The 143,609-nt window shown below is 41.1% G+C and overlaps 6 protein-coding genes and 1 long non-coding RNA gene across 15 annotated transcripts; 6 read left to right on the forward strand and 1 right to left on the reverse strand.

Annotated features, from left to right (window-relative positions):
• Positions 1 to 2,342: 2,342 nt before the first annotated feature.
• On the forward strand, positions 2,343 to 4,960 carry LOC308404349 (E3 ubiquitin-protein ligase NEURL3-like). Its single transcript, XM_080894378.1, has 4 exons — positions 2,343 to 2,430; positions 3,246 to 3,755; positions 3,907 to 4,068; positions 4,212 to 4,960. The coding sequence occupies exons 1-4, from the start codon at positions 2,397 to 2,399 to the stop codon at positions 4,388 to 4,390; spliced, it is 885 nt and encodes a 294-aa protein (XP_080750504.1). The 5' UTR covers positions 2,343 to 2,396; the 3' UTR covers positions 4,391 to 4,960.
• A 9,008-nt stretch (positions 4,961 to 13,968) lies between these two features.
• LOC308404494 lies at positions 13,969 to 15,363 on the forward strand. Its single transcript, XR_013973136.1, has 3 exons — positions 13,969 to 13,994; positions 14,404 to 14,608; positions 15,258 to 15,363. It is a non-coding gene; the product is annotated as an uncharacterized lncRNA (long non-coding RNA).
• Positions 15,364 to 20,622: 5,259 nt separating this feature from the next.
• On the forward strand, positions 20,623 to 40,541 carry sorbs3 (sorbin and SH3 domain containing 3). 6 transcript variants are annotated; one of them, XM_080893285.1, is made up of 21 exons: positions 20,623 to 20,709; positions 28,462 to 28,534; positions 29,239 to 29,427; positions 29,614 to 29,686; positions 30,016 to 30,149; positions 30,262 to 30,325; positions 31,105 to 31,143; positions 31,231 to 31,318; positions 32,364 to 32,472; positions 34,081 to 34,134; positions 34,282 to 34,389; positions 34,987 to 35,042; positions 36,240 to 36,310; positions 36,886 to 36,944; positions 37,081 to 37,127; positions 37,240 to 37,354; positions 37,437 to 37,562; positions 37,710 to 38,261; positions 38,395 to 38,489; positions 38,592 to 38,698; positions 39,216 to 40,541. In XM_080893285.1, exons 2-21 carry the CDS (start codon positions 28,523 to 28,525, stop codon positions 39,275 to 39,277), a joined length of 2,160 nt encoding a protein of 719 aa, XP_080749411.1. In that variant the 5' UTR covers positions 20,623 to 20,709; positions 28,462 to 28,522; the 3' UTR covers positions 39,278 to 40,541. The 6 variants fall into 6 exon arrangements, with proteins under 6 accessions (XP_080749411.1, XP_080749412.1, XP_080749409.1 ...); XM_080893286.1 differs by having other exon boundaries at positions 20,624 to 20,709; positions 36,883 to 36,944; positions 39,750 to 40,541; XM_080893283.1 differs by having other exon boundaries at positions 20,626 to 20,709; positions 36,883 to 36,944.
• A 1,958-nt stretch (positions 40,542 to 42,499) lies between these two features.
• Positions 42,500 to 74,566, forward strand: pdlim2 (PDZ and LIM domain 2 (mystique)). 3 transcript variants are annotated; one of them, XM_080893305.1, is made up of 12 exons: positions 42,500 to 42,677; positions 47,766 to 47,829; positions 48,250 to 48,323; positions 49,303 to 49,434; positions 51,279 to 51,430; positions 53,985 to 54,048; positions 54,481 to 54,632; positions 55,707 to 55,770; positions 66,299 to 66,411; positions 71,430 to 71,578; positions 72,232 to 72,343; positions 73,338 to 74,566. In XM_080893305.1, exons 4-12 carry the CDS (start codon positions 49,342 to 49,344, stop codon positions 73,528 to 73,530), a joined length of 1,092 nt encoding a protein of 363 aa, XP_080749431.1. In that variant the 5' UTR covers positions 42,500 to 42,677; positions 47,766 to 47,829; positions 48,250 to 48,323; positions 49,303 to 49,341; the 3' UTR covers positions 73,531 to 74,566. The 3 variants fall into 3 exon arrangements, with proteins under 3 accessions (XP_080749431.1, XP_080749430.1, XP_080749429.1); XM_080893304.1 differs by lacking the exon at positions 48,250 to 48,323; XM_080893303.1 differs by lacking the exons at positions 47,766 to 47,829; positions 48,250 to 48,323.
• A 3,156-nt stretch (positions 74,567 to 77,722) lies between these two features.
• adgra2 (adhesion G protein-coupled receptor A2) lies at positions 77,723 to 117,481 on the forward strand. Its single transcript, XM_080895251.1, has 19 exons — positions 77,723 to 78,798; positions 96,720 to 96,791; positions 107,583 to 107,654; positions 108,598 to 108,669; positions 108,769 to 108,840; positions 109,488 to 109,651; positions 110,055 to 110,268; positions 110,440 to 110,604; positions 110,707 to 110,905; positions 111,010 to 111,159; positions 111,242 to 111,403; positions 111,659 to 111,859; positions 112,021 to 112,210; positions 112,850 to 113,058; positions 113,136 to 113,260; positions 113,344 to 113,467; positions 113,547 to 113,695; positions 114,274 to 114,363; positions 114,500 to 117,481. Exons 1-19 carry the CDS (start codon positions 78,509 to 78,511, stop codon positions 115,911 to 115,913), a joined length of 4,134 nt encoding a protein of 1,377 aa, XP_080751377.1. The 5' UTR covers positions 77,723 to 78,508; the 3' UTR covers positions 115,914 to 117,481.
• A 1,881-nt stretch (positions 117,482 to 119,362) lies between these two features.
• rab11fip1a (RAB11 family interacting protein 1 (class I) a) lies at positions 119,363 to 133,393 on the forward strand. 2 transcript variants are annotated; one of them, XM_080894505.1, is made up of 6 exons: positions 119,363 to 120,107; positions 127,228 to 127,664; positions 127,775 to 128,675; positions 129,606 to 131,258; positions 131,641 to 131,737; positions 132,174 to 133,393. In XM_080894505.1, exons 1-6 carry the CDS (start codon positions 119,758 to 119,760, stop codon positions 132,375 to 132,377), a joined length of 3,642 nt encoding a protein of 1,213 aa, XP_080750631.1. In that variant the 5' UTR covers positions 119,363 to 119,757; the 3' UTR covers positions 132,378 to 133,393. The 2 variants fall into 2 exon arrangements, with proteins under 2 accessions (XP_080750631.1, XP_080750632.1); XM_080894506.1 differs by lacking the exon at positions 129,606 to 131,258 and having other exon boundaries at positions 119,364 to 120,107.
• Positions 133,394 to 135,437: 2,044 nt separating this feature from the next.
• prlhr2a (prolactin releasing hormone receptor 2a) lies at positions 135,438 to 139,945 on the reverse strand (the record flags this gene model as incomplete). The annotated part of the gene is made up of 3 exons (XM_080895176.1): positions 139,807 to 139,945; positions 137,783 to 138,263; positions 135,438 to 136,074 (listed from the first exon to the last, which is right to left on the reverse strand). The coding sequence occupies exons 2-3, from the start codon at positions 138,241 to 138,243 to the stop codon at positions 135,438 to 135,440; spliced, it is 1,098 nt and encodes a 365-aa protein (XP_080751302.1). The 5' UTR covers positions 138,244 to 138,263; positions 139,807 to 139,945.
• Between the last annotated feature and the right edge of the window lie 3,664 nt (positions 139,946 to 143,609).

Consider the following 143,609-nt stretch of genomic DNA (forward strand, 5'->3'; position numbering starts at 1 on the left):
TCACAATAGCAGAAGCAAAGCAAAACATGGCGCACACAGATAGGAAACTACCAAAATAAAACAGGAAGCAATGGGAACACACGCACAGAGGTGCAGACAGACACAGAGACGTGACTGACTGGGGAAACATGGATAAACATGGCAGGCAGGTGAAAACAGAATGAAACACGAGGAGGAAACAAGACACAAGACAACGCAGACACAGAGAGAGACATCACAGACACAAGGGGAAAATACTAAACAGGGAATATAACTCACAATGGAAAACTAAAGACCACTAATGAACCAGAACATAATCTAATAATACAAACTACCACAGGAATACAAGAAAACACAAAATGCTGGCCTAAAAGGACCCAGAACCATGACAGTAAAATCTCAGTGAAATTAAAAACCTTATTCTCTATTGTCAGACTGTGACAAATTAATAACACTGGTGGTCAAAATAAAACAAAAATAGTTTGTAGTTTGATTTTGAAGGCCCAAATTTCCATCCTCAGCCCCACGGAGCTTTCCTATTGTTTGTTTGTTCGTTATTTCAAATAGTTTATTAAAGAGCTGGAAGACTGATTGGCTGTGACATGAAAATTAATGAAGATCAAGGCTAACTTTTGTATTCGGCTCTCGTGGTTTGATCTTCCTGATAGGTGTAGCACCTTTTCTTTAGTATGCAATGTTACCCCATATTTGTATAAAAAAACGTATTCTTTAACTTAGAGTTCAGTGAACAAACAACATGCAACAACAAATCAGCAGGTTTTAAACTTAGTCTTGTTCTGTGAGTAACTATTTGTATTTATAAAGAGGTGTGATTCATTTATTGGACATTTTTCAGATCCTAAAGGTTTTTTGTTTCTTGTGTTGTTCTTCTCATTTTGGATTATATATGACAAAAGCCTTACAGCCAGAGTGTCCAACCTTCCAGGCCTCGGGGGCCGTTGTCCTGCAGGTTTTAGATATCACCTTATGTCCACACACCTAAATCAAATGATGAGTTCATTAACTGTTGAGGAGGTCATTTAGCCATTTAAATCAGCTGTGTTGTGGATCAAGGACACGTCTAAGACCTGCAGGACACCGGCCCTCGAGGCCTGGAGTTGGACAATCCTGCCTTACGGTCATAAACTCTTTCCAAATTCACTTCTTCTCCTTAAGTTTATGATTATGTTTATGCTTTTTGCCATGGTTGTCCTGTTTTCACTCAGCTGATGTTTACTGCAGCACATTGAACTTACATCAACAGAAATCTAAACATAAAAATTTTTTTCATCCCACCCACTGCAGCAATGACAAAAGAAAGAAAACTAACCCTGAATTTTAAATCAAAGCTCATCTAGTGAACTGTTTCTGTCGGTAACTCATCTGACTAAGGCCAAACTTTAACCTGGTCTGCAAAAGTAAAAGCAAAAGAGTTTGGTACTTTCATTATGACTTGTGTACAGGTTAACTTAAAAGCTTTATCTGAGTCACTTTATAGTATAAAAAAAAGCTGCGCTGTTTTTCCTTTGTTAATGTGTAAAGGATTTCCTAATGCATGAACGAGTGTAACAAAGTTCTCAAAAATGCAGATAGATGCAGAGATTTACAACCGATAAAAGTCACTCCCAGAAAAGGTCAGGTTAACAAAGATTAAACTGACGGCAAAACAACAAAGAAGCCATCTCCTAAACCTTCAGCGTCATTAACTATTACACTACTGTTAATGTTCTAATATCTATCTAGATTGTGCATGAAAAGTGCATCACTCTTCTACAGTTCAATGTGTTTCGGTTTTATAGCCGTAAAATATCCATCAAAATAAAAACTAAAACCAAAGTAGAAGACTGACAAAGATACTCCAAAGCAAACCAAAAAACAGCAATATTTTTAATTAGCACCATCATCATCCAGTTCTTTTGTTTTTTCTTTGTTTTGTTATTCAAACAGAAAGTCTTTATTATGTCCCTGGAAGACTGTCTGGCTATTTTGAAGCATGCAGGTTGGTTTGGATTTAATTCCTGACAAGTGTAAAAAAAAAAAAAAAAAAAAAAAAAGCATTTTGGGCTGATATTTCACATGTATAAACAAAGCCTAACAATAGTACATATATGTACTATTGTTAGGCTTCTGTGCACAGATTCTATACTATAGTATAGAATCTGTGCACAGAAGATTAAAGCTCAATAAGACTGTTACTGTGAGTGTCCTGATGTCCTCACTCAGCTCAGACATTGAACTGTGAATGGAGGTTAATGACATCATCGGAAAGTACAGTAACTTCCCCAGCCCCTCCTCTTTTCCTTTCCTGGTTATGCTGGGAGTGTTTGTGTTTTCAACCCACATGTGGAAACTATAAAGGAGCACACACACTATCATCCATCAGGACTCAGCTGACAAGTATTATTTACAACTTCAAAATGCCATGGTCACGCTCTATGAGGATTTTTAAATGTAAGTTACAGAGCTGCTTTATATATCAGTTTGGTAAATCAATAACTATTATACCCAAATCAACAAATGTCAGCTGTTTCTATATTGTTACTAGACTAAACAGTTATTTATATTATATGAAAACAAGCAACATAATTGACTTTGGAAATTATAGTGCATAAATATGAGAAACAGATGTTTTTCACTTGCAATTTTGAAGAATGTAAAATCTGCTGTTATCTATTGAAATAAATCCATGAAAACTGAATGAAAACAATAAAGAATATATGAAAAATGGCAAAGTACTGTAAGGATTAGCAAACGACTGCAAAAAAAAATCTTAATTATAAGCTGTGAATTAAATGCAAAAATCTTTAAAGATAAAGTTTATATTTTAGAGGAAATGCTTATTGCCAAAGATAAAGTGCAAACACAATAACTGTGTGAGACATAAACAATGAATAATCACAGGCCACCTAGTGGACATTGAATGCAACTTAGTTCACTTTATTTAATGATCAGGATGAAGTCCAAAGTGTCACATCATTCTCAAAAGTGAAAGCACAGGAGTTTGCAAATTTTATTACGACTTGTTTACAAGTTTATTAGCTTTTATTATTGCACTAAAATCTTTTTCAGAAACATCTTAAAGGTGTAAAATAAGCTCATGACAGAAAACCTTGTCACATTATTTTCAGTTATCTTTTATTAATAGTAAGTCAGACTACTAATTTTCCATTAAACCATTAAATGTATGCATGATATTTAAGCATCTGATCACATGCAAAGAAATATTTTTATATCAGCACTAATACGTTTTATTTAATTCTGTGTAGTTGGCAAGTCAGAGGTGTCACACAGATGCAGCTCACGCTGTGTCAGTCCTCTGTCCTTCGACAGTCAGGCTGTGGGAGAAAAGGTCCGCTTGAGTCATGGAGGTCGACTCGCAGAGAAGACTGATAACACCTTCAAGAATGGGCTGGTGTTCAGCAACCGTCCAGTGAAGATCCAGGAGAAGATTTGTCTGAGAATAGAGAAGGATTCATCCATCTGGGACGGGGCTCTGCGTGTGGGCTTTACCACTGTGCCACCCTCAACCAGATCTCTGCCTCTGCCCAGCATGTCCATCCCCAACCTCACTGACAAGTCCGGACACTGGGCTGTTCCATTGGATGAATCTGTCTGCCAAGCAGGTTCAGAGCTGGAGTTTTGGGTTTCTTCTCATGGCAGCATATACACAGGTGTCAACAACGAGGAGTACGAGCGACTACCAGGAGTGGACACTAAACAGCCGCTGTGGGCCATGATAGACATCTACGGGCAGACGCGCTCCATTTTGCTGCTGGGTAAGTTCACTAGAACCACGGTTATATTTGACCTACAGAATGTTTTTCCTGTTCTGTGAATGCAGAGCAATTCACATGCTCTGAGAGTTATAAATGTTGTCTGATTCATAGACTGAATGACTATTCAAATACTCCTTTCTCTTTGCTGAAGACTCCAAGAAAAACAAAAAGCTGCTTTACCGTAGAAGATCCTGTCCTGCACCTGAACCGCTCGCCTCACCTGATCCTGACAGTCACTTTCGTTCAGTTCCTGATGTTTCAGACTTCAGACGTGAGGACTGCATCTCCTGTCTTGACACAAAAATGCCAGAAGGTAAAGAGTCATTTCAAACATTTTTGGCTGTTTTCAGTTGCACATTTCTGACCAGAGAAGATAAAAGTGAAATCAGCTGTGATAGTGTGGTCTCATTTCCTGATGTCACATATGTAATTGGGATCTCTCTCTTTTTACAACAGATAACGTCTGTGTGGTGTGCATGGCGAAAGAGGCCAGAATCACACTGCCTTGTGGCCACCGATGTTTATGTAAAGACTGCAACTTCAGAGTCTGTGAGCAGTTTGGCACCTGTCCGCTGTGTCGACACACGATCAGCGCTCCATCAGTGGGGGAGCGGTGGTTTATAGAGGTCAGCTGATCTCTGAGACAACAGCCTGGAATTGTGACAGAAGAATAGCAGCAAGAGTGAAAAGGAACGTTTACAAGATGCTAGTGAAGGTCTGCTGATGTGGAGATGGTGGCACAGACAAACAGACAGGAGGCCAAGTGTTGGCAGTATTGAAGATGCTAAGAATGTCTCCGTTAGTGACCATACGGGATAGGACTAGAAATGAGTACATTTAGAGGACAGCTCAGATTGAGTGGTTTGGAGACAAAGTTAAAAAAGCAAGGCTAAGATGGTTTGTACTTATGCAGAAGAGTGATGGTGAATAAACTGGCCAAAGGATGTTGAAGATGGAGCTGTTAGACAGGAGGAAGAAAGCAAGACAGAAAAGGATGATAGGATGATCCACTGTGCCGACCCTGGAAGGGAACAACCAGAAGAAGAAGAAGAGGAAGAAAGAAACTTTACTAAAAGGTTGATGACACTGAACTGAAATATTTCTAAATTGAAATAATTGAAATAGTACATCTCTTTTTGTTTTATAAACAAAATGTATTTTTGTAATTTTTAAGTCATTGTGTGACTTAAACACTTAAACACAAAATGTGCTGTATGGTTTATTTTTCATTGTTATTGTAAATTGTAAAGCAATGTTGAATTTTTAAAAAAATACAAAATTCAACTGTGCCAGTATAAATAATCTGTAATATGTCATAATAAGCGCTTTTCTGTTATTTAACTGTATGTGTTTTTATGGAACTTACTGTAAACAAGAGTGATATTAAATGGACTGTGATGAAAGGGAACCTGTCGAGACCATGTTTGATTAAAGATGTCTCTACAATCAGGTATTTACTGATTATGGAGATATTAAGTGAAAAATCAAAGCAGGAGTTCAGGTAAGAACAGACTGTATTGCCAACCCAGGCCAGCCCACATACGTGTTGATGAAGCGGCCCCGATGGTCACAAACTGCCTGGAAGATGACTGATGGGATCAGTTTCCTGTTTCTGTAGCACTGACCATCAGGGCTGCTTGGAGACTTGATGCAGATGTGGCAGCTGTCGATTGCACCAACGGCTCTCAGAAAGTCTCTATGGCGTGCCAGCCATGCAAACCCACAGGACAATACCTCCAGCTCCTTGAGGGTCTTTGGGAGCAACATGATCTAGTGGCGAATGGCCACCACCCCCTCTGTGAGTCTATCAACAATGTAGTGAACAGTAGAATGAGGCATCCCGAACACTCTTGAGACCACCTGTAGGATGCTCCTCTTGCCAACCAGAAAAGAAACATCAGGGTCTCAATTGTGGCATCCAGGAGATTTAGCAACACTGCCATAGACTCCCTGCTTAGCCGAAAATCAAGCCTGGGATCCTCCTGGTTAAAAAAACGGTCCAGGACTGGTACACTCAGATTAATCCTGCAGTACAAGACTCTGGTCTGGTTAAGCAAAAGGTGGAGAACAACATAATCAGTTTTAGTAATAAGTTATGATTTAATTTATTTTAAGAGATCAAAGTATTATTTTCAATATTATCTCATCACTTTTGACGCAGAGAATGTATTTTATTGACTAATATTAGTAGTGTTAAGGTTCACAATTGAGGAGGGAGAGTACAAACCACTCTTGGTCCAGAAGCTCTTTGGTCAAACAATGATTTTAATGAACACACGTGTGGGAAGACACTCTGTACGCAGACAGCCAGTAGTCCTCGACTTAATCAAAGCATGAACAGATATTTTATAGCATCAGGGTTTGATTTACTGACGCCCCTTCATGCGTCACAGATACATTTTATACATAGATCAGATCAACACCAGAATGACTTTTCACCTAGAAGATCATCTTCTATTTTCATGGCTGGTACTTTCCGTTATCTTAAAGTGAATTGTTCCTCTTTCTTGTCGAGACATAACTAATCTCTCCTCTAAATAAGTCTACCTAATATGTGTATGTGTTGACCTCACATGCTCTTTGTGTCACCTCTTAACTGTCTGTGTCTCGTCCTCAAATGCTCTTTCTCAATTCACCTGTTGCACTTCTGACCTTTCACTAGACCAGAAGCTCACTGAGACTATGTGTATGTCTTCTACTAAATAAATGTTTTAACCAAGAACCTCTACTTAAAAGCTTAATATAAAATGATCTGATATATAAGTGTTTTGTAAGCATGTATTGCAATTCCTTCTATGGCTCCAAGTCACTTGCACAATAGATTGTCCGAACATCGCGCCGAACAAAGCTTCCGACCCCCAATTAATTGACCGAGCTCCAACTCTTTAATAAGCACAGATATGCATTGTGTATAAAATAGTCATAACTGCTTAAGGCCTTCTTAAAGCTATCTGTTCCTCTGTTACAGCAATGATCATTTTGAATAACCTAGTAATTCAAATGGCCTCGTCTGGCCTGCTCCTCAAAATAACTATCTGCTTTCACTTCTGCATACAACTTCCTGTCAGCCTGCAACTCAGTCTTTCTGAAAGAGACACTGTTCAACCCCTGAATGCAATATAAACTCCAGATTATATTATTAATGCAATGGTAATAATGATGATTATTTAACAATAGCAGTAAAATAATTTCCCTGCTCCACACTCCCTCTCTCGACCTCTGGAACACCAGAGGTCGCAATACATTGTGTCCTCGCTCAGACCCTCTCTGGTGGTTCAGCATGCCTCGAGTTCTCCAGGATCCTCACCCCTCCTGTGGTCGCCGAGATCTTCTGCAAAGGAAACAAAACACCTTTTCCTGCATCTCCCTAACTTATCCTTTTTGGGACTCTGTAATCAAAAGCCTGATCCTAATTATGCTCTTAACTTATTGACTTGTATCTATGTATATTCTTCAACGTTACTCATCACTTTAAAACTCTTTAAGCCCTGCTTTTAGGTCCGGTTGCTCGCTCTATTTTTCCCTTATCTGATCATCAACATCCTGTGCACAAATTGTCGCTGCTGCAAGTTCCTCTACTCTAAAAGATCCAAAAGAAAACAACCACTTTAATCAATTAAGTTTAAGCATATAAGCAATTACTCCTGTATACATTTCATCATAGCTGAATGCTGCCTTGAAACAACTCCTATGTGTTAACACTAACTTCATTTTAAAACCTCCCATTTCCTATGTTATCACCTGTTTTTGGTATAGCCTTTTTATTTCATTTTGCTCCTTTTAATGTAACAATACCTCCTAATTCTATTTTCTCAGACTTAACCAAAATATATGCTTTCCTTCCTCTTTGGTCCTTCTTTAAGTTCAGTTAAAAGCTAAATGAATTTAAGGCCTTTTGCCTGGAATCAATACTGTCATGTGTGTTTCTTAACTCTGTGTTACCCCCTTGTGCCCCTCTGTCTATTTATGAGCTCTCGTCTCTCTTTGTGTTTATTCCATGTTTCCCCCAGCCTGTTATGTCTGTGTTCTCCCCGTGCTTTCTCTCCTCCTGTCTGAACCTCTGTGTACTTCCTGTTTTACTTTGACAGTCTCTCGTCAGTATGCGTAATGTTGTGTTCACTCCTGCCCTGTCTCGTTATGTTTATCAGTATCCCCTGTGTTCCCCACCTGTGTGTAATCTCCCTGTGTTCTCTGGGTGTATTTAAGTTGTGTCTTCTGTTATGGTAGTTACTGGTTCGTCTGTGTTGTTTCCCCTCGGTCTCCCTGCGTCTCTTGTGTATTTCCCCGGACCTCCCTGCATCCTCGTTTCTGGTTTGTGTTATTAGCTTACCCAGTTTAGGTTTCCGGTTTCTTGTTTTTCCACCAGTGCTGTTTTGTGCCCACCGTTGTAAATAAATATTCACCTGCACCAGAGCTGCCGCCTTTTGGGTCCTTTTCTACAACTCCACACGGCTTGGCCCGCAAACCGTGACAAGTTCACTTTAATCCTTTAACCTTAACTTAAAAATAACAGTTTCAGTTTTACCATATCCAAATGATCAAAAACCCAAAAGGTCCTGAAATGATCCTAAATTATTAAACAATTAAATTATTAAACCCTAAACCCCCCTTTATCTTGATACATTTCATGTGTCAAGATACTATACAAAACTTAAAAATGCTCAGTTTTCCCCACTCATGATCCAATCTATGTCATAAAAATAAACTTAAAACAGAACAGTTATCAGTCATGTGTTTCTTCAATTAATGGTAACTGAGTTACATCAAAAAAATATTTCCCCTTTAGCACTTGGCATTCTCCCAACAATATACTATAATCCCATAATCTAACCCCACTTAATAAAACAAAACAGAAATTTTCTCTGGTAAAAACAAATTATTTGTCCACATTTATTCATCCTCACATTCATTCACACATTCACTCCATATTTTTGCTAATAGTGGAGCTTCCCGCACGATCAGATACTCCACCCTCAGCAAAATGAGCTCAGTCATTTTTTATTTTCCATAGGAAAATATTTCTTTATGCTTTTGGACTGGATTGACTCGCATGAAATCCTTTTTACAGGGACTTACGACCTTGATCAGTCCCCACAGGTAGCTCTCCTCAGCCAATTGTAATCTGGAAAGCCCCCCCTTGTATTTGCTCTCCCCGAGAATTTTCAGCGCTGTTGCAGGCCTGCTTAAAACAGAAATGGAAAAAATAGAGCTGATTGTTAGCTCATAAAAACAAAACAAAATCACCCGACAGGTTTTCTTTAAGTGCACTGTTACAAAATAATGGGCCCAATTTTTAGACATGTCCATGTTTCCTAAAACTCCCTCTATTAAAAACAAAAACAACAACCCAAACCTAACTGACAAAATCAACCCATCACCACAACAACCTCAACAACCTTAAACGCACAAAAGTTTTGCCACCACATAATTTCGCCTCCTCAATACACCGAAAGTCTCATTAAAACCACACAATTTGCACACAAAAATCACCCCCTTATGCTCTTAAATTCAGCATAAGACCCCTTACGACATCATATAATCACTAAACTATAAATTCCCTACCCCAATCTGCACTTCTCGTCTGCCATGCTTCCTCTTCTGAAAGTCACTTCCTCAGTCACACACATACAGGAAGCTCCTACGTCACCACTCACTCCAGCTAATGTGCATACTGAGTCATCTCTCAAAAAGCTGTAACAACAGAAACATATGTTTAAACATTACCAACTCATTAAATTATTTTATTTCTTTCTACAGTGATCACTGGTTTTGATCACTTAGTACGAGAGAGCACTCCTAAGTCACTCTTTTTTAAAACTACTTTAATCACTTTTATTTTCATAACTCCCTTTGTCATATGGCTTCTTTTGAGTTATTCCTCAGCTTCAAACTCAAATGTATTTTATTAAACATTCACACCATTGTATCATTCATACAAAATAGCAAGCTGTTCTTCATTGCATATGTTTGTGTTCTTAGCCAGGTTTAATCAGTGTCTATGCATTAAACTCCATGAGCTTGTCTTGTCTTTATAAGGTTAATGCATTTTCTGTTTGTGTATGTGAATTTGCATATGTTGCTTTTGCAGTGTGTCAGACTCCTGCACAATTCTCCACTTAAGCCGTCAGTTTCTTTCCCAAATTTACTAACCCAAATTCTGATTTCCTACCTTAAATAGCAGCATTCCTTGTCCTCAGCCAGAAGGTAGGGCTCCACTTGCCACTTACCCCCTCTGCCTCAGCCCAGCGGCTTTACCCTTGAGGTCCCGTCTTCTTCACTTCATCTCACCCGTGAGTCTGAGCTCACCGGGACTGAGTGAGGCCGAGTAATCGTGGCTGTGCCTGCCTTAGGTTGTCCCAGGGTTTCGAGGTGGGATCTTACCCGTCATGGGCTATCCAGCCTTCCATACTCGCCTGATACGGGGCCCAAGTGGGCAGGGGAGGGAACACACTGGCTCTGGAAATTAAAGGAGTGTAAGCTGCTTCCTTCATTGCATCTTATATTAAACTATCTCACTTCTGACTCCTTCCTAGAATAATTTGGCACTTTGTGTATGTGTGTTTTCTATTCATTAATGTAATTGTCAGTTATTTTCTCTCTTCATTTTACTTTTTATCTGTTTGTTTGTAACGTTCTACTTTAGTTCTACTAAATCTTGACGTAAAAACAATACACCCTTATTTCACGCACACACTCTGCATTTTCACACTCACACACACACCGTCTAAAATAGCAGCAAGCAGTCAGTGCATTGCTGACTCGACACACAGAGATCTCTCACACCAAATTTTCTTATTCTATATTACAACGACGTCTTATATTTACAACCACTGTCAGATCTGTCAGCTTTAGCGCCTACACAATTTCGACAAATTTAAAATAACCGCCCAGCGGATAAACTCCCTGAGTTTTTTGCGACCAATTAACCAGTATCAAGACTTTAACTGTTTCTGGCCTCATCTCTAAAATCCCTAACTCAATTTAAAAGCGTCAACCAACCCAAACTTTGCCTGAAGCTCTATTTTTTGGCGTTTCCCAGCCAAGGCTTACCCTGAAGTTTTAAGTTAAAGTTACACGCCCGAAGTCCAACTTCTCCTGTCCAAAAAAGCCTTTTACTTCTACTTACTTCTGATTGGCTTTTACTATATATTAATATGCTTTTTTAAGGATCAAGACGTGGGTGTGTTTTTCCAGCTTCATTAACAGTTGTTTTTTCAGAGATCAGATGTCCTCACATCTTCAGCAGTAACGTTAATCTATATTGCACAGAGTGCATGTTTTGTATGATAAATTTTACCCATACCCTGCAGAATGAGAGACAGAGCAGCTGGGCTATGTAAAAAGTGTAAGGGGGCGTGTTCACGGTCACGTCCAGCGGGTGTGTGGGCAGAGACGCTCCACCACGAGTTACTACTGAGCAGACTCTGGCTCCAAAAGTGGAACATGGCAGCTCCCACAAGCGGGATATTTTGGCTTCATTTTTGCACAATGGGAGGAAGTGCTGTCGTGTCGTTCATCTTTTATACAGTAATTGGTTAGGACCAATCAGCAATCTTCTCCTTAAGAAATTTCAAAAATATACAAAACAATATATATAACTTCATAAGTCGACAAAAATAAAATCCAGAAAAATCATGTAGCTTTTCAGATTCATGATTCTTTCGGTTGCATCATAAAGATGTTTCAAGTTTATACACTTAACCTTAAGTTGAGGTCTTTCATGTCTCTTTAACAAAAAACAGAAACAAAATCCCTATTCAGAAATCTCTCTTCTATATGATGGTTTGTGTGTGTAAACGTGTATGCGTGTCTGTGTGTCCACACACAGCAAGCATTTGTTTGGCCAGCTGATATGGCGCCTCGAGCAAAAATCCTGGCCACGCCCCATCCCTTAAGATCCCGCTCCAAAGTCCTATTAATTTAGAAAGAAGACGCTGCATTGTTAAGTCAGAGGGAGATGGAGAATGAGCCTATTTCCAAAAAAAAGTGGAGTGTGTTCCTTTAAATACTATATATTGTTAAAAACTAAAACACACACACACAGACCTTTTGAAATGTATTTTGGTCTGAAACTAATAAAGATCACACTAAAGTGATGGTTCATCATAGAAAGGAAGGCCTTCTCTGAATGAGACAAACTCAGAATCTGTGTCTTTCTTTTCTTGTTTAGAGACTTCAGGAACTTCATTTTTTCCATATATGATGATGATGAATTGTGATCACAGCTGGCTCACAGCTCAGTGGACATTTAGATGAGAAAATATACACTCAACAAAAATATAAACGCAACACCTTTGTTACTGCTCCCATTCCCCATGGGATGGACGTAGAGACCTAAAATTCATTCCAGATACACAATATAACCATCCCTCCCAAACAGTGGTCACAAATCAGTCCAAATGTGTGGTAGTGGGCACATCTGCAATATTGAGATAATCCATCCCACCTCACAGGTGTGCCACATCAGGATGCTGATCTGACATCATGAGTAGTGCACAGGTGTACCTCAGACTGCCCACAACAAAAGGCCACCCTGGAATGTGCAGTTTTGTCTCACAGCAAAATGCCACAGATGCCACAAGCAATGAGGGAGCGTGCAATTGGTATGCTGACAGCAGGAATGTCAACCAGATCTGTCGCCCGTGCATTGAATGTTCATTTCTCAACCATAAGCCGTCTCCACAGGCGTTTCAGAGACACAGAAGTTCAACTTAAAGCGCAGCTTTATTGCTGGAAACCCTCTTACTAACTAAAGGCATCAAAGACAAACAAAAATGCTGGTGGACTAAAACACTGAAGCAGAAAACACTGAACTGGAAACAAAACACTGAACTGGAACTGGAAACAAAACACTGGCAACACGGAGGCAAAACACACACAGCTTGTTGAGGGTACGACGCAACACTGACTCAGAGAAACACAGGGTCTAAATACACTGGGAAGTAACGAGAAGAATGAGACACAGAAGGAGAGCACAGCTGGGGGAAATTAGAACTGACGAGACAAGCAAAGCAGGACACATTCACATAAGTCACGGACCTTCAAAGTAAAACAGGAAGGATCACACAGAGACGCGAACTTGACACCGTGGAGACAGCAACTAAGAAACACAGAGACATAAACCATAAGGCAGAGGACTCTAAGAACCGATAGACACGGAGGGGAACTCAAACATGCAGACACAGACTTACAGAACAGAGGGGACACAGAGAAACGAGAAGGGCAAGGGATCGAAACTAGAAACCATCGAATAACTCACACCAAGTACAATAATACAAAAATCACAAAGAACTAAAACGCTGGGTCAGGAGACCCAGGACCCTGACACATTCATCTTAGCCAAACCCGTTCTCATTCCCGACGCGTAAAATACTGACGATTTGTCACGTCCCTTAACTTCTCATGCTGACGCTAAAGGTACCCTTCCACGTTTTTATGCGACGCTGTGGGTTGTCAATTCATTCCAATATGAACCCGCTCGCGGCGATCAGAGACGCTTCGAGCAGAGGCTCCAGCCATCCATTTACTCCAATAATAACCCCGTCACAGCGAAACATGAGGCTGTGAAGCACAATCTAACTGGAGAACCGGGGACCCTCTCCGCGAACGGGTTCCCCCCCCCCTAATTTAATGCTTTCTTTTAATGACATCAACATTTCTCAACAAAAACACATGAAAGTATCACTGATAATTCAACAATAAAATCGCTTCATGTTGTGGCCATCACACAGTGTTTTCCAGTGATTCACGAGCTGAAAGTGCGCAGATTTAACGTACATAATCCTTTGTTAGGTTTATTACTTTCATTTCACACGTAAAACACATTTATAGATTCATCCACCACTCCTGTTAGTTTTGGATGCGCTCGGCTCCAACCAATCAGACCAATTTATGCAGACGGCGCACTAATCCCGTAACTGCACACTACCCATAATCCTCAACCGCCGTTGCTATGGAAATGAAGATAACAACAGCTTGGTGCTACCCGTTATTCCTTTATTTACTCTAAAATAATAACCAGCGATAATACGAAAATAAACTGGCCCAGTGTTTAATTATGTAATTACAAATTGCAATATTTATCTACAGCGCGCCTTTAGCGACATGTCAACAGATCTTAAGCAAGGCGATTGGATGGTTTTTTACTGCAATGCATCTTGGGAGTCATAGTAAATGTATCTTTCAACTCACGGTCCTGCAGCGAATTTTTCAACTCGACACGAGGCAGATCCTAGCTAAGTAAGTTGTGATAAACTGTGGGTAATTTGCATGTTAAACTGATATTAAACTTGAAATGTTTTCACAGAGCAGTCTGTGTACCAAGAGAACTACTTCTGCAAAAGTTTATTTAATTTTATTTTTGGTGATGTATTCTCATGTGTAAGACACTTGCTTGGCCACCCAGCTAATGTTAGTACTGCTCTATTTTAGCAATGTATCTTTTCTGTAATCAATTCAGTTTTTTTTAACCCTATTGACGTAATTAACTCAATATTAATGACTTTAATCTCGTAATTGATTTTTTTTCTAAATATGGTGTAATACTGCCTCGTAATATAAGTTATTTCTTTGGTCATGAATTATTTTTGTAGTCATTTAACCAAAACAGACCTGAAATGATCCCTACATGTTCCATTTTCATTTGCAGAAATGACAAAGCCAAAAACCAAACCATGCCCTTCCTGTCAGGCTCCAAACACCTGCAACAGGAAGACATGCAGTGGATGCCTGGGCAGCCTGAACGTAAAGGAGTGATTGAAAAAAAACAAGAACAGTTTAAAAACAGTAACTGGGCTGCCTCTGTTAAAAACAACAGAAATGCGAGCAGGATGGTTAATTCAGCCCAGTTGTCAGTAAGTTTAAAAGTTCTGATCTAATAAGTGGTTGGTCTGCTAGACAATTCTTTATTAATCACAGTTGTCAATGTTTTCTTGTATATCATGAAGTAAGAAACTAACAAGACATGTATATACACATAAAATATTAATTTATAAAAGAGCATAAATAAAAAAGTTATTCACATCAGAATAACACAATCGCACTAAAGACATCAAACTAGAAAAAACTTGTTAAAAACAATTTTTATTTAAGCTACTTCTGATTTTTAATTTAATCGGCTATTAACTTAGAGACAAAACATTTCAAGATGGATTTTATCATACATTTACAGGTTTGGTCACCATAAATACTTTTTAACTATCTACAACAATAAAACAACAAAGATGTGAAACTTAAAGGTTTGTTATACATCAATTTGCTTACATGAAAGACTGGCTGCATGTTTTTCTTTGTTGTTCTTGCAGGTTTCAAAACTACATGCCCTGGGCTACCAGCCAATTCTGTTTCTTGGACAGTTTGACCGTAAGTGCCGTATAGTAGGGGACGTGATCACTCAGATCTAACCAGCAGAAGGTGCTGCACGTGACATCCTCATGAAGATGAGGAAGCTTTATGAACACCTTCTGAGAAGTAAGATATGCTTTGTCCATTATCTGTAACCAGGTGTCCTTATCAGGTAGCCTATCCTAGCTGTCTTTGGGTGATACTCATGGTACACCCTAGATAAGAAGGCAGATCACCACGGGGTACACAGAGACAAACAAGATGGTGAGGATGAGGATAGTTAACAGTCACCAGCTATTCTATTCTATTCTACTCTACTCTGTTCTGTTCTATTCTATTATTCAGCCAAGGCTCAGACCAGTAACCTTCTTGCTGTGAGGTGACAGCTGCCCTACATGTCCTGTTGCTAATAGAGCAGGGCGATATGGCCAAAAATATTTATCACGATATATATTTGAAAATTTGCCATAACGATATAACTGACGATATAATTGATGCGAGACAAAATACAACTCCACAACATTACTAGCGCAAAAAGACAACCTTCCATTTATTTTCACTTAAACAAGAAGCTGGTTTTTATGTACATTAAAGCTTTATAAAAATGTAACAGTGCAAATGCAAATTCCTTGCTGAAAGTTTAACCAAAAGGCATTTCCAGTAGAAATGGGCTGACATATCCTGAGCATAACCATGTATAATATCCACTGAAGTTAAAAAGAGGTGCTTTGCAACATTAAACTGCAGTGTGCAGTGCGTATTTTTCGGACCATAAGGTGCACGGGATTATAAGGCACATTAAGCGAAACAAAGCAGTCAGATAAATCAAACTTTATTAAACTCATTCTTCTTGCTTCCTCCACTTCTGTACCATTGATTCATTAATGTTGAATTCTTTGGCAGCGGCTCTATTCCCATGTTGTTGCAGTATATTAATGACTAACCTTGTATTGTGGATGGATTATCTCAGTTGTTCTCCTAACTGAAGTTTGGTCCGTTTACAGCATCCTGCCATGCGATTGCATTTGTCTCTAACTATCAGGAACCTTCACGTTAACTTTTATAAGTGGAAAAGTGTTAGTGTTCGTCCTCCAGCTTCACTGTTTATGTTATGCTAACATAGCTGTGTCGCTAGCGATCACGTAGCACATCATTATATACCAGCTAGCTCAACTTCAGTAACCCTACAAACGTCACTGCTGTTTAGTTTCCTGTCTTCATTTATGTTGGAAGTGATAGCAGAGCTGTACGTTTGAATTTTTTCAGAAATCTCTCAGTCAGAACATGCTATATCATGCTTAGGTAACTAGCGAAACTAGCGAGCTAACTTCCGCTAGCTTCTGCTAACTTCTAACTCCGTTAAATATAATAACTTTTGTTTTCATGGAGTTAAACTTTATAGTTACACCTGGTAAAGCAGCAATGCTGATCGTTTTATTAAAGATGAAAGAATTTAGACAGTTTTTAACTCTCAGTGATGCTGCAGTGTTGTTTGACCTGAAGCATACAGAGTTTAGGACCCAGATTACTCCCAGATTTAAGAGCATCTTAGTCCAACAAATACGACAATGCATGTTCTGCAAAAAAATGTGCTTTGTTGTGTATCTGACGGACAAACACCAAACCAGTTCCACATCACGGAAGTTGCACCATTTTTACAAACCAATTCTGGTTCATCTGTTTCACTCAACAATCGGCCATGTGCGTATGAAAACAAAGGCACTGTGCGTTTTACTCCCATTCTATCGCGATATTTCATTTTCCTATCGTTGCCTAACATTATACCGGTATTACCGTGAACGGTATAATATGGCCCAGCCCTAATAGCTAAACTAATTAGCCGGTTTCCATTAATACACCCATCTCAAAACGCGCACTGCTGGTTTTACAAGGCTCTTTTCAGCCTAATGTAGCTAACGCTAATGCTAGAAACGAGCTAAAGCTAACATAAATTTATCATATGCGCCTTCACTGCCTGCAACACAATGCTGTCGATAAATAAACCAAGTTGGATTATTTTCTTACCGTAGTAACTGAAGACGAGCTGTGGCAGACGTTAAATTAAAAAAATGAGAAACAAGTCCACGAAAATGAAGATAGCGTGCTGCCGTAGTCCAAAGCAAAACTTGTGTGGAGCTGTACAGACGTTATCAGCGGTGGAGCCTGATGCAGTGCACTGATTGGCCCGTTTGAAATCAGGCGCCTTGATGTGAAACGGTGCTCTAAACTTCAGGGGAAAACGCCTGGTTTGGGGAGGAGGTTCTTTTAAAATCTTTTTTCTTCATATGATAATTAACTATGAATATGTCTGTGAAGGTTCTCAGTCATCCAGGTCATCGTAGTCAAAGGAGCTTGCAAAGAAAAGCGTCTGGACTTCTTTAAGTTGCTTGAAGAAGTGGATAAAAACATCAAGTTCACCAGGGAAGACACAAAGGACAACTGTCTGCCTTTCCTGGACTGCGCTGTGCACATTGAAGAGAACGGCAAACTCAACATCGAAGTTTACCGGAAGCCCACACACACGGACCAGTACCTCCTCTTTGACTCCCATCACCCTTTGGAACACAAACTTGGAGTAATTAGGACCCTACACCACCGGGCAGAACATGTTCCCTCTAAGCCTGAAGGGAAAAAGAAGGAACACACACATGTAAAGGAAGCACTCAAAACGTGCGGCTATCCTAAATGGGCGTTCTTAAAGTCAGCAAAGAGGCACAGAAAAGAAGACCAGACACCAGCGAGGGAGGATAAGAAGGACAGACGCAACAACATTGTCATCCCCTATGTAGCCGGTGTATCAGAGAAACTCAGGAGAGTTTTCTCCAAGCATGACATCCCGGTGCATTTCAGACCCAGCAACACGCTCAGACAGAAACTGGTTCACCCGAAAGACAAAACGCCAAAACACAAACTTAACAATGTGGTGTATGCTGTACAGTGCAGCGAGGAATGCTCAGACCTCTACATTGGAGAGACCAAACAGCCACTTCACAAGCGCATGGCACAACACAGAAGAGCCACCTCCACAGGACAAGACTCAGCAGTCCATCTGCATCTTAAGGATAAAGGACACTCTTTCGAGGATGCCAATGTTCACATTTTGGACAGAGAGGACAGATGGTTTGAAAGAGGAGTGAAAGAAGCCATCTATGTCCACTGTGAGCGACCATCTTTGAACAGAGGCGGGGGTTTACGACACCAACTCTCTGCCATCTATAATCCAGTTTTGAGATCTCTTCCCAGACGCCTTAACGCCCACTCACATCCTGGGCCATCTGACCTCAGGAATTCGCATGATAAGGTGGGGCCAGGTTTCACAATGAACTCACCCGAAACTCTGGCTGATTGGGACCCACGCCCAGTTTCCCACCTTGGCTCAGGCGATTAGAGGATCATCAGGGGGTCCTTTTGTCCCTCTGTGGGGGGTCACTCCCACTAGGTTTATATCTGGGACTCTCCACCATTTGACCTTAGAACTGAAGAAGCTTCTCGGATGAGAGGTGAAACGTCTTCAAGCAACTTAAAGAAGTCCAGACGCTTTTCTTTGCAAGCTCCTTTAAATAACTATGAATAAATAGAACAGACAACAGATTATTATTTTAACACTTTTGGGATTATATGAATTCACTAAATAATATAGTATGTCTATCATTAGCTGTAGGTCTCTCAAGTTGTTGTTAGCGTTTACATTTTAAACTCATGGTTTATTAGGTTCAACAGAATGTAGATTTAACAGCTACATCCCATATTCTTTACAAAAACTACATCCAAAAATTGCCCTAATACATTTCTAGTATAAAGATCTTGGGACATATGTACCTGTTATATTACAATTTGAGGAGGAATATGCTGTATTAAATATGCTATGAATCAAGAATGGATTTAATGTAAAGTGCTTTGGGCTTCTTGAAAACCGCTATCTAATCCATTATTATTATTATTATTATGTGAAATTAATGCAAAAATCACAAAGTCATATTACAGCATGTATCCATTACCAGCACAACCATGCTTACATTCAGCAATTAAAACCTGTATTTTTTTCAATAAATAAATGTAAAAAAAATTGTGTTTGCCTGTTCTAAACTTTATTGGAATCTTCTGTTAAAAAAACTATGCAAGAGTGATTTACAGTAGGTTTATGTATTTTTTTCAGAGAAAAAATGTACATTTACAGTTTTTCCACATTTCTTTATTTACGGCAATTTCACATCAAATCAACAGTTTTAAACTGTTTTATAGTTAACAGTTTTTTCCTGTCGTATTTTTACTGTCTTTCACTGTTAAATATACGGATCTTTTTTACAGTGTACGACGAATCCTGTAATAGACCCAACAGTTCCCCTCAGAGCCACAGAGGGACAGTGTGGTACTATCTTTCATGTTAAGGTGCTTTCCAATGCAAAGTCTGTCACAGTGACATTTTGGGGTGTTGCTTTTCAGACTGCAAAGAGGATCCAACAGAGAAGAGGGCATACATCATTTGACCACTGATGGAAAAAACAGCTTGCAAACTTGTACTAGTGTGTCTGGTGTTTCAGAGATGAACTTTATTAATCAAAAATGAGTTTTTCCTCTGTGAATAATAACCTGAAAACTTGGTTCTAGAAGAATAATTAATGGTCCCTGTGCAGCTGTTTGGTAACATGCTTGTCTTTTGTCTCTAACACAAGGGCAGACTCACAGAGGTGCGACCTTTGATTCCTGGTCTCACAGCCAGACTGTTAAATATTTATCTTGGATGGCAGGGCTGCGCTGCTTCTGGACTCAGGGTGAAAGAATCTAACAGATAAAACCCTCAAGAACTTAACAGAAGCTTAACATTTGTCCAGAAATGCAGCTGATCTTCATGATTACACTGTGGACTTTACAAGAATACAGCTTGAATACAAAGTCTTTCTCATATTGGGTGGCTGCATAGGGCCTGATACCGAGGATGGAAAAACTGACACTTATTTTGGGATTAGTCTTTGTGTCCTAGTCTGGGGCAAGTGTTTGCATATTTGGGGTTGTTAGCGGGTATGAGTTCATGTGAAAGAAAAAAAGAAATACACTTTCCTGGATCCTATCTGCTATCTGGATGTCATAGAAAGTGCTAAAGACTGTCCTTTTTCTCTTTTTTAGATTGATATGAATGTGACACACACTAAAGGCTTAAGACAGTGAATAGACCAACGCCATTATAACACTAAGGCCTATTATTGAGATTGCTATAGAAATCCTCTTTCTTGGCATGTGCTGTCAAACACCGGAAGGTGGTTCTGCTGCGCCTGTATGGGAATTTCTATTATTTCCAGCTGTGGATGGAAACTATTACCAAGCCCCTTTTCCCCTGATGAGCGTTAAAGAGCATGCTCACACAAACACAAGAAACATGCACACACACACATATTACATGCGCACGCCTATGGACACCCAGTCAAACATTCAGACTCAGGCTGAATCATTCACAGAAGATAAAAGACACCCTGTTGGCTTTACAAAGAGAAAGAGGGAGGGAGAGTTTGAGAGAAAGAGCAGCAGCAGTAGTGCCCTCCTTCTTTTTCATTCACTTCCTCTCTCTCCTTGTGTGCTGCAGAGACTTCACCGCTCAGCCTGCACTCTACAGCCTGTAAGTACTGTACAACTTGTGCCTTGGCGTCTCACAGTGACGAGCGCAAAGGTTAGAGCTACAAGGATTTAAACGCTCAGAAAGAAGACTTAAGTTTTTTTTAGCCTCTGTCAGTTTTGACTTCAATTTTCATTTGAGACTCTAGCACAGATGTGATATTTGCTTCTTCTCGTCACTACTCAGTTCATCACTGGCACTGACAAACAACACAAAGCATTATTTTTTTCACTGGTCTGTTACTGCTGTGGGTTTATTTTCAGAATGTGTTTAAGTGACCTTAAGCAGCTGTCTGTGGTTCAAAAGATGGTTATCATCTGACCTTTATCCACACACCGACTACTATGGTGACTTTACATGTGTGGATATTTCAGTGTTTTCATGCTTGAAGTGCACTCTATCACTCTTTTGGAAACAGGCATTAAGACCTGCAAGGATTTATTTCTATACAAGACATGTTTAAAGTGTGATCCAGAGTCCTGGGACATGTACAGCTCAGAAAAAAAATGTTGTTTACCGCTAAAATAAACTCTGATGCATTTTTGTTTGTTCTCAGTGACATTCCACATGGGCTACCTCAGCGCATAACCTGTTGTATGGCCGTCGTCCCTTATCAGTTGTCTATCATGGTGGCAATGTTTTTCTAAGCATCTTTCATTTGATTACAACAGTATCTGCTGTCTCCTGTCTCCTCAGAGGACAGAGAAGTTGATGCTTAAAAAAAAGGCTTGGGCCGTAGCCACCAAGTATTTTAAGGTTTTTAGATGATTAACTTCCTGAGATCTTTAGCTGTCATTGTTTTAATTAGCTTGTGCGGTAAAAGTCTGCTTGATTTCATCAGTAACAACGAAGGGCTGAAGTACAAGATCATCTGTGATCCTTCCTATGGTGATTATCTGGTTAAAAAATAAATAAAACAAAAACAAAAACATGGAGCTGACAATGAGTAAACCTTCATGTTTGCTTGGCAATAAGAGAGTAAGACAAACTGAGCAAGGATTTTAACTCAGAGACGTGCTGAGCACCACCGCGCCAAACCTGCTATTGCCTCTTGCGTGATTACCTCGTTTAGGGGCAGAGTGACAAAGTACCAGATTTGGTCACAGCAGGGTTAAAGTCTGTGCCAGCAGGACACAGATTATGAAGGAAGGCTCCTCTAGATCGCCCTGCACTGTCCGTTTAGGTTCAGCAGCTCAACTGGTTGGCGAAAACAACCCTGTGAAACGTACAAGCTCAGTAAGTGGATATCTGCACCGAGCTTTGGTGTACCAAGCCAGACCGCTGAATTATTGAAAGAGCTGAGTGCTTCGATTTCAAGTTGAAACTGGCGAGCACATGCACAAAAACATACACTTTTAAACAAATGGGCAGACCGTTGGGTAGGCTCTGATAAATTTCCTTCTTTGTCCTGCTGGCTTTCAGTTTATTGCTGGAATAAAACATGGATTTAAAAGGAGGGATTGCATCTGTCAGCAGGTGATCGGATCACTCACCTGCAACATGGACATTGTAAATCAGTCTTCCTGCTGCATAATATGTGCCAAAGCCAGCCTGTCAGCACATTGGATTTCAGGTTTTACACCGTTTGTCTTTTTTGGCGAGAACTGTGGGCAAACTGGAAATCCTGGTTTCATTTGGGCAAGAACTGTGTGTTTATGTGTGTGTGTGGGTGTGAAAGACAGCGGGATTTAAGAATGTGTTTGTTCCTGTTTGACTGATCCCCTTCTAATTTGCCTTTAAAAGGGCAAAACATATTTCAGTCTCTTGTTGTTTCATTTTTATCTTCACATCCAATAAAGTATCGCTATTGTGTGCGATCATGGGAGAAAAGTCAGCAGGACTTGTGCTGTCAGTGGTTGCCTATGTGGCGTAGAGTAATGACTCTGAAACACTTCCAGAGCTACAGGAACAGAAAGAGCTCTTATTCTCCCTTCATGCCTTTGGCTAGCCAAAGACCTGGACTGTGTACACACACACGTTCACATAACACACACACACACAGACACACAAAAGGAGAGGAAGCCATGGGATAGATAAAGTTAGGAGGGGACATGATGGAGTCACTGGGTAGTGTCTGGGAGGTGGAGGTGATGAACTATTTTGGTTCTCCTTTGGTTAACCCTGTGCTGTGAAATATCACCTTATGACAACAATAGAGCTGCTTCACTGAAGGAGGTGCCCCAAACTGACAAGTCAAGTACGAGGGGGGCACTTTTTGAATATGGGGGGGTCAAAATGGGTTGCTATGGCAATGCCTGTCAACCGGAGAAGTCTTCAGTGGAGGCAGGGAGAGAGAGGACTGGAAAAGAGAGAGAGAGAGAGAGAGAGAGAGAGAGAGAGAGAGAGAGAGAGAGATTGTGTGTCCTGGCTAGTTTCATGAGTCAGAGAAAGTGGAGGGAAGGTCTGCAAGTGTGGTTTTCATGCACAGCTCATGCAGACAGAAAGAGGTGTGAGTGGGTAAGTACACCAAATGGGAGCACAAATATATGAAAACCAAATGCAGGGATTGACCTTAAGCATTGTGGCTGTCTGGAAACATGTGTAAGTTTTAAAACTGTGTTTTGTTTAAGGTTGAGTAACCTGTCTGACTGCTCAGGGATTACGTGCTGCTCTACAGGATTAATGTTGAGGTTTACAGTGTCTTAAAGCATGTTAACTCATGTAGTTAGTGTTGATACGGACAACAGGAGTGGGCTCCACTTGCATCTGAGCAAGTGGAGAAGAGAGCAGCTGGAGTCACAGCTGGAGCACTGAGGGAGAGAGGGAGAGTAAGAGAGAGCTCTGGCTGTGCGTATAGCAGAGAGAGAGAGACCTGGCATTGGGGATAGTGTTTCCCAACATGTCATCCCTTGTTGCTTTGCCCAGTGGGTAAGTGTACACTGGCAACTGTCAGGTGAGCTGAGAGGAAATAATTAGTTCTGTCAGGATTACTTTCCCATCTTGCAGCAGATATCAGGCCTAATGGCCCCAGGACCGTCCAGGCATCACTGTCGGGGTAATTTCCACAGTTGGCTTTGACTCCCTTTGTAATATTACTGAGGGTCTAGCTGCCAGCACTCATAACCACTGGCTGCACTCAGCTTTGAAGATGCAAGATGACAGGCATGAGGATTTGTGACATTTTTCTGCAGTTACTCTGCTCTGAGCTTTGTATTTTCTCATGCTTTGTCTGGTGTATCGAACACAAGCTCAAATAAGGAATCACTTTAAATGATGTGAAGCATGCTTTTTTTTTGTAAGAGCAAATCTGATAAAACGGAACTTACTCTGGCTGTGATTTACTGCCTTTGGGCTTCTCCTGGGAACGCATCGCCTCTCCATTGACAAGAAGTACACAGACTCCTCCTGCTGCTCAGACTGGACGAGCACCATACAAGGAGGTGAAATACTTCCCTCCTGATAAATGTGTGTATCCCCTCAATAACTGCATATCATAAACTTGCGGCCGCAGGACCTTGTATGGGCTGCGTCGGCACATCTGCGATGCTGCACACGGGAAGCAATGTTGTGCCATCGACCTCGCAGAGCTGACCTCTCGCATAGCTGCAGAGTGACTCACTTTATGTGTTTGGAAATAAAAGCCTGTTTTATTTACTCGACAAATGTGCTTGTAATTACCATCTCACCACTTTTTAAGGCAGCATTCTGTTGGTTTTTACGGCGCTCTTATGTAATTTACTGGGCAGCAGTAACACTGTGTACGTGCAGATGAGGTGATAAGACTTTACCCTTCAGAGCAGGTTAAAACAATATCCACACTCCTATACATGATTAGAATCTTTTTGCACATTTTAAGGATTTTATGGCATTCTAAGAGTGTTTAAGTCGACACGTTGTAGCCGGTTTTCTTACACAGCTTTTAGAACTTTTAATCAGACTCTTTGCAGCAGTTCACTCTTAAGGAGTAAATGATTAACTCTTTTGCTTCTGCTTACCGTGCTGCACAAAAGACTTGGGGGCTCATAAATGGTGATCAATTCACATGGCACTGTTTTGCTTTCTTTTAAGACCATCTTTCCTAATTTGCAAAAAAACAAAACAACCATCAAATCACGACTTTCCCAGTCGCAATCGCACAAGTTCATGGGTCAGCACTGCCGCAGTTATTCATCAGAGTATGTGCGGCCACCTTGACAGACTTGCTCCCACTGAGAACAATATAGGACGTGCTCTCTCTTTGTGCAGTGCAGATGGAGGTCATCATAGGTCAGAGTGTTCGCAAAAAGACCTGGCTGCAGCTCTCTATGGAAGATAGAGAGATTTAGGAAAAGGTTGACTTCTTGCCATCAGCTGGTGTGATTAGTGAGAGCTATGTGATCTTTGAAATGGGTTTACATTTTTTTTGTAGTCTGCAAAACTGCTACTATATTAGAAATGTTATTAACAGCTGTGGAAACCTCCTTTTGTGACTCAGAGGAATCACAGGGGTGTGGTGAAGTTCACTGACCTCGTAGCTGCTGACTGGTTCTGCTCTGCCTCAACAACTTCTGATAATAGCTTGGTTTGTCATCAACTCCCTTTGGACTAAAAGGAGAAGTAATCTTACAGCTTCACTAAAGTCACTTTTTAAAGTTAATTGTGATACAAATGTTTAATTTGATATTGCTGATAAAACTAAGTTGACGTCAGTTTTTTCAATCGAATATGTGGCTCAATTCTTTGAGACACCGGATGAGTGTCCTTGGGATCGATTCAGAGAATTTCATATGAAAATCCCCCGATTCTAATTCAGCCTGTCCTCAGTTACCCTCTTCTTTACTGAATGGAAAGCAAGAGAAAATAAGAAGTATTTTCAGCAAGCTGGAAGTATAAAATTCTGGTGTTGTGAAATCATGTCTAGAGCGGGGCATCCTCCTTTCATCTCAAGTGCACATGGGCCTTTTATGGCTCTGTTTTTCTTCCACCCCCAACCTGATCTAGGGGTGATAAAGGACCTCTCACCTAGCAGGGGGCTTTACTTGTAAATACGTCTGCTATGGCACTGATGCAATTTCACCATGACAGCATCACAGGTCTGCCTTTGAAAGCTTGTAGCAGCCTCCTATGTTGTGTCTCAGTAATTACATAAGAATGAACTGGGCGTTCAGATTAAATGTAGCCAGACTTCTGAACAGCGGTTTTCTTGCTACATATCAACTCAGAGTTTTCCTTATTAGGTAGGATTGTGTTTGGTGCTGTCAAACAGGGAATGCATGCAGTGCTGGAGAATTACTGGGTTGGATTTTGCTCTCCAGAGGAATGAGAGTCACTATTATGACATGAGCTTACTCATCAGGAAGCTACTTCGCTGAAGTAGGATATTTTAGCTCTTAGGCTTCTGAACAGAGGGAGACCTTATTATGCCTCTCTACTAGTATAGCACTGCTTGATTCAGTTCAGAATATTCCATATTTGTGTTATACTGGCCATTTAAGTGTACCCACCCAACGGTTCAGAGCCACCCTCCCTTTGAGGCCACCCTTGAAAGTTAGTTTGCTGCTATACTGACAGCCAGAGCTGTATGCCTCAAGACCATGTTAAAGATAACCACTCTCATTCACATGAAAGTGTGAATGAGAAAATGCAGTCTGAAGCCTGAGCCTTTGGCTAACAGGGATAGGTACATACACTGAGCTGGTTTGATCCCTTAAGGAGACACAAACGCCTTTAGGGGCTGTGTCAGCAAGGGTATCCAGAGTAAAGCCCTACCAAATAAAACATGCAGAGTTGCCTGCTGTTATGACCCCTTGTGAATAAGGAAGCAGCCAAAAGTAGCTACACTGGCCTAATTATTAGAGAATTTGGCAACAACAAGTACTCTTTAAAATGAGTTACAACTGTAAGAGTGTAACGTCTTCAGGGAATTCTTTGATGTTTGCAGATATTTGGAGGCTAGAAGAGATAATGCTGAGCTATCTTAAGGAGACTACAAAGACATATGACAAAATGCAGCTGTCACTGACTACTTTATGTGGAAACTGAAATGGCAGCAGTGACAGGAAAACTGTTTCGTCTTCCCAAGTTCTGCTGAAAATTACTCATCTATTATTCATCAGTGGCACAGCCCCTTACAGTGAGAGGCTTTATAGAGCCAGGGAGACCAGATGTAAACACAGAGCAGCGTGTCAAACACGCTGTAAATGAGACTTCATGTACGGAGCTTGTTTGCAGTGTTTCCTGCCGTAGGATGGATAATAATTTTGTTGTGATTGCTTTGGGCAATGATAGGTCATCGGTCATGCTTGAGCATTAATGGTATTGTTGAAGGCACAAACCTCGGGTTCCCATCTATTTTGTGTTATGTAACTGGGGTAATTGAGGGATGATGACTCAAATGAGTGACATTGTTGTCTGGAAACGGGAACATTTGCTATATCAGAGCACGGACTCTGTGCTGTCTCTTTCCCTTGTGCACAGAGACGCAGAGTGCTTATATTTCTTGGTCTTTACCACAATGATTATAGACTAATGTTCAGCTGCAAACGACACATGGAAAACTCATTAGTGCAAATTGTGCTGGGCAGCTTTCAGCCTGTAGTAGCCTGGTTTGTGCTTGGTCACGACTTTCTTGGCATGCTTCAAAGACATAGCTTTGGACTGCAAACTATCCTTAAATTAGCCTTATTGTTTCCTTCAAAAGTTACTACTATTTTCTGTGTTTTCATGGGTGTAGGGGGCGGTTTTCAAACTGCCTTTGTAATAGTTTGGGTTTCAGGAATTAGTGCTGAAGAGAAGGTGTGGTATGCATACGTACATGATGCGGACCATTTAATCTCTATAGGAGTCTGTCTCATTCAGGAGCAGAAATAGCCTTCCTCTTATTCTCAGCCTGCCTCTGATGTTGAGACAGCAGGCACAATCTGTTAGTCTGAGGTGCAGCTGATTTGAAACTGGTGTCTGCTTTCAGTAGCTGGCCCTTTCCCATCATCTAGCTGCTTCAAGTCCAGCTTATTACGACACTGGGAAGAGTGAGGCAGACGTGTGAGTCACACTCATTGTGTTTGGGTGGGTTTTTCCTTAGTAGTGGGAAAAAGTGGGTGACGTTCATTTTCCCTTTTTGGAAAGCTAGTGGGATGGGATAATGGAACAGCTGGACAGTCTGCCTAGATGTAAAATATGAACTTATGACTGGGGAGCTTTGTGCTACACCACACAAGACATGACCAACAAGGAGATAATTGGGGGACATCACCTGAAATAAAAAAGTAAACAATAATATCCTTCGATCTATGGATTCTCACAGATACACTGATGGGACACTTCTAGCAAAAACAGAAATATGATCCATGAAGGATATGAAAACCAAATCTATTTAAAGTTAGTTTTTAAAAGAAAGAAATCACAATTTTTGGCATACAGCAGAACTGTTGTTATGAGCCATTTCTGTGAAGATGAATCAGAATTTAACGTTACTTCTTATTTAACACTTTACCTTACACAGAAACATTAAAAGTCACATTTGAATAAAAAGAAGGCAGCTGGATAGGTGCTGTCAGGGGCGTGTCAGGAGGGGGCATTTGTCATTGGACAAAAATACTGTTACTCTTACAACACAAGGATGAGTTGAGAGCATGGATAGGATAAGTAGGAACACAATTTAGGAAGTACTTTACTAAAGTACAGGTTTAATGTACTTGTACTTTAAGTATTCCTGTGTTATGCTATTTTCTCCTTTAATTCCATTTTAATCCGGATACAATTACTATACTTTGTACTCCAGAGAATTTTAAAGCTTTACTTTCTTATTGATTTTTTTATGAATTTGTGTCTCTGCAGATGCTTTTGATGCCGTGCACAAGAACTTGATATCTGTCACACAAGAACCACAACAGATCTAATGCAGTCGCAGGTAAAGTCAATTGCAGCTATGCTAAATATTGACATTTTCAACTGTTTAGCAAATGCAGCTGTCTTGAATAAGCAAATATGAACAGGCGGGAGAAACACTCATTAGTGTGACGCAGATCAGTCCAGTGTAGTGTCACAGTCACCATGCCATTGGTGCAGATAAGAGTTCAACCATGAGGCAAAGGGGATTTCCCATGACCCCTAGGATGAAGGACCAAAGCACCTGATAAACAGGGTTGGAACAGAGGATCCAGCATGGTCTGGGGTATCACTATGGAGACCGTAAGACAATTGCTGCCACTGCTGGAGTTTTGGTTGACATCCTCGACCCCTTCCCAACCTCTCTGCCCTGACTCCACCCCCGGCTCAAGAACAGGGAGACCTGGTGAATGGGGAGTTAATGGGCTCATAATGACCCTCTCCTGTTTCAGTGCTGCCTTTCTGCAGCTGGAGCAAGAGAGACGACAAAGTGGGTGCAATACGACTTTTCCGCTGCTGGTGCTTTAAATAAATTTGGGGTCTTTTCATCAGAAGCTCTTCTGCTCAGGCCAGTTATTCGCTAGAGAATAGCTTGACCGCCAACAAGTTCACATGACCTTATATAAGCGAGTGCTGTTTACTCAGCGTCAATAGGAGAACATGACAGGAGCAAAGTTCACACACTGTTTTCGTTCATCCATATTTTTCATTTCCTCTCTGTTTTAGCAAAGCGTGGAAGTGGTTGCTGATCCAGATGGCACCCGGATAATCTACTCCGGGAAACCTGGAGTTTCTTCAGATCAGCAACTAATAACTTCTCCGGATCTGACCCTCAAAGTGATCATCTCTCCTGGACTACCCACTCCTCCCCTGAGCCCCTTCCATTCTGCAAGGCTGCCGTCTGGAGAAATGAAGGTATCTAACAATGCTGAGGCTGAGGGAGCGGTATTCAGGATGCAAGTGCTCCTCCTTGTGGAAAAACAAAGCATCACACGCTATATATACATCAATGTTTCGAAATCATCACTCCTGCAGGTTTGAGCTACATAACGCTCTGACGTTTGGCACAGGGCTGATTTCTACATCTCTGTCCTTTTCAAGGTGTCAGAACTAAATGGGGGGAGCCCAGCAACTCTCAGCTTTGGATCATACTATGGACCCTCGCAGTCAAATAGTAAGATTACAAAATTAAAGTAAAGAAGTTGTAGTTTGAAAAGGGAAGAATTTGTAACCTGGAAGGATTTAAAATGTGAATAACAAGAAAAAGAGTTACCACATGTGCTGAAAACAAAGATGAATCAAGTCACTGTGATTTATATGGTAATAAATGAAAGCAGGTGAAGAATAAAATGTTAAATTTGGTTGAAAAATCAGCCGGTGTGTAATACCCTTAACTTGATCTATGGGTTTCATATGATGTAGGAGGATTTATAAGCAGACAAATTCCTGTGTAATTAAGTGAAACAGCACAATAAAGGAAATGTTGTTACTGTGACAACTTAGGCGGACTGTCCAACGGCCTTCGGGGTTCTGCCACGTTACCACGCAGCACGGGCCCCACCAGGGAGGAAAGGCTCATCAAGTTCTCAGGAATTGGCCCAGTGGATGAGACTGGGATGCCCATTGCTTCAAGATCAGTAAGCCAGAGCTAGCACTGCTTTAATTCTACAATGCTAGTTACATAAGAAGTGTTGTTGTTTTTAGCCAAATCCTTTGACTTTCTGCGCCTCCTCTTTCTTTCAATACCAGAGTGTGAACAAACCCAAAGACTGGTACAAGAGCATGTTCAGGCAGATTCACAAGAAGCCAGAAGGTAAGGACACTCCCCCCTCTCCCTCACATACCCAGCTCCAGTGTGAATTCCTCTCGGTGTCCGTGTCAGGTACTGCTGAGGTGATCCAGCAAACAGATTACTGCGGGGGCAGAAAAAGGCATGATGAAAGAGCCCTAAGGTCTTATGTCTGTTCTGTTTATTAGCTTTGACAATAATCCAGCTTCTTATCTCAGCCCCTCCTAGATCAGGCTGGTTATTTGCAGTCTATTAAAGGTTTCATAATAGAAAAACATTCCCTGTGCGCACAGTAAAAAGTTCCCTCACAGCACTCGAGTGGATCCTTGCAAGTATTTTGGTTTAGACAAGCAGGTGCTTTGCTTTATCTAACAGTATTACAAAATGAAACCACTGAGTCCCAGCTATCAGTATCTCATCCGTATCTCAACGCATGAGATATAGTTTAAGAATGAAAACACTGGAACATCTGCATCCTTTACTTTATGCTTATTGACTCTTTTCTATTAAAGCCTTCCACTTCTATAATTGGACAGCTGCTTGTGTAGATTAAAGCTTTATGTACAGAACATATACAGCACATAATGGACTCTTTAGTACACTAGTACAATGTTTAGTTGCTTTAATTTAAATGAGATCTACTTTTTATGTGTGAAACATTTACTTATAAGTCTTAAATTAGTAAAGAACAACAAAACACTGCAAGTGAGCTGCAAGTAATTCTTAAACAAGCACATAAAAGAAATATGTTGGTGTGACATTCCTAATCACTTAGTCTAAGAAATAATTTCCTTGTTCACCAGAACCTGAGCTGGAGCCTTCAGAGAAGTGGTCAGCTGAAAGTAAGGAAATTCCCCAAATTCCACATTGTTGACTTGTTCGGTTATGTAATCAGTTTTTACTTAAGGCTGATGTGCACTGATCTGCAGGGATGCAGTTGTCTGCCAACACAGAAGAAGGTAATGAAGCAGACAAGAACCTCTTCAGACTAACACCTCATGGAGCTCTACCAGACTGGTGAGATTTGAGATAACTCCTTTGTGGTCACGGGATGACTTTTCATATCCCAACATGAAAAAAGACAGGAGCACCGAGAATAACAAACGTTTGCAACTTTGAGAAATTTAATCAAGCTTTTATATTCAGTGTAAGATGGATGTTTTAGACCTAAGAGTATGAACTTAGACAGAAGAGGGTCGAAAGCAGGATATCCAACACAGGTGCTTGCTGATTAGTGTTAACAATTAAATACAATAATACTAGAAATGCACTCATTTCCAGAACTCAACATTGTTACAATCAACCACACAGAAAGTCACATTATGCCAGATGCGTTCACTTAAAATGTTCTAAAAAGGCACAAACACTGCAAACAGGTCAAGAGGTCAAGTAAACTGACTCAGACCGTCCGAGTAATGATGAGCAGTAGATGGCTTATTGCCATCCACCTTTTTCTGAAAGCAGGCAATCCACTAAAGTGCTCATTCCTACCTATGAAGTTGGAAAGAAATTAGCTATAGAGATGAAAAACTTTTCAAATTTTTGAGACTTATGGATAGCAAAAAAGAAATGTTTTTAAGTGGCGGAAAAGAGCTTTCATAGAGGGGCTTCACATTATGCTGACAGGAAATGGAAAAAATGTGTATAAAAAAAAGTCAAATTCTCATTTTGAACTTATGCTTGAGATTAATGTTACTGTGCTTCTGCACCACATCCAGATCTATAACAGGTTAAAGTTTTAGATCAGATCAGTTTTAACATATTTTTATTGCATGAAGCACATCTAAGTTCCATATACTTATTTATAAATTAGTATTTGTTTATATCTTAATTAATAAATACTCATTTACAGCAATTTTCACATGAGATACAGACTGCTGCTGATGTCTTATGTGAATAGCTGTACCATCAAAAACTACAAAGCCAAGAGCGTATGGGAAAAAATGTGTGGGACGGACAAGTTTGGATTTGTTGTTACAGGCGCTTACAATGAAGTCACCATTAAACTGCTGTCCATGGTGTGTGTCTGTGTGTGTGTGTGGGTGTGGGTGTTATATTTCAGGAGCGAGGATGTAGATAGACTGTCAGACCCAGGAAAGCAGCACGCTCAACCAAAGAGCATATTCGACTTTGAGCCTGGAAAGAGCACCACCTCAGAAAGCCACAGTCAGGTACAAACTCACATGCTCTCATAGTTTAAAAGCAGGCTCTGATTCCTGCATTAAAAATGTTCCTTCATGATTCTCTAAGCTCCAGGTTGTTGTTTGTTCTTACGAATCGCATTCTTTCTACAGTCTTGCACTGTTTTCCCAGTGCAGAGCTCAAGAAGAGGTTGCTTACCTTTTCTGTAAGGATTACAGTCTAAGTCTTTGTATTCCATCTTCTCACGTGAGGTGTTTAAATAACTTGAGAGTGTGGTCAGTGTACGGTACCTACCACTTACCACCAGATGTACTCACTCCTTTTATTCAGAGGATACAGTAGGCTCCCAGCATTCATTCATTTATCTTTTCAGTCAAAAAAAGACACTACCTATGTATTTATGTTGAGCCTTGAGGGGTTTTACACCTTAAGTCAGTGATTTACAGGCTGGTGAGGCTGACACTCTGAACTAAGAGCCATTGTAACTGAGTGTGCAGTGAGTACTAGACCGGTGTCTCTTTAGAGTTTCTATTTTGAATGCGTCTTGCAACAATGTCCCAGATCTGGTGCATATTGTGCCTTGTGTCTACACTTGTGAAGAAAAGAAATCTTTGTTTCCACTCCCCCACCGGAGCTGTGGGGTCTTGTGATGCGTATTATGGTCCTAACCTCTTGTGGTGTATAATGGCTCACAGCATGGAGACTTATTTCATTTCCTCTTTATGACACTGGCCAATGTTGAATCCCCTGGATAGTATTTACAAAACCAGCTCACAGACCATATCAGGTGTTGTGCTGCTTCACAGTGACATTACAGTTTGTGACTGTAGTGAGGATGACCGCCCCCCCAAAAGGAGGGGAGGACTTGGCATTCAGAAGGACATATTAAGCCAAGGTGCTACAAAAAAACAGAGCATTAGTCTGTGTTTCATACCAGCAGAGCCTTTTAAAGTAATGTTTCATAGAATCAGGGATGAAGGCAAAGAGGCATTAAAAGAGGGATTTCTGTGCTAGTTAAACCAAAAATGCAGATTTATGTCTCTTGGCAGCCAGCCTATTTCTGAAGAAGCTACAAGTGTTAGATTGTACACAACCTGGGCCTCAAAATCCAATAAAGAACAATATAAATTAGTGAAATATTTTACAACTAAGCAACCACAGAACTGAGACATCTCTGGGAATTACATGGGGCGTCTATATAGCTAGAGCCCAATCGATTTATCTGGGGCCGATATTATCAGCTGATATTAGTGGTTTGTCGGTTTATTGGTGTTGGCATTTATAACAGCCTGTAAATGAACATTTAAAAAGTAAAGAAATGCTGGGTGAAACGCCCGTCAGCCACGTTATAAGTGTTGATGTTGCATAGTTTGTCCACTGGAGGGCGCTCCTACTTGTTCTAACGGCACAAACACCGACAAGCTGATCCTGGCAGAGCAGAACGACTAAATAAATAATTACATATTATAGGGAAATCTGTTTATGCTTGGTGTGTGTGACAGAAAAAAATAACTGATATTGGAATATTGGATTTTTAAATCACCAAATATCAATATTGGTATTCCAGTATCAGTAAGGCTCTATTCATTAATATCATTTCATTTCAATTGTTTTCTTTTTTGTTTTTTTGTCCATAGTCACATCTATATGCACAGAAGCTACAAGAGAAACCCAAGTCTCCTTCAATAGAGGTGAGCTTCTTTTACAGTATTTATTTCTCTGTTCTAAGATGTCATCTGTTTAAAATGCGTAACAGGGGACATCATCAGCTCCAAACTTCAGACTCTGTATTAGTGTTTTAATCCTGCTATTCCACCTCCATAACTGTTCGGACTCAGGCCAGTCTGGTGTCTGAGCTGAGTCGATTTGAGGCTGAGCTGGACTCGGATATTCAAGGCCTGGAGCGGAGACTTTCCCAGAAGAAGCAGCATCGAGGCTGGGGTGAGGTACTGAGCCCCCTTCCTGACTCTCTCTGCTGAAGCATCCCACCCCCCGACACCACCAATTTAGTAGAATTGCCACTTCCCTACACTTCCAATGAAGGCTGTGCGCCAGTGAGATCCCTCTGCTTCCTTATCTGACATGTTTTCCTATGCGACCTGGATGATATAGTCTGCCTGTCTGCCTTTGCATTCGGATCAGTCTGCTTTGTAAATCGCCTGCTTGCAAGTTCCTCCACAGCGAATGTAGACCTGCCTGCTGAAAAAGAATTACAAAATCAAATTCTTCAGTACTCTTTGATTATTTTCTTCTGAACTCTCCTTGCAGTATCACAGCCAAGAATTGTCATGCTTTTTCCTGATTCCTGTGTGATTGAATCAGCCTCATAGTCTGCAATTTAACTGAAATCACAGGCGGCTCAGACAGATCATGAGAGGTGCTGCTTGTAGCCTAAGGAGGATAGGACCCAGGGGAATTCTTGCTCCTTTGGGAGTGGTCAGCACCTCGACTTTGTCTGAGTTGTTGTGAGATTTCCTCTGAGCTGTGAGATACAGAAGGCTTTAGGGGAAAATAACTGTGTTTACTGTTCACTCTGCTTGCAGGAGGCTAGAGGGAGGGATCCAGTAACTGCTCCAAAGAGTGGCGCTACTAGTTACAGGTCAGTCACTGGCATTGTTACACTTATAATATGTAGACAGAGTAAGGGATGTAATAATGATTACTCTGTATGATATGCAGCTGGATTTAAATTATATCTTTTTTGCTTTCTTACGAGCGATTCTCTATTTTTCCTTACTTTATATGTACCCATATTAACTGGCATAACCACGTATTATTATCCGTAGTTTTTAAGTAATTTAGATCATTTCTACCTCTGTCTGTATGCATTTCAGGTTGTTTGAGGAATTCTTATTTTGTGGCAATGTTTAAAAGTTTTCAAAGTGATTTTCATCTCCTGTGCACATTGTATCATAGTGGCATATGCAGGACAGGTTAATAGAAAATCCAGGGTCACTACATAACAGACCTCCTCTGAGAGCAACTCCCTGCCTCTTAATCCACTTTAATATTGCGTCATCTCTTAGTAGTAACAGCTCCTTTCTTCCTGCTGTATTAAGAAAACCAGCACTGTGATTTGACAGAAAAACCATTAACTTCGCATGGAACCTGCTGGTTTTTCAGGTGACTTTCTGTTAATTGAACAAGTCCAAGTACAGTATTTACCTTAAACAGCTGACGACATTCCACATTTCTTCCCGTGTGTGTAATGCATTCTTGGAGGATTCTCTCTGTTGTTTGCTAAGTTGAGTTCATTGGTTGTGAACTTTTTCAGTCTCAGGGGATTTGGCTTAGGACATAGGAAATTTAAAACACACAGCAGGGAAACTCTGTCAGCTCCTCACTGCTTCCTGTTATCTGGACACTTTGTTTAGCTGTGCGAGTCCAGCTGCAACCACTAAGATACAAGAACTGTGCTGTCTGCATATGCAAATCAGCTCATGAGGAATCCAAGCTGGAATCTTTCGGGTTTCGGATTCATTCCCAACCCAAATGCAAATTCAAATGCAAACACTCAGGATTGGGATTAATAAATGGTGTATAGGGGCTGTAAAGACAACTAAAGCCTCATACTTTACTGGAAGCAGATTTTCAAGTCAAGGAGTCTGCAAGCCCTTCCAGCCTTTCAGTTATATACAGGAAATGTGCAGGAAACTCACACACTCTCTCACACTCATACACACTCACACTCCCAGCTTTAACTTTGTGCCTTTTCTAAATGTTTGATATTAGAACTGAAAAGAGACATAAACTTTTCAGATTTAAATCAAGGTCACTATGTTCTCCACTTTTTCAGCAATTCATCAGCATCAAAGCAGCCTGTCCATCACTTTGTTGGCCCATCATCACCCTCTGTGCCCACATATGGTAAACACGGAGCAACACACATGCACACTGAGGCCTTCCCAGCATCTCTGCAATGTCGTCGATAGTGATTTATTACAAAACTCTCCTTAAGTTGATAACAATCAGCTTTTCCTCATTCGTTAATCCACTCTCACTCAAAGACACATGTGCTTTTAGAGAACAGGCCTCTCATTTAATCAATCCGCATGTAGTTGATGAAAGCCCTGAGTAATCTGATATTTGCTGTTAGTCTCATGGCTGTCTTTCATTGCTAACGTTGTCTCCTGCTATTTTACTTGTTAGCTGAAGCTAACAAGTTACCACAGAAAGTCTTTGTAGTTTTTTTTTCCTCATAAAGAAACAGCTGTGGATGGGTGGGGAGGAAGCCCTTAAAAGTAGGAAGTGAAACCCGGAAGACCTGATTAAAGATTAGCGCTATCCAATTGTTTTTCCTGGAAATTCAAAATCCCTTTTAACCCCATGTAGCTGTTATGATTATAATTGCTTTTACACAGCAACACATTCAAAAACAACAAGGGAACAAAGAAGTGCATGTATCAGACTTCACTTGCTTTCCCTACTTTGCTCCACAGTAGAACGTCTTTCGCCTGCAAATGAAACCATGGAGGTCCCACCTAAAAAAGAGGAGAAAAAGGTATGTTTCTACCACTTTATTGCTACGTAAAAAAGAAGACCGTAATAAATATATTTGCATTTTGATTTTATTTTGAAGGCTGGATTGTTTGCATGTGACAACTGCATTGTTCCCAAAACACTATTTGTTTCTCCAGATGAAAGCAGCACGAGCCAAGTTTGATTTCCAGGCTCAGTCACCCAAGTAAGTTACAGAAGCAACTGATATAATAAAGTTGTAATTTCTTCTCTGAATCTAAAGTTATAGGTGTATCAGAAACTGAGACGTTCCTTACTATCTTTTTTTCTTCCTTCAGGGAGCTCCCACTGCAGAAAGGCGACATTGTTTACATCCACAGGAAGGTAGATGCCAACTGGTTTGAAGGAGAGCATCATGGAAGAGCTGGTATTTTCCCCACAACATATGTGGAGGTAAACTTCTTCTTCTTCTGTGATGTGCTGATATTATGTATAATGGCATGAATTTGGCTAAAAACTCCAATGTCTTTCACAGGTTTTGCCTCCTACAGAAAAACCGACACCTATAAAGTCACCCACTCTGCAGGTGCTGGAGTATGGGGAAGCTGTGGCTCTATTTAACTTCAATGCGGACCTACCTGTTGAACTTTCTTTCCGTAAAGTAAGTGGCTCATAATGCATCGCTTGTTTGAACTAAAGGTTAGAGCAGAAACAGAGCAAAAACATATTTCCATTTAGGTTTTCCGAATCAGTTCTTACTGTTTATGTCACCATTTAAAGCTTTTTTAACCTCGATTCTCTATTTTAGGGTGAGGTGATCAGCATAACCAGGCGAGTTGATGATCAGTGGTTGGAGGGCAGGATTCCAGGAACAAGTCGCAGCGGCATCTTCCCAGCCAATTACGTTCAGGTCAACAAGATGCCCCGCACCAAATACTCCATGGATGACTACTCACCGGGACCCATGTCACCAGTCTCTCCTGGACCCCAGAGTCCAGGACGTCCACTGCACTCACCTTCCCCACGGTCACCGCTGTCCCCTTTCACCTACACTTCCCTGAGCCCCAAACCTGACCACTCCCCCGTGAAACCGTCTTCACCTTCACTGCTCGGCAGCCCAGCTTCACAGTCACGCTCTCCCACTCAGACACCCGTGCCCAAAGAAATGGCTAATCGCTTGCACCACATCATTTCCAAACCGGTTTCACCCACCAACCACAACAATCACTGGGCTGGGACACCCTCAGCTAACCAGAGTGCCGCCGTTAAAACCATTTCACCCTCCACTCATTCATCAACGTCAGCACACAGAGCGGGAGCTCCCACAGCGAACACTCCCCGATACTCTGACCACTCGCAGGTCTGCTCTCACTGCCTTTCTGATAAAGTGACACATTGTACACACCCACAGTGTTATTGTTTGTGCTGACAGGAATGTTGTTCATTATTTGCCATTTCATAATGATGACATGAGGTTTTTTGTTTTTTCCTAGGGTGCAATACCTAATCAGGCTGCTCCACATGCCAACTCCCTGCCGCAAACGCAAGCACCAAACAGCCCCGGTTCACTGATGGTGCAACACCAACCGTACGTCATCAGATGTTTTTGTTTGTTCACATTGTTACAGTACAGAACAAGTGTTGCAGCTTTGGTGACTTTGTGGTTAAGGCTGCTTGCTCTCAATTTTAGGTATAAAGCTGTTTACAACTACAAACCACAGAATTCAGATGAGTTGGAGCTCAGAGAAGGAGACATTGTACAAGTGGTGGAGAAATGTGATGATGGCTGGTTTGTAGGTATGTGGTTTATATCTTTATATATAAGTGCTATTTTGAGTGCATCATACTGTGTATTGTAGAAACAAGACACTGAAGCAAGGCTTTATATAAAAATGGATGGAATAAAAAAAAGAAAGAAAAGGAATGTTTTGGCTTTGGGCGACAACTTGAATGCATATCTTTATTCATGTATTCACAATGTAATACTTGTCAAACTAGTCAAGCGTCTACAATAGTTTTTGTCACCAGGAAACAAAAACACATTCTTTTAATTCAAGTTTGCCATTTGACATGTCACCCTTATTTAGATTGTCTGGGAATCACTACAGATATGTCTACAGTGTTAAAATGTACATAAGCAGACACGAGGATCCTTTTTTGTTAGCAATTTCAAAACATTCTGCAGTGTCAGTGCCCCATCTAGTGGACAAAATGATGTATTGCATATGTAACAGGCACAGTTAAACAGCAGAAGATCCCACAGATTCACAGTTTCTGTTTCATGAACACACCATATGTTCTGCCCCCTTTCTAGGTACGTCAGAACGGACTCGTGCTTTTGGGACTTTTCCTGGGAATTACGTGGCACCGGTTTGACTTCCTCACTTACTGCTTGCCCACATCCATCAGGGGTCATTAGAGGCCAACTAATAGTGCCAATATCCACCACACTCCCCAAGTGTTGATTAGTACAGCCTGCATGTTCATGATCTGAAAGGGAAATGATGTGATTTCTCACCTCACCTCCCTGCATGTTTCCATGTGTGTTGCACAGAGATTCAATGAGCATATTTTCAAGCACATCACTTCAGAAGATTGAATGAATGCAGATGACACTGTTTCAGATTGAAAGAATGGATTCTATTGTTCCGCGACTCTTTGCAGCTGCAGGACATTTGCATTTCTCCCCACTGAACAGCACTGTTTCTCCAGAGGTCCTCACAGTACGATACTGCATTCAGCTTTTCATCACCACAGTGCCATCACAAACCACTGAAGTTTCAGTGAAGACCAGAACCTTTTCTAGCTTTCATGGAATATTAATATTTCCTTCAAATATTTTCCCCAGATTTTCTTTCAGATCTCTGAACAGACCCGACGCAGTTTTGAGGAAACAACACGATAATCTGTAAATGGTGCTCAAAGTAAAGTGCAGTGAGGGCTCAGACATATCAACCTATTAATGCTGAAAAGTATAAAATGCATGTATTGGTCGCCTAAGCAAGTTATTGATTGTATAATGGATGGTATTTCTCATTTATAAGAAACAAAGTTAAACGGAAAATTTGAAAGTAAAGAGATGGAATGTGTTTGATGCTGTAAGAGAAGTATTTGCTTTGAAATTGAATGTACAAGATGAGCTGTGTCTGTAAGTCAAGACTAGACGATGGCTTCACAGCGATTGGCTGAATGATCTTTTAAGGTATCTGAATTTATTCTGAATGTGCCAAAGCTAACCTTTATTCACACGCCTGTGTTAACCTGCACATTCCCAGCTCACTTTATTCTTGCTACATTGTTCTACTACTGCTTCTACAGTGTTTTCCCAGCTTATGGGGGTAATTTTGGTAACAGTATTCAGAAAATCACATATATTTGTGCCCATCCAACCTCAGAGTTTGTAATCCTAACTAAAACATCTTTATTCTAAAGTTATTTTGCAATTTTATAAGATACATTCATGATTTCACTGTAAATACAATGTATATTTAGCACACACAAAATATGATTGTACAGACTGTAACCTGTTATCAAATGGAAAGCATAATATATATTTGTTTTTAAAAAAATATATTGCATATGTATGGTACGCAATTTTTAAAATAAATCTATTAAACATTACAGAGTGATAATGAAAGAAGCTTTTGTTCATGTGTTAATTTTGTGGAACAGTAATATTATTAGATATTATTAGAATAGCTAAACTAGATTACATATAAGGTGACCGGGACTGTGTTTTTAAATGTTTATGCAGGTTTTAATGAACCAATAACACAAACACATACATGGTTATCTTTCTCCATATGTGCAGCAGGAAGTGAACAAGCCCACGTGAAATGAACAGATATTAAACATATTAAATGTATTAAATAAGCTAAATAAATGGAATGATATCCTACTGACAAATTGATTGGTAGTTGTGTTGTTTCTCTTGTGTTGTTTCTCTTGTGTTTTACCTGCTATATTTCTGCAGGTATGTTTGAATTGTGTTTGTCAAAAAATATTATATCCTTTTTAACGATGTCTGAGTTGTAGACTGGGTACAGTAGTTCTTTGTTGGTACCATAAAGTGTTGTGCAAAAGTCTTTATCCAGCCCTCATTTCTTTATTTTGCTAGCAGAAAAGCAGAAATAGGTTCACTGCAATGAGCTGTGTTTGGCATCAATGTCATGCTAAAACATGAAGCTGCTGCCAATCAGATGCTTTCCATATGCTAGTGTATGGTGGATCAAAATCTGTCTGCATATTTCCAAATACATCATTGTATTAATTTTAACAAGATTTCCAACACAACTGGCTGGAATGCAGTCACGAACTATGACAGAGCCTCCACTATGTTTTACAGATGGCCGTAGAACCAGAAACTTCCAATTTGGATTCATAACTCCATAACACCTGTTGCAAATGATTTTCAGTCCAGTTCTTGTGTAATCAGTCCTCCACCCCCCCATTTCCATTAAGAATAGCTTCTTGACAGCCACTTATCCACTGAGACTATTTCTGATGAGTCTTCAGTGCACAGCAGATGGATCAACTGAAGTGCCAAATACATCTCACCGTGTCAGATCTTCACTTGGTTTTTTCCTTATTTCTAACATGACTTACAGATACTGTTCATCTGCTGTAGTGGTTTTTTTAGGCTGCCACCTGTCCAGTTTCCTCAGATTTTATTAAGGACATTGCACACCATGCTCAGATTTGCTAGGTTTTTGGCTATTAGCCCTTTCAGAATTGACCCATTAGTGCAAAAGTACAAATTTATGCCTGTCAAACTGTGTTATGTTTGGCAGTTTTCAAAGATTGGGCTAAAGAAATGGGAACGATGTGTTATTGCAACAAGTTGCCAGTAAAGTAAAACATACAGTTTAAAACTTTGCTAACTTGTCTGTTATGTGAAAAACGCAACACTCATCCCTTAAGGCAGGTGGGATTTTTTTAATCCTTGGGTAAATCATAGGTCCGTTTTAAGTGCCTTAGATAAGTAAATTAAAAACAACTTTTTTCTTTAAAGTGGTCAGATACAAGGTATGGACTTAAAAACGTTAAACAAAAAACAATGTCCAATGAAAAAAACTGAAAAACTCTCAGAAAGCCTGGAGAACTAGTCAAAGTCTGGCTGCTTAGAAACAATGTATTAGGGGGGGGGGGGAGGATGGCTCGCGACTTTTGCACAGCGTGTCCCTCAACATTAAAGCAGTCCAAAGAAGCTGCTTGTGATTCTAAGTTTAACCGAAGCGACAGCCTCACCGCTAACGTGAACCAGCGACCTGTTCAGTCTCAGGTGAAAGCCATGACACTCAACTAGCTGCTTCGAGTGGGGGCGCGTGCCGTTGTGCTCTGCTCCGTCAGCAGGTGGCGCGTGAACACACACAGCGCAACCACCGTGTTTTGTTTCGGGTTTTTTTTTTTAAACAAATGATTCAATTATCATTGCGGTACACTCCTCTCGCCTGCTCCTCCTTGATGTGACACGCCCTGGGCCGGTAACCATGTCATCGTTTTTATTTTGGGAACGGCACATGGCTTCTCGAGCTCATACCATCACTGTTACAACTACGCGCGTCGTCACAAGTGGTGTTCACGCGTGCCATCCTCTCATCTGACTCAACACTCCAGAGACACAGACTCGGCGGGAGTAGCAGTGGAGCTTTTCTGTTTCATGTTTGCGATTTGGTGACTGGAGTGAGCTGTGACCTGTCTTGTTTTTTTTTTTTCAATTTATTTATTTTTCCAAACAGGTGGGAAAAGAACCTTAAAGCCCACTACATTCAGTTTGGTAAGTTGCTACAGCGACCTGAACAATTTAAACGGCTCTCAAGCCTTGTAGCTAATTAATTTCATTCACGCAGCTTAATTGTGACTCTCAATACTCCTATTTTTCGGAGGGGTGGTGGTGCAGTTTTTTCCCCTTCTGTTGCAGTGTTTGATTTATAAAACGTGACTCATTATGAGTCTAAATTTGTCATTAGGTATCTGTTGTATGGAAATATTAGAAAATATGAGGTAGAGCAACACACAGGGTTTATATGCAAAAGTATATTAAAGTTAAAAGTGCACGGTACCAACGTGTGAGCTGTTGTAAGTAATGATGCATGATCCGAGTGGAAATCAGTCTAACACAATAGATGAGCCTAAAGCCACAATGTGCATGTTTCCAGCACCTACTGTAGATTTTCCATCCCTCCTGAGTTCAGAGAAGCAGATTTTTTTTTCTTTTCTTTTTTTCTTTTTCGCACATTAAGCAGTCATGCTGATTTGTGGAGAGGCTGAACCAGGTGCAACCTCAGGAAGCTCTAAGTCAGTATTTATGTCACATTAGCCGGCTGCTGGTGCTATTATCTTCCCTCTCACTTCACTTAAAGTGGTTTTAAAATGACCTGGCTGTGTGAGCGGATGAGAGGGTGAAACTGCTGAGGAGTGCAATCCAGAACAGTCACAGTGAAACAATCGTGTTTTCAAATCTCCATTGCCTGCTGTCTGTATACTTTAGCCTTTCTGATTGTGTCTGCTTGCCTTTCATGTGCCTGCTCTTTATACTTTTCCTCTCACTGTTTGTTTCCCGATGGTTTTGCTTTATTTGAGAGAACTCTCTGACAGGATAAAGCCATTCAGAAACCCAGAAACGGTCCACTGTAATTTTGTACCAAAGCAGCAGCTTTTTAAGAAAACACACAGAAAGGGCCAGGTCATTACTTCTAACTCGGAAAGATATGTTGTTTGTTTTTACGATCGCACTGAGGTTTTAACTGAGCCGAAGTAACGTTTTCTTCTTTTTTTCGCCTACTTTTAGTTTTAATCCTCCTGCCTTGCTGTAACTTTGATTTTTGTTCAACTCAGATGAACATGCATGCAGGAAGTCGTTTTTATCTTTGGTCTGAAAGATAAGTGTGGGTTGTTTTTTGTTGCAGAAGTTTGTTTTTCAGTTTTAACTGAGCCAGAGCCAGAGTGGTGGTTTAGACTGTTATTTATTTCACTTTACACCAAGATTTATGAGCCGCAGGATGTTCAGCTTTCTCAAAGGTTCTCAGTTGCCTCGGTACCTTTGGCATGCAAAGAGCACCACAGTTGTTGGTGTGAGGAGCCAGAAGGTGAAAGCAAAGGATGTGGTGAACCCGTTTGATTGCTGAAAATCTGCAAGTGAAAATGTAAAAATGCAAAGAGCAATAATGAAAAGGGACAAGTACAGCCAGTGTCACAGTATTCGTTTCAATTCTGTCAGCTGTATCAGTGCTGCCACAAAGTGATGAATGCACTTTGGTAAGTGGTGGATGTTATTAGATGCTACATTGCATTAAGCAACACTTTTAAGACCATAATAATGTGAGATCAAATCCACTAGCAGCATCCACCCTTGAAAGTTTTCTTATTGAAAAGGGAGTAAGGCATTTTTCAGGTGTGTTTCATTCCACAACTATTTTGGTGACACATCGTAGCCATATGCAACAATGCAGAAATTCACCAACCAACACCCCATTTGACATCACATGTTATTGTTTGATATTCTCTTCATCTCCTTAGTGATTGCTGGTATATATCTGACCATGATGTGCAGAATGTGCTGAATGCTACTGCTTTCGACTTATTGGAGGGAGAGGCTTGCCACTGCATTCTTTTCCTTTTTATTCAGTGGGTGTGTGTGTCCAGGTAGGTGCCAACCTGTCAGTGTACTTTGTGACACAGGTTGCAGACTGCATCGCTGACATGAGATTGTGGAAAGTTCACATTGGTGCACGGCGACCTGTGAGAGTTTTGACAAGTGTGTGATTCATACCAGGAATATTTCCCTGAAGCCACAGGAGTTCTTTTAAGAGAAAGCGTTCCTTCACATTAAAGAGCTTTCAGTTGAATGTGTGTGTCTGCTATGTTCATCAGCCATTGTTCATTTCACTCCAGTGGATTTTGGCACAGCTTTGACAGAAGAAAAACTGTCTCACTTAAGCACTCTAGTGATAAAAGAAAGTTATAGAGCCAAAGTAGGTGCTCAGTTTTGGCTGTCAGACATTTTACTGTACAGGGCTTTTAAGTTGGATCACCTAGTGGCATATAGTTTACACGAATATTCGATTTCCAGTGCTGTACATATGGTAACAACTTGTTTTTCCAAAATATTCATTCCTTGAAATAAATGAGGTGTTAGTTCTCAGCTTTGTTATGCAAAATGATGGTAACGGTTTCCTGTTTTGGTGTTCACAGTTTGCTCTGTCTGCTTTGATTTAATGAATATCAATGCATCTGTAAATATGACTACTGGTTCCCATGCCAGTGTCAAAATGGTGATCAAAGTTAATGACTCACCCTTGATGAGTCATTGTAATACCACACTAAGACACATGATTTCAGGCCTGTGTCAGCAGGTTTCATTCAGCCTAACTGCCCATAGCAACTTGTTGCTTACTAAATAGATTGCATATCAGTTGATGTTAATGTCTTTACACTGAAACCTGCATGTGCCTGATTTATCATCAGACACTGATAAAGAAAGCTACAGTCCTGCAAGACTTTGCTCTCAGAACATAAGCTCAGTGTGGCAAACATAAGCTACGTGTAACAGATTAGTTTCATGATGTATGTCATACAGTAACTAATATTTTATTTTTATAATGTAAAAAGCAGCTGTATCTATTGGTAATATCAGAAATGTTTTATACAAATGATACATTTTAAAACTACTTTACATTAAACCCTGAAGGCATTGCACAGGTACAGCCAATGAATCTTGACTCTGACATTATGAAAGGCCTATTCTGCCCCTTTGTACTGCTTGTAACCGTGTTTGCCTGTAGAGAGCACCACTCAGAGATTGCAAGTACCCAGAAGCCTTTAACATATAACTCCTAACATCAGTTTCCTAAAGTGCTACCTGATGATAGCCAGTTTTCTTGTTTTGTCTTAAACAACAATGTAAAACCTCAAGATGTCTGGTTTATTGCTGGATAGTGCAGCAATGTTTAGTAGCAGTTGTTAGACAAACTTTAAAGTACTTCTTGGGGGTAAGAACTGATCCTCTACACACTTTCAAATTCTTTTTCTTTTCATGTAATAATCTTAACCAAAACTTAAGTTAATGAACAAATCATTTAAGTGCTAAAAAAGTAGCAGAAATGATGACGGCTGCATTTAGGAATGTGAGGCAGAAAGAATTATGTGACCACACCATGTGGTTTGTTAATGTGAGGGGAAAAAGAAAAGGAATGTGAAGCATTCAGTAGGATATGGACAATACTTTGTGTTGCTACCTGTTTGCAGTGACAGAATGTGATTAATAAAACTTTGGGTTGTCGTTTATGTTGATGACTATGCTTGTTATCTACGAGTGGGACAGAATCCCACCAGTAACAGGCATCAATTTGTCAAACACCTGTTTAACAAAAAAGCTGTGATGAACATTTTAAACTGCTCTGAATACCCCTGGTCCACTCGATGATGCTGGTGTGCTCCATATGGAGCCTATAATGCTAAGTGGAAAATTGGTCTAAATGGCCAGTAATTTCATGAAACTAATCAGTTGTTAGCTGTATTGTTGCAGACTTTGAAGTGCCCTTCTTAAAACATAATTTTTACCAACATTGACTGTGACATTTGATAAAGTAGTGTTGTACTGGAATACAGTAATTCTTGCTGGGTGTATGCTATGCAGTTTGAGTTTGTTCAGAAAATTATGTAGCCTGTAGTAAAAAGTAATCTGACTTGACATCTCACTGCTTGTTGTAGCAACAGGCCGTACGCAGTTAAGTTGTAAACCTGTCTATTGTATTAATTGGAGGTGAGAGGGATCGCTTTCTATTCTCATGCACACTTCCAGCTCTTTGTGGCCGGTGCTGAACTACAAGCTATAGAAATAGCTTCATAACTAGAATTCTTTTCATTGTGTTGGGCGTATTGAATTGTGCTGCAAAAACTGGCCTGGCAGCAATAGCAGTGAGATGTCACCAGAAGAGAACTTACCTTTATGTGTGCTGGCACCTTCCCAGCAGTAATTTCATGGACTAGAGACATTTCATTAAACTGTGTTCAGCAACACAGCCTATTTAAAGCTCATCAGTCACCAATTAAACGCAGCACATGACGAGCGTGCCACTTATCTTCACCGCCACAATGTGTTGTCGTCCATCTCCACTGCCCCCAGACTTTCACCATACTTTCCCTTTCCACCACAAGCATTTTTATGATGCAAACAGTGAATGTTTACACAGAGAATTAGCAGGTTTCTCGGACGATAATGGCCTCTCTATAGGAGTAGTTGTAGAGACTTATGGAACTAATTGACACCCCCGGAGGCTGGGAAAGTTTTGGACAGCAGCTCTCTGTCATTATCACTACTGCACTTATTTCTGGCCACAGCAATTAAGAGATACTAATGATGGAGAGCCCGCTAATTGGCCCAGACTGTTAATGAGTAACTGGGTCTGCATTGCTTGTTCCAAACTCTTGTGGAATGTGCGTACCATGAAGTGGGCCAGTGTTTGGAGGGATTCAGGGGAGTAGCATGGCTGCTGTCCTAGATCCACTTTACTTGGTCTGTGATTTATGTTATTGTATTTTGCACAACTCTGTTGCTTGTGAAGCTCGCACGCAAGAATTTCACTCGCATGTGCTGTACCAATGTACCTGCACATGTGATGTGACAATAAAAGTGATTTGATTTGATTTGATTTCTCATTGTCCTGCCTGTTTGTCATATTTTCACGATCTGTGATAAGTGCATTATGCAATCACTAGCAGTATTTGTTTACTTTTTTTTTTATGGGGACCTTGAGTAACATCGCTTAAGATGAAAATTGACGTTGTTGGAAAATGTACGTCACAGGGTGTACAGTGTATAACGTACTATAGTTGGCTCATATCTGTTTTTTTTTTTTTTTAGACCTTATCAGAAGATTTGCTGATACAGTCACAGTGTGCAATCAGAGGTGCTACAGACTGTGCAGGTCAGCATATTTCACACTCTGTCACTGAAAAGAATTACTGTGGTTAAAGAGTAAAAACATCCATAGTGTTATTATAGAAAAATGACAGTCAACAATAAAGTGTAATTTCTGTGTTTATTTCCAGAAGCTTTCTCTTAGACTGAGCCTTGTGTTATGAGTTGAGTAGCAGAGAATAGAAAAGAGATGCTACTTGGTGTTTATTTTTTCTGTTTGATCGCAGCGGTCTATACTTAAAATAGCTTATGTCATGAGCTGCGTGTAGAACTATATATTACTTGTTGCGCTAATGTCTTCACCGCTTTTTCTCTGTGAGATGAGTTTCAATGAGAAGCTGCAGCTGTGTGTGTGTTTTAGCAGTACGGGTGTTGATGCGTATATGACTGTAAGGGCTTATCTTTTCATCACATTATCACACTGCAGAGCTCTTTGTCTCCAGGTGAAGTCGTACTACAGACAGGCTTCAGTCCATTAGCAGAGCCTGAGAAAACCTGCAGGTGAATCACGTCTTACCAGTAACATCAGCACAAGAATTTTAATGCTTTAAAAGATATTCTGGGTTTATGCTCATGAATATTTCAGAAGTTGTGTAACTGATGATTAGTTAGTGCCAGGTTTTAATTACATTAGTGGAATCTACCCCAGTGTTTACTGAGATACATATTCACATATAAAAACTGTTGGTTTTACCTGCAATAACCAATTAACCAATAGTTGCTATTAGTTACCCTTTAATACTTTGCTGTTATCGTCTTGTCTCTTTGTGTCAAAGTACACAGAGATACAATGAGAAGAATTTTTGATAATGTGTTTATTGGGAAAAGTAAAGCAGTAAAAGCATTTTTTAAGATGTTCTTAGTTTCAGCAGACACTATTTAATCATGCTAATGGCTTTCTTTTGTTTAATACATAATATCACAAAACCAAAATAACTTCTGCATTAGAGTCCGTTATACAAGATTTTATTTTTATATATATATATATATATATATATATATATATATATATATATATATATATATATATATATATATATATATATATATAAAAATTAATTATACACACACTCTACTGTACTCTAGAAAATAGTCAGTAACAGTTAACTATGTACTCTTAGCACATTCCACTGTACACTGTGTTTCCTTAGTCTTCAAAGAGCACTTGGATTTAATGAAACTATTTAACTTAACAAACGCTTTAGAAATGTTGGTCATGTGAATTTGGTCTCAGATTCTTTCCATTCTTATTTGATGTGGTTGGATAATCTATGTCAGAGAGGACTTAGGCCAGTGAAAGAAGCTGTGCTGGAGATAAAGGCCATCTTGTGCAAATGATCGCTGTCCTCTCCTGTTGATTGTATTTTGAACCTGTCTCAGGCATGTGACTTGAGATCATTAAGGCATGCACATGTTTAGGTCTGACATTTCTTATACCTGATGTTGTTTCTTTTATTTGTTTTTGATTTTTTTCTCCCAGAGTTTGGACAAGAGTGAAAAAGAAAGATCCGATCTCGCCATGGCACTAACAGTGAACCTGATTGGCCCTTCACCATGGGGCTTCAGAATATATGGAGGACGAGATTTCAAGAAGGCCATAACTGTATCAAAGGTATTTGTTGACAGCAGTCCTGACGCTGAACCCTGTCACACCTTATAATACCATACCCATTTTTTTTTTCAAAACACAGACTGGAATGCCATGTCATGCAGTCAACTTCCTACTTGCTACGCCTCTTTTCTTGTCTTTGTTTATGTCCACTGCAACAGCATACCTATTTCCTTGACAACTGAACCCATTAGAATAGAATGGAAGTAGATTGCATTAGAAGGAAATCGCTGATTACAGTAGAAATGGAAGCTGAGGTGGGAGGTGAGAGGTTCCTGAGTTACAGCGACGTGTAAATGTGTGAGAATATGGATTGCCCTGTGAATCTGTGCACTTTAGCATGTGTGTTTTATTTTTACTGACAATATTTTCCCAGTTGGATGAAGTAGAAGAAGTGGAAACATTACTACTGTAAGCAGACATTCTGCAGTAAACACATCCAGGAAACTTGCTCAGACTAACTACATGCCAGAGACACCCTGTTCACCCGCACATCCTGGTGCTATATCACCATCTCAGCGTGTTTTTTTTTTTTTTTTTTTTTGGTTTGTTTTTTGGCCCTGTTCACTGAGCCTCCCCGCAGTCCATAAAGGATAAGTTATGGCAGTGCCATGAAGAGGCATCCATGCTTCAAACAGCTGGAGTTTTAAGCTCCTTAAACTTCAAAAGCACTTTGTTTGGCCCCACTCAACAGCTTATGCTAGAAAAACTAGTCTTCTCATGAATAATGGGTCTGATTTTGTTAGTGCTATCCAGTAAACAATACCAGTGTTTACTTGTCTCAAATATCAAACGTATCCTGTGAAGTGACAAGAATTCCTTCTCAAACAACAACTTAATTACTGAAATTGGTTTGTAAAGTGTGTGTGAAACAGTTGGTCCCAAATCCCCAAGCAGAGATGTAGGTTTAACCCTCTGTAGTGGTTTGTGCTTGGCACAGAAATACCACGGATGCACTCTTTTTATTTCTGTTGGCCTGAAAGATAACGTGCCCTTGTTTTTCTTAAGCACAGATTTGGGAAAAGATCCCCCAGCTGATCTTAGTTTATGTGAAACCAGGCATGTCCTGATCAGAGAAGGCATGCAAAACTGTGGGTCACCACAGCAACCCTTAATTGCCTCTCAAGTTGGCCCACAGACATGGTACCTCTGCCTGGCTAAGTGGGCAAATGGCCTGTGACTGGCATTTACTCCACATACATTTGCCTCTAAAGAGGCAGCAGAGAGTGATAGGCTCTTTATTCATTTTGCTTTGCATTCTTTGTTTTATTGCCTCTCTCTGTTTTTAATTGTGAGGCAACACAGTTTGTGGCAAATGACATACTTTCTACTAAAGTTTAAGCTTCAGATTAAGTATGCCTGTGTGCTGGGTCACAGGGACCAAGCTGAGCGAGATCGTTTGGACCTTATATTTTGGCCCATTAGTGTGGAATTCCCTCTGATGTGGGGGCATGGTACTGACTCTGACACGTGGAGAGGCTGGTTGCAAAGGTCAGAGCAGTCAACCCATCGAGTACAGTCACACTAATGACTTCTCCCCAAGGGTGTCATGAATTCATCTGCTTGTGACCACTATTGGGAAATCCTGTGGTGTTTGTCGGCATTTACCGAGGGCTGACTTTTAGGAGAAGACATTTGGGTTAATTATGCAACAAAGTATGAAACAACTCTTCAGTGTCTTTTCTCGTTTATTCATTTGTTGTGCTGGAGGTCAGTCGATGTCAGGGTATACACACACTCATGGGATAAGTCAGAGATGTCTATGCTTGTTAGATAGCTTCCTAAAAAGTGTTGTTTTTAAGACCTGGGGCTAGGACTAAACTGGAGCTCATGCCTTTGTTCAACAGGTCAATGAGGGCGGCAAGGCAGAGCAGGCAGCCCTACAAGCCGGTGACATTATTTTGGAGATCAATGGAGAAAACACGGCTGATATGCTGAATGCAGAGGCCCAGACCAAGATCAAGAACTCCAAGACCTCTCTGCAGCTGGTGGTGGAGAGGTATGCTGACATGCAGATCTGAAGTAGGACTAACATTTGAGCTACAATGTCATTTTTTTTTTTGTGAATATGTCTTATAGACATAAAATAAACAAATACAGTGCCATGCAATGCAACAACATGCAGGCTGCATAGTCCCACATAGAGTATCTTTTACGTCTCTAATTTTCTCTGTTTGTGCCAAGACCACAGTCTCCCTAGCTTCCATCTTTCTTTACACCATTTTTAAGCACTGTACAAACAAAACAAGTGATTATAATCAGGGGAAATGCCAGCATGTATGAGAGCCACCCTACTCCCTTCCCTGGTCCTTCTTAATAAACTTTACTTTGAGATTTTCCTTGTTTGGATGACGGGAGTTGGGAACTAAGAAAAATCTTTCCCTTCAGTCGGAATTGCTCTTGGCTTGATTAAAGGTCCTCCCTGAGGTATTATTTGTTGTCACAGTTGCCTTCCAATCATTTTTTTTTTTTCATCTCTGTTATTACACGCACGCGCACGGGCGCGCTCGCACACACATCCTTTCTGGATGTCCTACGTCCATGTGAGTGAATTTTTCCCGTCTGACCTCATGTCTCCTGCCAAGCCAGAAACAACAGTAATTCTCCTTCGCTGCCCAAGACAGTGCCACTCTGTCTGTTAGCTGTCAGTGGTTACACCGAAGCTTCTGTTTTTAATTTTACTCATTTAGCACTTCAGATCTTTGACTTATGTTCAGATGAGCTCTCTTGAGGATGGTAATTGAGTGGCACAAGTCTTTAATGTTTAATGAGTTCTTTTCTTAGCTGAGAGCACTCTCCTTCCAGCAGTGATGTGGGTGCTCACTGAAGGAAGCTGGCATCAGTCTGTACTCAGAAGTTTTGTTTTTAGCTGTGCCTGATGTTTTAAACTGAGAGAGTGGTTTATTGTTGGTCAGTTCATCATCAGATTAATCCCAGACATAGCTAACTGAATATGTTTTCAACTGAAGGAGTAGCTACCACATTTCAAATTTGATCCTTAAAACGTTATACATTGCTTTTTTTTCTTTTCTTTTTTTTCCTGCTGGATGATGTTGACCCTTTTCTTCATGGAGCTAGCTTTTAGCGCACCTTTTGCTTTATTGTGCTGTAGTTTTCTTCTAATTTCCTGCCTTTTTAAAGTAAAAATGATAAATAAGTAAATCCAGGTTGTATGCCGGATTTATATATTTATTAATTTTTTTATAGAGAAAAGGGTAATGTGATATCAACAAACAAAAATCAGCTCTTGTTTATTGCCGGTTTCAATCCTTTTCAAATCTAGTTGTAGATGAAGTGTTTTTGGTTCATTTTCTCAGAGTGGTATTCCAAAAATTCACATTTTGAATTTCCAGATGTGAAGGCTATTATCAGTACGGGGTTTCAGATGCTGCTTTTGGGTCAGTTTTACATCTCTGTGGTTCAGAATCACACATTGTTACCACTAATAATTCTTCTGTAAATGAGACCTGTTAACCAAGAGCATTGGTTACAGCCTAAATACTCATCTGACTTCTTACCGTCCGTAGGCCACAGCTTCCTCTGATGTTTGATATACATGCTACAAAGTGGAAGTAATGAGTTTTTCAGGCGTACAATATTAATATCCTTCCTATGGGAAGAAATGTCTTACAGGGACTGGATCAGTTTTTGTCTTCTTGCCATCTCTTCTCCACACAGTATGTGGAGCCAGAGCCACTAGAGGTGTGTTTCTGGGTGATTTACCACAGGCATCCAGGCCTTCCTGTGTGCCTCATTAGCTCAAGCTCAAGCAAGAGGCAGGCAGCTTCTGGTCCTGCAGCCAGGGGGGCATTGTGTGTTTGCATTGGCGCTTCCACTACCCACATTTTCCCCTCCAGCTTCAGTGATAGACTTGCTCATAATGTATCTTCTGTTCAAGAAAGAAAAACAACAGTTGAAAAGCTGCAGAGAGATCAAGAGAATATTTTGTAAAGAAGGCTCTGCAGTAATCTTAAAGATTCATGACAACATAATGGTGGACACTTGGCAGGGCACTGACACTATTATTATTATTATTATTATTATTATTATTATTATTGTTATTTTTTAATAACTGATTATTTCGCATTGCTTTGGCTCTTTCTCGATCGAAATTGATTTTTTCTTTTCTCCATGTTTGTTAGAGAAAAGTCGGCAGTCCTATATAAAGTTGCACGATATCCCGTGTTGATGCTGTTCCTGTATCATTATAATAAAATTAGTCCGGGTCAGCATTGCAACAGACCATGGATGTCAATGCATTCGGTTAACAGGTAACCGATCAGGTGGCTGATGCTACAAACATGAGTAATCATAAAATAGTTATTATACTGGATAAATTAATCAAGAAAACACTGGAAACGTTTACATTTTGTAAGGGGGTTTTATGTAAACAAAGACATCTTTTCTTTTTTCCCCACTTTACAAAGTTAAGGCATCACAGTGTGTTTTTGGTCACTTGCAGTAAACCAGTATTATTATTATGATGCAGGAATGCAAGAGTTGATCAGATACACCTATAAAGTCATTTGATCTGCTGTTCTCTCTCTTTCAAGACCTGAAACTCCCGGCGTTGGACAAACCAACGGCACTCCTGAACAGCTCATTGGACGTTTCAAGGTCAGTGCTGAAGCTACGGAGTACTTCAACATATTTGATGTCCCGCACTGGACAGAATAATATCCATAATTGTCATGTTTTCTTTTTTTCTGTATATTCAAGTCATGTTGGTTTATTTGTAAAAAATGTAAACCAATCTTGACAGTATACATGCATTACACATCTGTTTACAAGTCTGTTTTTCTGTCCACAAATAGCCGTAAAACCTTAAATCATTTTCAGTACTTGTATTTTACTGAGCTCACACCGGGTGTAAGAGTTCATCAAACAATATGTAGTGATAGATGACATGTTTTTGTGGTGACATTTCTCACAAGTACCTCTGTTGATCCTTTTACAGCTTGCATGGCCAAAACACAGGATTAAAGATCAAGTCATGTTCAGCTGAGTCTAATGTAGTAACATTTCTCTGATGTGATGTATTTTTTTTAGGAAACAGTAAAACTGAATCAAGATGAGAATCAAAACTATAGAGAGTACACCATCTCCAGCCCTGTGTCACGATCTCCAGGACCGTACTCAACAGATCGTCCTGCCAGCCCCGATACAAGGATGGAGATGGTGACACCAACCATCAACAAGAGGTAGTGCACTCATGCTTTTCAAATCACTGTGATACTTTGTTTAAGCAAGTCCACTTTTCATACTTTTTGACATGCAAAGTTGTGTAGTTTAAAGAATTCTCTGCAGAGAAACATGAGTTACAGTTTTCTCCTGTAACATTAGAGACACAAAAAAGCATTTCCCTAAGCGTTAGCGGTCTAAAAAAGGAGATTTTTAGAGCTCCACATTTCAGGTGTATGTTTTTTTTTTTTTGTGTTTTTTTTTTGTTTTGTTACTGTTTCTTTTTCTTTTTTTCTTTCCAAAAATCCAACCGTTCACTTCCTAAATAGGCTTGTATCTGGACAAAAAGTCTGCAGCAAGTGGTCTCTTGACCAAACAACAGGCAAGCCAATAGGTATGGGAATAACAGACAGAAAGTGGAGCCATGGGATTGTGCTGTAGTAACAAAGGATATGCACAGGATATCACATTCCTCCGTTTGCATTCACGTTAACAAAAGGCAGAATGTGGAACATTCACCGCGGTTTTGTCTGCACTCGGACGTTTGTTGAACAACCTTTAATAGGCCATATTTCAAACTAGATTTCCTCCCTTGCATGCACTGGTAAAGTTTCCTGCCCAGGACTTGATTTAAGTATTAATATAATTTTTTGTTTTTGTTTGTTTTGGGGGGGGGGGGGTTGCCTCATAACCTATTAAATCTGTATTTTGTAATGCAGTCCTATTGATTTATTAAATAGAATAAACTCTTTGGCACAGTAACTTGTAATGTGTATAAGGAAATAAAGTGCATAGATCATTCACAACAGTCATAAAAAAAACCAATATAACCAGGGTGAGTTGATCATAGAGTTTGTGTTATTATTATGATATTATTAGCCTTTTTGAGGCAGCAGGAACTATGAAGCCACAATAATATCACAATAGTGTAATACATACTGAGATAATAAAGGTGCCACGTGCTACAGTAAAATATATGCAGTACAGAAGAATCTCTGACGACTGACGCGTGTCTCTGTGTGAATTGTGGCCAACCTAAAAGCATAAGTTCTTATGACTGATATCTTTTTTCTTTTCTTGTCCATATGTTACAGTTTTCAGCTGCACTCAAGGTCACCAGAGGAGAGAAATACGAGATTGTCAGGACTCGTGTCACAGGTTGGTTGAAGTGTTTTTGTTGAAGGTTTTCAGCAGTCTGCCTTACACGTAGGAGTTATTGACTTTTGTTCAGTCATTCTTTTTTCTACCTTGCAAATAATGAAGCACAATTTCTGTAATAAAGAGCACTTAATTAGATGGAGACAGTGGTTGCTAAGTAACTTAAAATTACTGTCTTCAAAACACAGTTTGTGGGTGTCCTTTTTTGTTTTACGGTATTTGTGAGTCAGAATCATTATTTGCGTGTCCAGGCTTGAAAGCCATAGATTTTCCTGGACTGTCGTTCATCTGTAGCTGCAGTTTTAGGCTGCAGTTCACACAGACAGTACAGCTGAAGATTTTTGTCCACTGTGTATTACTGTGTGGAGAGTATTTATTTTGACTGGGCTAGTCCAGTCCGCTAGAATGACTTATCTGAAGCCTCAGCCTTCCCATTTGAATTGTTTGTTTCTGATGCCACAGAAGGTGCCCTTGAATAGGTTTGCGGACAGTGTACTGACTGTGCACAACAGTAAAGGCAGGAAACTGATAAGGTTTGGCATTTTTATAGCAGGGTGTGTACAAACTACAAAGGTCAGCGTTCAAAATATCTGGCATTAAGATGAACAACCGTCTGGAGCTGCTTCATTCAAAGCCTGGGCCAAGAAAAAAAGCTATTGCTTTCCTTCAGAACAATGGCCATAACCTTTAGTTGTCAAAAATGGAGACTTATTAATCTCAATAGGCTGCAAGATATGGAGAGACGTAAAACACAGACTTATCTGTAAGTATGCTGTGTCCATTCCCCGTTCCAGCAACAGAACCAAAACCGGGGGACTAGAGCGTCTGGAAAGACTTCCATGAAGTAAAGAGAGAAAATGTTGTGGGAAAGTTCATCATAAGCTATTTCAGCTATGCCTCCATACTTAGTTACATGCATGGGTCCCACTGAAGACGAAACATGTGAAATGACAGAACAGGAAAAAACATTCAAGACCTTTTGTAGTGCCACAAGGAATTCCATCCATTTTTTATAACTCTGGACATTACATAACGTTAGATAAATATGCAGAGGTTTGAACTTCAAAACATTGGAGCATTCCTCCTGAGAGGCAGCTGCATAAGGCAGTCCAGTTTAAAGGTTTTCCTTCAAGTTTTAGATTCTTTGTCACGTCCTTGAAGGCCGGTGGCTCATGTTGGGGTACTCTTGGTTGTTTAGACACCACGAGAACCACTCTAACTAATATTTAGCTAATATCAATTTAGTGTAACTAATTTTGACAACTGAATTCCACAGTTTGCTACAGTTAACTGATACGAGGTTAAAGCTTTATTAATTCCTAAAAAACACTGTAGGCCACTTTGACATATCAGTTCACTTTATTTTTAGGGGGGGCATTTACAACCATGTTCTGAAACTGACTGTGGAGTTCCACTGTGGTGACCTGAAAACCATGGTGCAGTAAACTGGAAGTTGGCTTGCCCAAAACACATTAGGAGCTGTACTGTGGCTCAAAGCTCCATTGGCAAGCTCTTAGGAATGAACACACGCCTGTTGGGACAGCCTCACATGTTTGTGGTATTCATGGAGTCGCCCGTTCTTCCATTCTTCTTAACATTTTTAAAAATCATAATTCCTCTTATTTTTCTTCATTTGGACTCTGTATTGTCTGACTTCCTCTTGGAGCCTTTTCTTGGTTATTTTTAACCATTTGTTGAGTATCTTTGAATTAAATCAGTCTCAGGAAAGAGAGTTTTGGGTTTTGGCTGACCCCAAGAGATTTCTATCCCGGTTTTAAAGTAGTGATGAGCCTCCCACTGCAGCGCTGAGATTAGTGAGTGGAGTTCTTTCAGAGTGCTCAATGGGGAGATGGCTTGGAAGAGTTCTGCCATGGGTACATTGTGCATTATGTTGCTTGCGCTGGCAGGAACTCAGCATCCCATTGAGCGCTGAGATGTGGAGCGTCTGTGCCAAGGGCCTCTGTCCTGACTGAGAGGTGCAGAGTGCTTCTGTATCAGGTGATCAACTTCACTGAAAAGCTCCTAAAAGGCTTTTCCACCCCTGATTTGGCTCCCTGAGTGCAGAGAGAGTGGGGTGCGCAACAGGATCCGCCATTTTCCAGGGTGTTGGATATCCTGAGAAAAAGCCTGTATACAATAGTGGCTGTGATGGCCTGGTGTTGCTTTTTCCCTTGTGTCACAAGGCATGCTGTTGTGTGATGAAACTCAAATGGATGGGGGCTGGGGTATGGGGTGGAGTTCAGTGGACACCAGAGAGCCTGCTGACACTCGCAGACTGTACTTAAGCCATGTCACTCTAAGGAGAAACTTTTCAACACACAGCCATGTCTTTTGATTGGAGTTTAGACCACCTGCGATACCAGACCGACCACATGTATGACAGAATCGAAAGATTTAAATGAATGTTTAACCCAGTAATACCAATTCTACCACATATCATACAGAAGTATTTGAGACCTCTACACAAGTGGGGATATATTTTTTTTCCTGATACACTAGAATTATCTGCAAATTATTTCATGCTTCAGTCTTTATAAGGTTAAAAACAGACATTTTAGTATATTTATATTTACTATAGTGCTGTTTCTACCTCTACTTTTATACCAACTTGCCTTGTGGTGAATATGAACTATAGAGTTTATTTATCAGTGGCTCATATTTATCAATCAAGAATACTTCAGGACGTGGAGGGACTGGGAATTGAACTCTCAAATCATTGGCTATATTACAAACTGCTTTTGAAGTCACAGTCGTGACAAAAGAGCTAAATGCATGGTGCATCCTAGATTACTGGAATCTGGACATAAGCTTGTTTCTGAACTGCTCGGCCACTGTCATGATTCAGAGCATCTGTTTATATCATCATGAAGTGACCACAATGGGATCTCTGTTGCACTGAGCAGAGCCAAAACCAAACTGCTCTTCATGAGACATGACCCGTCGCTCGACCATTAAGACTAGGCTCCGTGTCTGGGTTTGCAGTTTCTGCACTTTGAGGTTCCTGAGGGTTGCCTTAGTGGGCTGTCCGATCCTGTGCTGGGACAGTGAGGTTGCTTTACAAATATCCTCAGTAGTGTAAGATCTCCAGCTACAGCCGGGCAACACAACATTTTGTGCCAGCGCTGGCCAAACTTTTCCTCTCGATTCTAAATTTGGTGCAGTGGCCTTGGCTGTATGACATGTCACGGAGTTCTTTATCTAAAGAAGTAGCTGTCAATCCCCACATCCTCTATTTCATGCATTACTGTCCATTGTTCTCTTCACAGGAGGATAGCCGTCACAGAAGGAAGGCGGCCTTGTGCTTCGTTATTCTAAATTGAGGCCAAAACTGTGCTCATCAAATTGGAGCAGGAAAAATGACTTGGCATTCAAGAATGGAGTTTATTTTTAATGGTGTCAAAATATAAACCTTTATAGACACAGTTGGATGAAAATTGAAGTAATTAAAGTATCAAAGAGGCTGGGAACTTAAGGAAAATTCAGCTCAACAGAAATGGCCACTCCTTTTTACTAAATAGAAATATACATATTATATAGATGATGATGGCTTGGAATGATGCACTTTCTCAGATCTGATGTGAGTGGGCCTCTTGTTTGGTTTGGCATGCTGGTGCTGTGCTAAGCCAAGCCAGTGTCTGGGGAGCAGTGCTGGCTGCACGGTCATGGTGGAGGGATGTTTTCTTCTCTGCACAGTGAGCTCTGTGACTGGGCAGTGTGAGGCCCTTTCACGTGGACTCGTAGCCGTTAAGCTCGGGGTCCATTGTGGCCTCTCCGTGGGCAGCATGCCTCTCGTCATCCCCTCTGATTGATCAGCACAGCTGTTTTTCTTTCCCCTGGAATGGAAAAGCAAACTGGGACACTTTTGATTCCCTGAGCTTTGCAGGCCTCTGGGTGCACTCATGGGGATAGATGGCCCTGAAAGTTTTATGGAGAACTGTTGGCTGAGAGAGATGGACCTTTTTACAAGTTGTTGGTGTTTACGAAGGTGGTTGAGCATAATGTCAACATTCCTAAAGTTGTTGTCAAGGGAATGACATGAATAACTGCCCCTTGATATGTTCGTGCCAACAAAAATAGACATGTTAGCATATATTTTTGGAGTTTTACACAGTACAACACCCACATTTTAGTGTAGTGATTACCAGGGGTGGATTGGGTGATCGTGAATCATAACTGTTAGGCTGCAGAAATGACATGTGGAGAGTAACTCTTCTGCACTGACATACCATAAATGCTGACATGTTAGATTTATGGTCTATAGTCATTTGTGGACATTCCTGTTGAAATATATGTGGCAGTTTTCCATCGCTATACAGAGTACCGTACTCCAGTATTCAGTACAGTTGGTTTAAATCTGTGTGAAATGTGAGAGTGGAACATATTGTTGTGATGCTGTGAGACTACTTACAGTTAGAGCTCTGTTATCTTTGTGGGAGGAACTGTAAAAACACCAAAAAAACTACAAAAATGTCTTTATAAAAATTTGATCGTCAGTCTTGTTTACATTCAGCTCGTCTTGACTCTTACTGTAACCCCACCACACATTTTTTTTCTTTTTTGGCGCATGTGAAGAGAGTCATCTCGCCAACCATGAATTGGAAGTCCAGTGATTTTTAGTCCAACCATAATGAACTCCAGATGTCTAATGAGCTTGATATGCTGATTCAGTCAGAGCCTTGTGGGGAATTTTATAGGGATAAAAATGTGTTGCTCAAAGCACCCTTTGTGTATAAAACACTATGCAGACACATTATTGACCTATTCAGTTTTGGTAGCAGTGAGTCTCTCTCTCAGGCCACCTACACTAGAGATCTTACTTCATTACTTTTAGCTTCAGGAATCATTTGTTTATTAAACTAAAACTGCAGCACTTAATAACTGTTTCACGATCTGTTTCTGTCAAGCATGTTTTGCAGCACCCAGTATGCTCATCCATTCAGAGGTGTATCAGAATGCTGCTCATTCGATATCCAATGTTTCTTGGCAGTACTGTATGTTTAGAATCATCCTCTTATCTTGTTTTCTATGTTCTTCATTTAATCTTGTACAGTTTGATTGTGTGTGGCCATGGTAAAGGAGTAGAGGAGCTATTAGGACCAAAGTCACAAAAATCTATTCCTTTGTTCAGTGTCACTGCTCTATATAAGCCTATTTTACAAATGTCTATGTATAAACCCTGAGAAAAATGAGCTTGACTTGTAAAGAATTGCATGCTGCAGCATAGACTGGAGTCCCGTAAGACTTTTGCATCAGTATTTTGGAAAAACAAAACAGAACACGAAGTTAGCATGCATTTAGATTAAAAAGAAAATTACCTTTAAGTCTTAATTGTCTTAGATTATATGCACAGGTATAGTCTCAGCACATTGTTTTAGTCATATCATTATTGGAACCAGGACTGTAGTCGGAGATGTAAGACCTTTCATAACGCAGGGGCAGTCGGACATGAGCCAATAAAAAAGGTAAAGAATGTTAATTACATGATTTTTTTTTTTTTTTTTTTTTTTTTTTTTTTTTTTTTGTTGTTGTTCCAAAAAGATGTCCTGTGTTTAACCATGTATTGTGTTTTATTTGTAACAGAATGTGTACACAGTAATGCACCATTGCTCAGACATAATTACAAGGCAGGGATCTATCAGTAACAGTGGATAACGAGTAGGTTACTCTTCGCCTCAGGCCTTTGCTCAGGACCTCCACCAGTGCCCACTGCTGGATAGGAAAAAACCTACACAGCTCTGATTATTACCAAGCCCAGAATGTCTGGTGTCCCCCGCCTCATTGTAGTGCAGCACTCATGTCTGAGGTGGAGACAGTGAATTAGCAGTTACAGCACTTTCTTACAGCAGCAACTGTCTTCCCAAAAGTAGCTCCTCTAGGCATCACTCCTATGTGCTGCTGGCCAGTGCCCTGTAATTGAAGCTGCAGGGTGGTAATGATGATGCACAGTGGCTTGGTTGGAGCCAGACTGAAGACTCCTCTGCTGGCACTGTCCCCAGTGTTTCCCATGGGTCTTTATCTGAAACAGCTGCCTTCACTTTATTTTGGCATTTTATGCTTGTTGTGTCTAAAATGGATAAACTCTTGATTGTGTTTAGAATGATTTTTTTTTTTCTTTTGTAACAGTTTTTATAATGCACTAAGGCTTTATCTCTAATATTGGTAAATGAATACGTCCCATTTATAGTTGCCCACAGTTTTGTTTTGCAGAGATCAGCCACAACAGTAAAATCACCTGCCTTCTAGTGGGTTGATTACTGTTATGTGCCAAAGCAACGCTGATCACATATTAGGAGTATATAAAAGTCTTTCAAAGGTGTGTGTAGCCACTGCAGTGTCTCAGGCGTTTTTGGATTCTGCATTCTGAATCTTCAATTAGTGTTTTGGCTGCTGCTGTGTTTTTTGTTTTGTTTTCTTTTTTGGAGACAGACATTACCACCACACAGGCCAGGCCAAGGCCAACATACCAGTTGCCAACCATCTTGCCAGAGAAAAATATTTATTTTCTAGCTGGTGGGTTGCTGTAGGTTATTGGTAGTTACTGTGAAATGGATTTGTAAAGGCCTAGAGATCAGTCAGCGGCTAGAGAGAATTTTGTGTTCTTTGACCGGTTGGCAAGTCATTGTGGGAGGTTGCTGGCAAATGTTACAAACACCCACAAATTATTTGCCGATCAGTAAAACTGGTCAGTTAAAGTTGCGACTTTTGAAGTGTGGTGGTTGGGAAGAGGGAAAGAACAGTGTCCATTTCTGGTTTGCACCAAACTTCTTGTAGTTTCACTACAGCAAAAAACTACAGGCGGCCACAACATTTATTTTACCTGGTGACAGCCAGCAACCTATGTAGTGACATGAGGGTCATCAAGCCTGTGTGACTGAGGCCTAAGCTCTTAGCTAGTGCTATTAAGCTGGTTTAACTTTGGATGGGTACAATCCACAGATAGGAATAATCAGCATACATTTATAACTAACATTACTAATAAATATTTGCCAATGCACCCAGAAGTGTCTTTAAAAAAACACAATCGTGGATGCTGGCAGCAGATCTTTTGGGTCTTGTAGGTTGCCAGTTTGGCCCTTCATAGACTGGGTTGGATCAGGTGCACCTGTCAGAAGGGGACCAACAGATCTCCATCTGACCAAGGCTGGAGAACTTTTTTGTGTTGTGCATGTTCTGGTTGAGACCACTTGTGTCACTTAATAGTGTGTGGTTATGCTTTATGTGAAAGAACATTAAGGTGAATGGTACTTGCCAAGGTAACATCTACATGAATGTCAAGACTAAAGAATGTAGGTTTTAATACAATGTATACTTTGTAATATGTGAGTTTCTGGGGCACCAGTGTTTGTATTTTCACATGTTAAAATCAAGCTGAATCCCATAAATGTCGGGTCAGTTTTTGCTGACGCACAAGGGTCTTCTCTGTTTCTTTCCCCAAGCATGCTGGGATAGGCTCCAGCCCCCTCTCCCCTGCCATGGAAGATGTGAGTGTATAAAATGGATGAACGATGAAAATAAACAGCAGGTTTCAGCACAACCTTAAGTTGCCATGTTTTCCACAGTAAGACAGATGTGGCCCTCCGTCTTACTGCTGCAAAGGGCCTCATACATAAAGTTAGAGATTTTAAAATTAAGACATTTTAAATGCTGGAGTTTATTTTGTTTTGTGTTGGTATTGGCTGTTTGGGCATTATATTAAATATCATAGAACTTCAAGCATGAAAAATGGTTAACACTGAAATGGAAAAAGCACATAGAAAAACCCAAATTCTGAAACCTTGCATGTTACTTTGGCAAAAAACATTGTTTGTGTTGGACCAATGGGACGTGGATATCCAATCTGTTCTCCAGGCAGATTTTGTCTCTGTGCATTTGTATGTACAAACACACCATAATAAGCTAAACAGTATACCTAAAGAGGATATATAGTGCTCAATAGCTTGATATGTTATTTTAAATGCAGTACAGCATTCCAGCAACTTGCCCTAATGATCTTGGGATTGTTGACTATGAACTCCTGATTACAGTTCAGCGCAGCTTTAATCAGAGCTTCCTCTTCTTGCCAGCCACTGGAACCACAAAAAAATTGGCTGATGATATTCTCCGCTGGTCTCTTCCATCTGTGACCATTCTCTCATCCAAGAAAGAAAATAGGCTTTCCTCAGCTCACCCGTATTTCTTCTTGAGTTTTCTAGTACATGAAACATGGGGGTATTGTTGGCACTGTCATGATGCAGTTCCCCAAATGCACTGTAGAACTGAGATCACTGTGTGTAATGGTTCAAAGGCTTAAAATGCAACAGTGATGATCTGGAACAAAGTATATGCAGGAAGCATTGGTTAAGGCTTTGCTAGTCATGTAGCAGTTACCGCTATAAAATTCTGGCACTGGATTTCGCAGAATGGATTGTGGTGATGGGAGAGCTGCTCTGGTTGTGCAGACAAAGTTTTTTTTGAACTTTCTAAGGTCAAGCTCAGTCACAGCTGCATACTCCCTGTCACAGTGGAGCACATGTGTTTTTTCTTTATCCCTTTTGTTTTTCTTTACTTCATTGCATTCCTCTTGAGTCTCCGAGCCGAGCTGTGATTTTTATCCCTAAATTCTTATGATGTTGGAATGCATGAAGATCCACATTCAGTAGCTGGACACTTATGTAACATATATTTGGTTTGTATTAGAATAGATTCATCAGTACATACTGCTTGGCTTCACTAGGTCTTTAAGAAAGAATCTATACATATCCCTCCAGTACATTCCCTAAAGATTTGCTCAAATAAAGACAGCATGGATGTCTCTATTCGTGCATAGTGATAGTACGAAATATATGATGTTCTGAGCCTCTGCCTTTTGTGGTGGGTTTATCCTGGGAGGAATCATGGGGAGCCATCCCAGTGATCATTTCTGGTAAAGGCTTCCTGGCATCCGCCACTAATCTACCCACTCACTAAGGAAAAAGAGCAGGAAAATTGGACTCGATTGAGAACAGAGACATTGTTCAAAGAGTTTCTGAATTGGAAGCGGGTGCTGGCATTGGGCACACAAATCTTTGACTCCATCCATGCTATTTGTTCAGTACTGAGCTCTTGCATCAGCTCCAGCTTGACTTTCAGATGTGTGCTGGTTCAAAAGGTTGGGTGGAGACACTTTGCTGTGAAGCCCATGTAACACTTGTGCCAGCTGGTGACATTTGAGGGAGGAGAAAAAAAAAATCGGTGAGCTTTATTGCAAAAGCTGTACTCTTGGGTTGTCTGTGGGCTTTGCGATTTCTAGCACAAGATCTCCTGCACTGTGTGCACTGTGTGCAGGAGATGAAATGAAGTAACAGCTTTATTTCACAAGTAAACTTCAGTAGGAATATTGCAGCATATGTGATCAACAAGTATGACTGCTAATTATTCTGAGCTGTGCCAAGTAGTCATGAGGACTTAAAATACCAGTTTTGAAAAGACAGCAGTGAAATAACTGCCAGGTTTCTTTTTGCCACAGGTTGGCTAGTCCATTATCCTTGTTGAATGATATTCACCAGGAAATAGTCAGACCACATGTAACACATGTACTGCTCTAAATCATAATCAAGCTTTCAGCTTCCAAGTTCAGGATTGGGAAATATAATATGGCATTTTGATGATTCTGTCTTAACTCTGTACTGCATATTTCTTTTCCTGAGCTAAACTAACACGCTGAGGAATGAATTTCAGGAGTTTTTTTTTCAACCCATACTGTTAGAGTAAAGATGGAAAAAATCTACCTTTAACTTAATGGTGGAACTGCTGGATCACCTGTAGGTACTTAGCGCCCTCTTCTGTCAAAAGTCAAATATTTTTCACTTGACTAAGATTTCTCAATTTCAGTATTTGTACTGTAAGTGTTCATTTTGACTGATTTGTGTGATGCTGCTGTTTAACTACAGTAACTACAGATGAATAATCATCAGGTTTGTAGAGCATCTGGAACCTATTACAGTACAAGCTGGCTCTGAGTTTCTCTTCAAACCAATTTTCCAGTTAGTACCAAACACCTGTTGCTACACCATCAGTCATCTATCAGCTGTGGGAGTGGAGCACACCTAAGACTGTGCATGATTATCAAGATGAAACAATGTTAATTCAGCTTGCTGAGATTGAAATGGATCAGCAGGAACAACCAGTAAAAGGAATGTCGGTGTGACTCAAGCTGTCAAAACCTTGACAGCACAGTGAATCACATTAAACAATGCAAGCATGTAGCTTATTTGGTACTTGAAGTTGAAACATTTGTCTAAAATCCGATGAAGGTTTCAATCGGATCTCGCCTGGTTTGATCTTGACTGAATGTGTCTTTCAAAAGATATAATTTTATTTCAGGTTTTCATATTTAGAGTTTCTGGAAATATGGACGAACTGCCTTCAATACCAAAACACTCCTTGGTGGAGAAGCTCTTCAGAATCTCACCCACTGAATTCCTGTCTCTGAATGGAGCAAAACACTTGGTGTGTCTCTTATGTTTAAATTGCATCATTTCATACATTTTTGCTCTCTCCTTCTCCACAGGACTTCTCGCCTTCAGACTACAGAAACAACTCTGTGTCCAACACAACTCCACAAGGACGCTTCTCACCCCAAAGTCCCACTGAGCGTGACGTACCAGTGTCGCCTCATCGCAGGTAAATGTTACACTTTTACTCCAACATAATTAAAACCTACTTTTGACTCCTATACACACACAGGATTACCACACCAAATGGATTGTTCTCTTTTTCTGAGAGCAAACCGGGACTCTTTCACTTCTTTAGGCTTAAAATTTAGGTGCACGCTCAAAGGAAAAACCCGACTTGGTTTACAGTGGCTGTGTTAAGCCGTGGTTGGCATTTTGTGGCCATAGTTGGGAGTTAACTTGGTCAACTTTGTGGGAACATTCTGTCTTTAAGTATGAAAATTATGTTAATCATGTGTTATGGCCTTCACAGTTCCCAACTTTTAATGCAGCTGGGAATCTCCTGGTTTTGTGTAAACAGTGCTTCCACCACATCCATAACCAAGATGTTCTGGAGGAACATGGAGGCAAAATATTTTACAACAGCAGTTGGTTGACGATGGCTTTTCCTTTGATTTGATTCTCTGGTTTTTCTTTCACATGATAGCTTGATATCCAACTACTCGAGGGCCCCTTTAGAGGACAATGCACAACAGAACCTAAAGCTTTAACATGTACTACAGCGTAAGTTTTTTTCCTGTCTAATTGGAGTATACACAGTTTCAATGCAGTAATTTAGTGCCACCTATAGGCCTGTAGAGGCTGCACCTGCACATTCCACCATCACCTGGTACCTCATTTATAACTGTAAAGCTGCAAATATGGCATGAAAGTGGGTACTTACAGACCATGCACACATGTATTTTGAAATTTTGGAAAACTACTAAAACGGGTGGTAATCATCGAACTTCTTTATTATTAGATTTTTATAGAGAGATTTGTATTTACATTTGTGATCCTTCTCAAATTTTGTACTTTATCAAAGAAATAATTACACCCAAATTATAATAACAATTAAGGCTATTTGCATTACACTGTGTTAGTAGTAAGACACTTATTATTACCTCTACAGAAGTGAAAATAGTTTTATCTGGTTGCATCAGTGATCTCATCTTGAAAAATTCTTTCAGTTTCTCAGTTGTTTCCTCATTTTTAAAATCTCTGTCAAAATGCAGATTAGCTGAGAAATCTGCCAAACCAGTTCCTTCATTTAGAGTAAAACAGCCAGCTTGTGAATCTACTGATATTGTCCAGGTGGTTCTCGATGTTTACTGCTTTTTGCAGAAACATTTGGAGTCAAATGAACCTTTGGGAAACGGCTCATCACCTCCCTCAGCAACACTTTAGTTTCTTGTTTCCTGCCTCACCCTCTCTGATTAGGTGATGTAGCTGTAATTTGATTCTGTTCCCACTGTGCAGGTGCTGCCCTCCTAAGCATTGTTTGGAATATTTGTTGTCCCAGAAGAAATTGGTGTTTTCACTTCAGTCTCTCACACAATCCTTTCTGTCAGCACGCTCACGGTGGCTGTTTTTTCTTTCCCCTCCTCAGTGCACGATAGTTGACTTTGGACTTTAGACCCAAGTCCAGCTGGGCTAACCATAGCTAGTGATGTGTCAGCAGCTGTAGTCAGACCCTTCCCAAAAAAGATTGATTTTTGCTTCTCCCCCTAATTGGCCCCCAGTCTAGAGCTAGCACAGAAAGTCTCTCCCTGTTCTTTCCAGCCAATCACAGACTCTGTAACACCCATTTTCCCACCCCTTCATGATGCATGGCCAATGAGTTTCAGCTAAAGGCACACCTTTCAGTCACTCTTGCATTTTCTGTGCCGTCTGGTTTAGATAGAGGTGTGTGCTCTTCATCTGCTTGTGTGTCAATATTGTTTGTTCTTTTGTATGTTGGTATGTTTGCCGAGTTGCTCTAGCACTGTTAAAAGGACAAGGACTTTAGCTGGAGTTGTTCTTCCCCACTTTTTTCACTCTCTTTCTCTCTTTTTTTCTTTTTGAGGTGAGTCTCGTCATCTTATGTTTTGCTGTTTTTAATTCCTTCTCTCCATATGTTTTGACTTTGGTTTAGATGTTGTACTTCAAGGAAACCAGTTCATAAATATGGCTGGAATTTAGCTTTGTGATCTTAGATGTTTCGACTACATGCAGCTATGCCTTGGGTCTCATTGTTGCTCGCATGAGCCAAGTCTGGATACAGAAACCAGCAGCACATTTGTCTTGGCCACTGATATATACATGTGAGAACATTGGAAAGCGCAATTCCCAAGAGTTTTGTGGAATTAGATTTAAAAGTGATAGTTGTTTTAATGTGCTTGCACTAATAATCTGTGTGCTTGACTGCTTGTTCAGATGCATGTTATTTTCTCTGACCATAAGTCCTGTTATTTCTATTCTTTTACCTAGAATTTCCATTTGTTTTGAGATAGCATGTCATGAGGGATGGTGAGGGAAAGGAAAAGGGGAAATGGCTTGCTTAGGGTGGAGCTGAGCATGTGGAAAACTTGGAGAGGTCTGAGAGGTCTGTTTTCAATTTGAACCATGTTCAGTGATGCAGAAGAAAGGGTCTGAGCATTTGTTTCATTCACATACTTGTTGCTATGTCTGTTTGCCCTTGTTTGTTGCAGCCATGTTCACTAAGGGGGAAATGGGCTTTGCATACACAGAAATATATCTTATGAAAATTCTCTGAACATGTTCATTTAAAACCATTACTCATCTTTGCAGCTGGACAGTGAACCTGAACCTAAAACCCAAGAAACCAGGGCTGTTTCCTTTTTCAATGGCCACGTCTGTCTCTTTGCCTCAGCCCAATTCCAGTTTAACAAAGTTGTCTAGTCTCATAATTTGAATTATCAGTCACGCAAACTGATTTGTTTTTTAAAAGCAACACAGTCACAGATTTCTCATCTTGAATCTGCTTTAAACTCATAATAATTGAATGTATAGAGCCAGGCTACATGAAGTTAAAAAATGTTACAAATCTGCCAAAACCCAGCAACACGCTAACTGTAATGTTGTTGTACAAAAAAAATAAATAAAAAGGCTTTATAGGTTCACATCTGTATGTTAAATCACAACAGTGTTGAATGAAGTTGAGGGCTTTGTCTTCACACCACAGGTGTCAGTTAAAGCATAAATATCTCTGCAGTAGGTGACAACAGGTGGGACAGTCAGTCAGGTTGGGTTATTCTAGCTGACAAAACGGCTCCTATTTGAAGTAATCAAATCGCACCTAGTCTGAACAGTGTGTACCTGGCCGACTGGTTCCACATGACTGAAAACACTCCCTCCAGACAAACACACATACAGGAACAAAATTTTGTGTCTTACCAATGTTCTGCCAATCTACATTTTAGTACATGGGTTTCCTCAGCTCGGGTTGCTTGGAAGACGGAGCTTTTATCTGTTAAGTAATAATCATTCAGCTCACAGTGTCTAATACCCTTTGATGGAAGCTTCTTCTCCCCTCCTGCCCTTAACCTGAAGCTGAAATTGCAAAAATGCAGAGTTTGAAGTAATTTTCTATGGCTGTGTACCAGCGACAACAGTGGCTGGAGGCGTCATGTGTTTGAGTTGTCAGTCTGCATGTACGTGCAGGGATTCTCATGAACATGTGTCAGGTCACCTCGAGGGATTTTATAAAAATTTGGCACAGATTTGCAGTTGACCTCAGGGCCAGTGCAGCTTGTCGAAACACGTTTTTCACCACAACTCAAGAACTCATGGGCTAATTTCACAAGTTTCTAATGGGATAAAATGATGTGATGACATTTCATTTTGAAAAGGCCAAAGGTCACACCTTCACAAAAAGAGACACGCAACTGCGGGATCTCATGTTTCTTGGCTGTTGGAGAGGCTTTTGAATCAATTTTGTACTTGGTGATGTTATTTTGTGCTATAGATTATGTAATGCACAAGCCTCTCTTATTACTACTTTGTTAACCGGTTTTAACTAATCAGAAGTTTTCTAAAAAAAACAAAAAAACAAAGCCGCTTTTCGTTAAGCTCTTTATTTTATTTTATTTTTTCTTTAAGGATTTTAGATTTGAGATGTGGCTCTCTCAGTTAGCCTTTTGCCCTCCTTGTTTCTTCCTTGTAGCTGTTTGCTGAGTTAACAGCAAGACAGCAAAGTATGGTGTTACTGATGGAGCAGGTTGAGCATTAGTTTGATATTGTTTGAATTCTTGTACAGAGTTGCTATTAATGTAGAAATAAACATGCCATTTCATATAGAAATCATACCAGATCATACTTGTATGGCTTTTCTTGGCATCAACTAGTTATTTCCCAAGAACCTTCCTGAAATAACAGTAATCCCCTGATCAATAAATTCAACAGTTCCCACTGTAATATCATATTTTAAATTTTGATGAGAGGGGAGAATTCTCTGGTTTGGTCTGGGTGTTGTCTCTGCTATTGTACAATGTTGGAGCTGTTGAAGCAGTCATTGGAAGTACCTGCCAATATAGATTGATTTAGGAACAAATATGGCAGAAATCTCATAAATCAGATAAGTTGTTTTACCATTTTAGATTAGATAAAAGCGCTGTTCTGAGCAACAGCTAAAGAAGTTCAAACTTAGATGGGCCTCTTAGTTGGCTCTTTACAAACACACTTCTGGTGAATCTGCAAATGCATGTGATGAGTTGCAAATATGTGTGTGGAGAGAGTTACCCTTAACTCAAAGCTTTGATTTGCCCTGAGCTTATACTCACAGGCTCATGCGTCCTGCTCTGCCTGCACTCTGTCAGAGTGTAATACAGCAGACATTCATAATGAGCAGCACTCAGTTTCAGTTACTATTTAAAAAAAAAAAAACAACAAAAAAACTTTTACATCTACATAGAGGAACCAACTGATATCCGATAAAGTTTGCCTTCTGCCTGCAAAACTGCAGCCAAAACACTCAACACAAACTTGTGCAAATTGCAACACGCCAAAGTGCAGCAAAAATCAAATGTACAAAAGAGAGCCGGAGAGGCCTGCTTTAAGTTATTATTGGTGACTTGGTTTTATGTCCATCTATTCAGTCATAATACAAACTTTAATGCTTTAATATCACCGTATCATACACATTTATATATTTTAAATCATATATAAATGAATAGATCCTATACTGATTATTATTGGTTTGTTTTACAGCAGTCCCAGTTCTGACTTTGCCATGCAGAGGTTCGACACAGACTCAGAGGTGTACAAGATGATCCAGGAGAACAGGGAGTCCCGCAATCCACCTCGTCAGTCCAACACCTTTAAAATGCTGCAAGAGGTCCTGGAGGCTGACGAAAAAGGTGAGACGCTCATTCATCCAAAGAGCATCCTTTATAGACAAAAGTGCACATTGTTTCATAAATATAAAAGTGTGTGTGTGTATGTTAGAACACACAAGAAAGTGGCAGTAGGTATTAGTTGAGCACAAAAGGGCTTTGTGACTGCAGAGATTTTATCCATGTGGACTGGCTGCTTTGAGACTTATTTTCTGCATCTGTCAGCTATATCAAGTACTTTATAATTCACTTCCTCTCTTGTTTCTGTTTGCTGCCCACATCTCCACCTTGAAACCATCCTTGACAAATGTGCATCATTCAGAACCATATGCACTTCCATATGTTTGTCATGAGGAGCGCAACTCTGCAGTGTGTGGGTCATAAAAATGTTATCATGGAATACATCTGTCTGATTCCCCTTTGGCTTTGATCTTTGGCAGTGAAAATAAATCCAGATAGTGATAACATTCTTTCATGACGTGATAATGGCCAGTATTTGGAAATTTCATATAGCGTGTCCCATAGGCGACGACCTTGTGATGACAGTTACCGGAAACATAAACAAGCTGCACTGACAGAGGACAGTGAAGACAAACAGAGTGCTGATGTGTTGAGCAGTGAGACGCAGCGTGTCAAAACTTCATCATGAGCAACTCTGTGTGTGTGTTTTTCTCCAGAGGCAGCTCTGAGGTTTCCAGGAAATCTTTCACCAAATGCCCCCAAAGCAACCACATCAGTGGGAGGAACCAGCAAATACCACACCTGCGAGAGGTGTGGTACCAAAATTGTGTAAGTCTGTGGTCGCCTGCAGTTACATGCTTAATTGGATAACATAGCCGTTGATATAATAATATATTTGTGTCTCAGACTCAGAAGATTTGATGCTGGTTTGTTTTACTTATAAATCTGCAAATGATGCTACACAATTACAAAACCTTCACACTTGAGCTGTGGTACATGAGACTTCTAGACCTGCCAGCCCAACCAGATTGAGCTATTATGGACAAAAGGTGTTTGCCTTGGTGACGAGAGTCAGACTTCCGCTCCCCTCTTATGCGCACCACTCAGCCATTTATGGTAGAGTGACCGAAGAGAACGGGTTCCTCAACAAAAGACAGAAGACACTGTGCTTATAGTTCAAAAGCAAAATACTTGGGTCTTAATGAACAAAGATTTAAGTATTTGGCTGCAAATGGTAATATTTATCTGGAACTGGAAGACTAGTCAGGATAGAGAAGTGTGTACATGACAAATACAAAATCCTTTTCTGGAGGGAATTCTTATTTATTTTTATTTTTTTATTTATTTGAGGCTTCACGTGTTTATAGAATATAATACTATATATATAATATACTACTAAATCGTTATCAGATTATCATAAAGATGTATATGAGATCAGGATATGAGTTGCCGTGAAACTCGCACATCAAATCACTGATTTTAAATTATCTGACCTCCAATTTGAGTCATACTCTGAAGGCCATGAGCCTCTTAACATGACCAGAATAAACTGGTGAAACTGAAATATGTGAACGAATGCTTCTGGTTTACCTGGTGCACAACACTGCCATTGTGGTCTGCTGTGTAACGATTTGTGGGGGAAAAATAATAGACAAAATTTCAAAAGGAGTCTGAAACATCAATTGTAGACAGTTCAAGCGGGTCTATTAACTGTTTTGTTTTAGCATGGTGATTATTTGTGCTGATTGTTGAAACTCATCATTTCACCGTTCGATCATCTAGTCTGTTTTCTTGGTGCCTGATTGCGCTCATCTCTCCGCAGCTCACAGGCCGTGCGCATCAACGACGATCGATTCCGCCACCCCGAGTGCTACACGTGCACAGATTGCGGTCTTAACCTGAGTATGCGAGGGCACTTTTGGATTGGAGATGTGATGTACTGTGAGAAGCACGCCAAAGAAAGGTACCAGGGCCCGGGCAGCTCCCCCCCAGCCACCGTGTCCCCTCACCACTGAGTCTGCCACTCCACCCCTGCCTCACTGTGGACACAGAGGGCTGCCTGTTTGGCTTAAATATCCACCTCATCTGACTGAGTTTTAGATCTTGAGAAGATACACGGAGGTGGAGATGAATCAACAATATGGTCGAGGATGCTCTTTTCTGATCACATTTAACCATACTTTGCAGTAATATAATACACTTTGTTGCCTTCTTTGTAAATGTATGAGAAATGGGGCTTTGTTTGTCTTTTCTTTTTCTTTTTTTTTTTTTTAAATTAACCAGCCTCCGTGCCATCTTTAGGTTATTCTTAGGCCTAATGATTCACAGCTGCCATGGAGTCAAGCCACATGACATTATGCTAAGGCCAGATTTACAAATCACCACTGCTTTGGACAAACTCAACAGGGCTGACTCTGAGGATCAGGATCTTCATTTAAATTTTCTGCTGACACAGTGGGATCAAAAGAAAACTTACACTGCATGCCTTTTTAAAAAATGTAATGTACACAGATAGTGCTGTGTGGGTGTGTATGTGTGCATACTTTCTCATGCAGGGGTGTGGCGGCTTCTTCAGGCGTTCCCTTCATCTGTGGGTGTGTGTGCACATGTGAGAGTGAGAGGCAGAAAGGAAGAAGGGAAAGGGTGTTCACACTGTTACAAACACAGGAGTTGCAAATTTAGTATCAGGCCAAAAACCCCTGAGTTTTTCTGTATTTCTTTTGTAATCTGAATTTATAAATAATGAGGGGATTTTTTTTTGTGGCTGTTTTTGTTACCTTTTGAGGGACTAGAGTTTCATTTAATATGCAAATATTTTTGATGTTTGTGATTGAAATGTATTCTATAATGTAGATCACTTAAAATGCATAATGTATGCACAGGACATATAGTGTGAAAAGAATCGATGATGCTACACTTACAGCAGTACTCAGAGATGCACTATAATGTTCACATTTCATGTGGCACTTAATAAATTCGCACAACCTGAAGCTTCCTCAGCGATAATAACTGTTTTGCAGTTGTGTGTACCAAAATGTGTATGTGTGTATGCAGTGTTTTCCTGATGTGTTATTGTTTCTTTAATGTAACTATGTCTGCCAACTTGAAACATTTATTCTTCCCATATTAACACCAGAAAGAGTTTCGCCAAAAGTAGCACAGAAAAGAGTTTAACTGCTGCTGTAAGCTGGTTCTTTACCGCACATTTTTGAATGTAGAACAAGGTCTGTGACATACACAAACTGCAAACATCTCTTTGTAGTAGAAGTTGTACAGATAGGTAGACAGTTTATTTAAATGCATTTTTGCATATTTATTATTCCACATATTATATCGCACACAATCTAGGGATTATGTTTGTCATTATATTTAATTGTTTTACTAGTGGCTCCATAGTGCAGTGCCAGTAAAAGCTCTGCAGTTCATCCCAGGAGGAGACACAAATCCCTTGGGGTGGTTTGTGTCAGAAGAGGCATCCAGATTAAAAATCTGCCAACATGCTTTGTGAATAGCAGACCAGGCAAAAAGGAAACTAGAACGGTAGTTTGGATGCTTTTATTTTCCCACAAGCTTATCTGCCATCCAGGTCTTGTAACTGAATGAGCATTACAAAGTTGTTGGGAGACCCACGTCTATGACAAGAGATGTCTGATATAATTATGCAGCACATGAGGAGGGAGAGTTATGACGTGCGTTGCCTTTGAGGCTGTGTATCAGCTATGTAATTCACGTTCCTGACCAAAAGACGGCAGTATTACTGCAGTTTCAGACTTGTTCTTTATGAACTTATGAAAGCGATAAAACTCAAATTACACATGGATTAAGATTTTTAAACTCCGTTATAAAATCTTTGCGCAGGATTAGAAACAAAATATGGACATGAGCTGATTCATTTCGTGGAGAAATCTGATGGTATGTTTATATAAACAAGTGGGGGGAAGCATAGGCGAGTGTACTATGATTTCGGTTACTAGGCAATTATAGAATTGATTTCTGCATTATTTGTGGATCATTATACAATGACTACAAAGATAAACCTCCTTTGCAGCATTATATTGGATTAAATTCTAAATTTACTTGAAAGACTTCGGATAAATGAGTGTTGACAGTACAGCACCACATCGTTTGATAACCCCTCAAAAATGTAGAAGTAAAGAGCTTAATGTTATCATAAAGTGTTAAATAAAACCATTCACCCAGGAAATGTGCAGAAGTGGAGGAGTGACGAGTGCGCTGCGGATCTCACCACTAGATGTCACGAGCTCCTCGAGAAACACTCGGCAGCAGGTCGCCTGACGTCTGTTTCCCGGCTGGAAGTTTTCTTTTGTTCATCCATTGGCAGAAATCCGGACTTTTTGCCTGAAACTCAGCAGTCAGTGGGTCTGGTTTCTCTAATTGTGCTGAAAACCCCATTGTTTTACATGTTTATCTACCAGTGTGGGATTTGTAGAAGACGACCGACATACAAAACCATCTCTCAGCCTTTGTCACACATCCCCAAAAAGCTTGTATAACATCAGTCAAAATCGACACTGAGGCACAATCTCAACCCTATACGTTTTTTGGCTTTTTTAGCCTCCAACCTTCTCTGTTTTCCACCTTCGTGATGTTCTCCCCCTTTCTCAATAACTCCACCTGGAATGGAGTCCAGATGTGGAACAGGGAAGAAGGAGAGACTTGCTTGCTAAGCTATAAGGAGCAGGGGGAGAGCGTGTGGAGTACATGGAGAGAAAATGTTGGACCGACATTAAAGTTTGTCTGGATGCCATTAAGTACAATTTGATGTAATGTGCAGTTTGGGACGTGACATTTTAAAATGGAAACTGTGCTCTCCAGATGAGAGAGATCTGGGCCTTGTGGAGCTGGACGGGGGTGTTGTACTTGAAGCCTTATTTAACGGCTTGGATAAACAGCCCTCTGTTTCATTGCTGAACAGGCGCCCATCTACTCCTTGTGCTTTCTTTCAATAATTGCACCGGCTTTTTCAGCCCATTCCCGACGTAAAGTATCATATACAGGAATAACACACCAGGGGTCCACTGTGTGGTTCAGAGCACAGTGCGCTTTTATACTGCCAGGCTGCTTGCATGACTGAGGTGCCTGCAGTTTGGATATGTCGGTGAATAGTTGTCAAGCCCAATTGCATAAAATCCCGTTTCAAAAGCTTTCCTGCTTCACCTTCTCATATTTTGAAATGCTCTCCAGATTTGAATCGCCACGGTTTCCATCCTACTGAGCTTCTCGTATATCAAAAGGTATTTTTAAAACTGAAATATTGTATTTTGGGAAGTTTCCATACACGCAGGGAGAAAAAAAGAGCAGCAGAGCCAGAGGAAGGATTCTTTTACTTTTAGGGGAGAAATGTAATGTTTCTGTAAAATAAATAAATATATATATATTTCTATATATATATATAGTTCTTTCAACAAAATATTTAATGTTTTTTATTATCTCAGAATAATTGAGGAAGAACATTCAGTGAAAATTTGATAGAATAGGACTGAAAAAAGCTTATCTGTATTGGAGCCCTGACAGCTTCTTTGTGCCAGCCACTCCAGTTTCAGCATTTATGAGAAGCCACGGAAACAAAAGAAAACATGCCATTAATCTAGAAGTTATCATCTACAATATGACACCCCATTCTCTACGTCTACATTTTAAAGATCAATAACTCTAATCATAACTCTTTCTGCAGCAACAATATCACATTTGCCGTAGCGTATCTGTAAAAGTCTTTGCTTCCTCTGCTTCCCGTCGATTGAATGAAAACTCTTTGATCTGCTCCAAAGGCACAATACAATGAAGGCTTTCCACATTCATTCATAATTTTAGTTTTAGGCTCCCGGTGCAGGCAGGCACTGAAATCAAGGCCTTTCAGACTTTTACACCCAGGCCGATCAACATTTTCAAAAGCAGTTTCCCTTTCTGATGAATTTATCATTGAACGTATTATTGTTGTAATGGGATAAAAGCCAAAAGTTGAGTTAATAACTAGGCCTAATTATTTCGATAATTATTTCAGTTTTGCTTATAGGGGAAATATTTGTGGGTTTTAGGCAAACTCATATCCATAATATTAAACCTAATGGGCCGTATGTTTTTTTTTCTTTTCTTTTTTTTTTGTGAAGGCGTGTAACGTGAGTCGTCGTTGCCCTGACCCCCTCCCCGGTCACATGTGGAACCTCCTCTCTGTCTCGCTCTGTGCAGATCCGGATGCGCTAGGACCGCGGGGACCAGGGCGCAGACGAAGACGGAATGGGCGCACTTGGGGTAGTAACCAAGTGATTTTTGAGTGTGACAGAGGCAAGCAAGCAAAACCGCTAGATTCTGGGAATTACACCGCAGCTCCGAGCTCACTTCTAAACGAACTAAAAGTTGCTGTTTTTTGTTTGTTTCTTTTTTCCAACAAGTTCAAACTGAATTCAAGTTGCGCATGAGAGTAAGCAACGGTGAGCTTAGGGATTGGAGGAAAACACTGAGGGAAACTTTCAAGAGATGCGAGCAAGTGAAAAAGAGAATTAATTTTTGTTCATATAAACGACAGCGTGGCTGTGGATGTGACTGCTCAGCCGTCAATCTCACCAACCCCTGGATTAAGTTCGCAGAAGGCGAGATAACGGTAATCTGGACACTCCCACTTCTCTAAAGGTAATTAACACAGCCATCAACTTTTTAGAGACATATTGGATCGCTTTTTTTCTAACTGTTGTGGACGTTTGGAGGGTGACACATCTCTTGGATTTATTAAAAGCGTTTGGACCAGAGGGAGTTGTGCGCCCGGGCTGCCATGACATAACGGGACACTTGGGGAAAAAAATCAACGGCGCTGAATATTTCTGGAATGACCGGATGACGAGTGTCCATTGTTGAGCGGATCCTTTAACCTTGCCATTCATTCAAGGCCTGAAAGCTGATTTTATTATTGTTGTTGTTATTACAACTTTCTTCTCGCCCACATTACACCCACTGAAAGCTCCATGCTGCAGATATGGGATGATTGGAGGCTGGGGTGCAGCTGAGGTGAGATCCAGCCGAAGGACAATGTTTGCGCCCGGCGTTGGCATCCCTCTGCTGCCGGGGCGTCTGGTACTGATGCTGCTCCTGTTGCCGAGGCTCTACCAGGCTTGCCCGGGGCTGCTCGCCTCCACCAGTGGCTGCAGCTGCGCGGAAGAGCGCCCCAAACTGCACAGCGTCCAGGCTGTGGGGATCAGGGTCAGCTGCAGCAAGGGGGAGCTGACTGAACTTCCGGATCCCGGCTTGCTGCCCAACAGAACCGTCACTCTGTGAGTTGGAACACTTTGAGCATCACTGTAACATTCAAACTGACGAATTAACAGTGTATTATTATCATAAGGCTGGATTTTTGAAGGCTGGGCCTGACATACTGGTGTCACTGGTACAATTAGGCCTCATTTCTGTTCTCTGGTGTCACTCAGCTTTCATAATAGTATTTCTGAATGTCCCCTAAACATTTTGGAGGGGAAATATTATCCAATCTTTTTAAACAACTTGTTTCCATAGTTAAATTAAGTTGAAGTCACAGGATGTCCATGTTATAGGATTAGGGAAGTCACCTTTAGTTGTTCATTCTTAAAAAGTACTCCCAATGTGATTATCATCTAAGGCTTAAGTATTCTGGGAGCCACACACCGATGACCCCTTGACCTTAGTTTTACCTACATTAATGGCTTTCTGAGTTAATAAGACTTGTCAGGTTAGGCGCTTACATCTTGATTTACTTTAACTGCTGGGCTGAACGCTGCCATGCTGCAAACCATTAAAACAAGCGTTGAGAGGGCATAGGGCTGACTGTAGCCATCATCTGGCCCTGCCTCTCTGACACAACTCTGTCGCTTTAAATTAGACTCAGCTAGACGCCCTGTCTTCAGCTCGCTCCTTCTTCTTCCACCGCCGCCGCCGCTCGTGCACATGGCCCAGCTGACTTGGCCTCGCAGAACTAGAATAAACAGAAACAAATTATAAGTATTTTATGTCTGAGTCTTTGCTTTACTGGTGGGCGGCTCCTTAAATGCCGCAACACCCTGCCTCACTATCTCCTTCTGTTGAAAAGGGAGGAAGAAAAAAAACATCTGGCGAGAGCTGGACAGCACTAATCCTGACCCAGAATAGTTGCATATTTGTAATTATAAAGCAGTTATTTGTGTGGTCTGTTTTGGACCAAACTTGAAAGCACTACCATCACTGGCCAAAGTACACTATTGCCCATGACTGATGGCCTACCGATCTATTAGTGACACATTTCTTTGGACAGTAACACACCACTTTCTTCACAGCTGCTCAGTCTTTTGAAGACATTGCTCATTCCCACAGTGTGTTAGTGTCTCTGTACTCTGACCCAGCGGGAGAAATGCTAAGTGCACATCGTCACAGGGGGAAAAACATGTTCAACTGCCCCACTGGAGAAAGCATATGAGGTAAAGTGAGGGGATTTATGCCCAGGAGAGCTAAAGCCAGCCAGCAGTCCATTTATAGGGCTTTATGTTTCTTGCTTATTAAAGGCAGGATAAACATCTGGGGAACACATTGCTGAAAAGCTGGAGGAGGTGAAATGGCTCGGGTGGCAGTGGTTGAGGTGACTTAAGATAATCTCCTATACCCACACCTAACTTTGGTTAAGATGTTTTGTGCATGCGCTTTGCATTCTGTGACACTTTTTTGATTAAGCTCTCTGCCAGGCGAAAACAATTCCGCTTGCAATCCACCATTTTCTCTATATCCCGGGAACGACGGTGTCTAGAAAGTTTGTTTTCCTGAGGATTCGGTGAGTCTTTTCAAGCGCCTGCGTTCCCACTGTTGCTCGTGACATTAGCTCCAGATGTGGAATGCGAGAAGTTGTGTGGGTATTCGTGTTATTCCTGACATTCCACAGACGCTCTGAAACTGCAGACAGTATCCCAGGTGCGGCATAGGAGCTTTTTCCATGCCCTACATCACTTTTCCTCCTCTCCAGAATCGGAGGGCTTGAGAGCCAGGCCCTGCTGCCCTCTCTCTGGGGCAGCCTGGAGGAATGCTCTCCTCCATGCTGAGCAGGCAAAGGCTGGAGGACACCAGGCCTTGGGCTTCCGGGGCTGGCTGCTACGTGTAATTCACAACAGCTGGCCCCTGTGAACATTCCAGCTGAGGCCCCTGAGCCTCATGGGAAAACCCGACGGCGATTTGTTTATTAAAACTATTAGCTGGCTGTTTGTTGCTCCTGCCATCCATAAAGGAGCAGCAAACAGTCCACCCCCCTGACCCCCCCAATATTATCACCTCCTCCTATGGCTCGTCAGTATCTCTGTTTGGAGTTTGTTTACACTGCAGTGTGTGTCACGTTTACACATCGCCGTTTCTTTAAACTTATGCTTATCAGTAGTTTAATGGTGTATAAATTTATTCTCAGCCTTCTCCATCGAGCTCCAGTCGTTTGTCCCACTTTCATTCGTTTCTCTTTATCTCCATCCCCCCTCCCCCCGCTCTCTATCATGAGTTCATCCACATGCAGTAACTCTCAACCTAAATATTTAGTCGTCTTGGTAGGAAACTGCCATGTCCAAACTTCTTCCAGATGTGAGCTTGAGCAGGCTTGTGTTTAGGCCTAATTATGCACGGCTGCAGAGGAGGTGGATCGCTGAGAGAGGAAGAGGAGTGGAAAGGGAAGAGAGGGTAAAACAGATAAGGGTGTGAAAGTGAAAAGTTCTGTTGAGGAGAAAGTGGGAAAAGACGGTGTAGGTTAAAAAGAGGCCGGAACGAGGGAAGAAGGTCGAATACGAGGAGTAGAAGAAGTGGGACGAGGAAATCAAAGGGGAAAGAAAGAAAGCTGAGCAAGAAAAATGATGGAGAGAGGAGAAGTTTGGCAGGCAGTTCAGAGGGATGTGCCCCTGGAGACTGAAAACTCCCCATCCCCTGACTAACAGATCTTTAGCTCCAAGTTGAGACACAAGAGGAGGAGGCAGGGCTCCTAAATGCATCAACATAGCTTCACTTTTAATACATTACTTCGTGTCTCTAATATTTTGGATGTTACATTTGTCTTTGCCTGTTAGCGGAATTATGCAAAACTACAATTTTGGGTAACACCACTGCCGCTGAAGCAGCTGGTTGGAGCTGGAGTTAATTTTTAAACAATATGCCCAATATTCATAAGATCTATGATAAATCCATATGATATCAATTTTTTTGGTTTGTGTTTTAAGTTTGCTAAAATTTCACAGGCTCCGTTGTTTCCGATCTTCATCAGAACTGGACCAGATCATCTTCATACCAAGATATTATATGGATTTCTCATTTTCAAAAGCTTTTATTCATCATGGCAATGAAGCTGTTGAAAAGGAAGTTAGGTCATATCTTGGCAACGCGTTCAAGGACATACATGGACGCGGGACTTTGTTTTGACGAAGTGCAAACAGTCTTTCTTCATTTGCTGCAAAATCGAATAACTTTTGGTTACTTAAAAGAAATAATTCTCGTCTGTGATAATGCCAAGGGAGGTTCAAATCTGAGACATTTTCTAATGCAACTGGCATATTGTTTTTTATCAAGAGCAGATTGGATGTTTCTGTCATAATAATTCAGCTGGATGAACTGAGAGAACTCATCTGTGTCAAAAAAGACTGCAGATCTCTACAGCTTAGACACTGAAGGCACCAGCTTCTCTACACAGTCTTCTCCATGCCCCAAGCTTAGGTTATTTAGTTGTGCTTCACACCTGGCCAGTCAGAATGGTACAGGCCTTACTAGTACTGGTAAAAGTCAGAAAAGCTGTTTGGAAAATGGATTTAAAGGTGATGCATAAAAGTGAGGAGTGGAATACATTAGGGTAGCGCTAGACCCAGTGAGAGTGTTAATGCCAGGTCTGAACCTATTCAAGTACCAGTCATCAGTCATTATTGGACATGTTTGAATTAATAGGGCAGGACTGAGTCATTCAAACATCTGCTGGGGATGCCACATTGAACAAGGTGACATTGTTCACATGTCTGTTCCAGCCTAACGACCCCGACAGTAATTCATAGAAAGACGTAGGGACAACATGGGCACCAATGTTGGTATATCCCCAGTTTTATGCATCCCAAATAGCCTAAAAGAAAATGAGTGAATTGGCAGGAGGAAGGCTCAGTGACACAGGACGCTCCCAGTAAAGCTAAGAAGACTATACTGAGGCTATTGACAGAGGGAGGAACATCTGTACCTACTCTAAACGGCTTACATCTCTAACAGAAGCTGTCTCTTATGCCTCTATAGCAAAAGTTCATAGTTTCCATTCTCTCAACTGGTTTGGAGTGTAAACACACTTTTCTTACATACCTGTCAATACCAGGGACTAAACAGAACTGTTTCTGTCAGACTTCAGCCTGACAGCTATAGTATGTTTTTTAAGACTAATGTCGATATTTGATGATTTAAAAATCCAATATATCGGCCGATATTTTTTTTCTTTCAGACACCTGAAACGCAAAAAAACTTCCATTTGTTATGTGTAGGTATTTAGTGATTCTGCCTGACTCTGTTTTGTTTGTAGTTCCAAACACTTGTTGGCAAAAGGGATGTTGCAGAGTGCCCCCTGGTGGGCAAACTATGCAACTTCCTGGCTGAAGGGTGTTTCTGTTGTGTCTTCTTTACTTGTTTCATTTTCTGTCATTTGCTGTTATAAATGGCAATATCAATAGATCAGAAAATATTTAATAGTGGCCTAAAATTTTGGCCCGTTGATAAATTGGTCCAGCTGTAGAGTTCGAAATTCCAGTTAGCTAACTGTTTATGTATGCGATTGGAATAACAAATCTGGCATTTTTGTTAACCCCCCCTCCAAAAAAACCCATCCAGGTTGTTATTCCAATAATAATGTAATTTGATCTGAAAAGTGTGGATGCCAACTGTTGCATAATGAGCCCATTAATCACAATGATTGATGGGCTCATTACTAACAAGTTATTATAATTTTAATGGAATATCCACATACGCATAATTTCATCAACCCCTGTGTCCCAAAGCCAAATGTTGTTTATTATGTTGAAAGTTTAGCTCTGCTGACTAAAGAAGCTGTAATCTTTCGGTATCGGCTATTTCAGTGTTTTCAGCATCTTCAGACTTTCTTCGTAAACTGATCACAGAATTCTTGTTGTATGAAGTGAAGGCTGTTTCAGAAGATTTCATACTGTAGGTTCTACTACTGCATTAGGGAACAGGACAAAAATGGCTTTAATAATAATGAAAATGTGGGAGGCTGTGAAGCACAACTTAGCAGAAGGAAGAGTTCATTCAATCTTTCATCTGAAAAAGGATGTTTCACAGACAACCAGCTGGCAGACATATGCAAATATGCCAGTTTGGGGTATCTGTGTTGAAGCAAGCAATATATATGTATCATTAGCTAACTGGTATACGTATCCTACAGATTCATGCTATAGCCCTGAAACACCCAAAGAAAAATGAGTGCAGCGTGGGGGCAGCTGTCTTTGTTTTAGCGTTTTAATGAATAACAGACAAATGAAGAGAACGTACAGTGGCAGCTCATGTGCAAATGTGCTGGTGCTTCATAACTTGTGGTTTGTACCCAAGTCAAAGCTGTGCTCCTCCTTTGGCGTATTTTCTTGTCATCATTGTCAGTGACTGATGGCTGTGGCTCAGTGGATGCCAGCCTGAGCGAGTGGGCTCAGATACTCAGAGTGAGGGTCAGCAGCATGCCCATCCTTGGCGTGATCGTCCCCCCTCCCTCCCCATCCAAGACAGCTGCAGTTGCTCTCTCTGCGTGCTTGAACTTGAGCCCAGTATGTCAGTGTGGCTAAATGGCAGTCAAGGGTTTCAGATGAAAGTATTTCAGCCACGGCAACAATATTTTTTATCAGTGAGGATCATGGAAGTGAATGTCTGCCCATTTACTTCCTTCAGACAGTATGTTTTTGCATGATTTTTGCATTAAAACCAGCATCACTTGAGATGCAAACTTTATGTTCACATATACAGAGATAAACTAGTTTTTGCTCTTTAGTGTCACATTTTTTTGTGTGACCTAGGTCACTTTGACATTATTTTTGTCCAGTGTCCTGCACAAACTTACGTTAGGTCATTCTTGCACAGCTAACAGACAACACATCAGCATAAAACAGTTGGCTCTCCCTTCCAACTTTTACCAGTTCAACTCTTAGCAAGAAAGCAGATAAAAGCTTGATTTTTGAGCTACTCCTACAACCACATTTTGTCTTCATCTCATGTAGATGGTGTGCTTGAGTGGCACTGCCAGCAAACACACCATCGACATGACCAACTCAGCTTATTCATTTGTTTTTTAAATTATTCATGAGAAAAAAAGAGAAAATGTCTAAAAGGTAGCTATTTGATGCTGATCATGACTCTGTCATGTTGAGAAACACAGTACCCGATTACAGCTTTCTAAAGCTTAATGACTCAAAGAGATTATTAATTCAATTTATTCAGATTTACAGTTTGAATACTGAATTGGCTCCAAGTGTGTGCTGATTATTATTATTAAAAAAACATCCACTTGTAGTACAAAACACTGCTGTCTGTGTGTTCTTTTCACCATGTTTGTTTAACTAACTTACGTATAGTTTCTCTATCAAATGTCCTCATGAGCAGTCTCTTAGTTTGTTCACAGCTGCTAGCAAAATGTACGGCACACGCCCTGTTACACTGTTGTGGTTGCTCCTTCTCCATTTGAACCAGCATAATTATTAGAATTTTACAGGATTTATATATTAAAATTCTTTCTATAATATTACTAGTGTTAGCAGTGGCTGAACTAATCCTGCATAATCTACACCTACAAGAATATGCTACACCAGCATCTAAGCAGTCTGCCTCTAAAAAGGAGTGATGGAGAAGCCTTTTTGTTAACCCCACATTCATCTGGTTTGAGTCTTTTCATTTTTGGCTCTGTTTATCTGCCCATCATGAAGCCCGATATCATTTGCTACATCTGCTACGCCCTCTGAGTGTCTATTTTTTCAAAGCCAGCTCACCTCAGTAGTATAATTGGCTGCCTACAGTATTAATCTGTGTGCCTTTAATCGCTGTGCTATCTTCTGAGTCACATCATCAGCCTCTCACTTGTGGCAAATGGGAGGCTGGATACCCAAGGGCCAGCAGATGTGTCGGTGGTTTATGATTGCTCTGTGAGTCAGTGTTTGTCAGATAGGAGCGTGACTACGAGACATCCCGAATGACATCTTATCATCAGGGAAAGTTCACGGAGAGAGAGAGAGAGAGGGAAAGAGAGAGCGTGCTGGCTGGGCATTCCTGAAGAGTTTATTTATGTGGGGAAAGGTGTTGAGACGAGGGGGAGCAGACTCCCCTCCACACATGTTAGGTGTGGCCGTGGTCAGCAATAAATCAAAAAAGCAAACAACGGCCTGACACTGGATACTCCGAGTTTTCTACTGCAGCTGCAGCACCTGCCAGTGCCACACAAGCCTTGTATTTTATTAAGTCCTTGCAGTTCAAGGTAACATAAGCAGAGAGGGAGTCTTCGCCGTCATACTGTGTGTACTGCAGCTGCCCGCCCGTTTGCTTGATGAATGTGCATTTCACTTATCACCTTGTTGTGTTTGTTGATTAAATGGCCCCGGTGTTCCAAAACTTGGCAAAAACAGCGGTGTGTTGTCATAGTAATCTCATACCCCCAAGTGGCTTTTTGTTATTTTAGTTTTTCCTTTCTCGCTGCTCTCTTCTTATCTTACTCCAAAAATGCCTGACTTTGGCTTTTCTTTGCCAGCGCTAACTTCCCGCTCCCTGTGTCTGACCACAGCGGCCCCCAAAGTTCCTGCTCCGGGTCGACAACACATGGGACGGAGATAATGGGTGTCTGTAGTGGGAATGCCTGTGGCTTGCGTGAGTGTATGTGTGTGTGTGCATGCATGTGTGTGTCTTTGAACTAATCTATGGCAATGCAGTGCAATCATCTTCTGAATTTCATATACTTTTATATTACTTAGAGTATACTAAGTAACTGTATCCATCAGTATGAATAATGTGCTTACACTTTCAGTTTTAGAGGGTGGGTTGACCAGGACAATTATACAGCAACTACAGAAAGTATCGAATGTGCAAGAACAGTAACGTGTCGAGCAAAGAGGCTGAACTTAGTGCTTCATGGCTTTGGACATGGCTAGTGCCATTTTATCACCAATCTGGATTTAAGCACAACAATTAAGAGCTAAAAGTCTGCATTAGTCTGTGTACTAACACTAAATGAACATATGGCAGAATTTAAAGTCAAGGAAAGCTTTTGGGTTTCCTTTTGTCAGTCATGTCAGTGTGCTTGAATGGAAACACATGCAGATAGGTTGCTCCTCTGAAAATGTTTTTAAATGCCACATTGTCACAAACAAATAAGCAGTTCAATCAGCAGCTTATCCACCGCTCTCTTACTGTGAATGAACTGCATATGGTAATCCTTCCTCTGGATAATTGTAGGGGTCTTTTATAAGCGCCTGTTGTTGTGATTTGGTGCCATATAAATACAATGAAATTGAATTAAACTGAATTTCAAAGTTCATCAGGTTGGAGGCTCTCATTAGCTTGCAGAAGCTCTCCATAGCAGAGTAAAGACTGCTGTCGACAGATGTTGGAGTTCACCAGACTGTATGATGATAGATGACAGATTGTAAATTTATAAATTACATGGCAAGTATAGGTGTAAACCTTTGCCAATCTGTCCTAGAGTGATTGCAGTCGATCTGAGTTGTATGGCAATTGTTGGGAGACAGCTTGCCTTCCACTGGGCGACCTGTGCAATCGCCATGTGGTAGAAGTGGATCACCCAGAAGTTGAGGGTGTTGCACGCACAAACTATGATTACCGATACAACCAGAGCTTATATTGTTCACTTGCACTCCCCTATCAGCAGCACAGGGATGGAAAACAAATAAATTGCTTTATATGTGGAAGGGGCTTTAGATGGAAAGATAAATACTGCAAGTAGTGGGAAATAACAACCCCAGCTTTGTCCCCGAGGTAACGTCATGTGACCACATTTTTTTTTCCTAAGAAACAAATTGTTAAATAAAAAAGAGATACTGATAGTGTGTTTTTGTATCTTTATCAACGGTACTCATGTATATAAAACCAACCAGCAGCTCATCTTCATCGTTACTCAAAACCATTGTATTATTGAGTAAGCTGTTACACGGAGCCACAACAAACTAAACATCTGTTGCTTGGATTGTTTTATCCTTTACACTGTCTATGAATACGATCTGGTTTAGAGCTACATTTAAAGTGACTGAACAAGTTGTGACATAAAGCAATAACCCTTGATTAAAATCTTCTTGATGGCTTAACCGCTGTTTAAAGATACAGTATGAATGTGTGTTCCTTCGGAAAGAATGGTGGTCTACCAGTTTTTATTACAGATGCCTTTTGATTATTTAATACACTGTGGTATCCTCTGGTGTTGAAACGTTGGTAAATCTGAATTGAGCCCTGACTGTCATTCGAGAAAGCATTACTGCTGCACAGAAATGAAAAAAGAAAAACAACCTTCTCACAGATTCCTCTAAAGGCACTCAGTATCTGGGGCAAAAAGATTTTAGCCAAGCCTTTGTAAACGCGGCCTGATTTCCCAGCAGTCTTTGCTGGGAATCAGAAAACAGAGGCTGGTTATGAAACAGAACAATGAGACAATGTTAACAGGCATACACCACATTCCACTCACTGTCTCAAATGGCTAAATTCACTAAATTGCCTCATTAAAAGTGTAAAAACACTTTAGACAGTGATTAAACTGACTATTGTGTTCCTGCACTCCAGCCATAAACTTTCCAGTTTGGTTTGTCTTGACGTGTCTTTGACTATAAATATTGCACTAATTTATTGCAGCCTCACAGTAAGGCGGTTTTATTTTAGCTTGTGTTCCCTGATTGTTAATATTTGTGGCAGCTACTTGTTTATGTCTTTGGAGTTCACTGGTTTCTCAGCTTTAATAAATTGTATATTGAAGCGCTTTTGGTAGACAGTTCCTGATAGCAGAACTCGATGAATTGTCTAATAAGACCAACTTGAAGTGGAGACCTTCCTCTCCAAATCGTGTATTGTGTGTGTGTGTGTGTGTGTGTGTGTGTGTGTGTGTGTGTGTGTGTGTGTGTGTCAGCCTGTGCGCACACATATGGGAAGGGCGTGCATGGCCACATCTCTCAAAATAGGCTCCAGTCCTCCCCTCTCTAATTAGAGACATTTAAAAAACCCAGATTTTAATTTTAGACTAGTAGTTTTTGGACCACTTATGCGCGCGCACACACACACATACCCATCGAGTTAAACATACACACTTTCCATATAAATAAATCTTATAGGTCACACACTAGTACATATAAATCTGCGCGCACGCACACAGACACACACACACACACACACACACACACACACACACACACACACACACACACACACACACACACACACCACAAACCACAAAGCCTAACTGCTTGGCCCTGCATGTTAACCCAAGCACAATGCAGTACACTCTATAATAAGCGGTTCAGCATATCAGATGCAGGAGCACACTCCCCACGCTAGGCCTTGAGGGACATAAATATGATAACAAAACTGAGTAATGCAAGAAAATTATTGGCATAAATCATTAAATTCATCTATTTTGTCATATACACGAATGACAGGAATCTGTACCACTCCTTCATGTGGCTGCTCTCACCCTCTTCTCCCTGTTTGATGACTAAATTACTCAATGTGGGTCTGCAAAATGATTTCATAAAAAATATTTTTCATGCAATTACATGCAAGTGCCTTTCCATGACAGGCGGTAAATGGGGCTTGTAGCTTGGCAGCGTTCCCTGGTGGCTGCTGCGAGCCCACTGGTGGGTCAGGCACAATGGGCACATTCACATCTTGACATGCATTTGCTGTTTAAGTGCCTGTTGGGCTCAGGGGCATTTAGTCTTTCTGTTATATCTGGTGCTGCGACTTGCCTAGGACAGGCTCAGGGTGCAAGGGGCTCCCAGGACTGCTGGCTTAGGTGACTCTCTGTCTGAAAGGGTTAAGCTATTAGGAATAACCCATGTGCTGAATAGTCGGTGCGATCTGGAAGCCTCTTTTAAAGCACTTATTGTAACAAGGATGACACAACTGGCCTCCCACTCTGAGAGATCTCTCTGCTCTTATTCCTCCTCCCTCCACTTTCCTCCTCTGCTTTCTACAAAATGTGTCTGTTAGTAAGGAAGAGACTTAGAGGAGAGAGCTGGACTGCAATGGATTGCTGTAAAAAAAAAATACACAATTTTAGAGTAAGCAGGCTGTATTTCAAAAATACAGTAAAAAAAATGTAAAAAGAGTTACAGTATGGTCACTTTAAATTTTACAATAAAGTGCTGCCAACCCTGCTGCCAGTATTTTACTGTAAAATTTACAGGATTTTTCTTAAAGTTAGAGTTCTGATGCAGGCTGTGAACCATAACCACACATACTGTCAGCAGTCCTACAAATGAAAATGTGAATATTTTCACAGCATAGAATAAATAATTCCCTCAGAAAAAAATAATGCAGTTCACACATACTGATGCATTTCAATATCCCCTGAATTAACATTTACATCTCCTTAAACTGACACTAAACAAATAATCTACATTTACTTTAATACTTAATACTTATATAATTCCTCGCTGTTAACACACCTCACGAAATGTCATTACCCACAATTCTCAGCTGCTAATGAATGTCTTCACAGCTTATGTGTATATGTACAGGTGTATAAATGCTTATTATTGTCTGTCACTGCAGGTTTATTTTTTTTAAAAATCAATTCAAATAATTAATAATGACTGCTGTTTTTAATTGTATTGCCTACATTGTGTTCCACTTAAACAAACATCAGCAGTACTTCATGGCAATTCATTCATTTAGCAAATAGCTTTTTTATAGACGCACTCTTGCATTCTGCATGCAAGACTGGAAGATTAATTGCTGCTGTTAGTAAAAGTTTTCCAGATTGGCTTTCTCACATATCACAGCGCTGAATGTATAAATGGCAGCCCGCTTTAATTACGGCTCTAAGTTTGTCCAGACAGGAATCTCAGCTTAGCAAGTTGTGTATGTTTTTCTGTGGGTGTAAAAGTATCACAGTCATCACAGTCTGTCACTGAAACATTTTCTAAAAGTTTACAGCTCATCTCTTATGACACATCCGATGATGTTATCCTTTCTCGCTGGCGTGCCCGCAGCTGAAGGGTTCATTTTGATTCTCCTGGTTTGGGAGCTTAAATTGCAGTGTAATCCACTGCATGCTTCCATCATTTTTTTAAACCACTTATTTGGTTCAGGGTTGTGAGGGTGCTGGAGCATATCCCAGCTGACAGCGGGCGAGAGGTGGGGTACAACTTCCACAAGTTGCCAGCCCGTCATAGTAGCAGTGTAATGTAGATGGGTAATGGCGTCTGATTCATTAGAGCCCGTGTTTGGATGGAGTAAGTGGGATTGGGAAGCTAAATTAGGTAATGCACTTTCTAATCCATCTTTTGGTGTAACCGCAGTATTTTGTTGATCCACCCCGTCTGTCTGCATTACTCTGAGGGATATGTGTGTGATGTATATATGAAGAGAAGTGCTGCCATGTCCACTTAGTTCTCCTCTGTGAATGGCACATATTCTTGAAATGCACCTTTGGCTAGAAAAAGCTGCTCAAATGGAAAGCTAAAGGGGAAAATGCAGTAAAATAAATCAGCACTGGTTTTGCAGCTCAGCTATAAGACACAAATGAAAGAGCTCACACAAAGCTGGCCTCTTGTAATCTAAAAGTGGGTAATTGCACCACTTTCAGCAGAGTTCAGCTCCCTCACGGTTAAATTCTTATTAAATTTTATTTATGTGAAACAGACCAGCATGTGCATTATCAAATCGGCTAATTAAACCAGACTTAATTCAGTAACGATGCTCTGAGACTCTCATTTACAGTTAGTCTCATTATCTGGCTCCCATTGGTCTCTGAATTACGACCGGAGTTTTGCCATGTTACCAATCTCTTTCAAGGGTTCTTGTCTCTCACCCCGCGTGTGGTCCTCGAGCGTAAGAGACCAATCCAAAGTTAATTGATGTTTACACAGTGGTGCTTTGGGTTGTTTTTACTCTTTATTACGCTGAACCTGAGCACCTCCGTCTCTTTTGGCCTCGGAGTGCTAGATCGATCGCATCTTTCAAGCGCTCCCGTTGTTTCATCATTGGTGAGACTGCTGCAGCTTCAGGTGTTGTAAAGACTGGATCTGCTGAAGAAGAATGAATCTGTAGTCAGTATGAAAGAAAACCATACTATTATTCACAGAACGTGAAGTGTACTACATACATAATGAGCTCTAGGAGCTTAGCCTGGAGATGAATTCTTATTAAATATAAATCCTTGCTTAAGACTCTTTTTCTGCTTGTGGTTTGCTGTAGAAGCCTGCAGCTACACAGAGCTCACTGTCTGAGTCCAGCATGCCTAAATATTTAGGAGCCAATTGAAATCGGGGCTTTTTACTTAAGTACTGCTCATTTATGTTCGGGACTACATGCCAAACCAGGCTAGAGCATTTCCTGTGTATCCTTCCCCACCCAAAAAAATAAAGAAAAAGTTTAAAGTGCATTTGGCAAAGAAGCAGGATGAGAGGATGAAGGTGGGATGATACTGACACCAAAAAGCAAACAGGACATCCTGTTGTGTTTGAGTTTACAGCATTCTTGCTGTGGTTAGGACAGATAATAGAGGGATGTATCTTTTTTTTATCGCCTGTGTTCAACCAAACGACGGCCCAAAATCAGCTTTAGAAAGTATACAGAATACAGAAGACAAAGGTGCGTAAGCACCCGCACAGATCAGGCCTTATCCTCCAGGCTCAGGGCAGCGTGTTACCAATGAGACAGCTATGTAGTTAAGAGTTGGGGGGTGGGGAGTGGAAGTAAATCAAATACGATTTGTGACGTGCTGTCATTGCTCCCGTGTGGCCCTCAAAGGCTTTGTGGGTTTAGTAAGCAAATTGAGCAAACCAACAAAGTGAGTGGCATGATGCAGGGAGGAGCTGCTGTGGTCTGCTAGACAAGATGCTTTGTATAGTTCTACTTTTTTTACACACCATCATGCAGCATAAGAAGCCTGATCTAACACGGAGCTGTGGCAATGGAAGCTAAAAAGTCAAGTGTGATTCGATGTGTAAATTTACACATTTTTTGCCACTGAACTTCTGGAGAGAAGGTTTTTGCAGGTAGGGGATTTTTTGTTTTTGCATGATGTCAAAGATTTAAATAATACATAATTTGGCATTTTTAAAGATGTAATGTTTACAGAAATTTACTTGAGAATCGAGCTCACTTATTAAAAGGTTTTTTTTCTTAAGAATATTAGTTTACTTGATCTCTTTGGGGATAAGTTTGTGAAAAACCAAGAATACATCCATATGTGTTTTTATGTTTTATATTAAAGAAAACCGTGACGTCAAGTTGTTGCTATACATGTGGTGTTTAACCCTTCTGCTGAGTGAGAACTGCTAGAAGAGAAGCTGGTAACTCGGTTTGACCTGGTGCTTTTCATATGACCTCTTTCTTTTTGATCCTAATGTAAATGAATTATGCGAAATGGTTAAACAAGATCCCTGGGGCCTGACATGTGGCCCTGCTTTCCCTCTCTTTCTCTTTTTCCTTTGGTTGCATGAATTAGATGGATTCAATTAGCCCATCTAATTTAGGCCTCTGTGCTCTGAAAGGGTTAAGTGAATGAAAGATACCATACCGTAGTCTGGACTGAGTTAGCGCACTGACGTGCCATGCGAATAGGTCTTGAAAACAGAAGAAGATTAAATCAATCTGCCATCTGATCTGTCACTTACAGACAGATCTGGCAGAAATGTGCAGTTAAGCCTCAGTAGCAATACTGTGTACTGAGCAGACATTAGGCCTCCTAGTAGAAGCTGCTTATCTTCTTTGTTTGTAAAGCTCTGTTAACCTACAGTGATGAAGCGATGGACCCTCGTTTGCCTCAGCTGTCACCTGTGTCCGGACCCTGCTCCATCTGTCTGATGACTTTCCAGGAAGTGCTCTCTCTGCAACCCCTGACCTCTCAAACCGGGTTCTGAATAAACAGCTAATTGGCTGGGTTTCCTGTTTAGCCTGATGGGAGCGCTGACTATTTCTGTCTGTTTACAGAGTTCTGCTTCTCTCTCTTTCTCAGAGTTGTACTCTTTGTATTGTTTATAAAAGAACAATGCCCTCCACTACAACTGTGCTCCAAACATCAGGCTTTAGGGATTATACAGCAGTGTCTAGGCCACACAACTCCCCTGCGTTCCTGGAAATCTGCGCCTTTTGTTGCTTATGGGAGGAATTCGGTTAGCTCATTTTGTGTGCGCTGTTTATTTGCGAAAGTCAGCTTTCAAGTTTTAGCGAGATAATTGAAATACCGTGTGTGGAATGTGTGCTGGGTTTAGACCTGAATGCAACACACAAATAAATAAATCTGTGCAGGTTTGGAGAATGCATATTAACTCAGTGTGTGATTATATGAAAGGAGGTGTTTTGTTCCTGTAGGCTTGCAGCGATGTGCACATGTGGGCCTTCGGAGCACACCAGAAACAAATGTGCATTATTCCCTGACTAATAGTTTTCTGCTTAATAAGCAAAGTCCAAAAGGAACTATCTGTATCTCAGCTGTCTGTGTTGAATTAAATGGCTTGTTTCTTTGCCAGATGTGACTTTCTCCTCTCCTATCTGCACTGAATTATTCAGGCAGTTCCGGATCTTCTGTAACTTTCATCCTGGGCCTGCATCCATTTATAGGAGAGATTTTGTGCCCAAAAGTCAAGCAAGAGACCTCAAGGCCCAGGAGTCACGGGTTCAAATCCAGGCTACACCACAAGAGGATTGCTCTCGTCTAACATCCTCTCTCTGCCTTAATAATAATGATTTATTTTGAGGAGTTCAGTGGGAATTTGTGAACATGACATGTTTGTATTTTTTCCAAATCTTGGAAAGGGTTGGGGGGGGGGAGCTCAGATTTGGGATGACGTCAAAAATGGTGGGAGAGGCTTTACTTTCAGTATTCCAGTCGTTATCATTTTTAGTGTCTTGATTGCAGCACAGCTTGAAAATGTGTTTTGTTTGCTTTTGAAATTTTGCTGATAATTGTCGCAAGATATTGGCTGAAGAGTCCACGATGTAGCTGTAGCAAAAGATGATTTACTCCCTACGTTTCCATTTTGCAATGCTGGCTTTCGACACTTTTAACTGTTACAGGAGGGAAGAAGTGAGTCGGGCCAGCTCATGCTTGTATACTGAGATTGGACGATTAAATCCGGTCATTAAGCGGGCTGGAAGGCGCGGAGCTGAAGGCAGTGTTTTTATTGATGTGGCAGGAAACGGGGGGCTGTGCACTGCTGCTGTAAATCTAACGGACGCTTCACAGTGAGCTCCCTCTCTTAAAGCCGCACACACACAACTTCACTCTCTCAATTAAGAACACACTTAATGTCACAAACAGCCCATTAAAAGCTGTGTGGCAGGGGCAATAATGACGTGAGACTAAAGGGTGTGTTAATGATGGCAGCCTGTCTCCAGGGCAGGGTCCTGGCTGTACCCTGAGCCCACGCTGAGAAGGATATAGACAGGTGTCTGAATCCGAGTGATTATGGTTGTGTATTTTCTTGTTTAAGTTTAGTTTCTATTGTTTGAAAGTGTTATGATTTCATTAGTTTCAGTGTTTATTGTCGTCTTTTTAATTATAGTTGTTATACGGAGGGCATATATCAGAGGCAGTATTCAGGAAAATCAGTACAGGTAGTCCTCATTAGCTGTAATACATTTTTTACTAACAGATACTTAAACAAACAATATGTTCTCTAGATTTCTCTAATTTTAGTTAGTCTTAATTTTATTTTCAAAATTCTACTTTTTAGTTAATTTTTAGTTAACTATAACAACCTTGGTTAGCCGGGATAGGACCCCCCCCCCCCCGGCGATCCTGATAAGGATAAGCAGAAGAGGATAGATGGATAGATGGATGGTGTAGCTCCATCATAATTGTGATTATGGTGACAGTAATGTGCTGCGTATGGAGAATAAAGTGCTATCAATCTTGACCACTGGTGTTTTTGTGCACCAGTTCTCCACCCAGACCTCCTCTTGAACTTTTTGTGCACTATAAAAATGTCATTCTTCCTGAATTGGAAAAAATGGCGCTGTGACTGTAATTCAATACAGTAGCAGATTTGTTTCAACCCTTATCTGCTACAAAACTTTCATGGTGTTTTAAGTTAATAAATTCTCATGATGCGTTTCTCTTCCTTTCTCTGGCTAACACTCATTTATACAGGTTAGCTTTTCCTTAATCGCCTCTTTATTAATTGTCCTCTTTATTTTTGGACATAGTTTGCAACTATTTGCATGTATGTGTGTGATGAATGATCGTATAGTTGATTATGTGTCTGTATCTTCAGACATTATCTTTAATGTGTGGCTTTTATTCAAACTGTGAAGGACTCTGTGTTTTGACAAATGTCATACAAATAAAGTTGTTTTTATTAAAAAGTAACTATTTTGTTGTAGCTTTTTTTTCTCTATAAAGAAGACAATTAACTTGCTGCACTTTCCATGATCCATGCCTCAGACTAGAAATTTTCCCTATCATGCTTCTACTGTTGTGAATAAGCTAAGCCAACAGGCTTCTGCATGTAGTGTCCTATTTACTTAACTCTCACAAGTATATTGTCACTGAAACTAGGGGCAGAGTATAAGTCTATGCAACTTCTAAAGCAGCCTTGGCCTATTGCCTTATATTTTTGCATTTCCCTGTCAAACCGAGAGATCTCAGCCTCACTTCCACTCTGCCCTCTAGCATTTTACTCTGTGCACTGATAAGAACTCCAAAGGCCAAGTGATTTGCCAGCGGGGAAAGAGCTAATTACCGTGGCATGTGCCGCCATTTGTTTGATATGGAAAGACATCCCTTTGATCTTAAAAAACAATAACTTATAAATGATTATCAAGATTGCAACCTCTGTCTTGATGCCCTTCTGTCTTATCATTTATTTGAAACATCTTTAGGTAATGCTAATGCTAATCTCTCATGTGACTGCAGCACTGAATGGACATTTTCTTTGGCTTTTTTCCTCCTCCTAATTTATGTTTCTATTCTATTTCTATTCCTCATGTTTTTTTTTCAACCTATTTTTAACAACCGTGTGATTTGATTTGTTTCCATTTTTTTTATTTACAGGATACTGAGCCACAACAAAATCCGAGTTCTGAGAAACGGATCCTTCCTTGGACTTTATGCCTTGGATAAATTGTGAGTATCCTTTTCTCATCGTCCTTTATTAAATACTGTGCTTCTGCGGGTGCTCTAATGTCATGTGTATTGTTTCCACTGGATTTATGTGTGAGCTGATTTCTGGCTTGTCTCTGGCCTGGGCCTTGTGGAGACATACAGACAAGGTATCAGAGAGATCTGAGCAGATCTGAGCAGCTATGGCCCATCTATCCGATCACGGGCTTCATTCCAGAAGGGAGGATGATACACTCAGACTGGCTATCACAGACTTATGTTGAAAACTTCACATAATTACACTTCACTCCTCCATTATCAGTAAAGCCCCACTCCACATGACAAGATAAGGGAGATCTCTGGCAGGAGCTGCATGTTGGCAGCTTTGCCTGTGGCTTGCAGACAGTCTGGCCCTCCTTAGCGGCATCGTAATCTCTCTATGAATGGGGTGTGAGACAAGTGAGAGATGAAATATTTTCTTACGAATTTGAGGCGATGCACAGCGCCACTGGTGACAAACGGGAAAGGAACTATAGTTGGAACTGCCAGTGGTGACACATGGCTATAATTGCACGGCCTGTAAGACGATCCACCACCTTGGTCCAGACCACGATATTACGAAAACAAATACAACCCTGTTTTCAAAAGAGCTGGGTTGCTTTGTGTATTGTAAATAAAAACAGACTGTAATCATTTCAAATAATTGAAATGACATATTCAATTGATAAAAGTACAAAGGCCAAACATATAATGTGTTTTTTGCTTTTTGGAAAAAATGTATATATTCATTTCAAACTTGTTGCCAGTAACATATTTGGAAAAACAAAAAGAAAGAAAAAGTTTGGCCATCGGTATGTTTACAGCTGTGCTGGCTTGAATCTTCTTTTAATCGTGTTTTATAAGCGTTTAGGAAACTGAGGAGGCCAACTGTTGTACATTAAGAAGCTAAATGTTTTCCCATACTTGCTTGACATGCAGGGCCTCCTTAGCTGTATGTTTCATTTCACAGTGTACCAAATGTTTCCAGAGGTTGACGGGCCTGGACTGCAGGCGGGCCAGTTAAAGCCCTGAGACTTGTCCTACACAGCCATGTTGTTGTAACACTCTCTGTCATATTTAGGTGGGAATATAAATTGATCAAAACCTGCATGCATCATTCAGAGCAAGTTATCCAGGCTGTGCACACTAATGCACAACAGCCATGCTTTCACACATGCTGGCTTTCCTTCTTCAAATTTCCAAATTTTGACTTTTCATACCACAGGGCAGAGTTTGAATGAGCTTGGGTCTACAGACGTTGACAGTGTTTCTGGTTCTTATACAAAAAATAAATCTTATAAATCATGTTGCCCAATGAATGAAATACAAACAGGATGGGTGTTAAATTAATTAGCACCTACACTCTACTATGCCAATCTCCCTGAATACTCTGATATTCTCACACTGTCCTTGAATCTAGTGTACGTTTCACAACAGATTCATTTTGGGGTTTTTTTTTACAGTGTGCTGTTTCACAGGGCATCCCAGTAAAGCTTTATGGCAACAACACATATGTTGCAGCTTCACTTCGCAAACTTGGATGCTGTAGTCTGGCAGACAGGCTTATATTGTTGGCGAGGGGGCTGGTGGGTATGTTGCAGAGATATTAGTTCCACATGGCACTTCGAGCTGCCACCCATGAAGCTAACGAGTTTCTCAAAAATGTTGAAAGAAAGAAAAATATGGTAATTTGTTGCAGTTGTTAGCTTGTTAGTACCTACCACTGAAGTTCAGAGCAGATGTGCCAGTCGAGAACAAAAGCTATATTTGCTCAAATTTATGTTTTTTTTTCTAAAGTCTGACACGAGAACACCATTGGTGAATAGTTTCAAGGCCAAGTTGTCAGTTCTCACCTCAGCAGTCTTGCACCGAGGACGCTGATAAAGCTGTTGACAGGAAGATCCTGAGGCTAATGCTACTTGGGCAGTAATGTATAGTAAATTAAAGCCTGATCTGTGGCTCAGAATGAGCTGATGTTGCATATTTTTGTTAGTGTGGAAAAGCCTTCCTGTAGCGCCATAGGGTCGGTGGGTCGGGTAATCTGAGCTCTCCCATGTACCTGGAGCAGTGATAAAAAACTAGCAGGAGGCAGCAGAGTGGAGGTTTAACTAAAAGAGGTTGGGAGAAAGACAAAAAACAGGCAGATAAACCCCTGGCTGTGCTCCACAGTGGGAGATGCAGGCGTCTGGCTGAGCACGAAATGTAAATCACACAGGCCTCATTTCACTCCTCCGCCTCCACCTCTGCTGGCTTGCTGACACACAGTGGTGGAGGTCCACTCACTCACTCTGACATCTTCAACCTTTAATTGAGCCTCGGGCAGCTTATAATCACATCTGAGCTCATGGGAAATTTGCTGTCTGTTGTGAAAAATGCCACACTGATGGAAGGGTTTGCAGGGATGAATTCAGATATGAGCTTAGAGTGTGAGTTTTGTCTGCGCTTGTGAGATTTTGGTTTTGTTTTGTCTCCTCGGTCCACCACGGCTCTTCGAGTCTTCTCATTGTTTCCAGTATGGCGTCAACATGTGCTTGTCATTTGGAGCAGTAGTGAGCAGTTACTCATATTATGTGACCAGCGGTGTAATCAAAGGCCAGCCCACTGGGGCTGAGTAAACACACATCAGGGAATTACACTGCATCTCTTCCCCTACGTGACAAGGATAAACACAGTCTGCGCCCCCTAACTGCACGCACACACACACACACACACACACACACATTGGGACACATGTTGTTGTGAAACATACACACACAGGGACACACACACACACACATTCTCGTTTTGATATCTTAGTGAGGACATCAAATTGATAGTGCTTTCACTAGCCCAGAGGTTTTAGATATCACCCTGGATCAACACAGCTGAATCAAATAATTAGTTCATTACCAAGCTTGAGAACTGTTGAGGAGGACATGTTGAGGAGGTACTTTAGACATTTAAATCGGCTGTGTTGGATCAAGGACACATCTAAAACTTGCAGGACACCGGCCCTTAAGGCCCAGAGTTGGAAACCTCTGCCCTAGCCGCTTACCCTAACCCTAACTAATCAAAATGAATACCTAACCCTAAGCCATAGCCTAAACCTAACCATAATCTAATTGTAACCCTGACACTAAATCCACATTTTAAGTCTCAAAAAGTCTTCAGTCTCGCAAGGACAGCCGCTTTTGTCCTCATAAGTGACTGTTGGTCCCCACAAGTATAGTAACATTCCAATTTTTGGTCCCCACAAAGATGTCTAAACAGGTACACACACACACTCGCGCACACACTCTCACTCTTGGCTCATCGCTGCTGTGACTTCAGTGTATACAGTAACCCTTGAGTGTGCTTCCTAGTATGGGCACCCTCTCTTCTGGCCCAGTCTAACAGGTCTCAGCAGACACACACTCACTTCCACACGCTCACAGCATACTTCTATTCAGAGCTGAATGCAGTCTGATCTGCTGTTATTAAACGGAGAATTCAGCTCCAGAGTAGAACACCCTCCTCCAGGCCTGGACAAGGCCGTGCAGCAATCTACACAGTTAGCCCTTTCATTGGGACAAACCTCCTCAAAGCCACTATTGCCTTCATAACCTGCCAAGCCACCCAAGTGCAGAGGAGCAATTTAGGATTGTTTGTTTTTTGCCCTCTTACTAGACTACTGTGTTTTTGTAGGTCTTTTAAACAGGCTTGCCATCCAATGGCTACATTTGGATCTTGGAATACTTCATTTCTTTCCAGCTCTTTGGATGAACACACTGGTTAAATCATGCCTCGCCTCTGTGGCGGTGGTTGCTATGCGCAAAATAAGTCACTTTCATACACACCGTCAGACCTCTGCTCGTGTACTTGCGCACCTTTTGAGTACCTCTACCGCTATGCACACCCTTTCTGATGGAAGTTTTCACTGGCAACCCCACTAATGAGCCGGGACCTTTATGAGTTGTGGACAGATCCCAGCAGCCTGTCCTGCACTGATTTGAGGCAATGTAATGAGAATAATGAGCAACGAGGGCCGAGGCAGTCTGGCTCCTTTCCAAATGGGCCCCACTGCACCATGGGACACAGGACAGGCAGGCAGGGCACAAGGGGCCCTCATTACTAAGGCTTGTTACCCTACAGCGAGAGAGGGAGCAGGGAGGGAGCGCAGAGGGCAACGATGATGATGGATGAGGGAGCAGCAGGGTGTTTGTAGTGGACAGGTCTGAAAGGCAGGAGTGAGGCTTGTGGTTAGGAGGCTCTAGGTGTTGGCAGCGTGACCGTTTTTGTCAACAAGAGAGGCTGAGATGATCTCTACAGTGGGAATCTTTTAAACACTGCGCTTCTTTGGACTCATTGGAGTAAGCACATAAAACATCACATAAGACAACCAAACACTTCTTGTAGACTCAACTTAGTTTAAGTGTAGAAAATAAGGAGGTGCTTGAGATTTATGCTGATAATGCAACAAAATTAAGGGAAGCCTGAAATTAAACCTTGGGCTGGAACACTGTTTCTTAAAAATGTCTGCATGAGAAAACATGCACAGTTATAGTGTTATGATTATGTGCAGGCCTAGGCCAATTCATATATGTTTGGCTTGATAGTATCTGTTCCGCAAAAGCAGAGGCAGACCATTCATTCACTCTTTGCCTGAAATCTCTCTGAAACCAACCTTGAAATCGCCTCTGCCATTCTGAGCGGTAGGGGTTAGGACGGAGTCCAACTTAAACAACTTTACCATCTGACATGAGGGACGCGGAGCCAAGATGGCTAAAGATGGTATGGTGGTGAGAGAGAGGGAAAGGGTAGATGAAGAAGGGAGAGGGAGGGAGCGAGGGTGAGAAAGAAAGCACACTCCTGCAGTTTGTCTTGTATAAATCTGAGGCCGTTTTCCTTAGCAGGAGATTTCCACACAAGCTGAGCAAATTACCTTGATGAGTGGGAACAAAGAAGAGGTGTGCCACACTGTAACACTTAAAAACAGTGGCCAACGTGTAGGCATGGCGAGATGCCAAGGAGCCCCTCTGTCTAGACTGGCCTGACTAAAAGAAAGGCTCAGATTGTACCAGGCCACTCTGGAGAGCGCTAAGGACAGCTGCTGTGATTGCACAGGGGAGTCTTGTTTCCCCCTTCACGGAAAAATGAACATTTGTTTTGGTGCATTTTTCCCGCACATGCCACCGGGTGGCTCCCGGTTAGGCAACAGTCACCTAATGAGAGTGCATGACCCATTAAGGGGTGGAGTGGGTGAGGAAGGGGTTAAGCGTGGTGGAGAGTGGAAACACAAAGGGGGTGCTGCAGGAGTTGATAGACTCCAGATGTGTCTTTCAGATAAACTGGAGGAACGGGTGTGTTTGTATTGCAAGCTTAGCCCAGTCATGGCTCTGGGAGTTTATTGAAACAGCGAGTAAACCCCCTCATAAGCCCATTACCAAATCATATGCTTTATATGCCAGTAACTCACTCTCACACACTCTTTCGGCAAACTCGATATGGTTTCAAGGGCATTTTCCTCAGGAGGAACTTGAGCTTTCTCTAGACCTTCTTCCCCCCCCCCAGCTTCCTTTTCTGCTTTATTTTTGCATCTCCCTTCTCCGAGCCCACTCGGGCTCTTGCTGTTCCTCACCTTTTACACTCTCTGCATGCTGCAGTCCACCTACTGGCTGAAAATTCACTCGCGGACACGAGCCACTCTTTTCATTGACAACCTGAACAAAAGGCACTTGTCCCTGCTGATTTCTCAGCTGCAAATTGTTACAACTATATTTTTACTTAACTTTCTAATAAAGACTGAATGACCCAGATGAAATGAAAATAAAATGTTCTTAGCATTTTTTTTCACTGTATGTTCAAATCTATCTGATCTGATCTGACTTTTATTGTTTTTGATTATTTGCATTCTGGTAGGTCTCGTGAAAATCTGCCAAAAATGGGCATGCCGCTCCTAAAGCCAGACCTGGAGTCAATCACGATCCGTGGTTTCAGAGTTTTCCTTGGCAGAATAATCTTCATCTCTTCTTGCTGCAGATTATAGGAACATATAACCAAGCTAGGAAATTTTACACTTCAAATAAAAGTGTGTTGCTATTTCTGCACATCCCACTAACAACAGTGCAGTTGGACCCACGGTTTATGTTATGGTCAGTCATGGGCAGAGCTGCGGGCCTCGTGTTTTTGAACCATAGTACGGTCCTGATGCTTGTTGTCCGAAATTGCAAGGAAATATTTTAAACATGTGTCCTGCAGCAGCGCTACTGACAGAAAATCATAGAAAATGTGTATTATGTGTGTAAAGTTTCTTGGCTGTGCTAGAATAAATGCTTTCCAGATGGCAAATAGCTGATCAGGTATATCCAATCTGAGAGGAACCAGAAAAAAATTAAATAAATAATCTAGGGACGGGGCAGCAAAGCAGGAAATTAGTAGAAAAACAAGAGCTCAGCAGATCCTGGTTTCCTGTTTTAGGGGGAAAGCAAGAGCACGTTGGGGTCGGTAGTTACAGAGCCCCATTGTGAGCAAGTGTGTTGTGGAGTAGGGGGGTGGGGTGTACAGGGACCATACGCAGGGCCGTATTTTTCTTCTTATTACTGAATCCTTTAACCCACCTGCCCCTCCCGACAAAGGAAAACTACCTAGTTAAAAAAAAAGAGAGGGAGAGAGAAAGGAAACTGTAAAAATAAACGAGCAAAGGCCTCTGCTAGACCCGCCAACCAGACAGGAAATGACACGCGGCACAAAAATGGTCTCCGCTGACCTCTTTCAGGAACCAAGGTGGCAGTTAACACCCCCTCGCTTTTTTTCCATCATACCTTCAGACATGTTTGTTTCTGTCTTTTTTCCTTTATTGAGTCGTATACAGAGAAAACTGCAATTAAAGTATAGAAATCACGCCGCAACCCACTGACTTTCCATTAAAAAAAAACTTTTAAAAAAAACTCCAGCAACAGGAAATTCTTAATTCCAGTCTGGTGATAATGAGTGGCCATTCCCCCGGCTTCCGTCATTTTCCCAGCTCCCTCCAGGGCTGGAGCCTAAACAATGTCAGCACTCCAGTTGCTGCTGCTGTGCTCCTGATAATGGAGCACTCCATGTCTGGAGCGCTTTACAGACCATGTCTTCATTATTACCCTCTCGCTGCCCTACAAGCACGTCGCTCCTCTCCAGTCTGCATGGGGCCCAGGCGCTCATCCCCTGTATCCAACAGAGCAATGACTCTTCAGAATGGCAGAGGACCAGTCCCATTGATCAGGAGGAGTTTTGGGGGGGGGGGGCATTCTTAATGGCTGCCTCTGGTGTTAGGCCCAGCGGCGGCAGACAATGGCCCCTTTTGGATTTGGGAGCGAGCTTGAGTTTGTCACCGTCTAATCATACGCGCCACATGTAGCGTAGGGGATGAAGCACTGCACTCAGAAGGTTACAAAGCATAACTCAAAAAGAAAGGTCGTAGTGACTGTAACAATGTGTCGCCATCAATCAGCTCATCGAGCTTTTGGAAGAAATAGATGCTGCTCCTGAGGAGGATGTTGAAAAACTAAAATAATAGCTACAATTTAAACTTTAGACGTTAAAATTGTTGATATTTTCATGGTCTGCAAGCATGAGGCTTTGAAGCATTCATTGTCTCTGCTGTTATCCTCTTCCTTGGTGACAGCTGTTTTCATCAGTGTCGAGGTCACTGAGCTGTGAAGCTGCTGTAAGATGGGGCGCTGGCTACTCCAGAGGGCACGCACACAAGTCATCGCCTGAGTGTGAAGCCTGCTACTCTATTTTCAATCTACTGTACTGAAGGTTTTAAATAGCGCTGGAAACAAATCGGACACTGTGAGCCAGTGGTAAGAGGCGGCTCCAGACATTCAGCTGGGATTGTGCCGGCGAAGTGCTTGGACAGTGCTTCAGTTCCTGTTTTCCTTCACGTTTACCAGCCTGGTGATAAGAGAAGGGATCAGAGGCAGCGGTGTGTTAATAATCAGGTCAGAGCCTTGAGCCAGACAGGAAATGCACATTGGCTTGATGCAGTTGGGATAAGATTCCTCTTGAGAAACATGAAATCCACATTGGCACAGTCACTATATAGTTCTGGCTTCATTCATTCGCTTGAATGATACATTTTGCTCCTGTGTTTAAGATTTAAGACTTCCAAACCAGCAAATCAGAGAAAATAAAAGTACTGACTTGATAAAGGAGAACTAAATTATTTTCACAAGGGTCAATTTCATAACTTTCCCACATATAGCATCTGTGTTTGAATCGAAATTTAACTACCTATCAAAAACAGCACCCAAATATTTACATATCAGTGCACTGCAGCGACCGGCTCACCTTTAATAGCACATGTTGCAGGGACAGAAGGAAGTGGCCTCCTCCAAAAATCAACAAACGCTTCTTTGGTTTGGTTTGGTATCCAGGCACAAATTTGAACTCAGTCTAATGTCCTGTGAGAACAGCACGGCTAACATGTTTGTGTACTTGTGTAAGTCTATTTGGATTTATGTCATGTTTGTGTCATTCTAGTATCATCTGTTGATTTTTGATTTTTTTTTAGGTGTTTTTTTCCACCAGACAATATAACAGAAGATAACACACCAGAAGAAATGAGTTAATTTAGTTGTTCTGTGCAGTACATTACATTTATTAAGAAGCTAATTAAAATTAGCCATTATATTTTTCTCGAGATCTTTAGTTTGCTGATCTGAGGAGATTTAAGCAGGAGATTTTTACAATATAAAGGAAAAGAAATAATGCACTGTCTTAATAATAAATGTGTTGTGTAGATCATATGAGCAGTGTTATAGTAAACATTACCTCCATCTGCAAGAAGGAGGTGACAAAAACAAGCATTTAAAGACAAGCCTTGAAACTGACACTTCTATCTAGCAACTGAATCCCAGCTTACAGCGACTCTGTGGCACTTTTGTGTTAGCATTTTAATCCAGCTGTAAGAGCACGTTTGGTAACACAGCAAAGTGTGTGGCTGTGCGCACGTGGAGCATGTGTGTGTCAAAGGGACAGACAGGGAGGGAGCGAGACAGATCTCAGGGAGAGGAAGTAGTGGGCAGTGCCGCGTCTTTCATCGCTGCACTAATGAGCCCCGTGACACACAGACTGGAAACAGCAGTATTGTTCTTCCCCTGCCTGGGTCAACAAATTCTATAAAGCTAATGTCCCCCAGAAACACATGTATATTCAGAGTGAGACGCAGTACCACAAAGATTGCTATTTTATATTGTGACAGACTCACAATATAGTCCGGAGACACACACAAACACACACACAGATACTGAAAAGTGTAGCTGTTCTCTGTCAAACACCCAGATTGCTCTTTGATTTGATTGGTGATATGCTTTTTTTTACTGCTTATTTAGAATCACAGAGGTGGAAATATCTCCGATTTTTAAAAAGCTGTGAAATTGTTGCAAATGTTCTGACTGACAAGCTGGCACAAACTCAAAGATCTGAACCGAGCAAACTTTAGCCTGTTGGTCTGGGGCCAGTTTTTTTTTTTTTTTTGCTCCATCGTTTCAACCAGTCTCCTGTTTCGAATCTAAATATGAGTGATGGCTTAGAAGGACCAATAGCAAAACCCCCTGATCTTTTTGAGCATGTCTCAGCCACACCGCAGTGTAATTTCTTTGCTCGAAGCATTTTCTACAACAATTTTCCCGCCGTAGCTTACCCAGAAAAGTTCATCTCTTGGAAAGCAGACAAAACAGTGGTTAAGAGACGCCTGAGGTGATGTGAAGCAGCGTGGTTGACAACCGCCGTGGAAGATAATGTTTTGTGGAAAACAAAAAGGACCAAAAGGTCCTCTGAGGTCTAACATAACATCGAAGTCTTTGTTAAAAAGAGAAATCGAGAAAAACGCAGCTGCTGCACTGATGCTCCTGTAAGGAAATCTGACTCTGCGACTGCTCTGATGAGAGCAGAACTATTTCATGCTATAGGAACGTGGATAACATGTGCTGTTCATAACCATCCGTCTCCCGACCTCATTTAGCCTTGCTATTCTCACCTGGCCAAAAAAAAGGTTCAAAATCTAATCTACAGCAGCTGATGTAGATGGGAGTATCTAGCTAAAGTCTTTAAGACTGGAGTGTGGGTGTAGAAGTGGAACAGGGTGGAGAAGTGCAGCGGATAGTATGAAATTAAATCTTCAAAGAAAATTATTATTTATGGTTTGAATTGGGTAAAGCTTATTGCGGGAAGGACAGTTTTGGAAAAAAAAGAATAAATAAATAAATAAATAACAGAACTTAGTGTTAATAGTTTCAGATTCCACAAGTGTTTTATGTGGTTGAATATCTCGCTAGTCTCAAGCCCAGGAGGCAGTTCGGATAATATTTCCTATTTGTTTGCACAAATATCCTGCTGTGGCTCGCTGGACGAGCCAGGTTTAGGATGTGTGTCCCTGCTCCCATTCATTTAAACCTAACAGCGTCTTCTTTCAATGGTAAATGGTGATACCATGCTTGTGACTATTACTACACAAAATCCCTTAAAATGCTGCTGTTATTTTTAAACTTTCTTCTCTGAAAGGGTTAATTAATCAAGCTAGAGCCTTACAACTTTGTGCCCCTTGAGGACTCATTTTATTACAATGACATACCGGGTTAGCTGCTTCCCTTGATCCAAGTTTATGCTAAGCTCAGTGAATTAGCTCCAGCTCCATATTGATTACAAATATATGATTGCAGTACCAATCTAAACATTGCAACTCTCAGTGAGAATACAAAAATGAAAGTTTGCAGTCCTCTTGTTAATGTGTCAGTATAGTCCTTGCGTGCACCTAACATTTTCTCTTTCCCCCAGGGACCTCAAGCACAACTTAATCAGCACCATCATGCCTGGAGCCTTCCAAAGCCTCTCTGAGCTTCGGAAACTGTAAGTAGATATTAAGATGACCCACATTTCACTCGGGTTCACAACTCAATAAACACAGAGAGTTTAATCCTAAGGTTTAGCATAAGATGGACGGAGGTTAGTTTGTTGCCCAGATTGGCAGTAGTCAGGAGAAAACCCACATATATATTTTTTTGGAAGCTCACAGATGTCATATGTCATATCAGGTTCATGGTGTTATTGTCACCATAAAAGCTTCCTTTCCTAAATGTTTCTGCAGAGGGGACACTGGGATGTCATCTGTGAGCCCCGCTTCAAACCTCAGGGCTCCTCACACGCAATTGAATGTGACAAGGCGGCTGTTTGAGGCCGCTTGCTGCTCACTCATTGTGTTTTTGGACACCGAGGTCTGGTTGCAGCGTGGGTCCAAAGAGGCTCCTCGGCGCAGCGCCGCATGACTCCCTTTCCCTCCTCCCCCTTCTTGTGTTTTCCCTGCAAGGTCTGGGGCTTCTCAAAACAAACAGATAGAGATAAACACATGCTCTGGACAGCTCTCTGCTGGGTAGTGTCAGAGGTACAACAGAGCAGATCCCTCTCTGACTGCAGATATACATCACACTCAGAGGTGGACAGCAGAACTGGGGCCCTGCTTTTACCCCAATGATGATAAACTCGTACTTGGGTCCCTTTGTGTCCTGATAAGGAGAAGTAGCCAGAACTGTTGGAACCCTTCTTTAACTTCCCAAATATTAAAATATATAATGTTCTGACTACAGTTGAATACAGCTACTTAATTTTTAAAGACATGAAAGGAGATCCTATACAAGTTATTGCATATGTTTCTTAGACAAATGACATTTCACATCAGTAAAGCAATGCGGCCACTGAAAGAGTCAAGACACCACAATCTGGTGCTGAGTGATTGAGAAAAGGCCTCTTAATTTGAAAATAACTGACCACATTCTTTTGTCTTTTACACTTTTAGTGACCTTTCCAACAACCGCATTGGCTGCCTGACTGCAGACATGTTCCAGGGGCTGACCAATCTTACTAAACTGTAAGAGGCAGATGAATTGATTTGATTAAAAAAAGTCCTCTATGAGTTACAGCAAAGCTATGAAGTTACACTGTTCATATCTAATTTGTGTTCTGTTAGGAACCTCTCTGGCAACATCATATCAACCATGAATCCAGGGGTGTTTGAAGAGTTGCCGTCCCTCAAGCTAGTGTGAGTATTAAACTCTGTCGGCCTTTCGTTCCCCCGAGGTTACCCTCACGGCATACCAGTCCATAGTTTAACAAAATATTTTTGGACATCCTAGACAAAGATAACATTTATTTTCAATTAATATTTATTTTCCCGTGTGTATGCCAACCGTGTTTCACAGTGAAGCCTGTGTCAAAGCTCAAATAATCAAAGAGGATTTATTTGACATGTATTTATTTTAATTTGGATATTTTTGTCTATACTGTGCATGCTTTTTTTTTAAAAAAAAACTGAAAGCATATCATTTATGCTACCGTAAAGAAACATTGAAGTTTATCTACAAACATTTCAAAACTGAACCACAGACTGTATATAAAAGATGGACATGGGCATGAGATATTTGTGAAGTGGCTGTTTTTAACCCGTGTGTTTGTTATTTTGTCATCTTGTGTTTGTGGAGTCAAAATGGACCATATTAGGAGAAGAGAGTGAACTTGCTAGCTTAGCAAGCAAAGTGCAAAACACAGATATGGATACGTGCTAATTAGTGCTAACATTCAAATTAAATAGTATTAGAATAATGTTAGAATTTAACTCATCAAAATTGGAGCACAAAGTTCTTTGATGGTCTGTTAGTACTATTTACAATACATTGGTTCTCTCTTCAGGAACTTCAACTCAGACTACCTAACATGTGACTGCGAGCTGCAATGGGTCCCGAACTTCTTTCGCGGCAGTCCAGCACGGCTAGGGGAAGAAACCCTGTGTGCCTACCCCATGAGCCTGAGGGGAAAGCCCCTGCGTGGACTAAGGGAAGGCCATCTGAGCTGTGGTAAGAGCCTGGCAGCAGTGAGGCATATGAATGAGGCGGTTCACCACTTTATTTCAGAGAATGTTGCACTGTGAATGATAGCAACAGTTCACTCATTATGAAGTTCAAGCTCATCTCAGCTATTTCAAGGATTAACCGACCAAAAAAGGGTTGAACAAAATCAATCCCCGCTGCTCTGCGGGGGACATATTTCCAAAAGGCTCAGTGAGTTGTGTTGACAGCTAATCCTGTGGGTTGAATTTACCAATTGCTGCAGTCTGCATCCAGTCTGCTCTAGAACGGCAGACTCATAATAGCTTCTGTGGAAAAATGTAGCTGAGGCTTGGTAATGAGAGAGCAGCACAAGCAGTTCCGAGCGATGTGTAACCTTCACATCTGTATCTTTTCCCACCGTGTTGCTCAGATGGTCCTCTGGAGCTGCACACCATGTCACTGCTGCCGTCTCAGCGTCAGGTGGTCTTCAAAGGCGATCGGCTGCCCTTCCACTGCGCTGCTGCCTTGGTGGACAAGATGACCACTTTACACTGGCGTCACAATGGTCAGCCGGTGACCACTGATCCAGAAATGGGTGTCCAGCTGGAGAGCAGTGTCGTGCATGACTGCACCTTTATCACCAGGTGTGGTAAATAGAGCAACGCAGACAGAGTAGTAGTAGATCAGATGAGTTGTTTTCGTTTTAGTGCAAAGACAGTCCTGAGTAAAAAAAAAAAAAGGGAGAGGCTTTATTAGTTACAATACTATGTGTTAACGATGTGTTATAATGAGCTGTCGCTATCATCTTTATCCAGTGAGCTTATTCTATACGATGTGCATGTGGAGGCCAGTGGAGAGTGGGAGTGTGTGGTTTCTACTGGGAGGGGCAACAAGTCTCTCACCGTTGAGATAGTGGTACTGGAGAACAGTGCCTCCTTCTGTCCAGAAGATAAAGTTGTCAACAACCGCGGGGAGTTCAGGTCAGTTAAAGCTTTAAATATATCCTGTATATTATAATATGGAACATACGATATTAAAAAAAAGATTCAGCGTTGCCATTATTCTCTGGCATTTATCCACAGGTGGCCAAGAACTCTGGCAGGAATTACCTCCCACCAGTACTGCCTGCAGCTGCGTTACCCTTCCCTTTCTGTTGAGGGGGGCATGGAGCAGAAAAAAGCCTCTCGCTATTGTGACCGTACTGGAAAATGGGAGGATGGCGACTACTCAAACTGTCACTACACCAACGGCATCACACGTGTCTTGCATACCTTCATCCTGGTCAGTCGCAGCACTGTTACCGCCGTAGTATGTTGGTTCAATAAACATTCGCAGCATGACGTGACTCCTTATGTCCTCACCATATTTCCGCTCTTGCTTTTCAGAGGCCCATCAATGCATCCAATGTTGTCACAGTGGCACATCAAGTTCGCACATACACCCTGGAGGCTGCTGGTTTTACTGACTCGGTCGATGTACTGTACATGGCGCAAATTATGGAGAAGTTTATGGAATATGTGACACAGATAAAAGAGGTGAGGGCACTTTAAGTAAATGTAGTAATATATTCTCTAGAGTTCCTTATTAAATCTCCTTTTAAATTTCCCTGTGCTCCAGTTGTTGGCGGTGATGGTGGAGATGGGCAGTAACCTGATGCAGGTGGATGAACAGATTCTCGCTCTGGCCCAGAGAGAGAAGAGAGCCTGTAGTTCTATAGTCAACTCCCTTGAGACATTGGCTTGGTCTCAGCTACACAGTAATGCTAAAGAATTTTCCATGGTGGGAACTATTAACTGTTTTTTATATATTTATCATGTGATTTTCAACAGAGCATGCTTGCTGTGAAACCTGTGAAATCTTTCTATAGTTCATTCATGCAGTAGGAAATGCATGTGTGTGTGATTTAGAAGAGCGGTGCATGTCTTTAATCATATTTCTGTGTGAAATTGTCTGTGTAATGCAACAAAACCCATAGTAATGTTTAAATGAAAGTGTCAGGGTGTTTACCTTGCCTGGGTGACTTCATGTTTACAGATGTCTAAGAACATTGTGATGGAAGCCCATCTAATTCAACCTGCCCACTTCACTGGGATAACTTGTACTGCGCATCAGCAGCGTGAGGTGTCAGTGGGCAACCTGGGAATGGAAACGTCAGAGTCTGGCCATGAACAGCAGCTTCGCGTCCACTGTAGCACTGGTGCCCATAACACCTCTCTCAACAATTTTTTCCTAAAGGTGAGGCTTATGTATGCCTTCTTGCATCCGCCTGTTCTGTCTACTTCATTAATAACCACATCATATAGACACGGACAGTTTAGGTTTAATGAAGGATTTTGATACAATCAACATTTGCAGTTTGGCTTCTTGTGTGACTTACACCTTTTTTAATTCTCCAGAATTCTGTAGCCTTGGCCTCGGTGACTCTTCCAGCTAATCTGTTTGCTTCGGATGCTGCAGCAGACTGTAAACTGCAGTTTGTAGCCTTTCGAACAGGCAGCTTTTTTCCTTTGACTGGGAACTCGAGCACCACTACTGAACACTCCCGCAGACGCACTGTCAACAGCCCTGTAGTCTTTGTAGGCCTAGGTAAGGAAACCTTTAGTATATTAAAGAGACTCCTTTTATTTATTTATTTATTTATTTATTTATGCATATTTAAAGTTAATGTTTTAAAGTTAAAATCATGGGTGTTTGGATGCTCTGTATGCTTAGGCATCATAATAAAACACATTAGTGTAATTCTTCTGCTCTGTGACAGCTACAAACATCATAATTATGCTTCAGGATGAACAAAGAACGAACCACTTTGCGCTTATTTGAATTAATTAAATATGAAAAATCCCTTGCAGTCAAATGGGACAGTTGCTTTCTTCACCAAACGTAACCCGGGTATAATTTTTACAGATCCGATACTGTGTGAAACTCAGTATAATGAAAGGCTACTTTGTCTGAACCACTGCACCAGAAAAACCTTGGGACTGTTCTTTGTTCGTTGCTTGTTTTTGCCTTGGCAGGTTTTTCTCTCTCTTTGCCAAGAGTCATTTTGCAAATTGTAGCGACCAATCATGAAATATAAACAAAGCCTTCAATCCATTTTTTTGCACTTATACCCCAGTTTATGTAATTGTTTTTACAAAAACAACCAGGTGGAAAGTAGAATGCATTGGGTATTCTATTCAGTAAACAGTAGGTTTTTAGTTATTTATTAATTTCATTCTGTGACAGATGGTTGCAGCATGCAGAACAATTCAGACCCCATCTGGGTGTCACTCCGCCACTTGTCTCCTGGTACCGATGCCGTGGCAGCCCATTGGAGCCTTAAGGGACCGGAGAAGCAGGGAAGCTGGAGTCAGGAGGGCTGCCAGTTGGTCCGCAGTGACAGCAACACCTCCACCATGCGCTGCTCTCTGCTTAGCAACTATGCCGTTCTGCAGGTAGGCTCAAAAATGTAATGATTCATCCAAGATCACCGTGGCTAAATGAGAGTTAACTTGACTTCTGTGGTTTCTAGGAGGTACCTGACTTCCCTAGCTCCCCACTGACTGTGAGGGTGCTCCATCCAGTGGTCTATGCCTGCACTGCAGTTCTGCTCCTTTGCCTCTTTACTATCATCATTACACACATACTGCACCACAGGTACTGTAGTGTATTTGCAATTTCTCGCTACTATTTATTTATTTTTTGCTTCATTATCTAATTAGCTTACTCTTCTCCCATAGTTCAATATGCATATCAAGAAAAAGTTGGCACACATTGCTGAATACCTGCTTCCACATTGCAATGACAACAGCGATATACGCAGGCGGCATAAGCTTAACAAGCTATCCAGTCGTTTGCCAAGCAGTAAGTTTTGAATTTCAAGTATTGCATTTTTTTAGAGGAATTTAAGATTGATGTCTGATCTGACAACATTACATGACAGGTTGGCATTGCCTTGCATTACTCCTCGCTGTCAACCCTGCTGTGGATTGGAGTCAGCGCCAGGGTGATTTACAAAGAGGCTGTGTGGAGAATGCCCCGGCAACCAGATGGAGAATCTCCTGTTCCGCCTACGCAACGACCTATGCTCAGGTCAGTGAACAAGATTCAACTCACCTTCGCCCACTTCCTTTACTGTGAGATTATTGTTTGTTGTCAATAAGGTTTATATTTTGGGCAGATGCTGTAATTCTTGTGTGTGACCACCCAAAGTGTGCACGATCAAAGGTGGTTATTGTGCCCAATGGCTAAGGGGAGGGGGAGGGGGGAAAGGGGCATGAGACCACCATAAGAGAATGAGTGGGAGTTGTCATGAATCTGAGCATATCTATCATATCCAGTATTCCCGATTTTCTTCTCTTCCTGCTTTTCTGTTCCTGTGATCTAGAGGTTGTGCTCATACTACACTGTGCCTCTGACCTCCAGCCACCATTTGTTGCCTATTCAGCCACATTAGATGAGAACATAGATTCTGGTGTCTGTGCTGACCCATGTAACACTGTGCCTACTAAGACAGCCAAAGATCATAAAGCCCTGCACATGATAGAGAGCCAGGAATACATTAAAACACCAAAAGGAAAAGAAAAAAGATCATGGCAGCCGAAGGTCAAACATGCACAAGAATCGCTTTTTATCGCATGAGTTTGATATGTGTCTCTCTGTTATTCAAGGTTCTATTTGATAGCTGATGGTGTTCCTCTCATCATTTGTGGGATCACAGCAGCTGTCAATGTTAACGACTATGGAGACAACAGCCCTTAGTAAGTGCCTCTCTTTTTATCCTTGAGCCATTTGGCCCTTGACTTTGTGTTGTTTGGATTGCTGCTGAAGCGAATGACACACAAAGATGTCCTTGTTTTGTGCTGACTCTCCTGCAATCTTTTCTGCCTCTTGCAGCTGCTGGCTGGTCCGGCGCTCCAGCCTGGGGTCTTTCTTTGTCCCCGCTGGCCTGGTGGTGTTGGTGACCTGGATCTATTTCCTGTGCACTGTTTTTCGCTTGAGGCGCCGTGGGGCCAAAGAATGCACAGGAACCACTCTGTCTTCTCCTGTGACCGAGAGCCATCCTGCGCTCGCAGGAAGTACCAGCCTGCTCTCCACAGACTCAGTGACTGGACCTGTACACCCTGTTATGTCTCCAGAGGATCAGTATTCGCTCAAGACACAGTTCTCTGTGCTGGTGGCCACCCACTTCCTGTTTGTGGCTCTGTGGTGTTGTGCAGCCATGGCAGTGTGGCTTACAGGTCACACTAGCTTGTTGTTTAGCTGTCTCTATGGGATAGTCGCAACAGTTTTGGGGGGTTTTCTGGTGGTGCACCACTGCTTCCGGCGACAAGATGTCCAGACCTCTTGGCTGGCTTGTTGCCCAGGCTATCAACGCCCTCATCCCATGTCTACCTACACCCATACCTGCACTACTGGGAGTGGGGTCCAGACCTCTGAACAGGGATCCCAGCTTTTTATCAACTGCCATCCACCTGGTGACTCTCATAATTCCTCATCAGCTAGGTCGTCATCCACACCAAGTGGGATCAGCAGCGTGGGCCCAGGGCCTTGCAAGCTCACCAACCTGCTGCAGGCGACACAAGACAATTCAAACGGCACTTCACGTGCTCCTACGGGCAACAACACTAGCACCAGTACTGACAACATCACCAAGCCTACAAACAATGTTCTGCCCACCATTAACTCTGCAGCCCCAGGACAGCCCCAGAGAAGGAAAGCGAGCAGCAGAACTAAACAAGGCAGTAGTCAATACTATCATCGGGGCGAGGGCAGAGGTCACTATCGTCTCAAAGCTCTAAGGGCTGCTGGAGGTGGGGGCAGTCTTGGAGCTTTAGGGCCCATAGGTTTAGACCACCTCAGTTCATCGCATGCTGTTTACAAACAAGCCACAAGTGAGAATGGCAGCATTCACCACAGTCTGTCAGAGAACCAGGCCAGCGTGCTGACAAACGGGAAGCGAGTGGGAGAATCAGTAGCTACGAGCCCCTCGGAGGGAAGCGATGGAGGCAGCAGCGGGAGTCGCAAACCATTCCCCCTGCTGCCATCGATGGCCAGCCGAGTGGCCATGCAAAACGCTCAGAGGCGATGTGCCAGCAGAGACAATTTAAAAGTCGCAGCTTCTGCGGAAACAAAGCGCTGCTCCTACCCTCTGAACGGCGACACCGCCACTGTGCCGGGGGCCGCTGGCCAAAATGGCAACCTGAAAAACTCTGTGCTGGAACTAGAGCAGGACATGAGTGGCACAGACCAATCACAGAGCTCTGTTGGAATGAAGAGTGGTTTGTGGAAAAGTGAAACCACGGTGTAAATTATGCTTACATGTGAACAACTATGCATGTCCTTAATGAACTCTTGAATGACTGGGTTATGTTTCAACGGTCTCTTAATAATTATCTAATTTAAGATATAATATCATGAAGGCATCCAGGACCCTAAACTGGTACTTTTGCCTCAGTAGCGTTGAGAGAGTTTGCTGTGAAATGATTTAAAAAATAAAAAAATACTAAGGCAGGTGTTTTTATTGTCATTTTCAAAAATAAGATACACATTTATCTTATAAAAAAAATGTACAAGTCATTTCTAAAATTGGCATATGATGTTGATTTTAGATGTCTAATGAAAGCTTTAATATTTTAATTGTGATTTTTCTATGCATATCAACTATAGCATGAAATGGTTTATGAGATGGGCCATTTCCAAAGTCAAGCTATATGCATTTAATCCGTGGAAAAACTTTCACCCTTATGTGCGCTTCGAATAACTGGTTGTGTTACTCATGTATGCACTTCTATGTTGTCTGCAAGTTTATGCTTCAGTGTGTGTGTGCGTGTGTGTGTGTGTGTGTGTGGTTGTGTGTGTGCGCGCTCACTCAACAGAAGAGGATTTGCGTGAGTGTGGCTGTACAGAATCTCAGAGTGAAATAAAAAGGCTATGCGAAACTTTTAAATATAAAAAAATGTTTCCTTTTCATTTCTATGTACTCCTATCAGCACTGCTGGAGCTTCTCTTGTGTGATAAATTCACAATATACCCACTCAGACCTTGTCTGATCTAATACCTGAATGACTGCCCCCTCCTGGATAGCAGAGGAACCTGGATTGAGATTTCCTTTAAGCTGTATTTAGCAGGTTTTTGATTGTGGAGGTCGAGCTGTTTGTAATTTAGGGGCCACCGTAGTATTGCCTTGAGTTGACTCACAAATCCAAAGCCATACTTCTGTTTTATGAGCTTTTTAATGCACTTGCAATTCAGGAAATTACATTAACAGGAAATAGTATTTCTGCTACGCACCTCATTGCCACGTTTCTCCATTGTTCTCTGGGCACCACACCCTGTGTTGTTACACTTGTTGCTGTGTCATAATATGCTCTTTCTTTGTCATATTTTATTATATAGGAGTGGTATGATTTTGTTGATTAGAAAGATAGACTTGTCTGGTTCATTTAATATCATGGGCGATAGGTATACATATAATCTTAATGTTGCCTCTCTATCAGTAACTATGCTTTTGTTAACAATTTCCAATTTGCAAGTTGCATGCAAGACAATGTCTTTATTTAAAAGGAAAAATAATCAGGGCACTAAAATATTCTGTTTAATTTCTGATGTATTTTTCTTTGTGCCAAAGAAAAACCTTTATGTTGCTGAAGAATGGAGCCACAGCTGCTTGTTGCTTGATTTCAATAATTCAGATCTTTAATTATTTATAACTGAATGTTGCATTTTGTAAATAACCCAATCGTCTTCATTTACTGAAATATCCAGTGGAGTGTACTCTATTTTGCAATTACACAAGCCTACAAAAACCCAGTATTATTGTGGTCATATGAAATATTGTGTTCTTAATATGATGTTCATTTCATTAAAGGGACATTGCCTGAAAATAATTTGCAATGGCTTAAACTTTGTTGAAAAGGGCCTGGTAGATAAATGAATTCATAGTTACTGTATGATAGGATTTTAGATGCCCTTAGATTTATGTTGCTGTGACGTAATTTCATAAGTCTTACCTGTAACACACTGTTCCCTGTGCTCCCGCAGGCAAAGAACAATGTAAAAAACAAAGTAAGACAAAAGTACATTACATTACTGGTAGTTTTTAAATTAATGACGTAAAAACACAATATTTTTTGTAATTATTTTTTGCTTAATAATAATAGTAATTTAATTAAATTATTAAAAAACATTCGTTTTAGACTTAACAAATAAAAAAAACATTTGTAAAAATGTGTTGTAAAAATGTTTTTACGTTTTTAAAAATGGCCATTTTCTGTCCCTTACAAGCACGCAATTACCAGCACTGGACTCAGTTCGGTGGTAACTGCTGACCTCTTTCAGTCTTGCATTGCGTTTCCCAGTAGTGATGGGTCGTTCGCGAACGAAATGGCTCTTAGAGCCGGCTCTTTGACGTGAACGACGCGAGCCGGCTCCTTATCGCGAGCCGTCACGTGGTTTTTTTTTTTTTTTCTTTCTCTCAGCCTCTCTCTCGCACTTTTTTCCCGCTTCACTCTGCACGCGAGCCTTGTGCTTTACGCTGGGCAGAGGGGGGGAGGGGCGGTAGTTACACTCAGTAGCACAGGAACAGAGCCAGAGAGAGAGAAAGAGAGGCAGGGACAACAACATTAGAAAGGTATAGTAATCATCCACAACTATTTTCGGTTGCAGATGATAAAGGATTGAGAAAGTTTATTCATGCAGGTCCATATGACAGAGAATATGCATGTTCTTTTAGTTTTCATATTATAATTTATATTTAATTGTGTTGTGGTTTGCAGTGTTTTGTGTTCTTTTCACTTTAAATTTGTGAAAGGAAAAAGCTGAAAATTTAAATAGTTAAAACTTGAAATGTGAATAGTTGATTTTTGTATTATATGATTTATTTATTACATTTTATGTGGAGTGAATAAATAAAAGTATATTTACGGTGGCCCCTAGAGACAAAGCACATACAAACTTCAAATCACGTACGAACTCTGAAGCATGTACAAACTCCAAAACACGTAAAAACACGTACAAACTCCGAAGCACGTAAAAACTCAGAAGCATATAAAAACTCAGAAGCACATAAAAACTCAAAACACGTACAAAAGACAACAGAAGTGCTCCAGGATGCTGGGCGCAGTGTTGAGCCTTTGTTATCTTGTGGCTACACAAGCCAGCAAGTACCAACGACCGGATTTGGTGTGTGGTAGTAACAGGTAAATGAACTTTTTTTAAATTATTTGAATATATATATGAGTGCCTGTGTATAAATACACAAACAATACACACATGCTTTCAATTGTGTAATTTAAGTGATCTAGTAGCTCTGCTTTGGAAGTTCAGTTCATGCTAGAAATGTGTTTTGGAGTTTGTACGTGTTTTGTCTCTAGGGGCCACCGCATATATTTATATATAAACATATATAAATAAAACCACTTGTTTTTACATTAGTAATTCCTTTTGTGCATAATTTTATATTATTGTTAATAATAAATTAATTAAAGCAACAAAACAACCTGAAGAGCCGGTTCGGAGCCGAAAGAGCCGGCTCTTTTTAGTGCGCCGAACCGAAAGAGCCGGATCCCTAAAAAGAGCCGGAAATCCCATCACTATTTCCCAGGCTAAACTGATTCCTGGTCAGTGCTTTTCAGCCACGGTTAACGGTCTGTGAGTTATTAAAGCCCTCCTCCTCTGCGATCCAATCGCTAACTCACTTTTTACAAACGACTGAAGAATTGGCCAATCAGAGAGCGATATGTAGAGTATGGGCGGGAACTCCTTACATCAGGGAAGTAAACTATTCAACTTGGCGGAAAGAACTGTGTTTATAAAAGCCTCTTGAAGGATTTAGTTGCGCTACAGTGCCCTGGTTGGGTTACCTAGGCTAATATTACCATGCAAATGTAATGTAAATGTAAAGTAAGTGTGAACTGAACTCAAATGTTATCAGAGGCTGAGGCACAGCCTTCCAAAGAGGAGGGAGAAGTATTACGACATCATACTGAGCTTCCCGAACTGAAGTCAAGCTAGGTAACCCACACCTAGAACCGCAGAGGACGCCGAAGGTGAACAACAGAGTTCAAGAAAAGGTTAACCAGTCTTCCGTTTTATTGAGGTATTTTTCGAGACAGTTCTGAATAACTTTTAGGAAGGCTTGACGGACTTTAGCGATGTCTCTGGCCGACCAGAGCCAGCAGTCGTATCCTACGAGTGTCCAGGTAACGGTGCACCAGGCTCGGAACCTGCGTACCAAGGGAAAGAATGGCACCAACGACTCCTACGCCATCATCCAAGTGGCCAAAGACAAGTTTTCTACCTCCGTGGCTGAGAAGTCTGTCGATCCGGTGTGGAAAGAAGAGGCTTCGTTCGACCTGCCGCTCTTCCACCCGGGAAACGCTGAGCGCTGTATGCTATATATCATAGTAATGCACCGTGCCCAAGTGGGGCTGGACAAGTTCTTGGGCCAAGCTGTGATAAACCTGCTGCAGCTTTATGACAACAAGGCTCGCAAAAAGACAGAGTAAGTGTCAGCTAAGCAGTTTTGGGAGGGGTTTGGGGTCTCACAGATTCCCCCCATTAGTTCTGACTAAGTATGTTTAAGTCTTCTTTTACATTTATAATGAGTCTGGGTTTTAGTGCAGCAGCAGCCTTAGAGCACTGCACAATGAAAAATGACTATCCAAATAACTTTCGTTTCAGAGCTTCATATAGAAGAGAAGAGAATAGGGCCCTTTATTGTCATTGTACATGTACAATGAAATTCTAGGTGCTCCACACAAACCGTGCCGGAATAAACTATAAATAGTCGACAGTAGGAATAAATGGGACACAGGAGAAATGTATATACAAAACAAGAGAGAAGTATACAAAAATAAGAGAAAGGCACACAGTGGAGAGCAAACTAGTTGCAAATGTAATGTAGTCTAGACCATAAGGCTAGGTTAAATGCATTGTTTCTAGGAAGAGGTAAGTAAGCTGATATCGAGTTTGTTTCCACACAGTTCTCTAGCTGGTATCTATATTCTGCTAAAAAAAAAAACGTTTCCCACTGAAGGGAACAGACTTTGAAGAAGCAGTAATCTTAATAAATGTTACAGCCAAAGTGCCACCAGTTTTACTGTGACTGGCTTATCATGTGTCACAGTGTAATTCCAGGGCTGTATATTAACTTTCAGAATCACTGGGTAGTTGGATTAGATTTTTACCTCTCAGCTGCAGACTTGAACTTTGCTTCAGCTATTCTGAGGAGGTATTAGCATACCTATTGGGCTTTATAAGTGCCTGTCTGATGATCTAGTTTACCAGCATTTGCTTTGCCCAAAGTAAGTCTAACAATTTACCTACCATTTACCACCAGATTAGCTTTTTATTCAATTAAAAGGAATTCCAGAAGAATTTATGTCAATGTTTGTTATAAAGCGGCAGCACGGCTTATAGTCACTGAGAATTACATTATGTGAAATACTCTGGAGCATCTTTTGACTTTGTATGTGTCCACTGTGAAACACAGCAGTGAATAATGTCATAGTCATTGAGTTTATTGGTTTACTGACTTTGCAATTGCAGGGCTTATCTAGACAAGTTGAGTTTCTAGACACCCACTTGAATAATTCAGTGTTCTGATGTCATATATTTCTTTTGGTTTGCTGTTAAAGATAAACATGAACGTGGGTGGAGCCTCTGTCCTCTTCCTCTTCCTTTTTTCTTTTGTGTTTGGGTTTTAAAACTATCCACTGACTTGCTTGGAAAATGGTCTGAGATCATTCTTTCCTTTGCTTGTCTGTCGTCATTGGTCCAACCCTGCATGCTTGTGGGTTCACTTTTACTTCACAAATTATTTTAAGACAATGACAATCACTAATGCTTGATGGTGGAGGCATGCCTTAAAATCACTTAGCTTTTGTTAATCCTGAGCATTCCTCAAGACTAGCTTAAAATATGTCTGTTCACACCCAGACGCATTACATGAATGGCGCTGACATGGGTGTAACGTGGGTGTAACGTGAATCCAAACAGAGCTTTGCTTTAGAATTGTCAAATTGGGTTGGACACCCTCTTATGTAAAAGCAATGTTAAAAATAAAGGTGGTTTATTTTAGGCTACACTGGTAAAACTTTCCCAGTAACTTTGAAGTGACCTTTGGTAATGAATGAGTGAGGTAGCGCTTGCTACTTCTTAGTAATCACTCACCCCGGGGGCAGCCTAGATTATGGTGCTGGAATGACCTCATGCTCTTTGTTATTGTACCACCATATTTGAAATGTTATCTTTTGCTTGCTCAGGTTCTTTTTCCATGTTCATGCCAAAGTTCATTCCCTGCTATTTCCATTTCATAACTGAGCTCCTTCGTTCTCCTGCCTTGTCCTGCTCCTCCTGTTCTGTAAGATGCAGTATGCGTGCAGGGGTATTGGATGTTGCTGGTTTTCCCTTGAAGTATCTGGTGTTAGATTACTGCGCTGCTCCCCTGTTGTGGTGATACAGGGTGTGACACCGAAGGCTTTGTTTTCCAGTTGAAAGGGAACCTGACACTTTTCCTCTAATACAAAACAGTTTAGCGAGATGAAATTAGGTTTTAAGGCCAGACATCAGATAGATAGATATCAGTTTAACAATTTACTTGGACTTACTCATCTTTGCAGCTCCATTGGAGTGCATTTTTTTCTATGAATGCAAGTTTTACTATCTTAATATACCAGATTGTTTTAAATGTTTTGGGTTTTTTTCAAAGATTCCTCTAAACTCAGTTTTTCACAAGTAGGATATTGAGCTATACTGCATTATGAATGATCTACAAGTAATAGTTATTTTTGCACCGTATTGTCCTAAACCCAGTGTTTATTGTCTCAAAGGACAAAGCAGGAAATTCCAGCCATTTGAAAGCTTAAACTTGCAGGTGGTTGAAAGTTCTGCTGAAACACTCACTGAAATGATTCATTTAATTTATTGTCCAGTTTCCAGGTAATCCGTTTCGCCTTTAGATGTTATTTATGTAGGTTTTAAATTTTAAAAATGTCAAACAGTCCATTAATTTGTCTCTGCAGAGGCAGTAAGGACAAGATCTTGGATAGATATACTTCAACATGGAGAGCATGACAGGGCGAACACTCAAGATAAACAAATCACAAACTCAAACAGAAAAATCATTGTATTTACAAATGCCTCCTCTCAGCTTGGGGTCCTGGATACATTAGAGTAATCTACAACAGCGGTCCCCAACCCCCTGTGAAATGTATGGTTTTCAGGGTTTTTATCGGTTTTCAGTGTTATTTTGTTATCGTTTTTATCGTTAACTCTGTTTTCCTGGGACTTTTCACGTGTGTTATGAATAAATCTTCTTTTTTCAGTACCAGTACTAGTTTTATTTTGTTGTATTTATCCGCGACACCTTAAAGGCCGGTCCGTGAAAATATTGTCGGGCATAAACCGGTCCGTGGCGCAAAAAAGGTTGGGGACCGCTGATCTACAACATATTTGTGGTGGTACCGCTTTTGTTTTTGTCTTCTACCTTCCCGGTGCCTGAGACATTAAAAAGTGGTATCGACTGTTCTGTGTTTTGTTGCCTGGAGCTGAAGTCTCTCGTCTCTTATAAAGACTCAGTGGGCAGTGAGGAGGTGGTACACGCTGTGCCCAGCTGAAGTGGGTACTCTGTTTTTAGAGTTCTTGATAACTGTGCTTGTTGGTGTGATTGCAATCAAAACTGTTGCAAACAAAAAGAAACAAATAATAAGAGTCTTCTAACCTTTTCAGGAGCTCCCATCTACCACTGCTATGCAGAACCACAGCACACTTATTGGGCTAATATGAGTTGTTTAGAACATACATAAATGAACAAAGTGCTAAAATTAACATTTTAATCTAAAAAGAAAATAAAAATATAAGTAAAAGCAATAACCTTGATAAAAACATGGTAAAACAGACACTAAAAAGTATGCTTGAGAAGAAATTGAGATAAATGGTCTGGAGCTAGTCGCTGTAGTGCTCTGTATGCAGTCATGAGAATTTGAAAACAAATTCTTCAATCAACTGGGAGCCAGTGTAAAGAGTATAATATAGTGGTAATGTGAGCTTGCTTGCTGGGACATGTAAGGAGTCCTGCTGCGGTGTTTGTACATTATTTGGAGGCAATTTTTGTGGTACAGCTTGTCGCATTCACTAAGTCCAGCACGAAAGTTGAGTGAAAATAGAGTGGTCTCATTTTTTTAAAAGCATTTTACACTTTTCATTTTGCTTTACTGTGAAATGTAACAAAATGATTGTTTCACTACTGTAGTTATGACTTTACAGGACAGCTTTAATTTTCCATTTGTATATTTATTCATATTTAAACTAGAGAATATGGTCTATTTTTTTTAAGTCTCTGTTCCAAGTTACGAATCCTGATCCATTTGTAATTTGTAAAGAAAAACCAAGTGGAACATTTCAGGCTTTTATCTTTAATAGTTTTTGAGATACTCAAGCAGAAGGCTCACAGTGATTTGACATGAAATAAACCAGTGACTTTTCTACTTCTGTTTTAGTACCAGTAAGGATATTAATGAAAAAAAAAATCATTTTATTATATACATACCCATCATTTTTTGCTAACTATACAGGGAAGAAGAAGAGAGTATGCCCACAAAATATCAGATGTGCTGATCTGAACTGTATGACTAATATGCATACTTCAGTATTTGTGTATTATTTGCATGTCGTGTGATCGTGGCAGTATTGAACAATTTTATCAGCCGTTATCAATTTTCCTCGTATTGTGCAGCCCTAATGCAGAGGCAGTTCCCAGAGTAGGACTCATGTGTTCAGACATATGAGTCACAGTATTTTGCAAACAAAGCGTACAGGAGAATTTCCCATCCATGTGAAATATGACGCCCAGTAACATCAGACTTACCTAATGCTGACATCAGACTAAACTTTCCTAAAGATCATTTTTAACATGGCTGTATGTGGAACAGTAACAGCCAATTGTAGCCTATCTGTATGAGATTGTTTTTATACTTCTTTGTTTTTTATTGGCTGAATCATCCGTACTGGCTGGTGTTGGTTCACAAGATAAGGATGTTTGTTAATCATTACACATGAAAGGGAAGCTATTGACAGTTAACAGAGGGAACCTGTCCAGCAAGACCAGTGAGCTCATGCGTCAGGGAGGAGGCTTTATATGCATGTGCAAACAATACAAAAGTTGGAACAGCCTGACAGCTTGTTAGTACTCGTGTTAATTCATATTGTTTTCGTAGTCCTCTTGGTGCACGCCCTGTTGTTATTGAAGACAAGAGGACAAAGCTGTTTCTTGACTGACTTGTGAAAATGTTATCTCCGTACCCTTGTGCCTCGACTCGGCTAGCGATTGTTTGCTTTGGCATTCTTGGTTTAGAGTGGGAGATGAAGAATGTTTGAATTAGAGTCAGCTTAAATTTAATTATAACACACTTCACACACACAGGGAGGTGCCGTGAGGAATGCTGTTTCACTCCCATGCTTGTTTCCTAGCTGTTTTTCCCTACAGCAGACTATCTGCATATCTGCTGCATGACAAATAAATGTGCTGGCTGTGAACTTCCTTTAAATTGCAGTTTGGTGTCAGATTAGGACTACACAACGTTTTGGGCGGAAATAGATAGCTTCAGAGACCTCAGTTTAAGTCATGCAAGGACAGACGGAACTTTAATAAGATTCACAACATGTTGCACGAATGAAATCAAACTGTGACCTTTACCTCATGTGAAACGGTCAGAGGAATGTACTGTGAAACAAAAAGGTTAAAAAGGGGAAAGGCTTGACAAAATGGGCGCGACTGCTGAACTATTAGTACATCTAATAATAGCATGGTTTTGAGAAAAACCTTTAGAGCCCTTATAATGTCTTTGTTTTAAATTATACAAATGGAGAGCAACAGTATGCAGTGGCACTAACTGCGTGTTTTGGCTTGCTTTTAAACGGGCCTCTCCAGAACACTCTTACCTTTCCCTTACAGAAAATAAAAGCTGATCCTGTGCAACAGAGAGGACATGATGGGGGAGCCTGAACAAAGCTGCCGTTGGCATGGTACTCCTAACAGGAACTACAACAAGCTGTACAGTATAGACACCTGACAGTCTCAGGTTAACAATCGGCAGACAAATGCCAGCAGGGCTGATGTATTAGACGTCACAGGTGTTAGGAATCTGCTCATTTTGGTTCAGTTTTTTTTTTTCAGTCAGATATTTATTCTTCAATGTCTTTCATACATAAAACGTCATTTAAGCCCTGCATTCAAATTATTGTATAAAAGAGTAATGTCATGACCAAAAGCAGGTTTTTGAAAAGCAATGCACACTCCAAAATTACACTGAAAAACTGCAGGACATTTGATAAGCCAAAATCAAAAAACATTTTCAGATTTAGCTCACGTTATAATCACAATAACAATTGTCAAATTGTTGAAACCATTAACATTTTTCATGTCTAATGCATTGTATCTGGGAATTTTGACGTGATGGATTAATGAGGCCTGTAACAACTAGAGTGTTTTCTATATGTTTAAAAATCTATTTGTATATAATAATTTTCAGTATAATTTCCATCACATTTTTTTATTGTGAGAAAAAGATTGATAGTAATTACATAAAACAAATATAGTTAACTCAATTTGCACTTTGTAGCAGTGTTTAAGAATAAGAGTGGTGACTGTGGAGGCAGCATTAAAAAATCTAAAGTAGAAATCCTGAGAATAAAGTTGCAATAGTAAATCAACCTGTGTTACAGAGTTTGGGGGATTTAAGATTTATTGTTTACATGTCTCAATTTAGGGCTGTTCGACATAATGATATATATCGGATGACGATATAAAAACGTCTATCGTTTCATTTTACGCTATCGTTTGTTTTGTGGTGTCGCAAAATAAACTGTTTATGGCAATATTTTCTCATCGTTTTGATGGTGACTGTAGTGGCTATATTAATTTCTTAAAGTTCTCTCTTTCTCTTATATTTTATGTAACCACACTACGGAAGGACAAGCGCCTGTTTTTATGCGTTGTGGTTAGCAACAACGACGATAACAACATCGCGTGTCCATATTCCAAATAAATCTTTCACAATAAAGCTCAAGATCCTGTTGAGACTTTTCAAAGTAAACTGAATCACGTGAAAGAGCAGATTATTTACGGATGAGAATTAAAAAAGAGCCACCAGGTGCTAAAAAATAAACCTTAGACTCAAACGTTAGAACAGGCTTTTCCCCACAGCACGCTGTGTAATAAATACTCACAAAGAAAACAGCGGCTGTTACAACTTATGTCTAAAAATGTGTAGTTTCATGCATCGGTTAAAACATTCGACTCCAGCTACATGACGCGCAGCTGGAAACACTTCCCGCAAGACGAGCTGCCCGAGAGTCGCAGAATTTACAGAAAATGTTACATTTTTGTGATTTATATCGTTATCGGACGATAGAATTCTTATATCAGGATATGAGATTTTGGTCATATCGCACAGCCCTATCTCAATTTTTTTTTTTTTAAGGTTCAGGTTTTTGTGTTTGTGTGAATCTGTGCATCCTATATAAAGATAAATCATATAAATAGTTCTGAAACAAAAGTCAAATCCTGTTATCTTCCGATAACTCAGTTTTAACACATGATTCATTATTTCTGACATTTGCAGATGGTTCAAGCTGGTGGACAAAACGGGAAAAGAGGACAAGGCACGAGGAGAAGTGCTGCTAGATATCCAGTTTATGAGAAACAATATGTCAGCCAGCATGTTTGACCTTTCCATGCAGGACAAACCACGCTCTCGCATTTCCAAGATAAAGGACAAAGTGCGAGGGAAGAAAAAGGATGGTTTCTCCGACTCGGCCTCAGCGATTGTGCCCTCTGTCAGCCAGGTCCTCACAGACAGTGAGGGCGAGGCTGACGCGCAGTCACTTAACCAATCTCCAGATGAGAAAAAGAAATCTAAGCTCAAAAAGCTCTTTGCCCCCAAATCAAACTTGCAGCGTAACATCTCACAGTCCATGTCCACACTGGGGACGCTGCCTGAGAAGAATTCATCTCTGAGTGGCAGCCGCTCATCTGGTCTCAATGTCAACTCTCCTGATGGTAATTTAACCTCTGTTCTCTGTTTATTGTTTGCTGTTGCCAGCGCAAGTTGCATAAGTTGTTTTGCATGTCAACAATGACATCATGCCTCACTGTCTCTCTCCCCGCAGTTAAGAAGAAATTCAAATTGGGACACAAACGAACCGGCAGCTCTGACAGCAAGGTGTCTTTGGGTCCTTTCTCCCTGCTGGGCCGCTCCAAGCAGAGCAACAGTGACCTGAACAACCTGTGCATTAACGGCAGCCATGTGTACACAGAGGAGACAGAACCCAAGAGTGGATCTACTCTCAGTCTAAACAGCTCTGGTCGAGGCTCTGTGGAAGATGTCCGCAAACACACTTCTGATCTCTCTGCAGATGCTTTCAGGAGTGTATCTGTCCCATCAACAGACAGAGCATCACAAGAACAACAGCACCATCAAGAGGAGGAGGAAAGAAGGCAAGCAGAAGAAAGGCGCATAGCAGAAGCAAAGAGGATTGAGGAAGAGGAGAAACACAGGGCACAGCTCAAGAGGCTGCAGGAGGAAGAGGAGCGTAGACTGCAAGAGGAACAGGAGAGGAAGAGACGCTTCCTGGAGGATGAGGCCAGGAGGAAGAAACAGATGGAGGAGGACGAGAGGCGAAAGCAAGAAGAGCAACGCAAGATGATGGAAGCAGCAGAAAATCAGCGGCTTGAGGAGGAGCGTCGTCGAGCAGAGGAGCAGAAACGTCAGGAGGAGGCGTCCATGAGTGACAGACTGTCGTCCTTGTTCGGGATGATCAAGAAGAAGGAGGAGAAAAAGGAGGAGGTACAGCTGCCCACCCCAGCCCGTACTTTGGATGCGCAAGATCCCAATCAGCCTGTCTCCCGTCATTCCACCAACCCATTTGAGGACATCACCCTCAGCTCAGATGTTTCTCTAAGCAGCAACGTCAGCCCAACCGATCATCAGAAATCCAGCAGCAAGGCACAAACCCCCTCTGCCATGGTCTTCCTTAACCGCACCGCAAAAGTGTCTGCAGTCAAACCCAGGTAGGCCTTTTTCTCACTACATTGCACAAAGCACACTTAACCATACAGTCTGCACTAAATATGTCATGATGTCACGTGCTTCTGATTGGTCAGTTTTGCTGTATATTATGCCTTTCAACACTGAACCCTGGAATTTACACAACCTTCTTATCTGATCTTGCTTTTGTCATGAGTTACTCTTAACTCCATCCTCCGATGGCTGACGAACCTGTGAAACCGGTTTGGTTTGTACCGATGACAATGAAGGTGGGGTTTAAATCTGTAAAGATGTTGTGGAACAAGTTGTAGGCTGAACAAAGTTCATAAGGAGCGACTGAGCCATAGTGCTGCTTTCTGCGTGAATGTCGTGGCTGGTTCGATTTTCTTTTCTTTTATATTGTTTTTAAGATCTTTTTTTAATATCATTGTTTGTGTTCTGGATCGGACTGGAATTCTTAGATCTGGATCATAATGGTAGGTGAATGACCTTTTTATTGCTGCTGTTGTTGCAGTAATCTTTGATTTCCAAAATGTTTTAGAGATTTAGGCCATGAAAGATGGCCTTTAAATTATGTTGCAGTGTTAGGCCTGCATGGAGTGATCGAAGTAGGATGATGTTATTGTTGTGTACAGTCATTAGGATAAAAGAGCGACCGTAAAATGTGTAAATATCAGCAGCTTCCTCTCATTGAATAGTGGACCATTTTATGGGAAAATATTTTGTTATACTAGCGGCTTGTTTCAGTACAAAGGTGGAACAGTCGATAAATCAAAGTGAAGAGTTTATTGATTAGTGTTAAACAACAGCTACATTATATGAGCCAGTACATGGGGAATGTAGTTACCTGCTTGTTGAGATGTTATCTGCTTGTTATTGGTGACGGTTTATACACTGGTGAAAGTGTGGGTGCCAGTAATGACCTGTAGGCCTTTGTTTTCACTCCTTGGCAGATTGGCTCAATCTTTGGAGCCTGAACCTGCTGACTTCCAAACCCCCAGTCAGCTGTCTCCTTCCCCAGCCAACTCTGAGTCCATCCTGTCCAGAGTCCCATCTGGGTCCCCTGATACTTTCTCCAGCCTCCACTCATCTTTAGCTCCAAGAAATAGCAATCAAAGCCCACCTAGTTCTCCCCGTGGCAACACAGAGAATTTGTCATCTGGATCTGAGGGGTCTTCACCCACCATGGCAGATCAGAACAGAAGGGCCCTCCTACCACCCACTTACAGGAACCAAACCAGAGGAAATCTTACTCCTGTCAGAGAGATTCAAAACCCGGCTTATGAAGAGCCAGAAGAACCGCAACCAGGCAAAAACTCTGTACCACTTCCAGATTATGAAACCCTCTTCCCTCAGAGGAGACACGGGGTGAAAGGGCAGCCTCGATGGGATAATATAATTGCTGAGGTCAATCAGAAACACAAGAGTGCACCTGCACTCTTGGGTCCTGAGATGAGTGTGGACGGTCCATTGGAGCATACACCAAGTCCTAGGTCTTCTGTTTCACTGGAGACTCCTAACATGAGGCTTTCCCAAGCTAAACCTCAGGAGACCAAACCTGTGTCAACAAAAAAAGCACCAGCCCCGACTCCTCCTAAACCAGTGACATCTCCACTTCCACGATCAGCAGCAGATTCCAGTCAGAAACAAAGCCCGAGTGTTTCTCAACAGTCTTCAGTGACACGTAGTCAACCTGCATCCCCAGCATCAGTAATATCGGACACTTCAAGCAGAGTTACGTCAGGAGATGGTGCAAGAAAGGTGCTGCAACCTTCACCCACACCTTCACCCAGAACACCAAGCCAGATGGACTTGAATACACCACCTTCAAGTGATCAAAGCAAAGAACAGGCCACCATGAACAAAGAAGCACCCACAGCTAAACCCAGACAAAGGGTCAGTGTCAACGAGCTAACAAAGGAACCACAATCTGCTGTGAATGGTAACATCCCAAAAGTATCTAATTCAAGTATGAGCAGCACGGACAAAAAGTTAAAAGACGGCTTTGCAGAGGAGGACCCATTCCCCAGTACTCAGCTTCTTTCCAGAGACCCATGGACGCTGCAGAAGGAAAACGGTGATTCACTTTTTACTGGCGATGCTAGTAGGAAGGAGGCGACACCTCGAGATTGGGGAATGACAGCAAGTGACTTTGATAAAGTTTTTGGTCAAGAAAAAACACCAGATCCTTTCACCAGTTTTAATGGCAGTGATCTGAAGAAACAGAGTGAATACAGGAAAACGGATGATGAGTCAAAACTAGACAGTCCTGCTTTCCAAAGAAAGAATTCACAAAAAGGAAAGAAGAGCCTTCCATCCACAACTCCCACACAGCAGATAATACCCACTGCCACTCAAGGTTTCAGAGATATCCCACTGCTGCTTCCCAATGATGGGAAAACACAGAGCAGTTTCAGTGAAGGACAGGATCTTTTTGGAGACCGATCTTTTTTTCAAGCTTCAGAGCCCCTTCAAGTAGTTATGGAGGAACCAGAAATCTTGTCTGGGGGGAAGGAAACTTTGCGAGCGATGGTGTCACCATCTGAGGTTCAGCCTGTCAGTACTCAGAATAGCAATGGAAGCGGGCTAGCGATAAATTCACGCAGGTGAGATTGACCAGGCTATTTTCAGAGTTAGCCTTTGATGAGGGTTGAGCTTGATTCAGTTATGGTGGATCACACGTGGTGCTGTTATACTGGGAGGCGAATAAGTCGCTGGGATTTATCTTGTGGTGTGGCTGTTTTCCAGGCTGTGATTTCTTGGAAACTTTCCTCACACTTGATTTCAATCTGAATGTTGAATATTGCACTTCAAATGCACTTTGAATACGATAGAAATGATTATGGAAGATGATAAAACACATCATTTAATTGTTTTTCTCCTACACAAAATATTTCTTAATCATTTTCTGTGGGGTTTCTGTACCTCTTCTTCTATTTACTTAGTAAACTATCAGGCCTTACAGTAACGTAATGCCTTTATTTACAGGCCTCATCCCGTGAAGCCTATGAGCACATCAGAGAGCCAGAGCGTCCACGCTATGAAAGAGATAAAGGTCCGGGACAGCACACCAGCGAAGATAAAGGTACTGTCATACTGGTATAATGTACTGGCACGTAAACACCGTTAACCTGACCGGCTTTTGCTGCAGGAACAATTCGTGCCTGGATAACCTAAAATCTCTTTTCCACTGTGCAACATGGTCTGCACTGTGCTCTTATTTACAAGGAGTAGCATGGAAAAAAATGCCAGGTGGTGCTATGAGACGATTGGATTTTACACATCTAAGATCGTCTGGCAGTCTGCTCTCAAAGTGCTTTTAGAAACTTTCTCAAAAGTTCTTCTTGTCTCTCTTTTCTTTAACTTGGCAGATGGTGATGATATTAATTATTTTGTCAGAAAAGTAATGGAACTTTTATATTCCAATTTCTTTGATTTGTTTTTCTTTGTGTGCTTAAATGAATTCCTCAATATGTCCTAATTTAAAGAGCATTCACCAAATTATCTTTTTTTTCATTCAGATGATGGACTCTGTGGAAAGTGGACTGTACACTCAGCTGACTCAGGAGGAGCTGATCACAATGGTGGTGAAGCAGCAGGCTGACCTTACCAAGAAGGACGCCAAGATCGTTGAGCTTGAGGAATACATAGACAACCTGTTGGTCCGTGTCATTGAGGAGAAGCCGAGTATCCTGTATGCCCTCAATGCTGCCAAGCCAGTGTAAAGGAATGTAAACAGGACTTAATTCTGCTTCCTGTTTGTGTTTGTACTGTATTATAAGACAGTGTCTTAGAGCATATGCACTTTTTTAACTTTCAAACAAATAGATGCTGGAGTGTAAAAAGCAAGCAGAAAATCTTTATATTAAAAATAAGAAAAAAAAAAATGTTGTCCCGACACTAAGGTACTGCAACTTATTGCAAAATATACTAATCATTATAAATAATGAAAACTGGATTCAACTTTTATTTAATAAAGTAGTTTTTTTAAGTCTACACTGGGCAGTCTCTAAGTTTTGCTGTGTAGTGAATAATCACTGAAATCATTCATGTATGTTGTCTTCCTCCACTAAAGTCTTTATTTTTATTTTCTTTGCCTCATCTTTTTGAAAGCATGTATTCTTTTAACCACTTAACAGCAGTCATTATATTGTACTCACCACATATGAATGTCACCTGGATATCCAGTCCTTAAAGACACTGTGCCTATTGTTGCTTCAGAGAGGTCTTACATAGAAAACCAGCATCGACTAAAATAGAGCAGCTGCTATGTTCTCAGCAGATTTTGAATCGTATACCGAGTTAAGCAATTTTGTCTCCATTGTGCTCATAGTTCAAATATTATGCAAGTTATACTACAGTTTCCTGTTCTCCTTAAATTAATTAGAATCTTTGAGCACTATGATGTGTTTTGTTGTCTTTTGTGAAGTAATTTAAAAATCAAGATCAGAGTAAAAGACTTGTTTTAGTAAGTCGCCTTGTCTCTGTTTGATCTTCACTAATGATGCCTTTACAAACTAAAACTGTTTGATGATAGCATGGCAGTAATGATAGCAATATTAATCAGTATGTCTGTCCAGACTTGTGCCTTCCAGACCTTCTTTTCATGTATGATCTGTTGTTTTTCTGGAGTGAGAGCTCACTGCATGTACAGTCTGATCTATCCAGTGTTTGTAATATTACAGCTGATGTAAATGCCTGAAAACGCTGTGTTTATTTTCAAATAAAGACACTAATTATGCCTCTGGACTGTGCATGTGGTTGTTTACCACCATTGTGTGTTTGCAAGTAATATACAACACAACTAAATGAAATATTTACATAATAATTATTTAGCTCTCAGCGAAGGTTCTAATTGCACTAACAATTCCAGATGTTCGGTGTCTTCCAATTTCTGGCAGGTTTATTTTTATGCTTCTTATCTCCATACCTACGAGGATGAAAAAGCAATGTAGCCATGGTAACATACATAGCATGTTTTATTGTACACGCTGCCTGACTTTTATCCAGAACAATAACATTGCATTTGAGCGTGTTTACTTTTTCACAATATTCTCAGTCTTTTGCGTTGTTCTCGGCAGTTACAGCATTGTAAATGTAAATGGGTAGGAAGTGTACATATATTTCGAGCCTTTACAGTTTAAATGGCAGAAAATCACCTCAAGCTGTAGCGATCAGAGTTCAGGCATATGGTAGCACTCAAACAATCAGCAGCTGTTGATAAATAATAAGCACTTGAACACGTACGAATTGCTGTGAATATGCCAAGTAAGAGTTGGGCACGTGGGGATTCAAAACAGACGGTGGAGAAAGCTGGGATGCCACGAAAGCTGAGGGCAAAGCCATCACGCGCAAAACTGGAGAATATATATATATTTATATGAAATATCTTCAAATGTATTTGCACGCCATTGCAAGCAATCATACTCACTTTTAAGGAACTGACTGTTATGACCCTAGATCACACGAACTGCAGCCAATTGAACTTTTCACATACGTGGCGCCCTCTAGAGGTGAAGCACTCTTATTAAGCATTAAGCGCTCTTAAATATGTTTCAAATCCTTCATAACTTATTGGAAACGTGATCTATTTGACATTATTTCATTAAAGACTTTAGATGTTCCTCACCCAGTACCAAGTCTAGTAACTTTACGTTTCATACTTTCCATTTTATTTACATATGATGCTGAACAACAATAATCTTATGTTTACAGCCTCTTCTCTTGCATGAATGATAAATAAATGAGTTGGGACTGAGCTCCTTAAAATTCATATCTATAATATTTGCATTTTACTGTATTTTTGTGAAGAGGACATGTTTTCATAAAATCCTAGATTTTAAAAAGATGCCAAAAGTAAATCTTACTCTTCTTCTTTTGGATGCTCCCTTTAGGGGTCGCCACAGCAGATCTCCCTCCATCTCATCCCCAGCATCCTCTGTCACGGTTGATCTGATCTTGTCTCTTTCCTCCTGTCTTACAGCTCCATCTTTAATATCCTTTGTCCAATATATCCACCATCTCTTTTTTGCACATGTCAAACCCTCTCAAGCCCTCTCGAGCTTGTCTCTCTCTAACTCTGTCTGCTCATTTCTAATCCTGTCCCTCCTGGTAATTCTTTTCTTAGCATCTTCAATTCTACCACCAGCTCAGCCTCCTGTCTTTTTGTCACCAGCACGTCTTCAAACCACACATCATAGCAGGTCTCACTGCCATCTTGCAAACTTTCCTTTTCACTCTTGCTGTTATCCTTCTGTCACGAACCAGGGACAACACAAAGCAAACATCACATCTGTAGTGCTCTTTACTCTACATGAAGTCATGTTGCTGCTCACTTATCATCACCTTTTTTTCTCAGCCTAGCCTCAACCAGTCTTTCCCATCTCTTCATGGTGTGGCTCATGAGTTTTATTCCTCTACAGCTCTGCACATCACCCTTGTTCTTGAAAATCAGTACCAGTAAACTTATTTCCTGTTCCTAAAGCATCGTATTGTGTTAAACAATCCTGGAGAGTTTGAAAAGAGGAGTGATGGAGCATATCTCTGGATTGTAATGCTATATCTCTGTCTGATCAACAACACAGGGACATGTTTGACAGTATCCTACTAATTTAGTTTGTATATCATATGGATGCCGGCTAAGAGCTGGATCATCATACATTAGACTCCTACCCTATCCCATCTATGCCTAGGCTGCTCTAATTCTGACTGTTTTAAATATTATCACTGCTTTACCAAAATGAGATGAGTGTGGGTACCCAGTTTCAGCTTAAAACACAAAAGCTTCACAATACCACACTGGCTGTGGCGCAGTTGTTGGCTGAGATGCCAATGCGACGGCGGCACGTGAACATTTTGCGAAGCTCAGCTCGAAAGCGGTCGTGCAGCCAGGCGTAGAGGAAAGGGTTACAGCAGGATGAGCTCATTGCGCACAGATGGCAAAGCAGCTGAATGAGTAGAAAGTACTGCTTGTCGATCAGATCGATGTCAATGTCACGCAGGACATTGAACACGCTGATGGGCATCCAGCAGATGCCAAATGCCGCCACCACCAGGGACACCAGACGGAAGGTCTTGCGTTTGCGAACGCGCTGAGCCTCTGCCTGGCTCTCTGTGTGGTGGCCGGGTATGACGCAGTTCCGCAGTTTGACGGAGATGCACAGGTAAGAGATGCAGAGGGCCGACAGAGGCAGGACATAGGTGATGAAGAGAGTGCTGTAGGCGTAGGCCAACCGCTGCCTCTCCTGGCCCATCCAGAACTCCTCACAGATGGTGAAGCCTTCATTTTTAAATTCCACGTGGTAGGTGTGAGCCACAGCCGGGGCCACCAGACAACAGGACAACAGCCAGATCCCAGACAGGAGGTAGGTGCACGCCAAGACCGAGATCCGCTTTTTCAAAGGGTGCACCGTGGCATAGTATCTGCGGAGTCCATGAGTAAAAAGGAGCAAAGGAAATGTGGATAGAAAATGATGGAATCAGTAATTGGCAGGGGCAAAGACAAACAACATTTACCAGTCAATATGAGCGACAGTAATCAGCGCACAAATTACCATATGCTGTTAAGGACAACGGATAATACAGGCTGAAAAATGGCAGCAGCACAACATCAATACTAAATTGTCTGTTACCAGGAAAGTAACATGTTTTAAGCTTCACAAATAATAAATCTAATTCAGCTCTGTCACTGCAACCAAGGTGAATGGATAAGCCTAGATGTGTGCTGGGTTACTGAAACAGACACACGAGTCCGACAGAGCTTCACTTAACAATAATGTCCTCATTCAGACAGACTTACATTTAGGTAGCACTAAACTGAATTAGTGCAGAATATTTAGACTAGTAGAGTAGCTTCAAATGTCTTTCCTTATTTTCTGTCATATGTGCAACAACAGCAGATGTTGACAATAAATAAACAAGCTCAAAGCTCAAGCTTGGATCCCTCAGTTTTACACAGAGTTATATTCAGTTTTTCTACTCTTGCTCTGTAAGACATTAGTGAAAGTACAGTCATCGTAGGCAGACAGCTCTGTCTGTGAGCACAGAAGCCCCGCCCACCTGCCTTTCAAATCTGGTGTTTAAGAGCCAGATCAGAAGTTCCACAGTTGCACCTCAATGTAGTCGTTTTTTGTGGTAGCTGTAAAATCAATAAAGATTGTTTTTCTCCTTGATTGTGAATACGACCCAGTTTTGAAGGGCAGATGACTCAAAACGAATACAGGTTGAAACAAGGTGTGGTATAGGGTAATTAAGGATTATTTTGAACTGTGAATCATGCAGAGCTGCTTAAGAGCATGATAGGTCTACTTTACAAAGCAGTGAAGTTGTACATCAATAGTAGGTGATGCGCACTTTAGCTAAAACCAAATAATTTAATACTGTATTGCATTTAGGGAGATACCACTGTGTTCTTTGTAAGTTCTTGTCATGAATGACCTTCACCTGTTTTAGATTTGAGGGTCTGCCTTTTTGTCGCAGTGACCACCTGCTTGATTTAAAGTCTCAGGTTTTGGACTTTCACCCTTCTCTGGTGTTTCTGGTCCTCTGTCTTTTGAGCCATTATGCACATTCATGTCATGTTTGCACTTAAGAAAAAAAACAATCTTTGTTGGTTTTACAGATGACATAAAAACTCACCACATCAAGGTGAATTTGCATCTGAAGCCGGAAACTTGTTCACTAGGTCCTTCACACAGCAGCTAGACTGATGCGTGGTGTAGCATGGCAAGGTAGACACAGGTGTTATTGATAACAATCAGTTAGGGTGCCATGCTATTTAGTGTTTCACAGTCATCCAAGCAAACAAGCAAGTAGCAGGGGGTCCTGAACCATCAAAATAGTAATTACAATTACCGTTTATCCTGCCACTGCATGTCAAAACAGCGGCTGCTGAAAGTGTCTATTTTCTTTGAGACAACAGTCATTGTTAGGTGTTGTGTGCAAAATGAATGCTATATTTAGCTTTGTTTTTGAGGGATAACTAGAGCTGGTTTACAAACGCTTCATGATGAAAAGTTTTTTGTCCTTGTTTGTACATTGTTTCTCACAGACACAGCATGCTGCATGCCAGCGAGATGCTGGAGGTTTACTTACAGTTTTTCCCACTGCATTCTGACTCATTGTGACTTACCTGTCTACACCAATGGCAGTGAGGGTGAACACTGACACGTACACCGTCACCGGCTGTATGAGGTACACCAGGTAGCACATGAAGCGACCAAACACCCAACCGTGTGGGTTGAAGGCGTAGGCCAGCGTGAAGGGGACACACGTAGCACACATCAGCATGTCAGAGAAAGCCAGGTTTCCAATGAAAAAGTTGGTGACGTTGTGCATCTTGCGAGTGCGGCAGATGACATAGAGGAGCAGGTAGTTGCCAAAGACGCCCACCAGAGCCACGAGGGTGTAGCAGGGAATGATAAGCAGCTTGAAGGACTGCAGCAGCTCCACGCCCGCAAACTGGGGGCTGCGCTTGGAGGAGCTGTTCTGCAGCGCCACCTCAAACACCTGACCAGAGTCGTTTCCATTTGCAGCTTGTGTCACACACGGAGGGGTGAGCTCAGCTGCCCACCCACTGCCCGAAACCTCCATCCTGAAAGGATGGTGTGAGCCTACAGAGATGACATCATAAACAGAGTCAAGTACAGTTCAACATGCACAGTGAAATGTCAAATTTGGCCAAGGGAGACATGTGCAAACAAGAACAGGCAAAGTGATTGAGAACGCTTTTCCTTTTATTACAGGCCTGCAGACAGGCTGAGCAGCTTCATGAGCCTTTGTCCAATTATTTTTCTTGTCCTTGAAGTAAATGATTTTTTTCCTCCTGTGTAGCTACAAAAAACAAAAAACCCACTATGCTGAAAGCAAATTCCTTTTATTAGACTACGGTGACAATTTACTGACTAACTACATGCAGAAACCAAAATGAACTGGGGTTATTACTTCAGTGTAACTCAGACGAGTAGGGCCTAGTCATTTCCCAGTCAGTTCCACAAAACTTCCATGCAAACACTCAATATCAAAGCAAATGCTGCTGGATGACTCACGCCATTATCTCCCCATGCACCATGTATGTGCAGTGTTTATGTGGTCAGCACAAGAGGTGTTGGTCCCTGTTAAATCAGTTCAGCATATATACTCAAGTGAGGGAATTTAAATGATTCATGCCAAAAAAAAAAAAAAAAAAAAAACGCAGGATAATATAAGCACTATAATAAACTCACCCAGCAAGGACACATTTGGCCAAGACTGTGTAAGAAATTTATGTTGATGAAGAAAAAACCAGCAGTGGAGGCTGAATATTTGAACTGCCAGGAAATATTACAGGGGGGAAAATGGCCAGAAGGTGCAGTGTAAGGACGGCAGTCCATCACAATATCTCAAGTAACCAGTACACAACCCCACACTGTTGTGTCTCTAAGAAAGATTAAAAATTTGGGTTGGTCTTTCTCGATTTTAGAGAATTTGCCCGATATTTTTGCCTCTGTGCTTGCTTTTGTGATCCTTAGTTAATTGTTTATATATCTGAACACCGTAGATTGCAGCAATTTATGTCCTGAAGTTACGCCACACTGTGAACAGTGGACAGAGAAAACTCACATATGAGTCGCTGTTCATCAATGGACGAGAGTGAGAGTAAATGAATGTAACACGTTTGTCCACAGGAAAAATGTTACAGGAAAAATAGGTCAGAGATTTTTGGCACAAAGCTCGTTTCCTGCGCCAAAAAGACCCGATATTTCTTTTTTATTAGTTTGTTTTAACACTCCCGTATTCCTTATGCCAAGAAAAAAAGGAGAGAAAATAATAATAACGCACGCTGGTACCAGTAGCGTGATCTCATACATTTTAAAGAACATATCACCATTTAAAAGCATTGGAAATATTTACAGTTTCAGGGTCAGCTCTGGAATACCTCGACGCAGATAAAGCGAGTGGACTGACAGCTATAAAACTGTCGGACATACCGATGACAAAACGCAAGTAATTAAAAATCCTCTAAATAACTTTCAAATGTCTCCAAGGAGAAAAAGCACGTTGCATCGTGCCTGCATCATTTCCGCTCTTCTCACACTCGACGTGCTGACTTTAGATGCAGTTAGACTTTGTCAATTTAAATTTGCACAACATTACAAGCCAAAGCAGCACACCTACCGTCTACAGATGTCTCAGTGTTCCAGCGCACGGAATATCCAGCTCGGAGCTTCTGTGCGTCTGTGGAGAGATGCGCGCTTCTCACACAAATCCACGCTTATAGGTTTACGGACACCAAGCACAGCCATGCATTCCGAATCCTTCATTAACGTGCACTGTAACAACTTCAGTTGTCTTAATTAATCAAGTGTGTGTGTGAGTGTGGGTGTGTGTGGTGATCAGCAGGTGCAGTCCGGCTGACTGGGGGAGGAAGTCTCGCTTATATATCTGCCCCAAACTTGAGTGACAGCTGTGATGACTGGACGGCGTTTCCGACGCGTCTCCTTGGAAGATGGTGTGGCCTGAAAAGCCCGAATAAAACCCTGCAGACTGTACACCTGATTTCAAAAGCAAGGACAGAGCAGGTGGTTAAAGAGACTTTGCAGCTCCATTCCTGCATGTTCTCCTGCTCCTGTAGTTTCAAGTTGCTGTGGCAGATTCTATAGCAAACATTCTCCACGGTATTTGTTGATCATTTCTATTAATGGATAATTTAAAAAATGAATAACGGTTTTATTTCCATACAATCTGTTGCATTAAGTCAAGAATGATTTATGCCCACGCCAAGACGGCTCAATATTCTGTGGAATAAGAGAAGGTTACTGCTATTATGGCGCTTGTGCTTGAACTATCCTCCTTTGTTATAAATATTTGTAAAAGGAACAGAGGGGCAGACTGATAAAGAGGTGGCGTAATGTGATGTCTCAGTTTTTCGTGGCCCTTGTGTGGAGAACAGTCAGAGGTGGAGGTTCTGCAAGCACGATGTTTGATTTGTGCAAACTAACTCTCGGGGGCAGAGGCGAAACGATCCGAGCTTTTTTGTTGTCATTAGCAAATTGATTGAGAATCAACAACCTGAAGCCAGCTGATCAGGGGGATCCTGGTGTGACGTCCACGGCAGATGCTGTGCTCAGTGTGTCTGGGGTTTCAAACCGTCCATTTAAAGCTAGAGAGTTTCGAGTGAGTGCGATCAATTCAGGTTAACTCTCCTCACTTTTCATTCTGCATGGAAAAATCACCATGCAGTTCCCACTCAGCCACCAGTGAGTAGTATCTGCAAAGTCAGCGTTAAGCTAGGATTTATCCTTGAGGGTCCTCAAAGTAGTCAAAACACAGCACTGAGGAATTGTGGAACTAAAGTGGAATCATCTTCAATTCTTGGTGGCATGGATTTAACAAGATGCTGGAAACATTCTTCACAGATTTGAAATAGTCAGCATCAGCACTCAGACAGGCTGTGACATTTAAACAATCCTCATTTGCTACAAAAGGGGCCCAAAGTGTGCCAAGAAAGCAGCAGCCTGAACTGTTGTTGAAGTCATTAACTGGCAAAGTACCACTGCAGGAAAATAACAAGTTGTTTTTTGGCCTTTAAAACTAAATAGGGGGGACAGGGGATAGTTGTAACATTTTTGACATTTCTGTCTGTAAATTAGAGCTCTTTTAAGGTAGTGGATTCAAAATGTAATGCAAAGTATTTACATGTCGTCGCTATTAAATAGTGCAGCTATTTTCTCTGCAGCACAATTACCCATTGCATGGTATGATCTCAAACACAAAGAGTGAAATGTTACAATTAACCCCACAGTCTGGGTTAGTTGTAACATATCCTGGGGTAAAATGTAACACAATGAAAGCTGTATATGTGTGTGTGTGTGTGTGTGTGTGTGTGTGTGTGTGTGTGTGTGTGTGTGTGTGTGTGTGTGTGTGTGTGTGTGTGTGTGAGTGTGTGTGAGTGACAGAATGCAGAAATCAAGGTTTTGAACATATACCAACCCCCCAAAAAAGACAAATTATGGAATTTTCTGCAACTGAATATTTCATTAATTTTGGTTGGTCTTCCTTGAGTTTGGCCTCATTGGCTCAGTGGGCATTATAACCTACAACTCTTGCACCAACCTTTGAACATAACAATGAAGCTGAAAAAATGTAGTTGTGCACCAGCACCGCAATTCCATTACTTTTTATCATGGCTTACCTTGGTGTGGTTTGCAAAGTGCTTCAGAAAGATGAGGAAATCTGTTTCGTGCACCCATCCTGATTTATTTCCACTACCAGTACTTCCTACTGGTCCATCTCTGACACAGAGGTCTGCATAATGTATGTGTTGGAACACAAACAGTGGAGGAATTGTGTTGCCAATGGCATTAACCGCATATACAAATGCGACCAGTGAACCTCTCTCTGCTGATGTCGTTGCCCCAACTTGTTTAATATAAGTTAAAGTAATAGTGTGGTTAGTTGTAACATCTGCGTTATTGTTACAACTAACCCAGACTGTTGCTGTTACAACTGACCCAGACTCCTATAGCCATGAACTAGCTAACATTACAGCCAACGGCTAAAACATTAGCACTAAAGACCTACACAGAATATATCCCCAACATAATTTAAGTTTGATGAGTTTAACTGCAAAGCAGATAATGCTATTAGAAATTGAAATAAAGTAGAAATACTTACTTTTTGGCATACAAATTACTTTTTTTTCATGTTAAATTGTCTGTGTTTGACAAAATGTGCTAATTTTTCACATGTGATAGCAGAACTGAATTGGGCATGTACAGGATGAGTCACATCATTTGAAACTTAGCCCTGATTGGAGAAATTGGAAGTGTTACAACTGACCCACGTTACAACTATCCCCGGTCTCTCCTACCTCTTTAGGAAACTATAGGGCAGCCTTTTTTTTGGTTCGGGATAGGAAAATACTATAAGCTAAAGGAGAATATTGCAGCCATCTTTGCCATCGTTTAACAATAACGGAGACTTTCAGAGCTGTTCAGACTGAACACTGCTTTAGTTTGATCATGTCAGATTCTAACACTTGCCTGGATTTATTAAAAGGCTTTACTGTGTCTTTTCATTGAATCAATAATGAACAGATGCTGTTTAGTCAAGCGCTATAGAGTGCACCATCCCAGAAGATTGTTTCTTGTGAGAGAAGAACAACTTAACATGCATGAATTTCTTTTCTTTCTTTAATTTTTTTTCTGTCATATACTAAAACTTGCTGATGAGTGACAACCATGTGACCTTTTTTGCACTAGCAGGAATGAACAGCATTAGAATCTGTCACTGTGTTCTGAGCTTCATGGGGACTGTGTAATTTTTAGACTACTTGTCTCCACGGCCACTGCCGGTGTGAAGAAATCAAAACTTCAGACCCTGAGCAATGAATAAGAAGAAGGTATGATGAGTCACTGTGGTGTTTCACCTACCTGCAGAATTATCAAATACTTCAACCTTCAAGTTCTTTGAAGGCTGAAGGACATTTGAAATGCAATTGCAGTTTGCATGCACTCATCATGGGCACGAATGTGATGGTAATTTGGGGCTTTTACGGATTTCTGTTCATTTTCCAGGTTGGAATGATTGTTCAGTAGACATCTTTAATGAATTTATTTTGGATTTTTACTTTTGACCCTGTGCGGGTCAAAAGTTTACATACAGGCTCAAATTTATACAGACATCCCCACTAACGTAGTTAAATGTCTTTTGGCAAGTTGCACCTCGCCCAGGCATTTTTGGAAGTCAACAAAATTCTAGTATAATTCTGGCTTGTTGGCAGAATTAATAGAGTCCATGTAAACTGGCTGGTTTCCTGGCACACACCTGGCTTTTAAGTATAGTCCACAAATCTTCAGTAGAGTCGAGGTTGGGGCTTTGGAGAGGCAATTCCAGACACTAAATTGTCTTAATGGGTTTTATAAACAGCTTCCCAGATCCTCGGTTTAAACAATTGCACTTAACTGCAGTTTATTCAG

This window comes from Rhamphochromis sp. 'chilingali' (genome assembly GCF_963969265.1).
Source record: "Rhamphochromis sp. 'chilingali' genome assembly, chromosome: 10".
In the NCBI taxonomy this organism is placed as follows: Eukaryota; Metazoa; Chordata; class Actinopteri; order Cichliformes; family Cichlidae; genus Rhamphochromis; species Rhamphochromis sp. 'chilingali'.

Coding starts and splice junctions, on each gene's coding strand:
- LOC308404349 (XM_080894378.1), top strand. CDS start 2,397: ATGCCATGGTCACGCTCTATGAGGATTTTTAAAT. Junction 2,431..3,245: donor CTCTATGAGGATTTTTAAAT/GTAAGTTACAGA, acceptor AATTCTGTGTAG/TTGGCAAGTCAGAGGTGTCA. Junction 3,756..3,906: donor GCGCTCCATTTTGCTGCTGG/GTAAGTTCACTA, acceptor TCTTTGCTGAAG/ACTCCAAGAAAAACAAAAAG.
- sorbs3 (XM_080893283.1), top strand. Junction 32,473..34,080: donor CCTCAGAAAGCCACAGTCAG/GTACAAACTCAC, acceptor TTTTGTCCATAG/TCACATCTATATGCACAGAA. Junction 37,128..37,239: donor TTCCAGGCTCAGTCACCCAA/GTAAGTTACAGA, acceptor TTCTTCCTTCAG/GGAGCTCCCACTGCAGAAAG.
- pdlim2 (XM_080893305.1), top strand. CDS start 49,342: ATGGCACTAACAGTGAACCTGATTGGCCCTTCACCATGGGGCTTCAGA. Junction 49,435..51,278: donor AGGCCATAACTGTATCAAAG/GTATTTGTTGAC, acceptor TTTGTTCAACAG/GTCAATGAGGGCGGCAAGGC. Junction 72,344..73,337: donor AGGTGTGGTACCAAAATTGT/GTAAGTCTGTGG, acceptor ATCTCTCCGCAG/CTCACAGGCCGTGCGCATCA.
- adgra2 (XM_080895251.1), top strand. CDS start 78,509: ATGATTGGAGGCTGGGGTGCAGCTGAGGTGAGATCCAGCCGAAGGACA. Junction 111,160..111,241: donor ATGTGACACAGATAAAAGAG/GTGAGGGCACTT, acceptor CCTGTGCTCCAG/TTGTTGGCGGTGATGGTGGA. Junction 113,696..114,273: donor ACGCAACGACCTATGCTCAG/GTCAGTGAACAA, acceptor CTGTTATTCAAG/GTTCTATTTGATAGCTGATG.
- rab11fip1a (XM_080894505.1), top strand. CDS start 119,758: ATGTCTCTGGCCGACCAGAGCCAGCAGTCGTATCCTACGAGTGTCCAG. Junction 128,676..129,605: donor GTGTCTGCAGTCAAACCCAG/GTAGGCCTTTTT, acceptor ACTCCTTGGCAG/ATTGGCTCAATCTTTGGAGC. Junction 131,738..132,173: donor GCACACCAGCGAAGATAAAG/GTACTGTCATAC, acceptor TTTTTCATTCAG/ATGATGGACTCTGTGGAAAG.